The sequence below is a fragment of the Pseudophryne corroboree genome, unplaced genomic scaffold, assembly GCF_028390025.1.
Source record: "Pseudophryne corroboree isolate aPseCor3 unplaced genomic scaffold, aPseCor3.hap2 scaffold_681, whole genome shotgun sequence".
NCBI lineage: Eukaryota > Metazoa > Chordata > Amphibia > Anura > Myobatrachidae > Pseudophryne > Pseudophryne corroboree.
Window position 1 is genome coordinate 170570 of NW_026970267.1, and position 143437 is coordinate 314006.

General features: G+C 41.1%; 29 non-coding genes and 2 pseudogenes across 29 annotated transcripts; 30 read left to right on the top strand and 1 right to left on the bottom strand.

The window, feature by feature from the left end:
* The first annotated feature begins 25966 nt into the window (after positions 1-25966).
* TRNAN-GUU (transfer RNA asparagine (anticodon GUU)) lies at positions 25967-26040 on the top strand. The gene has a single exon. It is a non-coding gene; the product is annotated as a tRNA-Asn (tRNA).
* A 2261-nt stretch (positions 26041-28301) lies between these two features.
* Positions 28302-28375, top strand: TRNAY-AUA (transfer RNA tyrosine (anticodon AUA)). Its single transcript has one exon. It is a non-coding gene; the product is annotated as a tRNA-Tyr (tRNA).
* Positions 28376-30639: 2264 nt separating this feature from the next.
* Positions 30640-30713, top strand: TRNAN-AUU (transfer RNA asparagine (anticodon AUU)). The gene has a single exon. It is a non-coding gene; the product is annotated as a tRNA-Asn (tRNA).
* Positions 30714-34148: 3435 nt separating this feature from the next.
* On the top strand, positions 34149-34222 carry TRNAY-AUA (transfer RNA tyrosine (anticodon AUA)). The gene has a single exon. It is a non-coding gene; the product is annotated as a tRNA-Tyr (tRNA).
* A 2265-nt stretch (positions 34223-36487) lies between these two features.
* On the top strand, positions 36488-36561 carry TRNAN-AUU (transfer RNA asparagine (anticodon AUU)). The gene has a single exon. It is a non-coding gene; the product is annotated as a tRNA-Asn (tRNA).
* A 10456-nt stretch (positions 36562-47017) lies between these two features.
* Positions 47018-47091, top strand: TRNAN-AUU (transfer RNA asparagine (anticodon AUU)). The gene has a single exon. It is a non-coding gene; the product is annotated as a tRNA-Asn (tRNA).
* A 3477-nt stretch (positions 47092-50568) lies between these two features.
* Positions 50569-50732, top strand: LOC135037532 (U1 spliceosomal RNA). Its single transcript, XR_010232059.1, has one exon. It is a non-coding gene; the product is annotated as a U1 spliceosomal RNA (small nuclear RNA).
* Positions 50733-50884: 152 nt separating this feature from the next.
* LOC135037545 (U1 spliceosomal RNA) lies at positions 50885-51026 on the top strand (annotated as a pseudogene).
* Positions 51027-51718: 692 nt separating this feature from the next.
* On the top strand, positions 51719-51882 carry LOC135037519 (U1 spliceosomal RNA). The gene has a single exon (XR_010232046.1). It is a non-coding gene; the product is annotated as a U1 spliceosomal RNA (small nuclear RNA).
* A 152-nt stretch (positions 51883-52034) lies between these two features.
* LOC135037543 (U1 spliceosomal RNA) lies at positions 52035-52197 on the top strand. Its single transcript, XR_010232069.1, has one exon. It is a non-coding gene; the product is annotated as a U1 spliceosomal RNA (small nuclear RNA).
* Positions 52198-52862: 665 nt separating this feature from the next.
* On the top strand, positions 52863-53026 carry LOC135037520 (U1 spliceosomal RNA). The gene has a single exon (XR_010232047.1). It is a non-coding gene; the product is annotated as a U1 spliceosomal RNA (small nuclear RNA).
* Positions 53027-53178: 152 nt separating this feature from the next.
* Positions 53179-53341, top strand: LOC135037535 (U1 spliceosomal RNA). The gene has a single exon (XR_010232062.1). It is a non-coding gene; the product is annotated as a U1 spliceosomal RNA (small nuclear RNA).
* Positions 53342-54012: 671 nt separating this feature from the next.
* On the top strand, positions 54013-54176 carry LOC135037521 (U1 spliceosomal RNA). The gene has a single exon (XR_010232048.1). It is a non-coding gene; the product is annotated as a U1 spliceosomal RNA (small nuclear RNA).
* A 152-nt stretch (positions 54177-54328) lies between these two features.
* Positions 54329-54491, top strand: LOC135037534 (U1 spliceosomal RNA). Its single transcript, XR_010232061.1, has one exon. It is a non-coding gene; the product is annotated as a U1 spliceosomal RNA (small nuclear RNA).
* A 672-nt stretch (positions 54492-55163) lies between these two features.
* LOC135037530 (U1 spliceosomal RNA) lies at positions 55164-55327 on the top strand. The gene has a single exon (XR_010232057.1). It is a non-coding gene; the product is annotated as a U1 spliceosomal RNA (small nuclear RNA).
* Positions 55328-55479: 152 nt separating this feature from the next.
* On the top strand, positions 55480-55621 carry LOC135037550 (U1 spliceosomal RNA; annotated as a pseudogene).
* Positions 55622-56313: 692 nt separating this feature from the next.
* Positions 56314-56477, top strand: LOC135037525 (U1 spliceosomal RNA). The gene has a single exon (XR_010232052.1). It is a non-coding gene; the product is annotated as a U1 spliceosomal RNA (small nuclear RNA).
* Positions 56478-56629: 152 nt separating this feature from the next.
* LOC135037538 (U1 spliceosomal RNA) lies at positions 56630-56792 on the top strand. Its single transcript, XR_010232065.1, has one exon. It is a non-coding gene; the product is annotated as a U1 spliceosomal RNA (small nuclear RNA).
* A 671-nt stretch (positions 56793-57463) lies between these two features.
* On the top strand, positions 57464-57627 carry LOC135037526 (U1 spliceosomal RNA). The gene has a single exon (XR_010232053.1). It is a non-coding gene; the product is annotated as a U1 spliceosomal RNA (small nuclear RNA).
* A 152-nt stretch (positions 57628-57779) lies between these two features.
* On the top strand, positions 57780-57942 carry LOC135037536 (U1 spliceosomal RNA). The gene has a single exon (XR_010232063.1). It is a non-coding gene; the product is annotated as a U1 spliceosomal RNA (small nuclear RNA).
* A 671-nt stretch (positions 57943-58613) lies between these two features.
* On the top strand, positions 58614-58777 carry LOC135037533 (U1 spliceosomal RNA). The gene has a single exon (XR_010232060.1). It is a non-coding gene; the product is annotated as a U1 spliceosomal RNA (small nuclear RNA).
* Positions 58778-58929: 152 nt separating this feature from the next.
* Positions 58930-59092, top strand: LOC135037544 (U1 spliceosomal RNA). The gene has a single exon (XR_010232070.1). It is a non-coding gene; the product is annotated as a U1 spliceosomal RNA (small nuclear RNA).
* Positions 59093-59763: 671 nt separating this feature from the next.
* LOC135037522 (U1 spliceosomal RNA) lies at positions 59764-59927 on the top strand. Its single transcript, XR_010232049.1, has one exon. It is a non-coding gene; the product is annotated as a U1 spliceosomal RNA (small nuclear RNA).
* Positions 59928-60079: 152 nt separating this feature from the next.
* Positions 60080-60242, top strand: LOC135037540 (U1 spliceosomal RNA). The gene has a single exon (XR_010232067.1). It is a non-coding gene; the product is annotated as a U1 spliceosomal RNA (small nuclear RNA).
* Positions 60243-60913: 671 nt separating this feature from the next.
* On the top strand, positions 60914-61077 carry LOC135037527 (U1 spliceosomal RNA). Its single transcript, XR_010232054.1, has one exon. It is a non-coding gene; the product is annotated as a U1 spliceosomal RNA (small nuclear RNA).
* Positions 61078-61229: 152 nt separating this feature from the next.
* LOC135037542 (U1 spliceosomal RNA) lies at positions 61230-61392 on the top strand. Its single transcript, XR_010232068.1, has one exon. It is a non-coding gene; the product is annotated as a U1 spliceosomal RNA (small nuclear RNA).
* Positions 61393-62063: 671 nt separating this feature from the next.
* LOC135037531 (U1 spliceosomal RNA) lies at positions 62064-62227 on the top strand. The gene has a single exon (XR_010232058.1). It is a non-coding gene; the product is annotated as a U1 spliceosomal RNA (small nuclear RNA).
* A 152-nt stretch (positions 62228-62379) lies between these two features.
* Positions 62380-62542, top strand: LOC135037537 (U1 spliceosomal RNA). Its single transcript, XR_010232064.1, has one exon. It is a non-coding gene; the product is annotated as a U1 spliceosomal RNA (small nuclear RNA).
* Positions 62543-63213: 671 nt separating this feature from the next.
* Positions 63214-63377, top strand: LOC135037523 (U1 spliceosomal RNA). Its single transcript, XR_010232050.1, has one exon. It is a non-coding gene; the product is annotated as a U1 spliceosomal RNA (small nuclear RNA).
* Positions 63378-63529: 152 nt separating this feature from the next.
* LOC135037549 (U1 spliceosomal RNA) lies at positions 63530-63692 on the top strand. The gene has a single exon (XR_010232074.1). It is a non-coding gene; the product is annotated as a U1 spliceosomal RNA (small nuclear RNA).
* A 72051-nt stretch (positions 63693-135743) lies between these two features.
* Positions 135744-135817, bottom strand: TRNAN-AUU (transfer RNA asparagine (anticodon AUU)). Its single transcript has one exon. It is a non-coding gene; the product is annotated as a tRNA-Asn (tRNA).
* Positions 135818-143437: the final 7620 nt, after the last annotated feature.

The following is a 143437-nucleotide window of genomic DNA, read 5'->3' on the forward strand; positions in this document are numbered from 1 at the left end:
GCTGACCCCCCCCCGCACCGATTGACAGTCACAGAAAATGCAGGCGCATGCGTATGCTCTTAGCAATTTTTGCAGTTGAATTGCTTATTGTGATTGCAATCCAACCTGAATCAGGCTCTATTACCTATCACAATGCACTGCAGGTAGTACAAAATGGGGTTAATATAGGAGAAAACCCCCCAGAGCTGTGCTCCTTAACTGTCCCTGGTGGCTAGTGGAGCGGCTGCCCAGTAATCAGTGTCCACGCCAGTGCGCACACGGCCCGCCCCCTACAGCCATGCTGGATCACGGTATAGTGTGGGCACAGAAGCCCCTTACCTCCCTTTCATCAGCGGCCTCGTGATCCCGGAGGGCGGTGTGTGTGTGACTGACCTTAGGAAGAAACCGGAGCCTCCGCTGCAGTGACCCAGCAACCAGGGCACGGGAGTATACTGCGCCGCTGGGAGTGACGGAGCTGCAGTAAAGATGTCTATTAGACCTAGCCTGCTGCAGCCCTTGTACATTCTTATAAAAAAAGTTCTTCTTTTCTTGTCAAAATTAATAGCTAAGTATAGGCTGCCTGAGGCAGCCCCCTGTTAAGTGTCCTGCTACTGAAGGCACCAACTACAAACTGAGCTCCCTGTTCATGGAAGCGAGGTTATAGAGCAGGGGGCGCTGAGCATCTTGGGAACAGTCAAAAGCTTTGAGCCTGTTGGTGCCTCAGATCAAGATCCTACTCTACACCACAATGTGAATCCTTGCGGAGTCCAGTGTACCCCACAGAAGAAATGAATGTGTCACACCCATTGGCAGCAACATTAGAATAGCTGCTGATGGGCACAATTGAGAAAGGAAGGGGGGAAAACATTTGAATCCAGCACATATATGTAATTTGAATATGTAATTTGTACCTTCCTACTTTAAAATGTAATGGATGAACCTCACCCTGTGAGAACTATCTTCATGATCAAGAGATCTCATATGCAAGATAAGTATGTGTTGGCAGAGGCGCTCACTGGGCAGAGATGCTGATCGCATCTCTGGCATGTGCAGGTGCACTGCGGCACCAGCACACACACACACACTTCAGACCTGATCTCCTGTTGTGTGAATATGCACAGCAGAGATCAGGTCTGAATACAGCTGTCAGTAAGGCAGGGATCTGCTGCTGCCAGTGAGGCAGGGATGTGCTGATGTCAGTGAAGCAGTGATCTGCTGCTGCCAGTGAGGCAGGGATCTGCTGCTGCCAGTGAGGCAGGGATGTGCTGCTATAAGTGAGGCAGGTATGTGCTGCTGTCAATGAGGCAGGGATGTGCTGCTGTCAGTGAAGCAGGGATGTGCTGCTGTCAGCGAGGCAGTGATCTGCTGCCCACTATCTCCCTATCACCCCTGCCTGAGTCACACACTTTCCCTGTCACCCCTGCCCCAGTTACCCACTATCTCCCAGTCACCGCTGCCTCAGTTAACCACTATACCTGCGACCCCTGCCTCAGTCACCCACTATACCAGTCACCCCTGCTTTAGTCACCCACTATCTCTGTCACCCCTGCCTCAGTCAACCACTATCTCCATATCACCCCTACCTCAGTCACCCACTATCCCTGTCACCTCTGCCTCAGTCACCCACTGTCACTCTATCACCCCTGCCTCAGTCACCCACTATCCCTGTCACCCCTGCCTCAGTCTCCTACTGTCCCTGTCACCCCTGCCACAGTCATACACTATATCCCTATCACCCCTGCCTTAGTCACTGACTATCTCCCAGTCACCCCGGCCTCAGTCACCCACTATCTCCCAGTCATACATGCTTCAGTCACCCACTATCTCCCAGTCATCCCTGCCTCAGTCACCTACTGACACCAGTGCAGACATTTCTGCTGCGGCCTCTCCACTCTCCAGCGTGAACGTACTGACGACTGAGGAAATCCGCTTCCCAGTTGAGGACTCCGGGAATGAACACTGCCGATATTGCTGGCAGATGACGTTCTACCCAACTGAGGATTTTTGATACTTCCAGCTTTGCCATGCAATTTCGAGTGCCGCCTTGATGATTTGTGTACACTACCGTGGTGTCGTTGTCCGATTGTACTTGAACAGGCCTGTTCTGTACTAGAGGCAGGGCCAGTGTCAATGAATTGAACACTGCCCGCAATTCCAGAATGTTTATCGGGAGGAGAGATTCCTCCCTGGTCCACCGATGGTGAAGGGTCGTCATCACGGCCATGACCTTGGTGAATTTCCGAGGTGCCATGGCCAAACCAGAAGGCAGGACCTGAAATCCAAAAACTAACCAGGCACAACACTGCTTAGCTTCCAACATCAGATGAGATTGGACATATCCAGTGTGATGCGGCTGTAGATGATTTTTGCTGTTTCTAACTTCTACTTCTAACTACTGGTACATCAATGAATAAGTTTCAAAATATAATGCATCAAGAGAACGGTGTTGGTAGTATAAAACTACCTACAGCACCTGGTATTCCCAGGTGGTCTCACATCCAAGAACAAACCAGGCCTAAAATCAGGTGATATTGGGCATATACAGTGTGGTGTGGCTGTAGATGAGCTTAGTGGTTTCTGTTAGAGTTCTTCTACTTCTAACTACTCGTACATAAATGAGTAAGCAGCCGATTTATTAAACCTGGTGAAATGATAATTTGCATGGTGATAAAGTACCAGCCAATCAGCTCCTAATTGCCATGTCACAGGCTGGGTTTGAAAAATGACAGTTAGGAGCTGACTGGCTGGTACTTTATCACCTTGCACTTTATCAGTTCACCAGGCTTAATAGATCTGCCCCAATGTTTCAAAATGGAATGCATCAAGAGAACGGTGTTAGTATTAGAGATGAGCGGGTTCGGTTTCTCTGAATCCGAACCCGCCAGAACTTCATGGTTTTTTTCACGGGTCCGAGCAGACTCGGATCTTCCCGCCTTGCTCGGTTAACCCGAGCGCGCCCGAACGTCATCATGACGCTGTCGGATTCTCGCGAGGCTCGGATTCTATCGCGAGACTCGGATTCTATATAAGGAGCTGCGCGTCGCCGCCATTTTCACACGTGCATTGAGATTGATAGGGAGAGGACGTGGCTGGCGTCCTCTCCATTTAGATTATAAGAGACTGAGAGAGATTTACTGGAGCTGACTAGGAGGAGTACTGTTACTGTAGAAGTGTAGAGACTGAGTGGAGAGAGTTTACTAGTGAGGACAGTGCAGTTTACTTTATAATCCGTTCTCTGCCTGAAAAAAGCGATACACAGCACACAGTGACTCAGTCACATACCATATCTGTGTGCACTGCTCAGGCTCAGGCCAGTGTGCTGCATCATCTATTATCTATATATAATATTATATATATCTGTCTGACTGCTCAGCTCACACAGCTTATAATTGTGGGGGAGACTGGGGAGCACTACTGCAGTGCCAGTTATAGGTTATAGCAGGAGCCAGGAGTACATAATATATTATATAGTGAGTGACCACCAGACACACAGTGCAGTTTATTTAATATATCCGTTCTCTGCCTGAAAAAAGCGATACACACAGTGACTCAGTCAGTCACATACCATATCTGTGTGCACTGCTCAGGCTCAGGCCAGTGTGCTGCATCATCTATTATCTATATATAATATTATATATATCTGTCTGACTGCTCAGCTCACACAGCTTATAATTGTGGGGGAGACTGCTGAGCACTACTGCAGTGCCAGTTATAGGTTATAGCAGGAGCCAGGAGTACATAATATATTATATAGTGAGTGACCACCAGACACACAGTGCAGTTTATTTAATATATCCGTTCTCTGCCTGAAAAAAGAGATACACACAGTGACTCAGTCAGTCACATACCATATCTGTGTGCACTGCTCAGGCTCAGGCCAGTGTGCTGCATCATCTATTATCTATATATAATATTATATATATCTGTCTGACTGCTCAGCTCACACAGCTTATAATTGTGGGGGAGACTGGGGAGCACTACTGCAGTGCCAGCTTTGGGTAAAATCACTGGCCACAGTTTATTAATATACCACCTTACTAGGTTGCAGGGCATGGACAGAAAGTGGTGGGCAAGGTGGAATGTGTTACCCACTCATTCCATTTTTCCTGGGGCGTGCCCTGCCTACCCAGTAGGCACCGCGGCAACGCCCCCCTTGGGAACCAGCCCCTGTGGTGCATATCACGCTCGCCTGGCGTGCAGCCCACGGGCCCAACCGTCCACGGCTGGAGCCGGGCGTGCGTCCATTCACCGAGGGTGAATCTGCATACCTCAGCTGGCTCCCCCCTTCACCATGCCTTGCGCACCGCTTTTTCCCGCCACACAAGGTTCTCAGACATGCCTGAGCACCGAAGCCCCCACCCTGCAACCCGCCCTACCCCTCTGCCTTCTTGCACTTCCTGCCTCGGGTTATTTTACTTGTCAGTGCCAGTATCTGACAAATGCCTCCTGACCCCCCTGTACCTGCCCTATGTTTTATTTCTGATGTCTTTGTGCGGTACGCCCCTTTGCATTCCTGGCAGCGCTGCACCTCATTTTACGGCTGCACCCCCTATTTTTTTCTGGGCTCCCTCTCAGCCCGCTCCTCTCCAGGCTCCCTGCCAAGGCAACCTGGAGTCATGGTGCACCGTAAACCATTTTGCAGCATGCCCTTACTCTTTTCCCACGATCCTGGTCCCCCCTTATAACCGATTAGGTCCAGGGACTCTCCTAAGGTCGCCTCCCGTAGGTATAGCAATAACCTCCTTTTTCTGCCTGTACCGCTACCGCTAAAGCCCCTTGCAATCATGCCACAGGACCTTTGGTGCGGACCTGTCGCCTGCTATGTAAATATTGCACTCCGCCCGAATGCTGTAATCCTCTACCTAGCATCCCTTTCTAGCTGCTGATATTGCAGCCTCAGTCCCAAGCGATCGAGCACCATATTATGACCTGACAATTGTCCCTGGGCAGCTGGATGTGTCCAGCTACCAACATGGCTGCTGCAGTCACGTGTTGCTCGACTGTACTCTGCTGTTTTTTGGGAGGGGAGGGGTCAGGGCTTACCCTCCCCGTAGATTGGAACTGGTGCCTTTTCCAGAGTCGCATACTTTTTCCGTATCCTACTGTCCTCTTGAATGGACTTTGTCCTGATCGTGATACTGTGGCACCAACGCTAGCCTTCTAAGCAGTTTGCCTACCGGCGGGGTGATGCACGCTGCTTGTTTACCACCTGCACTCCCCTCACACTCCTGTAGCATAATTGGATATTCCTGTTGGCCATCCTGTGGGCCCATATTCCCATGGCCTCTGCTACTGAGAACACATCTACTATCGCCACATCCTTGGTTAGCTCATTGATTGGCATAATGTAGAAATTATACATTCAAAAAAGGGGTGGGTGGGATTCCCATTACTTGGCACCGCCGCGCTCTCTCCTGCGGGAGTCCAGTTTCCTTACCCGGGATGGGGGGGGGGGGGGGGAAGGGGACACACTCCGACTGCCCTGGTTCCCAACCTGCCAGTTCAAGTATTTGATTCACACTGAACTTGATGCTGCTGCGCAGGCGCCCTGCCGCCAGCCCCCTCCTCGCTTGCTGGCACTTGGCTCCCTTGTTCCTCTGTCTGGCTTCGCCATACAAGCTGGCCAGCCTGTGGCCCCTTATGCCGCCAGCCCGCCTGTTGACGGCCACCATCATGCCGCCTTCTCCCGGCCAGCTTCTTGGCCAGATAAACTGCTTTGGCCCCTGCTGGACACTCCCTGATTCCTGCATCTCTGCCAGCTGCCTGTGCTTCAAATGTCACCAAACTGCCAAACCTGACCAGGTGCCCTGGCTGTTTCTGAATGTGCCTTGCACTGTTCCTGACTAAGAAACCGCAGTGATAAATTTCATGCTGTCGCAGCTTATCTCCCTGCCCCCGCCCGGGCCTAACTCACGAGAAATAGCTAGAAGAGGCAAACGGTTCTATCCTCCTAACATCTGATGCTAACATCAATGGTTGCCCCCCATTGGATCCTGCTGCATTTCCATTGACTTCTGCTAACAAAACCAGTAGCACGCTAAATGCGAACCTCAATGGTTACGAACCCTCGGGAACCAGCTGCCTCTATGCATCTCCGCTGCCGGCAGACCGTGGCCCAACGCTTCAAAGCAGTTAGTTAGGAAAAACCTTCCTAGCCTCCTATTGTATGCCAACATCGATGCTTTGAACCCTTGGATGCTAAAACTGTCTTGGGCCCTCAGTTTTTCTGGTGCGATAGGCACGCTGAATACCTCCAGCATGACCTGTAGTTCGCGCAGCAATTGGCTGAGCTGACACAGAGGTAGCCACAGCCGTGAACTACCGCACTGTACTGTGTCTGCTGCTAATATATAGACTGGTTGATAAAGAGATAGTATACTCGTAACTAGTATGTATGTATAAAGAAAGAAAAAAAAACCACGGTTAGGTGGTATATACAATTATGGACGGGCTGCCGAGTGCCGACACAGAGGTAGCCACAGCCGTGAACTACCGCACTGTACTGTGTCTGCTGCTAATATAGACTGGTTGATAAAGAGATAGTATACTCGTAACTAGTATGTATGTATAAAGAAAGAAAAAAAAACCACGGTTAGGTGGTATATACAATTATGGACGGGCTGCCGAGTGCCGACACAGTGGTAGCCACAGCCGTGAACTACCGCACTGTACTGTGTCTGCTGCTAATATAGACTGGTTGATAAAGAGATAGTATACTCGTAACTAGTATGACTATAAAGAAAGAAAAAAAAACCACGGTTAGGTGGTATATACAATTATGGACGGGCTGCCGAGTGCCGACACAGAGGTAGCCACAGCCGTGAACTACCGCACTGTACTGTGTCTGCTGCTAATATAGACTGGTTGATAAAGAGATAGTATACTACTAATATTATATATACTGGTGGTCAGGTCACTGGTCACTAGTCACACTGGCAGTGGCACTCCTGCAGCAAAAGTGTGCACTGTTTAATTTTAATATAATATTATGTACTCCTGGCTCCTGCTATAACCTATAACTGGCACTGCAGTGCTCCCCAGTCTCCCCCACAATTATAAGCTGTGTGAGCTGAGCACAGTCAGATATATATATACATTGATGCAGCACACTGGGCTGAGCAGTGCACACAGATATGGTATGTGACTGAGTCACTGTGTGTATCGTTTTTTTCAGGCAGAGAACGGATATATTAAATAAAACAAACAACTGCACTGTCTGGTGGTCACTGTGGTCGTCAGTCACTAAACTCTGCACTCTCTTCTACAGTATCACAGCCTCAGGTCAATCTCTCTCTCTCTCTCTCAACCCTAATCTAAATGGAGAGGACGCCAGCCACGTCCTCTCCCTATCAATCTCAATGCACGTGTGAAAATGGCGGCGACGCGCGGCTCCTTATATAGAATCCGAGTCTCGCGATAGAATCCGAGCCTCGCGAGAATCCGACAGCGTCATGATGACGTTCGGGCGCGCTCGGGTTAACCGAGCAAGGCGGGAAGATCCGAGTCGCTCGGATCCGTGTAAAAAAAGCTGAAGTTCGGGCGGGTTCGGATTCCGAGGAACCGAACCCGCTCATCTCTAATTCAAGGTATGTGCAAAACATTGGACGTGCTGGAATTTGCCCATATTTAATGCACACACAATATTGCTGGCGTTGTCCGATGCCACAAATCCACAGGAGAGTCCAATTGGGGTAAGCCATTCCGCGATGATCTTCCTCAGTTGCCGTAAGAGGTTTTCAGCTGTGTGCGTATTCTGGAAACCGGTGATACAAAGCGTAGCCTGCCTAGGAAAGAGTTGGCGTTTGCGAGATGCTGCTACTGGTGCCGCCGCTGCTGTTCTTGCGGCGGGAGTCCATACATCTACCCAGTGGGCTGTCACAGTCATATAGTCCTGACCCTGCCCTGCTCCACTTGTCCACATGTCCGTGGTTAAATGGACATTGGGTACAACTGCATTTTTTAGGACACTGGTGAGTCTTTTTCTGACGTCCGTGTACATTCTCGGTATCGCCTGCCTAGAGAAGTGGAACCTAGATGGTATTTGGTAACGGGGGCACACTACCTCAAGAAATTGTCTAGTTCCCTGTGAACTAACGGCGGATACCGGACGCACGTCTAACACCAACATAGTTGTCAAGGCCTCAGTTATCCGCTTTGCAACAGGATGACTGCTGTGATATTTCATCTTCCTCGCAAAGGACTGTTGGACAGTCAATTGCTTGGTGGAAGTAGTAAAAGTGGGCTTACGACTTCCCCTCTGGGATGACCATCGACTCCCAGCAGCAACAACAGCAGCGCCAGCAGCAGTAGGCGTTACACGCAAGGATGCATCGGAGGAATCCCAGGCAGGAGAGGACTCGTCAGAATTGCCAGTGACATGGCCTGCAGGACTATTGGCATTCCTGGGGAAGGAGGAAATTGACACTGAGGGAGTTGGTGGGGTGGTTTGCGTGAGCTTGGTTACAAGAGGAAGGGATTTACTGGTCAGTGGACTGCTTCCGCTGTCGCCCAAAGTTTTTGAACTTGTCACTGACTTATTATGAATGCGCTGCAGGTGACGTATAAGGGAGGATGTTCCGAGGTGGTTAACGTCCTTACCCCTACTTATTACAGCTTGACAAAGGCAACACACGGCTTGACACCTGTTGTCCGCATTTCTGTTGAAATACTTCCACACCGAAGAGCTGATTTTTGGGGTATTTTCACCAGGCATGTCAATGGCCATATTCCTCCCACGGACAACAGGTGTCTCCCCGGGTGCCTGACTTAAACAAACCACCTCACCATCAGAATCCTCCTGGTCAATTTCCTCCCCAGCGCCAGCAACACCCATATCCTCCTCATCCTGGTGTACTTCAACACTGACATCTTCAATCTGACTATCAGGAACTGGACTGCGGGTGCTCCTTCCAGCACTTGCAGGGGGCGTGCAAATGGTGGAAGGCGCATGCTCTTCACGTCCAGTGTTGGGAAGGTCAGGCATCGCAACCGACACAATTGGACTCTCCTTGTGGATTTGGGATTTCAAAGAACGCACAGTTCTTTGCTGTGCTTTTGCCAGCTTGAGTCTTTTCATTTTTCTAGCGAGAGGCTGAGTGCTTCCATCCTCATGTGAAGCTGAACCACTAGCCATGAACATAGGCCAGGGCCTCAGCCGTTCCTTGCCACTCCGTGTGGTAAATGGCATATTGGCAAGTTTACGCTTCTCCTCCGACAATTTTATTTTAGATTTTTGAGTCCTTTTTTTACTGATATTTGGTGTTTTGGATTTTACATGCTCTGTACTATGACATTGGGCATCGGCCTTGGCAGACAACGTTGCTGGCATTTCATCGTCTCGGCCATGACTAGTGGCAGCAGCTTCAGCACGAGGTGGAAGTCGATCTTGATCTTTCCCTATTTTTGGAACCTCAACATTTTTGTTCTCCATATTTTAATAGGCACAACTAAAAGGCACCTCAGGTAAACAATGGAGATGGATGGATACTAGTATACTTATGGATGACGAGCGACTGCCGACACAGAGGTAGCTACAGCCGTGGACTACCGTACTGTGTCTGCTGCTAATATAGACTGGATGATAATGAGATAAAATTAAAATATATATATATATATCACACTAGTACTGCAGCCGGACAGGTATATATTATGTAATGACGGACCTTCTGGACACTGTCTGTCAGCACTGCAGACTCCTAAAGTAAGCTACTAGTATCAAGAAGATAGAAAAAAAAAAACCACGGGTAGGTGGTATACAATTATGGATGGACGAGCGACTGCCGACACAGAGGTAACTACAGCCGTGGACTACCGTACTGTGTCTGCTGCTAATATAGACTGGATGATAATGAGATAAAATTAAAATATATATATATATCACACTAGTACTGCAGCCGGACAGGTATATATTATGTAATGACGGACCTGCTGGACACTGTCTGTCAGCACTGCAGACTCCTAAAGTAAGCTACTAGTATCAAGAAGATAGAAAAAAAAAAAACACGGGTAGGTGGTATACAATTATGGATGGACGAGCGACTGCCGACACAGAGGTAGCTACAGCCGTGGACTACCGTACTGTGTCTGCTGCTAATATAGACTGGATGATAATGAGATAAAATTAAAATATATATATATATCACACTAGTACTGCAGCCGGACAGGTATATATTATGTAATGACGGACCTGCTGGACACTGTCTGTCAGCACTGCAGACTCCTAAAGTAAGCTACTAGTATCAAGAAGATAGAAAAAAAAAAAAACACGGGTAGGTGGTATACAATTATGGATGGACGAGCGACTGCCGACACAGAGGTAGCTACTACAGCCGTGGACTACCGTACTGTGTCTGCTGCTAATATAGACTGGATGATAATGAGATAAAATTAAAATATATATATATATATATATATCACACTAGTACTGGCGCCGGACAGGTATATATTATGTAATGACGGACCTGCTGGACACTGTCTGTCAGCACTGCAGACTCCTAAAGTAAGCTACTAGTATCAAGAAGATAGAAGAAAAGAAAAAACACGGGTAGGTGGTATACAATTATGGATGGACGAGCGACTGCCGACACAGAGGTAGCTACAGCCGTGGACTACCGTACTGTGTCTGCTGCTAATATAGACTGGATGATAATGAGATAAAATTAAAATATATATATATTATATATCACACTAGTACTGCAGCCGGACAGGTATATATTATGTAATGACGGACCTGCTGGACACTGTCTGTCAGACTCAGCACTGCAGACTCCTAAAGTAAGCTACTAGTATCAAGAAGATAGAAAAAAAAAACCACGGGTAGGTGGTATACAATTATGGATGGACGAGCGACTGCCGACACAGAGGTAGCTACAGCCGTGGACTACCGTACTGTGTCTGCTGCTAATATAGACTGGATGATAGTGAGATAAAATTAAAATATATATATATATCACACTAGTACTGCAGCCGGACAGGTATATATTATGTAATGACGGACCTGCTGGACACTGTCTGCAGAATGCGTTTATAAAAACACCACACGACGAGTGTTTAACTTTTTCAGGCAGACAATCACAATATACTGGTGGTCAGCAGACAATCACAATACTGGTGGTCAGTGGTCACTGGTCAGTCACACTGGCAGTGGCACTCTGGCAGCAAAAGTGTGCACTGTACTTAAAATATGTACTCCTGCTATAACTGCTCCCCAGTCTCCCCCACAATTAAGCTGTGTGAGCAGTGAGCACTCAGCACAGTCAGATAATGATATACAGTATTACATATAATGCAGCACACTGGGCTGAGCACAGATATGGTATGTGACTGTGTCACACTGTGTATCGTTTTTTTTCAGGCAGAGAACGGATTAATTAAACTGGTGGTCACTGGTCACACTATCAGCAGCAAGTAGTACTCCTCCTAATAATATGCTCCCCAAAATTTGTGTCTCTCTCTAGTACTCTAGTCTAAACGGAGAGGACGCCAGCCACGTCCTCTCCCTATCAATCTCAATGCACGTGTGAAAATGGCGGCGACGCGCGGCTCCTTATATAGAATCCGAGTCTCGCGATAGAATACGAGCCTCGCGAGAATCCGACAGCGGGATGATGACGTTCGGGCGCGCTCGGGTTAACCGAGCAAGGCGGGAAGATCCGAGTCGCTCGGCCCCGTGTAAAAAAAACTGAAGTTCGGGCGGGTTCGGATTCCGAGGAACCGAACCCGCTCATCTCTACCCTCTATACAGTACACTGACCTCTATATACCTGCTAGTACATCCCTGATGCCTATATTTCCTAAGCTAAATCCCTGACGCCTCTATTCCCTACGCTACATCCCTGACGCCTCTATTCCCTATGCTACATCCCTGACGCCTCTATACCCTACGCTACATCCCTGATGCCTCTATTCCCTACGCTACATTCCTGATGCCTCTATAACCTACGCTACATCCCTGACGCCTCTATACCCTACGCTACATCCCTGACGCCTCTATACAGTACAATGCATTACTGATCCCTCTAGACCATACATCCTCATTACATCAGAGAGATAGTGAAACACTGGAAAAAATAAGGATAAAGTGGACTACAGAAACTGATGCTCTAAACAAAGGAGAGAGAGAGAGAGAGAAAAGCACAAGGGAAAGTGGGCAATCGGAACACCATAGAGAGAGGAGAGATAGAAATGCCTGAAAAAGTAAAGGGGGTTGGGTATGGCATCCGGCGCTCGGGATTCCAGCAGTCATATGATACCTAATCCTAACCCTCTGGGGGGGTGGCGGATAGGGCTAACCCTCAGGGGGTGGCAGCTAGGACTAACCCCCCCCCCTAGTGCCTTCCCTAACACCCCCTCCCCCGGTCCTAACCCTCCCTCCAATACTCGCCTTCGGGATGTTGGCTGTCAGCAAGATGCATCCTCATTTCAATGTCTACTGAAATAATTCAGGTTGACACCAGGAAACATTAACGCCACTGCATCCTTGCTGCTTTCTCATGTGGAAGTCTGTTTAATGTGAAAACAAGGTGATATCTAATTATCTAATTAGCACACAGGTAAGGAATTAAGAAAATCTTTATTTAAGGGTGAAGATGTTTCTCACAAAATCGTTGCCCCAATGCATCATTGAAATTCAAGCTGGAAAGATGATTTTAATATATCACTTGTACATTTTGTATTGCTCTTCTGGTGACAATGTAGTTTGTTTTTGTCAATTACCATTTTAATAATAGGGTAAATAAAATTAAGTGGATTTTTGAAAGAAAACAATACTGTCAATATACTATTAAAACAAATTAAAATGGTAAAAGTTATTGTACTTTAAGTAAAAATAAAAGAGCCAAAATATCAATCCCAGTTTTGGATTACTTTAATTAACAAAAAAAAAAGCATACAGCAGAGGATAGTTTCAATCTGCCTACCTCTGGGTTATGGGTCCAGCATGCTTCCATTGCAGTACTCTGCTGCACATGTAAGTGCAAGAGATCCTGAAGCACTCACTCATCATGGGAAAGTACCAATGTGTTTCTTCGTTGGTTGATGGAAGAAACATCTTACAAAAACTCTCCAGATTATTGACTTTTTAAAGTTTTGCTAGGAAACGTTTTAGATGAATGCTTATTAGCCTTTGTCAGTATGGACTTTTGCAAAGTGTCTCTGTGGCGCAATCAGTTAGTATGTACGGCTATTAACCAAAAGGTTGGTGGTTCAATCCCACCCAGGGACCTAATTGACCTTGTTATCAGATTTTGGTGATCTTTAAGTAGACTAGTCAAAATTTCAAACCCCCTGTTATGGTGTAGGGTACTTGGCCTTCTCTGATGTAATCAGAGTTAGATTTGATTCAGTGATTTTATAAAAACAGCTAGGAAGCACAATTTAGCAGTGGGTTGCAGAGAAAAAAAATATGCTGGCAGAAAAATCCAATTGAGTGATTAAACAGTTTTTTATTTTCTGGCTTTATTTTTATGCTAACAAATTTGTTCTCTGAAAAGTGTCCACAAAGCCAAGTCTCTGATTAACACCTTTGTAAGGATGGTTTTTCACCTATTACTAAATTAAACTTGCTTCATTGGAAAGGCAGCAAGATGCATCCTCATTTCAATGTCTACTGAAATAATACAGGTTGACACCAGGAAACATTAACGCCACTGCATCCTTGCTGCTTTCTCATGTGGAAGTCTGTTTAATGTGAAAACAAGGTGATATCTAATTAGCACACAGGTAAGGAATTAAGAAAATCTTTATTTAAGGGTGAAGATGTTTCTCACAAAATCGTTGCCCCAATGCATCATTGAAATTATAGCTGGAAAGATGATTTTAATATATCACTTGTACATTTTGTATTGCTCTTCTGGTGACAATGTAGTTTGTTTTTGTCAATTACCATTTTAATAATAGGGTAAAGAAAATGAAGTGGATTTTTGAAAGAAAACAATACTGTCAATATACTATTAAAACAAATTAAAATGGTAAAAGTTATTGTACTTTAAGTAAAAATAAAAGAGACAAAATATCAATCCCAGTTTTGGATTACTTTAATTAACAAAAAAAAATGCATATAGCAGAGGATAGTTTCAATCTGCCTACCTCTGGGTTATGGGCCCAGCATGCTTCCATTGCAGTACTCTGCTGCACATGTAAGTGCAAGAGATCCTGAAGCACTCACTCATCATGGGAAAGTACCAATGTGTTTCTTCGTTGGTTGATGGAAGAAACATCTTACAAAAACTCTCCTGATTATTGACTTTTTAAAGTTTTTCTAGGAAACGTTTTAGATGAATGCTTATTAGCCTTTGTCAGTATGAACTTTTGCAAAGTGTCTCTGTGGCGCAATCAGTTAGTATGTACGGCTATTAACCAAAAGGTTGGTGGTTCAATCCCACCCAGGGACCTAATTGACCTTGTTATCAGATTTTGGTGATCTTTAAGTAGACAAGTCAAATTTCATACCCCCTGTTATGGTGTAGGGTACCTGGCCTTCTCTGATGTAATCAGAGTTAGATTTGATTCAGTGATTTTATAAAAACATCTAGGAAGCACAATTTAGCAGTGGGTTGCAGAGAAAAAGAAATATGCTGGCAAAAAAATCAAATTGCGTGATTAAACAGCTCTTCATTTTCTGGCTTTATTTTTATGCTAACAAATTTGTTCTCTGAAAAGTGTCCACAAAGCCAAGTCTCTGATTAACACCTTTGTAAGGATGGTTTTTCACCTATTACTAAATTAAACTTGCTTCATTGGAAAGGCAGCAAGATGCATCCTCATTTCAATGTCTACTGAAATAATACAGGTTGACACCAGGAAACATTAACGCCACTGCATCCTTGCTGCTTTCTCATGTGGAAGTCTGTTTAATGTGAAAACAAGGTGATATCTAATTAGCACACAGGTAAGAAATTACGAAAATCTTTATTTAAGGGTGAAGATGTTTCTCACAAAATTGTTGCCCCAATGCATCATTGAAATTCAAGCTGGAAAGATGATTTTAATATATCACTTGTACATTTTGTATTGCTCTTCTGGTGACAATGTAGTTTTTTTTGTCAATTACCATTTTAATAATAGGGTAAAGAAAATGAAGTGGATTTTTGAAAGAAAACAATACTGTCAATATACTATTAAAACAAATTAAAATGGTAAAAGTTATTGTACTTTAAGTAAAAATAAAAGAGACAAAATATCAATCCCAGTTTTGGATTACTTTAATTAACAAAAAAAAAAAGCATACAGCAGAGGATAGTTTCAATCTGCCTACCTCTGGGTTATGGGTCCAGCATGCTTCCATTGCAGTACTCTGCTGCACATGTAAGTGCAAGAGATCCTGAAGCACTCACTCATCATGGGAAAGTACCAATGTGTTTCTTCGTTGGTTGATGGAAGAAACATCTTACAAAAACTCTCCAGATTATTGACTTTTTAAAGTTTTGCTAGGAAACGTTTTAGATGAATGCTTATTAGCCTTTGTCAGTATGGACTTTTGCAAAGTGTCTCTGTGGCGCAATCAGTTAGTATGTACGGCTATTAACCAAAAGGTTGGTGGTTCAATCCCACCCAGGGACCTAATTGACCTTGTTATCAGATTTTGGTGATCTTTAAGTAGACAAGTCAAAATTTCAAACCCCCTGTTATGGTGTAGGGTACTTGGCCTTCTCTGATGTAATCAGAGTTAGATTTGATTCAGTGATTTTATAAAAACAGCTTGGAAGCACAATTTAGCAGTGGGTTGCAGAGAAAAAAAATATGCTGGCAGAAAAATCCAATTGAGTGATTAAACAGTTTTTTATTTTCTGGCTTTATTTTTATGCTAACAAATTTGTTCTCTGAAAAGTGTCCACAAAGCCAAGTCTCTGATTAACACCTTTGTAAGGATGGTTTTTCACCTATTACTAAATTAAACTTGCTTCATTGGAAAGGCAGCAAGATGCATCCTCATTTCAATGTCTACTGAAATAATACAGGTTGACACCAGGAAACATTAACGCCACTGCATCCTTGCTGCTTTCTCATGTGGAAGTCTGTTTAATGTGAAAACAAGGTGATATCTAATTAGCACACAGGTAAGGAATTAAGAAAATCTTTATTTAAGGGTGAAGATGTTTCTCACAAAATCGTTGCCCCAATGCATCATTGAAATTATAGCTGGAAAGATGATTTTAATATATCACTTGTACATTTTGTATTGCTCTTCTGGTGACAATGTAGTTTGTTTTTGTCAATTACCATTTTAATAATAGGGTAAAGAAAATGAAGTGGATTTTTGAAAGAAAACAATACTGTCAATATACTATTAAAACAAATTAAAATGGTAAAAGTTATTGTACTTTAAGTAAAAATAAAAGAGACAAAATATCAATCCCAGTTTTGGATTACTTTAATTAACAAACAAAAAAATGCATATAGCAGAGGATAGTTTCAATCTGCCTACCTCTGGGTTATGGGCCCAGCATGCTTCCATTGCAGTACTCTGCTGCACATGTAAGTGCAAGAGATCCTGAAGCACTCACTCATCATGGGAAAGTACCAATGTGTTTCTTCGTTGGTTGATGGAAGAAACATCTTACAAAAACTCTCCAGATTATTGACTTTTTAAAGTTTTTCTAGGAAACGTTTTAGATGAATGCTTATTAGCCTTTGTCAGTATGAACTTTTGCAAAGTGTCTCTGTGGCGCAATCAGTTAGTATGTACGGCTATTAACCAAAAGGTTGTTGGTTCAATCCCACCCAGGGACCTAATTGACCTTGTTATCAGATTTTGGTGATCTTTAAGTAGACAAGTCAAATTTCATACCCCCTGTTATGGTGTAGGGTACCTGGCCTTCTCTGATGTAATCAGAGTTAGATTTGATTCAGTGATTTTATAAAAACATCTAGGAAGCACAATTTAGCAGTGGGTTGCAGAGAAAAAGAAATATGCTGGCAAAAAAATCAAATTGCGTGATTAAACAGCTCTTCATTTTCTGGCTTTATTTTTATGCTAACAAATTTGTTCTCTGAAAAGTGTCCACAAAGCCAAGTCTCTGATTAACACCTTTGTAGGGATGGTTTTTCACCTATTACTAAATTAAACTTGCTTCATTGGAAAGGCAGCAAGATGCATCCTCATTTCAATGTCTACTGAAATAATACAGGTTGACACCAGGAAACATTAACGCCACTGCATCCTTGCTGCTTTCTCATGTGGAAGTCTGTTTAATGTGAAAACAAGGTGATATCTAATTAGCACACAGGTAAGAAATTACGAAAATCTTTATTTAAGGGTGAAGATGTTTCTCACAAAATTGTTGCCCCAATGCATCATTGAAATTCAAGCTGGAAAGATGATTTTAATATATCACTTGTACATTTTGTATTGCTCTTCTGGTGACAATGTAGTTTTTTTTGTCAATTACCATTTTAATAATAGGGTAAAGAAAATTAAGTGGATTTTTGAAAGAAAACTATACTGTCAATATACTATTAAAACAAATTAAAATGGTAAAAGTTATTGTACTTTAAGTAAAAATAAAAGAGCAAAAATATCAATCCCAGTTTTGATTACTTAAATTAACAAAAAAAAAATGCATATAGCAAAGGATAGTTTCAATCTGCCTACCTCTGGGTTATGGGTCCAGCATGCTTCCATTGCAGTACTCTGCTGCACATGTAAGTGCAAGAGATCCTGAAGCACTCCCTCATCATGGGAAAGTACCAATGTGTTTATTCATTGGTTGATGGAAGAAACATCTTACAAAAACTCTCCAGATTATTGATTTTTTAATATTTTTCTAGGAAACGTTCTAGATGTATGCTTATTAGCCTTTGTCAGTATGTACTGTTTGCAAAGTGTCTCGGTGGCGCAATCGGTTAGTGTGTTCGGCTATTAACCAAAAGGTTGGTGGTTCAATCCCACCCAGGGACGTAATTGACCTTGTGATCAGATTTTGGTGATATTTAAGTAGACAAGTCAAAATTTCAAACCCCCTCTTATTGTGTAGGGTACCTGGCCTTCTCTGATGTAATCAGAGTTAGATTTGATTCAGTGATTTTATAAAAAACAGCTAGGAAGCACAATTTAGCAGTGGGTTGCAGAGAAAAAAAATATGCTGGCAGAAAAATCCAATTGAGTGATTAAACAGCTCTTCATTTTCTGGAATTTATTTTTATGCTAACAAATTTGTTCTCTGAAAAGTGTCCACAAAGCCAAGTCTCTGATTAACACCTTTGTAAGGATGGTTTTTCACCTATTACTAAATTAAACTTGCTTCATTGGAAAGGCAGCAAGATGCATCCTCATTTCAATGTCTACTGAAATAATACAGGTTGACACCAGGAAACATTAACGCCACTGCATCTTTGCTGCTTTCTCACATGGAAGTCTGTTTAATGTGAAAACAAGGTGATATCTAATTAGCACACAGGTAAGGAATTACGAAAATCTTTATTTAAGGGTGAAGATGTTTCTCACAAAATTGTTGCCCCAATGCATCATTGAAATTCAAGCTGGAAAGATGATTTTAATATATCACTTGTACATTTTGTATTGCTCTTCTGGTGACAATGTAGTTTTTTTGTCAATTACCATTTTAATAACAGGGTAAAGAAAATTAAGTGGATTTTTGAAAGAAAACTATACTGTCAATATACTATTAAAACAAATTAAAATGGTAAAAGTTATTGTACTTTAAGTAAAAATAAAAGAGCAAAAATATCAATCCCAGTTTTGATTACTTAAATTAACAAAAAAAATGCATATAGCAAAGGATAGTTTCAATCTGCCTACCTCTGGGTTATGGGTCCAGCATGCTTCCATTGCAGTACTCTGCTGCCCATGTAAGTGCAAGAGATCCTGAAGCACTCACTCATCATGGGAAAGTACCAATGTGTTTATTCGTTGGTTGATGGAAGAAACATCTTACAAAAACTCTCCAGATTATTGATTTTTTAATGTTTTTCTAGGAAACGTTCTAGATGTATGCTTATTAGCCTTTGTCAGTATGTACTTTTTGCAAAGTGTCTCTGTGGCGCAATCGGTTAGTGTGTTTGGCTGTTAACCAAAAGGTTGGTGGTTCAATCCCACCCAGGGATGTAATTAACCTTGTGATCAGATTTTGGTGATATTTAAGTAGACAAGTCAAAATTTCAAACCTCCTCTTATGGTGTAGGGTACATGGCCTTCTCTGATGTAATCAGAGTTAGATTTGATTCAGTGATTTTATAAAAAACAGCTAGGAAGCACAATTTAGCAGTGGGTTGCAGAGAAAAAAAATTTGCTGGCAGAAAAATCCAATCGAGTGATTAAACAGCTCTTCATTTTCTGGCTTTATTTTTATGCTAACAAATTTGTTCTCTGAAAAGTGTCCACAAAGCCAAGTCTCTGATTAACACCTTTGTAGGGATGGTTTTTCACCTATTACTAAATTAAACTTGCTTCATTGGAAAGGCAGCAAGATGCATCCTCATTTCAATGTCTACTGAAATAATACAGGTTGACACCAGGAAACATTAACGCCACTGCATCCTTGCTGCTTTCTCATGTGGAAGTCTGTTTAATGTGAAAACAAGGTGATATCTAATTAGCACACAGGTAAGGAATTAAGAAAATCTTTATTTAAGGGTGAAGATGTTTCTCACAAAATTGTTGACCCAATGCATCATTGAAATTCAAGCTGGAAAGATGATTTTAATATATCACTTGTACATTTTGTATTGCTCTTCTGGTGACAATGTAGTTTGTTTTTGTCAATTACCATTTTAATAATAGGGTAAAGAAAATGAAGTGGATTTTTGAAAGAAAACAATACTGTCAATATACTATTAAAACAAATTAAAATGGTAAAAGTTATTGTACTTTAAGTAAAAATAAAAGAGACAAAATATCAATCCGAGTTTTGGATTACTTTAATTAACAAAAAAAAATGCATATAGCAGAGGATAGTTTCAATCTGCCTACCTCTGGGTTATGGGCCCAGCATGCTTCCATTGCAGTACTCTGCTGCACATGTAAGTGCAAGAGATCCTGAAGCACTCACTCATCATGGGAAAGTACCAATGTGTTTCTTCGTTGGTTGATGGAAGAAACATCTTACAAAAACTCTCCAGATAATTGACATTTTAAAGTTTTTCTAGGAAACGTTTTAGATGAATGCTTATTAGCCTTTGTCAGTATGAACTTTTGCAAAGTGTCTCTGTGGCGCAATCAGTTAGTATGTACGGCTATTAACCAAAAGGTTGGTGGTTCAATCCCACCAATTGACCTTGTTATCAGATTTTGGTGATATTTAAGTAGACAAGTCAAATTTCATACCCCCTGTTATGGTGTAGGGTACCTGGCCTTCTCTGATGTAATCAGAGTTAGATTTGATTCAGTGATTTTATAAAAACATCTAGGAAGCACAATTTAGCAGTGGGTTGCAGAGAAAAAGAAATATGCTGGCAAAAAAATCAAATTGCGTGATTAAACAGCTCTTCATTTTCTGGCTTTATTTTTATGCTAACAAATTTGTTCTCTGAAAAGTGTCCACAAAGCCAAGTCTCTGATTAACACCTTTGTAGGGATGGTTTTTCACCTATTACTAAATTAAACTTGCTTCATTGGAAAGGCAGCAAGATGCATCCTCATTTCAATGTCTACTGAAATAATACAAGTTGACACCAGGAAACATTAACGCCACTGCATCCTTGCTGCTTTCTCATGTGGAAGTCTGTTTAATGTGAAAACAAGGTGATATCTAATTAGCACACAGGTAAGAAATTCCGAAAATCTTTATTTAAGGGTGAAGATGTTTCTCACAAAATTGTTGCCCCAATGCATCTTTGAAATTCAAGCTGGAAAGATGATTTTAATATATCACTTGTACATTTTGTATTGCTCTTCTGGTGACAATGTAGTTTTTTTTGTCAATTACCATTTTAATAATAGGGTAAAGAAAATTAAGCGGATTTTTGAAAGAAAACTATACTGTCAATATACTATTAAAACAAATTAAAATGGTAAAAGTTATTGTACTTTAAGTAAAAATAAAAGAGCAAAAATATCAATCCCAGTTTTGATTACTTAAATTAACAAAAAAAGTGCATATAACAAAGGATAGTTTCAATCTGCCTACCTCTGGGTTATGGGTCCAGCATGCTTCCATTGCAGTACTCTGCTGCACATGTAAGTGCAAGAGATCCTGAAGCACTCACTCATCATGGGAAAGTACCAATGTGTTTATTAATTGGTTGATGGAAGAAACATCTTACAAAAACTCTCCAGATTATTGATTTTTTAATGTTTTTCTAGGAAACGTTCTAGATGTATGCTTATTAGCCTTTGTCAGTATGTACTGTTTGCAAAGTGTCTCTGTGGCGCAATCGGTTAGTGTGTTCGGCTATTAACCAAAAGGTTGGTGGTTCAATCCCACCCAGGGACGTAATTAACCTTGTGATCAGATTTTGGTGATATTTAAGTAGACAAGTCAAAATTTCAAACCTCCTCTTATGGTGTAGGGTACATGGCCTTCTCTGATGTAATCAGAGTTAGATTTGATTCAGTGATTTTATAAAAAACAGCTAGGAAGCACAATTTAGCAGTGGGTTGCAGAGAAAAAAAATATGCTGGCAGAAAAATCCAATCGAGTGATTAAACAGCTCTTCATTTTCTGGCTTTATTTTTATGCTAACAAATTTGTTCTCTGAAAAGTGTCCACAAAGCCAAATCTCTGATTAACACCTTTGTAAGGATGGTTTTTCACCTATTACTAAATTAAACTTGCTTCATTGGAAAGGCAGCAAGATGCATCCTCATTTCAATGTCTACTGAAATAATACAAGTTGACACCAGGAAACATTAACGCCACTGCATTCTTGCTGCTTTCTCATGTGGAAGTCTGTTTAATGTGAAAACAAGGTGATATCTAATTAGCACACAGGTAAGGAATTAAGAAAATCTTTATTTAAGGGTGAAGATGTTTCTCACAAAATTGTTGACCCAATGCATCATTGAAATTCAAGCTGGAAAGATGATTTTAATATATCACTTGTACATTTTGTATTGCTCTTCTGGTGACAATGTAGTTTGTTTTTGTCAATTACCATTTTAATAATAGGGTAAAGAAAATTAAGTGGATTTTTGAAAGAAAACAATACTGTCAATATACTATTAAAACAAATTAAAATGGTAAAAGTTATTGTACTTTAAGTAAAAATAAAAGAGACAAAATATCAATCCCAGTTTTGGATTACTTTAATTAACAAAAAAAAAATGCATATAGCAGAGGATAGTTTCAATCTGCCTACCTCTGGGTTATGGGCCCAGCATGCTTCCATTGCAGTACTCTGCTGCACATGTAAGTTCAAGAGATCCTGAAGCACTCACTCATCATGGGAAAGTACCAATGTGTTTCTTCGTTGGTTGATGGAAGAAACATCTTACAAAAACTCTCCAGATTATTGACTTTTTAAAGTTTTGCTAGGAAACGTTTTAGATGAATGCTTATTAGCCTTTGTCAGTATGGAAATTTGCAAAGTGTCTCTGTGGCGCAATCAGTTAGTATGTACGGCTTTTAACCAAAAGGTTGGTGGTTTAATCCCACCTAGGGACCTAATTGACCTTGTTATCAGATTTTGGTGATCTTTAAGTAGACAAGTCAAAATTTCAAACCCCCTGTTAAGGTGTAGGGTACTTGGCCTTCTCTGATGTAATCAGAGTTAGATTTGATTCAGTGATTTTATAAAAACAGCTAGGAAGCACAATTTAGCAGTTGGTTGCAGAGAAAAAAAATATGCTGGCAGAAAAATCCAATTGAGTGATTAAACAGCTCTTTATTTTCTGGCTTTATTTTTATGCTAACAAATTTGTTCTCTGAAAAGTGTCCACAAAGCCAAGTCTCTGATTAACACCTTTGTAAGGATGGTTTTTCACCTATTACTAAATTAAACTTGCTTCATTGGAAAGGCAGCAAGATGCATCCTCATTTCAATGTCTACTGAAATAATACAGGTTGACACCAGGAAACATTAACGCCACTGCATCCTTGCTGCTTTCTCATGTAAAAGTCTGTTTAATATGAAAACAAGGTGATATCTAATTAGCACACAGGTAAGGAATTAAGAAAATCTTTATTTAAGGGTGAAGATGTTTCTCACAAAATCGTTGCCCCAATGCATCATTGAAATTCAAGCTGGAAAGATGATTTTAATATATCACTTGTACATTTTGTATTGCTCTTCTGGTGACAATGTAGTTTGTTTTTGTCAATTACCATTTTAATAATAGGGTAAAGAAAATGAAGTGGATTTTTGAAAGAAAACAATACTGTCAATATACTATTAAAACAAATTAAAATGGTAAAAGTTATTGTACTTTAAGTAAAAATAAAAGAGCCAAAATATCAATCCCAGTTTTGGATTACTTTAATTAACAAAAAAAAATGCATATAGCAGAGGATAGTTTCAATCTGCCTACCTCTGGGTTATGGGCCCAGCATGCTTCCATTGCAGTACTCTGCTGCACATGTAAGTGCAAGAGATCCTGAAGCACTCACTCATCATGGGAAAGTACCAATGTGTTTCTTCGTTGGTTGATGGAAGAAACATCTTACAAAAACTCTCCAGATTATTGACTTTTTAAAGTTTTTCTAGGAAACGTTTTAGATGAATGCTTATTAGCCTTTGTCAGTATGAACTTTTGCAAAGTGTCTCTGTGGCGCAATCAGTTAGTATGTACGGCTATTAACCAAAAGGTTGGTGGTTCAATCCCACCCAGGGACCTAATTGACCTTGTTATCAGATTTTGGTGATCTTTAAGTAGACAAGTCAAATTTCATACCCCCTGTTATGGTGTAGGGTACCTGGCCTTCTCTGATGTAATCAGAGTTAGATTTGATTCAGTGATTTTATAAAAACATCTAGGAAGCACAATTTAGCAGTGGGTTGCAGAGAAAAAGAAATATGCTGGCAAAAAAATCAAATTGCGTGATTAAACAGCTCTTCATTTTCTGGCTTTATTTTTATGCTAACAAATTTGTTCTCTGAAAAGTGTCCACAAAGCCAAGTCTCTGATTAACACCTTTGTAGGGATGGTTTTTCACCTATTACTAAATTAAACTTGCTTCATTGGAAAGGCAGCAAGATGCATCCTCATTTCAATGTCTACTGAAATAATACAGGTTGACACCAGGAAACATTAACGCCACTGCATCCTTGCTGCTTTCTCATGTGGAAGTCTGTTTAATGTGAAAACAAGGTGATATCTAATTAGCACACAGGTAAGAAATTACGAAAATCTTTATTTAAGGGTGAATATGTTTCTCACAAAATTGTTGCCCCAATGCATCATTGAAATTCAAGCTGGAAAGATGATTTTAATATATCACTTGTACATTTTGTATTGCTCTTCTGGTGACAATGTAGTTTTTTTTGTCAATTACCATTTTAATAATAGGGTAAAGAAAATTAAGTGGATTTTTGAAAGAAAACTATACTGTCAATATACTATTAAAACAAATTAAAATGGTAAAAGTTATTGTACTTTAAGTAAAAATAAAAGAGCAAAAATATCAATCCCAGTTTTGATTACTTAAATTAACAAAAAAAAATGCATATAGCAAAGGATAGTTTCAATCTGCCTACCTCTGGGTTATGGGTCCAGCATGCTTCCATTGCAGTACTCTGCTGCACATGTAAGTGCAAGAGATCCTGAAGCACTCCCTCATCATGGGAAAGTACCAATGTGTTTATTCATTGGTTGATGGAAGAAACATCTTACAAAAACTCTCCAGATTATTGATTTTTTAATATTTTTCTAGGAAACGTTCTAGATGTATGCTTATTAGCCTTTGTTAGTATGTACTGTTTGCAAAGTGTCTTGGTGGCGCAATCGGTTAGTGTGTTCGGCTATTAACCAAAAGGTCGGTGGTTCAATCCCACCCAGGGACGTAATTGACCTTGTGATCAGATTTTGGTGATATTTAAGTAGACAAGTCAAAATTTCAAACCCCCTCTTATTGTGTAGGGTACCTGGCCTTCTCTGATGTAATCAGAGTTAGATTTGATTCAGTGATTTTATAAAAAACAGCTAGGAAGCACAATTTAGCAGTGGGTTGCAGAGAAAAAAAATATGCTGGCAGAAAAATCCAATTGAGTGATTAAACAGCTCTTCATTTTCTGGAATTTATTTTTATGCTAACAAATTTGTTCTCTGAAAAGTGTCCACAAAGCCAAGTCTCTGATTAACACCTTTGTAAGGATGGTTTTTCACCTATTACTAAATTAAACTTGCTTCATTGGAAAGGCAGCAAGATGCATCCTCATTTCAATGTCTACTGAAATAATACAGGTTGACACCAGGAAACATTAACGCCACTGCATCTTTGCTGCTTTCTCACATGGAAGTCTGTTTAATGTGAAAACAAGGTGATATCTAATTAGCACACAGGTAAGGAATTACGAAAATCTTTATTTAAGGGTGAAGATGTTTCTCACAAAATTGTTGCCCCAATGCATCATTGAAATTCAAGCTGGAAAGATGATTTTAATATATCACTTGTACATTTTGTATTGCTCTTCTGGTGACAATGTAGTTTTTTTGTCAATTACCATTTTAATAACAGGGTAAAGAAAATTAAGTGGATTTTTGAAAGAAAACTATACTGTCAATATACTATTAAAACAAATTAAAATGGTAAAAGTTATTGTACTTTAAGTAAAAATAAAAGAGCAAAAATATCAATCCCAGTTTTGATTACTTAAATTAACAAAAAAAATGCATATAGCAAAGGATAGTTTCAATCTGCCTACCTCTGGGTTATGGGTCCAGCATGCTTCCATTGCAGTACTCTGCTGCCCATGTAAGTGCAAGAGATCCTGAAGCACTCACTCATCATGGGAAAGTACCAATGTGTTTATTCGTTGGTTGATGGAAGAAACATCTTACAAAAACTCTCCAGATTATTGATTTTTTAATGTTTTTCTAGGAAACGTTCTAGATGTATGCTTATTAGCCTTTGTCAGTATGTACTTTTTGCAAAGTGTCTCTGTGGCGCAATCGGTTAGTGTGTTTGGCTGTTAACCAAAAGGTTGGTGGTTCAATCCCACCCAGGGACGTAATTAACCTTGTGATCAGATTTTGGTGATATTTAAGTAGACAAGTCAAAATTTCAAACCTCCTCTTATGGTGTAGGGTACATGGCCTTCTCTGATGTAATCAGAGTTAGATTTGATTCAGTGATTTTATAAAAAACAGCTAGGAAGCACAATTTAGCAGTGGGTTGCAGAGAAAAAAAATATGCTGGCAGAAAAATCCAATCGAGTGATTAAACAGCTCTTCATTTTCTGGCTTTATTTTTATGCTAACAAATTTGTTCTCTGAAAAGTGTCCACAAAGCCAAGTCTCTGATTAACACCTTTGTAAGGATGGTTTTTCACCTATTACTAAATTAAACTTGCTTCATTGGAAAGGCAGCAAGATGCATCCTCATTTCAATGTCTACTGAAATAATACAAGTTGACACCAGGAAACATTAACGCCACTGCATCCTTGCTGCTTTCTCATGTGGAAGTCTGTTTAATGTGAAAACAAGGTGATATCTAATTAGCACACAGGTAAGGAATTAAGAAAATCTTTATTTAAGGGTGAAGATGTTTCTCACAAAATTGTTGACCCAATGCATCATTGAAATTCAAGCTGGAAAGATGATTTTAATATATCACTTGTACATTTTGTATTGCTCTTCTGGTGACAATGTAGTTTGTTTTTGTCAATTACCATTTTAATAATAGGGTAAAGAAAATGAAGTGGATTTTTGAAAGAAAACAATACTGTCAATATACTATTAAAACAAATTAAAATGGTAAAAGTTATTGTACTTTAAGTAAAAATAAAAGAGACAAAATATCAATCCCAGTTTTGGATTACTTTAATTAACAAAAAAAAATGCATATAGCAGAGGATAGTTTCAATCTGCCTACCTCTGGGTTATGGGCCCAGCATGCTTCCATTGCAGTACTCTGCTGCACATGTAAGTGCAAGAGATCCTGAAGCACTCACTCATCATGGGAAAGTACCAATGTGTTTCTTCGTTGGTTGATGGAAGAAACATCTTACAAAAACTCTCCAGATTATTGACATTTTAAAGTTTTTCTAGGAAACGTTTTAGATGAATGCTTATTAGCCTTTGTCAGTATGGAAATTTGCAAAGTGTCTCTGTGGCGCAATCAGTTAGTATGTATGGCTTTTAACCAAAAGGTTGGTGGTTTAATCCCACCCAGGGACCTAATTGACCTTGTTATCAGATTTTGGTGATCTTTAAGTAGACAAGTCAAAATTTCAAACCCCCTGTTATGGTGTAGGGTACTTGGCCTTCTCTGATGTAATCAGAGTTAGATTTGATTCAGTGATTTTATAAAAACAGCTAGGAAGCACAATTTAGCAGTGGGTTGCAGAGAAAAAAAATATGCTGGCAGAAAAATCCAATTGAGTGATTAAACAGCTCTTTATTTTCTTGCTTTATTTTTATGCTAACAAATTTGTTCTCTGAAAAGTGTCCACAAAGCCAAGTCTCTGATTAACACCTTTGTAAGGATGGTTTTTCACCTATTACTAAATTAAACTTGCTTCATTGGAAAGGCAGCAAGATGCATCCTCATTTCAATGTCTACTGAAATAATACAGGTTGACACCAGGAAACATTAACGCCACTGCATCCTTGCTGCTTTCTCATGTAAAAGTCTGTTTAATATGAAAACAAGGTGATATCTAATTAGCACACAGGTAAGGAATTAAGAAAATCTTTATTTAAGGGTGAAGATGTTTCTCACAAAATCGTTGCCCCAATGCATCATTGAAATTCAAGCTGGAAAGATGATTTTAATATATCACTTGTACATTTTGTATTGCTCTTCTGGTGACAATGTAGTTTTTTTTGTCAATTACCATTTTAATAATAGGGTAAAGAAAATTAAGTGGATTTTTGAAAGAAAACTATACTGTCAATATACTATTAAAACAAATTAAAATGGTAAAAGTTATTGTACTTTAAGTAAAAATAAAAGAGCAAAAATATCAATCCCAGTTTTGATTACTTAAATTAACAAAAAAAATGCATATAGCAAAGGATAGTTTCAATCTGCCTACCTCTGGGTTATGGGTCCAGCATGCTTCCATTGCAGTACTCTGCTGCACATGTAAGTGCAAGAGATCCTGAAGCACTCACTCATCATGGGAAAGTACCAATGTGTTTATTCATTGGTTGATGGAAGAAACATCTTACAAAAACTCTCCAGATTATTGATTTTTTAATATTTTTCTAGGAAACGTTCTAGATGTATGCTTATTAGCCTTTGTCAGTATGTACTGTTTACAAAGTGTCTCGGTGGCGCAATCGGTTAGTGTGTTCGGCTATAAACCAAAAGGTTGGTGGTTCAATCCCACCCAGGGACGTAATTGACCTTGTGATCAGATTTTGGTGATATTTAAGTAGACAAGTCAAAATTTCAAACCCCCTCTTATTGTGTAGGGTACCTGGCCTTCTCTGATGTAATCAGAGTTAGATTTGATTCAGTGATTTTATAAAAAACAGCTAGGAAGCACAATTTAGCAGTGGGTTGCAGAGAAAAAAAATATGCTGGCAGAAAAATCCAATCGAGTGATTAAACAGCTCTTCATTTTCTGGCTTTATTTTTATGCTAACAAATTTGTTCTCTGAAAAGTGTCCACAAAGCCAAGTCTCTGATTAACACCTTTGTAAGGATGGTTTTTCACCTATTACTAAATTAAACTTGCTTCATTGGAAAGGCAGCAAGATGCATCCTCATTTCAATGTCTACTGAAATAATACAAGTTGACACCAGGAAACATTAACGCCACTGCATCCTTGCTGCTTTCTCATGTGGAAGTCTGTTTAATGTGAAAACAAGGTGATATCTAATTAGCACACAGGTAAGGAATTAAGAAAATCTTTATTTAAGGGTGAAGATGTTTCTCACAAAATTGTTGACCCAATGCAACATTGAAATTCAAGCTGGAAAGATGATTTTAATATATCACTTGTACATTTTGTATTGCTCTTCTGGTGACAATGTAGTTTGTTTTTGTCAATTACCATTTTAATAATAGGGTAAAGAAAATGAAGTGGATTTTTGAAAGAAAACAATACTGTCAATATACTATTAAAACAAATTAAAATGGTAAAAGTTATTGTACTTTAAGTAAAAATAAAAGAGACAAAATATCAATCCCAGTTTTGGATTACTTTAATTAACAAAAAAAAAATGCATATAGCAGAGGATAGTTTCAATCTGCCTACCTCTGGGTTATGGGCCCAGCATGCTTCCATTGCAGTACTCTGCTGCACATGTAAGTTCAAGAGATCCTGAAGCACTCACTCATCATGGGAAAGTACCAATGTGTTTCTTCGTTGGTTGATGGAAGAAACATCTTACAAAAACTCTCCAGATTATTGACTTTTTAAAGTTTTTCTAGGAAACGTTTTAGATGAATGCTTATTAGCCTTTGTCAGTATGGACTTTTGCAAAGTGTCTCTGTGGCGCAATCAGTTAGTATGTACGGCTATTAACCAAAAGGTTGGTGGTTCAATCCCACCCAGGGACCTAATTGACCTTGTTATCAGATTTTGGTGATCTTTAAGTAGACAAGTCAAAATTTCAAACCCCCTGTTATGGTGTAGGGTACCTGGCCTTCTCTGATGTAATCAGAGTTAGATTTGATTCAGTGATTTTATAAAAACAGCTAGGAAGCACAATTTAGCAGTGGGTTGCAGAGAAAAAAAATATGCTGGCAGAAAAATCCAATTGAGTGATTAAACAGCTCTTTATTTTCTGGCTTTGTTTTTATGCTAACAAATTTGTTCTCTGAAAAGTGTCCACAAAGCCAAGTCTCTGATTAACACCTTTGTAGGGATGGTTTTTCACCTATTACTAAATTAAACTTGCTTCATTGGAAAGGCAGCAAGATGTATCCTCATTTCAATGTCTACTGAAATAATACAGGTTGACACCAGGAAACATTAACGCCACTGCATCCTTGCTGCTTTCTCATGTGGAAGTCTGTTTAATGTGAAAACAAGGTGGTATCTAATTAGCACACAGGTAAGGAATTACGAAAATCTTTATTTAAGGGTGAAGATGTTTCTCACAAAATTGTTGCCCCAATGCATCATTGAAATTCAAGCTGGAAAGATGATTTTAATATATCACTTGTACATTTTGTATTGCTCTTCTGGTGACAATGTAGTTTTTTTGTCAATTACCATTTTAATAACAGGGTAAAGAAAATTAAGTGGATTTTTGATAGAAAACTATGCTGTCAATATACTATTAAAACAAATTAAAATGGTAAAAGTTATTGTACTTTAAGTAAAAATAAAAGAGCCAAAATATCAATCCCAGTTTTGGATTACTTTAATTAACAAACAAAAAAATGCATATAGCAGAGGATAGTTTCAATCTGCCTACCTCTGGGTTATGGGCCCAGCATACTTCCATTGCAGTACTCTGCTGCACATGTAAGTGCAAGAGATCCTGAAGCACTCACTCATCATGGGAAAGTACCAATGTGTTTCTTCGTTGGTTGATGGAAGAAACATCTTACAAAAACTCTCCAGATTATTGACTTTTTAAAGTTTTTCTAGGAAACGTTTTAGATGAATGCTTATTAGCCTTTGTCAGTATGGACTTTTGCAAAGTGTCTCTGTGGTGCAATCGGTTAGTGTGTTTGGCTATTAACCAAAAGGTTGGTGGTTCAATCCCACCCAGGGACATAATTAACCTTGTGATCAGATTTTGGTGATATTTAAGTAGACAAGTCAAAATTTCAAACCTCATCTTATGGTGTAGGGTACATGGCCTTCTCTGATGTAATCAGAGTTAGATTTGATTCAGTGATTTTATAAAAAACAGCTAGGAAGCACAATTTAGCAGTGGGTTGCAGAGAAAAAAAATATGCTGGCAGAAAAATCCAATCGAGTGATTAAACAGCTCTTCATTTTCTGGCTTTATTTTTATGCTAACAAATTTGTTCTCTGAAAAGTGTCCACAAAGCCAAGTCTCTGATTAACACCTTTGTAAGGATGGTTTTTCACCTATTACTAAATTAAACTTGCTTCATTGGAAAGGCAGCAAGATGCATCCTCATTTCAATGTCTACTGAAATAATACAAGTTGACACCAGGAAACATTAACGCCACTGCATCCTTGCTGCTTTCTCATGTGGAAGTCTGTTTAATGTGAAAACAAGGTGATATCTAATTAGCACACAGGTAAGGAATTAAGAAAATCTTTATTTAAGGGTGAAGATGTTTCTCACAAAATTGTTGACCCAATGCAACATTGAAATTCAAGCTGGAAAGATGATTTTAATATATCACTTGTACATTTTGTATTGCTCTTCTGGTGACAATGTAGTTTGTTTTTGTCAATTACCATTTTAATAATAGGGTAAAGAAAATGAAGTGGATTTTTGAAAGAAAACAATACTGTCAATATACTATTAAAACAAATTAAAATGGTAAAAGTTATTGTACTTTAAGTAAAAATAAAAGAGACAAAATATCAATCCCAGTTTTGGATTACTTTAATTAACAAAAAAAAAAAATGCATATAGCAGAGGATAGTTTCAATCTGCCTACCTCTGGGTTATGGGCCCAGCATGCTTCCATTGCAGTACTCTGCTGCACATGTAAGTTCAAGAGATCCTGAAGCACTCACTCATCATGGGAAAGTACCAATGTGTTTCTTCGTTGGTTGATGGAAGAAACATCTTACAAAAACTCTCCAGATTATTGACTTTTTAAAGTTTTTCTAGGAAACGTTTTAGATGAATGCTTATTAGCCTTTGTCAGTATGGACTTTTGCTAAGTGTCTCTGTGGCGCAATCAGTTAGTATGTACAGCTATTAACCAAAAGGTTGGTGGTTCAATCCCACCCAGGGACCTAATTGACCTTGTTATCAGATTTTGGTGATCTTTAAGTAGACAAGTCAAATTTCATATCCCCCTGTTATGGTGTAGGGTACCTGGCCTTCTCTGATGTAATCAGAGTTAGATTTGATTCAGTGATTTTATAAAAACATCTAGGAAGCACAATTTAGCAGTGGGTTGCAGAGAAAAAGAAATATGCTGGCAAAAAAATCAAATTGCGTGATTAAACAGCTGTTCATTTTCTGGCTTTATTTTTATGCTAACAAATTTGTTCTCTGAAAAGTGTCCACAAAGCCAAGTCTCTGATTAACACCTTTGTAGGGATGGTTTTTCACCTATTACTAAATTAAACTTGCTTCATTGGAAAGGCAGCAAGATGCATCCTCATTTCAATGTCTACTGAAATAATACAGGTTGACACCAGGAAACATTAACGCCACTGCATCCTTGCTGCTTTCTCATGTGGAAGTCTGTTTAATGTGAAAACAAGGTGATATCTAATTAGCACACAGGTAAGAAATTACGAAAATCTTTATTTAAGGGTGAAGATGTTTCTCACAAAATTGTTGCCCCAATGCATCATTGAAATTCAAGCTGGAAAGATGATTTTAATATATCACTTGTACATTTTGTATTGCTCTTCTGGTGACAATGTAGTTTTTTTTGTCAATTACCATTTTAATAATAGGGTAAAGAAAATTAAGTGGATTTTTGAAAGAAAACTATACTGTCAATATACTATTAAAACAAATTAAAATGGTAAAAGTTATTGTACTTTAAGTAAAAATAAAAGAGCAAAAATATCAATCCCAGTTTTGATTACTTAAATTAACAAAAAAAAATGCATATAGCAAAGGATAGTTTCAATCTGCCTACCTCTGGGTTATGGGTCCAGCATGCTTCCATTGCAGTACTCTGCTGCACATGTAAGTGCAAGAGATCCTGAAGCACTCACTCATCATGGGAAAGTACCAATGTGTTTATTCATTGGTTGATGGAAGAAACATCTTACAAAAACTCTCCAGATTATTGATTTTTTAATATTTTTCTAGGAAACGTTCTAGATGTATGCTTATTAGCCTTTGTCAGTATGTACTGTTTGCAAAGTGTCTCGGTGGCGCAATCGGTTAGTGTGTTTGGCTATTAACCAAAAGGTTGGTGGTTCAATCCCACCCAGGGACGTAATTGACCTTGTGATCAGATTTTGGTGATATTTAAGTAGACAAGTCAAAATTTCAAACCCCCTCTTATTGTGTAGGGTACCTGGCCTTCTCTGATGTAATCAGAGTTAGATTTGATTCAGTGATTTTATAAAAAAACAGCTAGGAAGCACAATTTAGCAGTGGGTTGCAGAGAAAAAAAATATGCTGGCAGAAAAATCCAATTGAGTGATTAAACAGCTCTTCATTTTCTGGAATTTATTTTTATGCTAACAAATTTGTTCTCTGAAAAGTGTCCACAAAGCCAAGTCTCTGATTAACACCTTTGTAAGGATGGTTTTTCACCTATTACTAAATTAAACTTGCTTCATTGGAAAGGCAGCAAGATGCATCCTCATTTCAATGTCTACTGAAATAATACAGGTTGACACCAGGAAACATTAAAGCCACTGCATCCTTGCTGCTTTCTCATGTGGAAGTCTGTTTAATGTGAAAACAAGGTGATATCTAATTAGCACACAGGTAAGGAATTAAGAAAATCTTTATTTAAGGGTGAAGATGTTTCTCACAAAATCGTTGCCCCAATGCATCATTGAAATTCAAGCTGGAAAGATGATTTTAATATATCACTTGTACATTTTGTATTGCTCTTCTGGTGACAATGTAGTTTTTTTTGTCAATTACCATTTTAATAATAGGGTAAAGAAAATTAAGTGGATTTTTGAAAGAAAACTATACTGTCAATATACTATTAAAACAAATTAAAATGGTAAAAGTTATTGTACTTTAAGTAAAAATAAAAGAGCAAAAATATCAATCCCAGTTTTGATTACTTAAATTAACAAAAAAAATGCATATAGCAAAGGATAGTTTCAATCTGCCTACCTCTGGGTTATGGGTCCAGCATGCTTCCATTGCAGTACTCTGCTGCACATGTAAGTGCAAGAGATCCTGAAGCACTCACTCATCATGGGAAAGTACCAATGTGTTTATTCATTGGTTGATGGAAGAAACATCTTACAAAAACTCTCCAGATTATTGATTTTTTAATATTTTTCTAGGAAACGTTCTAGATGTATGCTTATTAGCCTTTGTCAGTATGTACTGTTTACAAAGTGTCTCGGTGGCGCAATCGGTTAGTGTGTTCGGCTATAAACCAAAAGGTTGGTGGTTCAATCCCACCCAGGGACGTAATTGACCTTGTGATCAGATTTTGGTGATATTTAAGTAGACAAGTCAAAATTTCAAACCCCCTCTTATTGTGTAGGGTACCTGGCCTTCTCTGATGTAATCAGAGTTAGATTTGATTCAGTGATTTTATAAAAAACAGCTAGGAAGCACAATTTAGCAGTGGGTTGCAGAGAAAAAAAATATGCTGGCAGAAAAATCCAATCGAGTGATTAAACAGCTCTTCATTTTCTGGCTTTATTTTTATGCTAACAAATTTGTTCTCTGAAAAGTGTCCACAAAGCCAAGTCTCTGATTAACACCTTTGTAAGGATGGTTTTTCACCTATTACTAAATTAAACTTGCTTCATTGGAAAGGCAGCAAGATGCATCCTCATTTCAATGTCTACTGAAATAATACAAGTTGACACCAGGAAACATTAACGCCACTGCATCCTTGCTGCTTTCTCATGTGGAAGTCTGTTTAATGTGAAAACAAGGTGATATCTAATTAGCACACAGGTAAGGAATTAAGAAAATCTTTATTTAAGGGTGAAGATGTTTCTCACAAAATTGTTGACCCAATGCAACATTGAAATTCAAGCTGGAAAGATGATTTTAATATATCACTTGTACATTTTGTATTGCTCTTCTGGTGACAATGTAGTTTGTTTTTGTCAATTACCATTTTAATAATAGGGTAAAGAAAATGAAGTGGATTTTTGAAAGAAAACAATACTGTCAATATACTATTAAAACAAATTAAAATGGTAAAAGTTATTGTACTTTAAGTAAAAATAAAAGAGACAAAATATCAATCCCAGTTTTGGATTACTTTAATTAACAAAAAAAAAAATGCATATAGCAGAGGATAGTTTCAATCTGCCTACCTCTGGGTTATGGGCCCAGCATGCTTCCATTGCAGTACTCTGCTGCACATGTAAGTTCAAGAGATCCTGAAGCACTCACTCATCATGGGAAAGTACCAATGTGTTTCTTCGTTGGTTGATGGAAGAAACATCTTACAAAAACTCTCCAGATTATTGACTTTTTAAAGTTTTTCTAGGAAACGTTTTAGATGAATGCTTATTAGCCTTTGTCAGTATGGACTTTTGCAAAGTGTCTCTGTGGCGCAATCAGTTAGTATGTACGGCTATTAACCAAAAGGTTGGTGGTTCAATCCCACCCAGGGACCTAATTGACCTTGTTATCAGATTTTGGTGATCTTTAAGTAGACAAGTCAAAATTTCAAACCCCCTGTTATGGTGTAGGGTACCTGGCCTTCTCTGATGTAATCAGAGTTAGATTTGATTCAGTGATTTTATAAAAACAGCTAGGAAGCACAATTTAGCAGTGGGTTGCAGAGAAAAAAAATATGCTGGCAGAAAAATCCAATTGAGTGATTAAACAGCTCTTTATTTTCTGGCTTTATTTTTATGCTAACAAATTTGTTCTCTGAAAAGTGTCCACAAAGCCAAGTCTCTGATTAACACCTTTGTAGGGATGGTTTTTCACCTATTACTAAATTAAACTTGCTTCATTGGAAAGGCAGCAAGATGTATCCTCATTTCAATGTCTACTGAAATAATACAGGTTGACACCAGGAAACATTAACGCCACTGCATCCTTGCTGCTTTCTCATGTGGAAGTCTGTTTAATGTGAAAACAAGGTGGTATCTAATTAGCACACAGGTAAGGAATTACGAAAATCTTTATTTAAGGGTGAAGATGTTTCTCACAAAATTGTTGCCCCAATGCATCATTGAAATTCAAGCTGGAAAGATGATTTTAATATATCACTTGTACATTTTGTATTGCTCTTCTGGTGACAATGTAGTTTTTTTGTCAATTACCATTTTAATAACAGGGTAAAGAAAATTAAGTGGATTTTTGATAGAAAACTATACTGTCAATATACTAGTAAAACAAATTAAAATGGTAAAAGTTATTGTACTTTAAGTAAAAATAAAAGAGCCAAAATATCAATCCCAGTTTTGGATTACTTTAATTAACAAACAAAAAAATGCATATAGCAGAGGATAGTTTAAATCTGCCTACCTCTGGGTTATGGGCCCAGCATACTTCCATTGCAGTACTCTGCTGCACATGTAAGTGCAAGAGATCCTGAAGCACTCACTCATCATGGGAAAGTACCAATGTGTTTCTTCGTTGGTTGATGGAAGAAACATCTTACAAAAACTCTCCAGATTATTGACTTTTTAAAGTTTTTCTAGGAAACGTTTTAGATGAATGCTTATTAGCCTTTGTCAGTATGGACTTTTGCAAAGTGTCTCTGTGGTGCAATCGGTTAGTGTGTTTGGCTATTAACCAAAAGGTTGGTGGTTCAATCCCACCCAGGGACATAATTAACCTTGTGATCAGATTTTGGTGATATTTAAGTAGACAAGTCAAAATTTCAAACCTCATCTTATGGTGTAGGGTACATGGCCTTCTCTGATGTAATCAGAGTTAGATTTGATTCAGTGATTTTATAAAAAACAGCTAGGAAGCACAATTTAGCAGTGGGTTGCAGAGAAAAAAAATATGCTGGCAGAAAAATCCAATCGAGTGATTAAACAGCTCTTCATTTTCTGGCTTTATTTTTATGCTAACAAATTTGTTCTCTGAAAAGTGTCCACAAAGCCAAGTCTCTGATTAACACCTTTGTAAGGATGGTTTTTCACCTATTACTAAATTAAACTTGCTTCATTGGAAAGGCAGCAAGATGCATCCTCATTTCAATGTCTACTGAAATAATACAAGTTGACACCAGGAAACATTAACGCCACTGCATCCTTGCTGCTTTCTCATGTGGAAGTCTGTTTAATGTGAAAACAAGGTGATATCTAATTAGCACACAGGTAAGGAATTAAGAAAATCTTTATTTAAGGGTGAAGATGTTTCTCACAAAATTGTTGACCCAATGCAACATTGAAATTCAAGCTGGAAAGATGATTTTAATATATCACTTGTACATTTTGTATTGCTCTTCTGGTGACAATGTAGTTTGTTTTTGTCAATTACCATTTTAATAATAGGGTAAAGAAAATGAAGTGGATTTTTGAAAGAAAACAATACTGTCAATATACTATTAAAACAAATTAAAATGGTAAAAGTTATTGTACTTTAAGTAAAAATAAAAGAGACAAAATATCAATCCCAGTTTTGGATTACTTTAATTAACAAAAAAAAAAAATGCATATAGCAGAGGATAGTTTCAATCTGCCTACCTCTGGGTTATGGGCCCAGCATGCTTCCATTGCAGTACTCTGCTGCACATGTAAGTTCAAGAGATCCTGAAGCACTCACTCATCATGGGAAAGTACCAATGTGTTTCTTCGTTGGTTGATGGAAGAAACATCTTACAAAAACTCTCCAGATTATTGACTTTTTAAAGTTTTTCTAGGAAACGTTTTAGATGAATGCTTATTAGCCTTTGTCAGTATGGACTTTTGCAAAGTGTCTCTGTGGCGCAATCAGTTAGTATGTACAGCTATTAACCAAAAGGTTGGTGGTTCAATCCCACCCAGGGACCTAATTGACCTTGTTATCAGATTTTGGTGATCTTTAAGTAGACAAGTCAAATTTCATATCCCCCTGTTATGGTGTAGGGTACCTGGCCTTCTCTGGTGTAATCAGAGTTAGATTTGATTCAGTGATTTTATAAAAACATCTAGGAAGCACAATTTAGCAGTGGGTTGCAGAGAAAAAGAAATATGCTGGCAAAAAAATCAAATTGCGTGATTAAACAGCTCTTCATTTTCTGGCTTTATTTTTATGCTAACAAATTTGTTCTCTGAAAAGTGTCCACAAAGCCAAGTCTCTGATTAACACCTTTGTAGGGATGGTTTTTCACCTATTACTAAATTAAACTTGCTTCATTGGAAAGGCAGCAAGATGCATCCTCATTTCAATGTCTACTGAAATAATACAGGTTGACACCAGGAAACATTAACGCCACTGCATCCTTGCTGCTTTCTCATGTGGAAGTCTGTTTAATGTGAAAACAAGGTGATATCTAATTAGCACACAGGTAAGAAATTACGAAAATCTTTATTTAAGGGTGAAGATGTTTCTCACAAAATTGTTGCCCCAATGCATCATTGAAATTCAAGCTGGAAAGATGATTTTAATATATCACTTGTACATTTTGTATTGCTCTTCTGGTGACAATGTAGTTTTTTTTGTCAATTACCATTTTAATAATAGGGTAAAGAAAATTAAGTGGATTTTTGAAAGAAAACTATACTGTCAATATACTATTAAAACAAATTAAAATGGTAAAAGTTATTGTACTTTAAGTAAAAATAAAAGAGCAAAAATATCAATCCCAGTTTTGATTACTTAAATTAACAAAAAAAAATGCATATAGCAAAGGATAGTTTCAATCTGCCTACCTCTGGGTTATGGGTCCAGCATGCTTCCATTGCAGTACTCTGCTGCACATGTAAGTGCAAGAGATCCTGAAGCACTCACTCATCATGGGAAAGTACCAATGTGTTTATTCATTGGTTGATGGAAGAAACATCTTACAAAAACTCTCCAGATTATTGATTTTTTAATATTTTTCTAGGAAACGTTCTAGATGTATGCTTATTAGCCTTTGTCAGTATGTACTGTTTGCAAAGTGTCTCGGTGGCGCAATCGGTTAGTGTGTTTGGCTATTAACCAAAAGGTTGGTGGTTCAATCCCACCCAGGGACGTAATTGACCTTGTGATCAGATTTTGGTGATATTTAAGTAGACAAGTCAAAATTTCAAACCCCCTCTTATTGTGTAGGGTACCTGGCCTTCTCTGATGTAATCAGAGTTAGATTTGATTCAGTGATTTTATAAAAAAACAGCTAGGAAGCACAATTTAGCAGTGGGTTGCAGAGAAAAAAAATATGCTGGCAGAAAAATCCAATTGAGTGATTAAACAGCTCTTCATTTTCTGGAATTTATTTTTATGCTAACAAATTTGTTCTCTGAAAAGTGTCCACAAAGCCAAGTCTCTGATTAACACCTTTGTAAGGATGGTTTTTCACCTATTACTAAATTAAACTTGCTTCATTGGAAAGGCAGCAAGATGCATCCTCATTTCAATGTCTACTGAAATAATACAGGTTGACACCAGGAAACATTAAAGCCACTGCATCCTTGCTGCTTTCTCATGTGGAAGTCTGTTTAATGTGAAAACAAGGTGATATCTAATTAGCACACAGGTAAGAAATTACGAAAATCTTTATTTAAGGGTGAAGATGTTTCTCACAAAATTGTTGCCCCAATGCATCATTGAAATTCAAGCTGGAAAGATGATTTTAATATATCACTTGTACATTTTGTATTGCTCTTCTGGTGACAATGTAGTTTTTTTTGTCAATTACCATTTTAATAATAGGGTAAAGAAAATTAAGTGGATTTTTGAATGAAAACTATACTGTCAATATACTATTAAAACAAATTAAAATGGTAAAAGTTATTGTACTTTAAGTAAAAATAAAAGAGCAAAAATATCAATCCCAGTTTTGATTACTTAAATTAACAAAAAAAAATGCATATAGCAAAGGATAGTTTCAATCTGCCTACCTCTGGGTTATGGGTCCAGCATGCTTCCATTGCAGTACTCTGCTGCACATGTAAGTGCAAGAGATCCTGAAGCACTCACTCATCATGGGAAAGTACCAATGTGTTTATTCATTGGTTGATGGAAGAAACATCTTACAAAAACTCTCCAGATTATTGATTTTTTAATATTTTTCTAGGAAACGTTCTAGATGTATGCTTATTAGCCTTTGTCAGTATGTACTTTTTGCAAAGTGTCTCGGTGGCGCAATCGGTTAGTGTGTTTGGCTATTAACCAAAAGGTTGGTGGTTCAATCCCACCCAGGGACGTAATTGACCTTGTGATCAGATTTTGGTGATATTTAAGTAGACAAGTCAAAATTTCAAACCCCCTCTTATTGTGTAGGGTACCTGGCCTTCTCTGATGTAATCAGAGTTAGATTTGATTCAGTGATTTTATAAAAAAACAGCTAGGAAGCACAATTTAGCAGTGGGTTGCAGAGAAAAAAAATATGCTGGCAGAAAAATCCAATTGAGTGATTAAACAGCTCTTCATTTTCTGGAATTTATTTTTATGCTAACAAATTTGTTCTCTGAAAAGTGTCCACAAAGCCAAGTCTCTGATTAACACCTTTGTAAGGATGGTTTTTCACCTATTACTAAATTAAACTTGCTTCATTGGAAAGGCAGCAAGATGCATCCTCATTTCAATGTCTACTGAAATAATACAGGTTGACACCAGGAAACATTAAAGCCACTGCATCCTTGCTGCTTTCTCATGTGGAAGTCTGTTTAATGTGAAAACAAGGTGATATCTAATTAGCACACAGGTAAGGAATTACGAAAATCTTTATTTAAGGGTGAAGATGTTTCTCACAAAATTGTTGCCCCAATGCATCATTGAAATTCAAGCTGGAAAGATGATTTTAATATATCACTTGTACATTTTGTATTGCTCTTCTGGTGACAATGTAGTTTTTTTTGTCAATTACCATTTTAATAACAGGGTAAAGAAAATTAAGTGGATTTTTGAAAGAAAACTATACTGTCAATATACTATTAAAACAAATTAAAATGGTAAAAGTTATTGTACTTTAAGTAAAAATAAAAGAGCCAAAATATCAATCCCAGTTTTGGATTACTTTAATTAACAAACAAAAAAATGCATATAGCAGAGGATAGTTTCAATCTGCCTACCTCTGGGTTATGGGCCCAGCATGCTTCCATTGCAGTACTCTGCTGCACATGTAAGTGCAAGAGATCCTGAAGCACTCACTTATCATGGGAAAGTACCAATGTGTTTCTTCGTTGGTTGATGGAAGAAACATCTTACAAAAACTCTCCAGATTATTGACTTTTTAAAGTTTTTCTAGGAAACGTTTTAGATGAATGCTTATTAGCCTTTGTCAGTATGGACTTTTGCAAAGTGTCTCTGTGGCGCAATCAGTTAGTGTGTTTGGCTATTAACCAAAAGGTTGGTGGTTCAATCCCACCCAGGGACGTAGTTAACCTTGTGATCAGATTTTGGTGATATTTAAGTAGACAAGTCAAAATTTCAAACCTCCTCTTATGGTGTAGGGTACATGGCCTTCTCTGATGTAATCAGAGTTAGATTTGATTCAGTGATTTTATAAAAAACAGCTAGGAAGCACAATTTAGCAGTGGGTTGCAGAGAAAAAAAATATGCTGGCAGAAAAATCCAATCGAGTGATTAAACAGCTCTTCATTTTCTGGCTTTATTTTTATGCTAACAAATTTGTTCTCTGAAAAGTGTCCACAAAGCCAAGTCTCTGATTAACACCTTTGTAAGGATGGTTTTTCACCTATTACTAAATTAAACTTGCTTCATTGGAAAGGCAGCAAGATGCATCCTCATTTCAATGTCTACTGAAATAATACAAGTTGACACCAGGAAACATTAACGCCACTGCATCCTTGCTGCTTTCTCATGTGGAAGTCTGTTTAATGTGAAAACAAGGTGATATCTAATTAGCACACAGGTAAGGAATTAAGAAAATCTTTATTTAAGGGTGAAGATGTTTCTCACAAAATTGTTGACCCAATGCAACATTGAAATTCAAGCTGGAAAGATGATTTTAATATATCACTTGTACATTTTGTATTGCTCTTCTGGTGACAATGTAGTTTGTTTTTGTCAATTACCATTTTAATAATAGGGTAAAGAAAATGAAGTGGATTTTTGAAAGAAAGCAATACTGTCAATATACTATTAAAACAAATTAAAATGGTAAAAGTTATTGTACTTTAAGTAAAAATAAAAGAGACAAAATATCAATCCCAGTTTTGGATTACTTTAATTAACAAAAAAAAAAATGCATATAGCAGAGGATAGTTTCAATCTGCCTACCTCTGGGTTATGGGCCCAGCATGCTTCCATTGCAGTACTCTGCTGCACATGTAAGTTCAAGAGATCCTGAAGCACTCACTCATCATGGGAAAGTACCAATGTGTTTCTTCGTTGGTTGATGGAAGAAACATCTTACAAAAACTCTCCAGATTATTGACTTTTGAAAGTTTTTCTAGGAAACGTTTTAGATGAATGCTTATTAGCCTTTGTCAGTATGGACTTTTGCAAAGTGTCTCTGTGGCGCAATCAGTTAGTATGTACGGCTATTAACCATAAGGTTGGTGGTTCAATCCCACCCAGGGACCTAATTGACCTTGTTATCAGATTTTTGTGATCTTTAAGTAGACAAGTCAAAATTTCAAACCCCCTGTTATGGTGTAGGGTACCTGGCCTTCTCTGATGTAATCAGAGTTAGATTTGATTCAGTGATTTTATAAAAACAGCTAGGAAGCACAATTTAGCAGTGGGTTGCAGAGAAAAAAAATATGCTGGCAGAAAAATCCAATTGAGTGATTAAACAGCTCTTTATTTTCTGGCTTTATTTTTATGCTAACAAATTTGTTCTCTGAAAAGTGTCCACAAAGCCAAGTCTCTGATTAACACCTTTGTAAGGATGGTTTTTCACCTATTACTAAATTAAACTTGCTTCATTGGAAAGGCAGCAAGATGCATCCTCATTTCAATGTCTACTGAATTAATACAGGTTGACACCAGGAAACATTAACGCCACTGCATCCTTGCTGCTTTCTCTTGTGGAAGTCTGTTTAATGTGAAAACAAGGTGATATCTAATTAGCACACAGGTAAGGAATTAAGAAAATCTTTATTTAAGGGTGAAGATGTTTCTCACAAAATCGTTGCCCCAATGCATCATTGAAATTCAAGCTGGAAAGATGATTTTAATATATCACTTGTACATTTTGTATTGCTCTTCTGGTGACAATGTAGTTTGTTTTTGTCAATTACCATTTTAATAATAGGGTAAAGAAAATTAAGTGGATTTTTGAAAGAAAACAATACTGTCAATATACTATTAAAACAAATTAAAATGGTAAAAGTTATTGTACTTTAAGTAAAAATAAAAGAGCCAAAATATCAATCCCAGTTTTGGATTACTTTAATTAACAAACAAAAAAATGCATATAGCAGAGGATAGTTTCAATCTGCCTACCTCTGGGTTATGGGCCCAGCATGCTTCCATTGCTGTACTCTGCTGCACATGTAAGTGCAAGAGATCCTGAAGCACTCACTCATCATGGGAAAGTACCAATGTGTTTCTTCGTTGGTTGATAGAAGAAACATCTTACAAAAACTCTCCAGATTATTGACTTTTTTAAGTTTTTCTAGGAAACGTTTTAGATGAATGCTTATTAGCATTTGTCAGTATGTGCTTTTGCAAAGTGTCTCTGTGGCGCAATCAGTTAGTGTGTACGGCTATTAACCAAAAGGTTGGTGGTTCAATCCCACCCAGGGACGTAATTGACCTTGTTATCAGATTTTGGTGATCTTTAAGTAGACAAGTCAAATTTCATACCCCCTGTTATGGTGTAGGGTACCTGGCCTTCTCTGATGTAATCAGAGTTAGATTTGATTCAGTGATTTTATAAAAACATCTAGGAAGCACAATTTAGCAGTGGGTTGCAGAGAAAAAGAAATATGCTGGCAAAAAAATCAAATTGCGTGATTAAACAGCTCTTCATTTTCTGGCTTTATTTTTATGCTAACAAATTTGTTCTCTGAAAAGTGTCCACAAAGCCAAGTCTCTGATTAACACCTTTGTAGGGATGGTTTTTCACCTATTACTAAATTAAACTTGCTTCATTGGAAAGGCAGCAAGATGTATCCTCATTTCAATGTCTACTGAAATAATACAGGTTGACACCAGGAAACATTAACGCCACTGCATCCTTGCTGCTTTCTCATGTGGAAGTCTGTTTAATGTGAAAACAAGGTGATATCTAATTAGCACACAGGTAAGGAATTAAGAAAATCTTTATTTAAGGGTGAAGATGTTTCTCACAAAATTGTTGACCCAATGCAACATTGAAATTCAAGCTGGAAAGATGATTTTAATATATCACTTGTACATTTTGTATTGCTCTTCTGGTGACAATGTAGTTTGTTTTTGTCAATTACCATTTTAATAATAGGGTAAAGAAAATGAAGTGGATTTTTGAAAAAAAACAATACTGTCAATATACTATTAAAACAAATTAAAATGGTAAAAGTTATTGTACTTTAAGTAAAAATAAAAGAGACAAAATATCAATCCCAGTTTTGGATTACTTTAATTAACAAAAAAAAAATGCATATAGCAGAGGATAGTTTCAATCTGCCTACCTCTGGGTTATGGGCCCAGCATGCTTCCATTGCAGTACTCTGCTGCACATGTAAGTGCAAGAGATCCTGAAGCACTCACTCATCATGGGAAAGTACCAATGTGTTTCTTCGTTGGTTGATGGAAGAAACATCTTACAAAAACTCTCCAGATTATTAACTTTTGAAAGTTTTTCTAGGAAACGTTTTAGATGAATGCTTATTAGCCTTTGTCAGTATGTGCTTTTGCAAAGTGTCTCTGTGGCGCAATCAGTTAGTGTGTACGGCTATTAACCAAAAGGTTGGTGGTTCAATCCCACCCAGGGACCTAATTGACCTTGTTATCAGATTTTGGTGATCTTTAAGTAGACAAGTCAAAATTTCAAACCCCCTGTTATGGTGTAGGGTACCTGGCCTTCTCTGATGTAATCAGAGTTAGATTTGATTCAGTGATTTTATAAAAACAGCTAGGAAGCACAATTTAGCAGTGGGTTGCAGAGAAAAAAAATATGCTGGCAGAAAAATCCAATTGAGTGATTAAACAGCTCTTCATTTTCTGGCTTTATTTTTATGCTAACAAATTTGTTCTCTGAAAAGTGTCCACAAAGCCAAGTCTCTGATTAACACCTTTGTAAGGATGGTTTTTCACCTATTACTAAATTAAACTTGCTTCATTGGAAAGGCAGCAAGATGCATCCTCATTTCAATGTCTACTAAAATAATACAAGTTGACACCAGGAAACATTAACGCCACTGCATCCTTGCTGCTTTCTCATGTGGAAGTCTGTTTAATATGAAAACAAGGTGATATCTAATTAGCACACAGGTAAGGAATTAAGAAAATCTTTATTTAAGGGTGAAGATGTTTCTCACAAAATCGTTGCCCCAATGCATCATTGAAATTCAAGCTGGAAATGTGATTTTAATATATCACTTGTACATTTTGTATTGCTCTTCTGGTGACAATGTAGTTTGTTTTTGTCAATTACCATTTTAATAATAGGGTAAAGAAAATGAAGTGGATTTTTGAAAGAAAACAATACTGTCAATATACTATTAAAACAAATTAAAATGGTAAAAGTTATTGTACTTTAAGTAAAAATAAAAGAGACAAAATATCAATCCCAGTTTTGGATTACTTTAATTAACAAAAAAAAAATGCATATAGCAGAGGATAGTTTCAATCTGCCTACCTCTGGGTTATGGGCCCAGCATGCTTCCATTGCAGTACTCTGCTGCACATGTAAGTTCAAGAGATCCTGAAGCACTCACTCATCATGGGAAAGTACCAATGTGTTTCTTCGTTGGTTGATGGAAGAAACATCTTACAAAAACTCTCCAGATTATTGACTTTTTAAAGTTTTTCTAGGAAACGTTTTAGATGAATGCTTATTAGCCTTTGTCAGTATGGACTTTTGCAAAGTGTCTCTGTGGCGCAATCAGTTAGTATGTACGGCTATTAACCAAAAGGTTGGTGGTTCAATCCCACCCAGGGACCTAATTGACCTTGTTATCAGATTTTGGTGATCTTTAAGTAGACAAGTCAAAATTTCAAACCCCCTGTTATGGTGTAGGGTACCTGGCCTTCTCTGATGTAATCAGAGTTAGATTTGATTCAGTGATTTTATAAAAACAGCTAGGAAGCACAATTTAGCAGTGGGTTGCAGAGAAAAAAAATATGCTGGCAGAAAAATCCAATTGAGTGATTAAACAGCTCTTTATTTTCTGGCTTTATTTTTATGCTAACAAATTTGTTCTCTGAAAAGTGTCCACAAAGCCAAGTCTCTGATTAACACCTTTGTAAGGATGGTTTTTCACCTATTACTAAATAAAACTTGCTTCATTGGAAAGGCAGCAAGATGCATCCTCATTTCAATGTCTACTAAAATAATACAAGTTGACACCAGGAAACATTAACGCCACTGCATCCTTGCTGCTTTCTCATGTGGAAGTCTGTTTAATGTGAAAACAAGGTGATATCTAATTAGCACACAGGTAAGGAATTAAGAAAATCTTTATTTAAGGGTGAAGATGTTTCTCACAAAATCGTTGCCCCCATGCATCATTGAAATTCAAGCTGGAAAGATGATTTTAATATATCACTTGTACATTTTGTATTGCTCTTCTGGTGACAATGTAGTTTGTTTTTGTCAATTACCATTTTATTATAGGGTAAAGAAAATTAAGTGGATTTTTGAAAGAAAACAATACTGTCAATATACTATTAAAACAAATTAAAATGGTAAAAGTTATTGTACTTTAAGTAAAAATAAAAGAGCCAAAATATCAATCCCAGTTTTGGATTACTTTAATTAACAAACAAAAAAATGCATATAGCAGAGGATAGTTTCAATCTGCCTACCTCTGGGTTATGGGCCCAGCATGCTTCCATTGCAGTACTCTGCTGCACATGTAAGTGCAAGAGATCCTGAAGCACTCACTTATCATGGGAAAGTACCAATGTGTTTCTTCGTTGGTTGATGGAAGAAACATCTTACAAAAACTCTCCAGATTATTGACTTTTTAAAGTTTTTCTAGGAAACGTTTTAGATGAATGCTTATTAGCCTTTGTCAGTATGGACTTTTGCAAAGTGTCTCTGTGGCGCAATCGGTTAGTGTGTTTGGCTATTAACCAAAAGGTTGGTGGTTCAATCCCACCCAGGGACGTAATTAACCTTGTGATCAGATTTTGGTGATATTTAAGTTGACAAGTCAAAATTTCAAACCTCCTCTTATGGTGTAGGGTACATGGCCTTCTCTGATGTAATCAGAGTTAGATTTGATTCAGTGATTTTATAAAAAACAGCTAGGAAGCACAATTTAGCAGTGGGTTGCAGAGAAAAAAAATATGCTGGCAGAAAAATCCAATCGAGTGATTAAACAGCTCTTCATTTTCTGGCTTTATTTTTATGCTAACAAATTTGTTCTCTGAAAAGTGTCCACAAAGCCAAGTCTCTGATTAACACCTTTGTAAGGATGGTTTTTCACCTATTACTAAATTAAACTTGCTTCATTGGAAAGGCAGCAAGATGCATCCTCATTTCAATGTCTACTGAAATAATACAAGTTGACACCAGGAAACATTAATGCCACTGCATCCTTGCTGCTTTCTCATGTGGAAGTCTGTTTAATGTGAAAACAAGGTGATATCTAATTAGCACACAGGTAAGGAATTAAGAAAATCTTTATTTAAGGGTGAAGATGTTTCTCACAAAATTGTTGACCCAATGCAACATTGAAATTCAAGCTGGAAAGATGATTTTAATATATCACTTGTACATTTTGTATTGCTCTTCTGGTGACAATGTAGTTTGTTTTTGTCAATTACCATTTTAATAATAGGGTAAAGAAAATGAAGTGGATTTTTGAAAGAAAGCAATACTGTCAATATACTATTAAAACAAATTAAAATGGTAAAAGTTATTGTACTTTAAGTAAAAATAAAAGAGACAAAATATCAATCCCAGTTTTGGATTACTTTAATTAACAAAAAAAAAAATGCATATAGCAGAGGATAGTTTCAATCTGCCTACCTCTGGGTTATGGGCCCAGCATGCTTCCATTGCAGTACTCTGCTGCACATGTAAGTTCAAGAGATCCTGAAGCACTCACTCATCATGGGAAAGTACCAATGTGTTTCTTCGTTGGTTGATGGAAGAAACATCTTACAAAAACTCTCCAGATTATTGACTTTTGAAAATTTTTCTAGGAAACGTTTTAGATGAATGCTTATTAGCCTTTGTCAGTATGGACTTTTGCAAAGTGTCTCTGTGGCGCAATCAGTTAGTATGTACGGCTATTAACCATAAGGTTGGTGGTTCAATCCCACCCAGGGACCTAATTGACCTTGTTATCAGATTTTTGTGATCTTTAAGTAGACAAGTCAAATTTCATACCCCCTGTTATGGTGTAGGGTACCTGGCCTTCTCTGATGTAATCAGAGTTAGATTTGATTCAGTGATTTTATAAAAACATCTAGGAAGCACAATTTAGCAGTGGGTTGCAGAGAAAAAGAAATATGCTGGCAAAAAAATCAAATTGCGTGATTAAACAGCTCTTCATTTTCTGGCTTTATTTTTATGCTAACAAATTTGTTCTCTGAAAAGTGTCCACAAAGCCAAGTCTCTGATTAACACCTTTGTAGGGATGGTTTTTCACCTATTACTAAATTAAACTTGCTTCATTGGAAAGGCAGCAAGATGTATCCTCATTTCAATGTCTACTGAAATAATACAGGTTGACACCAGGAAACATTAACGCCACTGCATCCTTGCTGCTTTCTCATGTGGAAGTCTGTTTAATGTGAAAACAAGGTGATATCTAATTAGCACACAGGTAAGGAATTAAGAAAATCTTTATTTAAGGGTGAAGATGTTTCTCACAAAATTGTTGACCCAATGCATCATTGAAATTCAAGCTGGAAAGATGATTTTAATATATCACTTGTACATTTTGTATTGCTCTTCTGGTGACAATGTAGTTTGTTTTTGTCAATTACCATTTTAATAATAGGGTAAAGAAAATGAAGTGGATTTTTGAAAGAAAACAATACTGTCAATATACTATTAAAACAAATTAAAATGGTAAAAGTTATTGTACTTTAAGTAAAAATAAAACAGACAAAATATCAATCCCAGTTTTGGATTACTTTAATTAACAAACAAAAAAATGCATATAGCAGAGGATAGTTTCAATCTGCCTACCTCTGGGTTATGGGCCCAGCATGCTTCCATTGCAGTACTCTGCTGCACATGTAAGTTCAAGAGATCCTGAAGCACTCACTCATCATGGGAAAGTACCAATGTGTTTCTTCGTTGGTTGATGGAAGAAACATCTTACAAAAACTTTCCAGATTATTGACTTTTTAAAGTTTTTCTAGGAAACGTTTTAGATGAATGCTTATTAGCCTTTGTCAGTATGGACTTTTGCAAAGTGTCTCTGTGGCGCAATCAGTTAGTATGTACGGCTATTAACCAAAAGGTTGGTGGTTCAATCCCACCCAGGGACCTAATTGACCTTGTTATCAGATTTTGGTGATCTTTAAGTAGACAGTCAAAATTTCATACCCCCTTTTATGGTGTAGGGTACCTGGCCTTCTCTGATGTAATCAGAGTTAGATTTGATTCAGTGATTTTATAAAAACAGCTAGGAAGCACAATTTAGCAGTGGGTTGCAGAGAAAAAAAATATGCTGGCAGAAAAATCCAATTGAGTGATTAAACAGCTCTTTATTTTCTGGCTTTATTTTTATGCTAACAAATTTGTTCTCTGAAAAGTGTCCACAAAGCCAAGTCTCTGATTAACACCTTTGTAAGGATGGTTTTTCACCTATTACTAAATTAAACTTGCTTCATTGGAAAGGCAGCAAGATGCATCCTCATTTCAATGTCTACTGAAATAATACAGGTTGACACCAGGAAACATTAACGCCACTGCATCCTTGCTGCTTTCTCATGTGGAAGTCTGTTTAATGTGAAAACAAGGTGATATCTAATTAGCACACAGGTAAGGAATTAAGAAAATCTTTATTTAAGGGTGAAGATGTTTCTCACAAAATCGTTGCCCCAATGCATCATTGAAATTCAAGCTGGAAAGATGATTTTAATATATCACTTGTACATTTTGTATTGCTCTTCTGGTGACAATGTAGTTTGTTTTTGTCAATTACCATTTTAATAATAGGGTAAAGAAAATGAAGTGGATTTTTGAAAGAAAACAATACTGTCAATATACTATTAAAACAAATTAAAATGGTAAAAGTTATTGTACTTTAAGTAAAAATAAAAGAGACAAAATATCAATCCCAGTTTTGGATTACTTTAATTAACACAAAAAAAATGCATATAGCAGAGGATAGTTTCAATCTGCCTACCTCTGGGTTATGGGCCCAGCATCACTGTATGCAAATCCGTCTTCTGCAGACCTTCCCCCAGGAATGCTTGTACTAGTTGTTGCATTTGGTTTGTTGTTTGGGGGTGCTTCAGTATTAGGCAGCCTTCTGCCCTCCCATGTTCATTTGAAAATATGTGTTCTCCCTGCAGTTGTTGTCCCCAGATGAGAGTTCCCTTGTGCTGCCTCAGTTGAATCGCCTTTACTTGACAGAGATGTGCCTGAGCAGCGGCCCTCCCCAGCCCTATCCCAAATCATACTTATTTTGCATAGGAGATATCATGGTCATGAAGATTGTTCTCCCAGGGTGAGGTTCATTCATTGCATTCTGGGTATGATGACCCCTGTGATTTCCCCAAATATGGGAAACTCGACTGCATTATTTGTGGTAGTGGGGGACTGTGTTTGTGCTTTCCTCTGGTCAGCTCTGGTAAAAGTCAGATTTCTTTGTCTCAGATCTTCCTCTAGCCTTGTTCTTCTTTCGAGAGTTCCCTTGTGCTGCCTCAGTTGGATCTCCTTCACTTGACAGGGGGGTGCCCGAGCAGCGACCCTCCCCAGCTCTAGCCCAACTCCTACTTACCTGCCAGGTGAGATACTATGATCAGGAAGGTGCTTCTCCCAGGGCAAGGCTCACCCATTGCACTCTGGGTGTGCTGCCCCTTTGATTTCCCCAAATGTGGGACACTTGACTGCATAATTTGTGTTTCCCCTGGTCGGCTCTCATATAATTCAGATCTCTTTGTCTCAGGTCTCTCTTCAGCCTAGTTTGCTGTCTGTTTCCACTTCTCTTTTCTTGAGCCGCTCCCTTCTATGCCCTTGCACACTAGCCTGACTTCTCCCATCTGCTTACTTTGTGCCTTCCAACGCACAATGCGAACTACAGGTAGTGCTGCAGGGCCCACACCCTTTTACTTGCCTTACAGAGCAGCTCTGGAGCTGTTACAGTGCCCAGCTGCTGCAAGAAATCAGCTTGAATGCTTCAGGGGCTGGGGCATAGCCAACATGAGCCCCACACCGAAGGAGGGTGGAGGTGTTTAATGCGAACTAGGGGTCATCCAAGCGCCGCAAAAGGCCGCCATGCCCTGCATGCCCCTTTTCTCTTTTCATATGCAGACGAGGGTTGAAGCCAACTTTGACCCACTGCTTGGATGACATCACCATATGCAAATCCATCTGCTGCAGGCCTTCCCCCAGGAATGCTTGCACTAGTTGTTGCATTTGGTTTGTTGTTTGGGGGTGCTTCAGTATTAGGCAGCCTTCTGCCCTCCCATGTTCATCTGAAAATATGTGTTCTCCCTGCAGTTGTTGTCCCCAGATGAGAGTTCCCTTGTGCTGCCTCAGTTGAATCTCCTTTACTTGACAGAGATGTGCCTGAGCAGCGGCCCTCCCCAGCCCTATCCCAAATCATACTTATTTTGCATAGGAGATACCATGGTCATGAAGATTGTTCTCCCAGGGTGAGGTTCATTCATTGCATTCTGGGTATGCTGACCCCTGTGATTTCCCCAAATGTGGGAAACTCGACTGCATTATTTGTGGTAGTGGGGGACTGTGTTTGTGCTTTCCTCTGGTCAGCTCTGGTAAAAGTCAGATTTCTTTGTCTCAGATCTTCCTCTAGCCTTGTTCTTCTTTCGAGAGTTCCCTTGTGCTGCCTCAGTTGGATCTCCTTCACTTGACAGGGGGGTGCCCGAGCAGCGACCCTCCCCAGCTCTAGCCCAACTCCTACTTACCTGCCAGGTGAGATACTATGATCATGAAGGTGCTTCTCCCAGGGCAAGGCTCATCCATTGCACTCTGGGTGTGCTGCTCCTGTGATTTCCCCAAATGTGGGAAACTTGACTGCATAATTTGTGTTTCCACTGGTCGGCTTTCATATAATTCAGATCTCTTTGTCTCAGGTCTCTCTCCAGCCTAGTTTGCTGTCTGTTTCCACTTCTTTTTTTTTGAGCCCCTCCCTTCTATACCCTTGTGCACTATCCTGACTTCTACTCCTGTCTGCTTACTTTGTGCCTTCCAATGCACAATGCAAACTACAGGTAGTGCTGCAGGGCCCACAACCTTTTACTTGCCTTACAGAGCAGCTCTGGAGCTGTTACAGTGCCAAGCTGCTGCAAGAAATCAGCTTGAATGCTGGGGCATTGCCAATATGAGCCCCACACCGAAGGATGGTGGGGGTGTTTAATGCGAACTAAGGGTCATCCAAGCGCCGCAAAAGGCCGCCATGCCCTGCATACCCCTTTTCTCTTTTCATATGCAGATGAGGGTTCCAGCCAACTTTGGCCCACTGCTTGGATGACATCACTGTATGCAAATCCGTCTTCTGCAGACCTTCCCCCAGGAATGCTTGTACTAGTTGTTGCATTTGGTTTGTTGTTTGGGGGTGCTTCAGTATTAGGCAGCCTTCTGCCCTCCCATGTTCATTTGAAAATATGTGTTCTCCCTGCAGTTGTTGTCCCCAGATGAGAGTTCCCTTGTGCTGCCTCAGTTGAATCTCCTTTACTTGACAGAGATATGCCTGAGCAGCGGCCCTCCCCAGCCCTATCCCAAATCATACTTATTTTGCATAGGAGATACCATGGTCATGAAGATTGTTCTCCCAGGGTGAGGTTCATTCATTGCATTCTGGGTATGCTGACCCCTGTGATTTCCCCAAATGTGGGAAACTCGACTGCATTATTTGTGGTAGTGGGGGACTGTGTTTGTGCTTTCCTCTGGTCAGCTCTGGTAAAAGTCAGATTTCTTTGTCTCAGATCTTCCTCTAGCCTTGTTCTTCTTTCGAGAGTTCCCTTGTGCTGCCTCAGTTGGATCTCCTTCACTTGACAGGGGGGTGCCCGAGCAGCGACCCTCCCCAGCTCTAGCCCAACTCCTACTTACCTGCCAGGTGAGATACTATGATCAGGAAGGTGCTTCTCCCAGGGCAAGGCTCACCCATTGCACTCTGGGTGTGCTGCTCCTGCGATTTCCCCAAATGTGGGACACTTGACTGCATAATTTGTGTTTCCTCTGGTCGGCTCTCGTATAATTCAGATCTCTTTGTCTCAGGTCTCTCTCCAGCCTAGTTTGCTGTCTGTTTCCACTTCTCTTTTCTTGAGCCGCTCCCTTCTATGCCCTTGCGCACTATCCTGACTTCTCCCGTCTGCTTACTTTGTGCCTTCCAACGCACAATGCGAACTACAGGTAGTGCTGCAGGGCCCACACCCTTTTAGTTGCCTTACAGAGCAGCTCTGGAGCTGTTACAGTGCCCAGCTGCTGCAAGAAATCAGCTGGAATGCTTCAGGGGCTGGGGCATTGCCAACATGAGCCCCACACCGAAGGAGGGTGGGGGTGTTTAATGCGAACTGAGGGTCATCCAAGCGCCGCAAAAGGCCGCCATGCCCTGCATACCCCTTTTCTCTTTTCATATGCAGATGAGGGTTCCAGCCAACTTTGGCCCACTGCTTGGATGACATCACTGTATGCAAATCCGTCTTCTGCAGACCTTCCCCCAGGAATGCTTGTACTAGTTGTTGCATTTGGTTTGTTGTTTGGGGGTGCTTCAGTATTAGGCAGCCTTCTGCCCTCCCATGTTCATTTGAAAATATGTGTTCTCCCTGCAGTTGTTGTCCCCAGATGAGAGTTCCCTTGTGCTGCCTCAGATGAATCTCCTTTACTTGACAGATATATGCCTGAGCAGCGGCCCTCCCCAGCCCTATCCCAAATCATACTTATTTTGCATAGGAGATACCATGGTCATGAAGATTGTTCTCCCAGGGTGAGGTTCATTCATTGCATTCTGGGTATGCTGACCCCTGTGATTTCCCCAAATGTGGGAAACTCGACTGCATTATTTGTGGTAGTGGGGGACTGTGTTTGTGCTTTCCTCTGCTCAGCTCTGGTAAAAGTCAGATTTCTTTGTCTCAGATCTTCCTCTAGCCTTGTTCTTCTTTCGAGAGTTCCCTTGTGCTGCCTCAGTTGGATCTCCTTCACTTGACAGGGGGGTGCCCTAGCAGCGACCCTCCCCAGCTCTAGCCCAACTCCTACTTACCTGCCAGGTGAGATATTATGATCAGGAAGGTGCTTCTCACAGGGCAAGGCTCACCCATTGCACTCTGGGTGTGCTGCTCCTGCGATTTCCCCAAATGTGGGGCACTTGACTGCATAATTTGTGTTTCCTCTGGTCGGCTCTCGTATAATTCAGATCTCTTTGTCTCAGGTCTCTCTCCAGCCTAGTTTGCTGTCTGTTTCCACTTCTCTTTTCTTGAGCCGCTCCCTTCTATGCCCTTGCGCACTATCCTGACTTCTCCCGTCTGCTTACTTTGTGCCTTCCAACGCACAATGCGAACTACAGGTAGTGCTGCAGGGCCCACACCCTTTTACTTGCCTTACAGAGCAGCTCTGGAGCTGTTACAGTGCCCAGCTGCTGCAAGAAATCAGCTTGAATGCTTCAGGTGCTGGGGCATAGCCAACATGAGCCCCACACCGAAGGAGGGTGGAGGTGTTTAATGCGAATTAGGGGTCATGCAAGCGCCGCAAAAGGCCGCCATGCCCTGCACATCCCTTTTTTCTTTTCATATGCAGACGAGGGTTGAAGCCAACTTTGACCCACTGCTTGGATGACATCACCATATGCAAATCCATCTGCTGCAGGCCTTCCCCCAGGAATGCTTGCACTAGTTGTTGCATTTGGTTTGTTGTTTTTTGGGTGCTTCAGTATTAGGCAGCCTTCTGCCCTCCCATGTTCATCTGAAAATATGTGTTCTCCCTGCAGTTGTTGTCCCCAGATGAGAGTTCCCTTGTGCTGCCTCAGTTGAATCGCCTTTACTTGACAGAGATGTGCCTGAGCAGCGGCCCTCCCCAGCCCTATACCAAATCATACTTATTTTGCATAGGAGATATCATGGTCATGAAGATTGTTCTCCCAGGGTGAGGTTCATTCATTGCATTCTGGGTATGATGACCCCTGTGATTTCCCCAAATGTGGGAAACTCGACTGCATTATTTGTGGTAGTGGGGGACTGTGTTTGTGCTTTCCTCTGGTCAGCTCTGGTAAAAGTCAGATTTCTTTGTCTCAGATCTTCCTCTAGCCTTGTTCTTCTTTCGAGAGTTCCCTTGTGCTGCCTCAGTTGGATCTCCTTCACTTGACAGGGGGGTGCCCGAGCAGCGACCCTCCCCAGCTCTAGCCCAACTCCTACTTACCTGCCAGGTGAGATACTATGATGATGTAGGTGCTTCTCCCAGGGCAAGGCTCACCCATTGCACTCTGGGTGTGCTGCCCCTTTGATTTCCCCAAATGTGGGAAACTTGACTGCATAATTTGTGTTTCCCCTGGTCGGCTCTCATATAATTCAGATCTCTTTGTCTCAGGTCTCTCTTCAGCCTAGTTTGCTGTCTGTTTCCACTTCTCTTTTCTTGAGCCGCTCCCTTCTATGCCCTTGCGCACTATCCTGACTTCTCCCATCTGCTTACTTTGTGCCTTCCAACGCACAATGCGAACTACAGGTAGTGCTGCAGGGCCCACACCCTTTTACTTGCCTTACAGAGCAGCTCTGGAGCTGTTACAGTGCCCAGCTGCTGCAAGAAATCAGCTTGAATGCTTCAGGGGCTGGGGCATAGCCAACATGAGCCCCACACCGAAGGAGGGTGGAGGTGTTTAATGCGAACTAGGGGTCATCCAAGCGCCGCAAAAGGCCGCCATGCCCTGCACGCCCCTTTTCTCTTTTCATATGCAGATGAGGGTTGAAGCCAACTTTGACCCACTGCTTGGATGACATCACCATATGCAAATCCATCTGCTGCAGGCCTTCCCCCAGGAATGCTTGTACTAGTAGTTGCATTTGGTTTGTTGTTTGGGGGTGCTTCAGTATTAGGCAGCCTTCTGCCCTCCCATGTTCATCTGAAAATATGTGTTCTCCCTGCAGTTGTTGTCCCCAGATGAGAGTTCCCTTGTGCTGCCTCAGTTGAATCTCCTTTACTTGACAGAGATGTGCCTGAGCAGCGGCCCTCCCCAGCCCTATCCCAAATCATACTTATTTTGCATAGGAGATACCATGGTCATGAAGATTGTTCTCCCAGGGTGAGGTTCATTCATTGCATTCTGAGTATGCTGACCCCTGTGATTTCCCCAAATGTGGGAAACTCGACTGCATTATTTGTGGTAGTGGGGGACTGTGTTTGGGCTTTCCTCTGCTCAGCTCTGGTAAAAGTCAGATTTCTTTGTCTCAGATCTTCCTCTAGCCTTGTTCTTCTTTCGAGAGTTCCCTTGTGCTGCCTCAGTTGGATCTCCTTCACTTGACAGGGGGGTGCCCGAGCAGCGACCCACCCCAGCTCTAGCCCAACTCCTACTTACCTGCCAGGTGAGATACTATGATCAGGAAGGTGCTTCTCCCAGGGCAAGGCTCACCCATTGCACTCTGGGTGTGCTGCTCCTGTGATTTCCCCAAATGTGGGAAACTTGACTGCATAATTTGTGTTTCCTCTGGTCGGCTCTCGTATAATTCAGATCTCTTTGTCTCAGGTCTTTCTCCAGCCTAGTTTGCTGTCTGTTTCCACTTCTCTTTTCTTGAGCCGCTCCCTTCTATGCCCTTGCGCACTATCCTGACCTCTCCCGTCTGCTTACTTTGTGCCTTCCAACGCACAATGCATACTACAGGTAGTGCTGCAGGGCCCACACCCTTTTACATGCTTTACAGAACAGCTCTGGAGCTGTTACAGTGCCCAGCTGCTGCAAGAAATCATCTTGAATGCTTCAGGGGCTGGGGCAAAGCCAACATGAGCCCCACACCGAAGGAGGGTGGAGATGTTTAATGCGAATTAAGGGTCATCCAAGCGCCACAAAAGGACGCCATGCCCTGCACATCCCTTTTTTGTTTTCATATGCAGACGAGGGTTGAAGCCAACTTTGACCCACTGCTTGGATGACATCACCATATGCAAATCCATCTGCTGCAGGCCTTCCCCCAGGAATGCTTACACTAGTTGTTGCATTTGGTTTGTTGTTTGGGGGTGCTTCAGTATTAGGCAGCCTTCTGCCCTCCCATGTTCATCTGAAAATATGTGTTCTCCCTGCAGTTGTTGTCCCCAGATGAGAGTTCCCTTGTGCTTCCTCAGTTGAATCTCCTTTACTTGACAGAGCTGTGCCTGAGCAGCGGCCCTCCCCAGCCCTATCCCAAATCATACTTATTTTGCATAGGAGATACCATGGTCATGAAGATTGTTCTCCCAGGGTGAGGTTCATTCATTGCATTCTGGGTATGCTGACCCCTGTGATTTCCCCAAATGTGGGAAACTCGACTGCATTATTTGTGGTAGTGGGGGACTGTGTTTGTGCTTTCTTCTGGTCAACTCTGGTAAAAGTCAGATTTCTTTGTCTCAGATCTTCCTCTAGCCTTGTTCTTCTTTCGAGAGTTCCCTTGTGCTGCCTCAGTTGGATCTCCTTCACTTGACAGGGGGGTGCCCGAGCAGCGACCCTCCCCAGCTCTAGCCCAACTCCTACTTACCTGCCAGGTGAGATACTATGATCAGGAAGGTGCTTCTCCCAGGGCAAGGCTCACCCATTGCACTCTGGGTGTGCTGCTCCTGCGATTTCCCCAAATGTGGGACACTTGACTGCATAATTTGTGTTTCCTCTGGTCGGCTCTCGTATAATTCAGATCTCTTTGTCTCAGGTCTCTCTCCAGCCTAGTTTGCTGTCTGTTTCCACTTCTCTTTTCTTGAGCCGCTCCCTTCTATGCCCTTGCGCACTATCCTGACTTCTCCCGTCTGCTTACTTTGTGCCTTCCAACGCACAATGCGAACTACAGGTAGTGCTGCAGGGCCCACACCCTTTTAGTTGCCTTACAGAGCAGCTCTGGAGCTGTTACAGTGCCCAGCTGCTGCAAGAAATCAGCTTGAATGCTTCAGGTGCTGGGGCATAGCCAACATGAGCCCCACACCTAAGGAGGGTGGAGGTGTTTAATGCGAATTAGGGGTCATGCAAGCGCCGAAAAAGGCCGCCATGCCCTGCACATCCCTTTTTTCTTTTCATATGCAGACGAGGGTTGAAGCCAACTTTGACCCACTGCTTGGATGACATCACCATATGCAAATCCATCTGCTGCAGGCCTTCCCCCAGGAATGCTTGCACTAGTTGTTGCATTTGGTTTGTTGTTTGGGGGTGCTTCAGTATTAGGCAGCCTTCTGCCCTCCCATGTTCATCTGAAAATATGTGTTCTCCCTGCAGTTGTTGTCCCCAGATGAGAGTTCCCTTGTGCTGCCTCAGTTGAATCTCCTTTACTTGACAGAGATGTGCCTGAGCAGCGGCCCTCCCCAGCCCTATCCCAAATCATACTTATTTTGCATAGGAGATACCATGGTCATGAAGATTGTTCTCCCAGGGTGAGGTTCATTCATTGCATTCTGGGTATGATGACCCCTGTGATTACCCCAAATGTGGGAAACTCGACTGCATTATTTGTGGTAGTGGGGGACTGTGTTTGTGCTTTCTTCTGGTCAACTCTGGTAAAAATCAGATTTCTTTGTCTCAGATCTTCCTCTAGCCTTGTTCCTCTTTCGAGAGTTCCCTTGTGCTGCCTCAGTTGGATCTCCTTCACTTGACAGGGGGGTACCCGAGCAGCGACCCTCCCCAGCTCTAGCCCAACTCCTACTTACCTGCCAGGTGAGATACTATGATCATGTAGGTGCTTCTCCCAGGGCAAGGCTCACCCATTGCACTCTGGGTGTGCTGCCCCTGTGATTTCCCCAAATGTGGGAAACTTGACTGCATAATTTGTGTTTCCCCTGGTCGTCTCTCGTATAATTCAGATCTCTTTGTCTCAGGTCTCTCTCCAGCCTAGTTTGCTGTCTGTTTCCACTTCTCTTTTCTTGAGCCGCTCCCTTCTATGCCCTTGCGCACTATCCTGACTTCTCCCGTCTGCTTACTTTGTGCCTTCCAACACACAATGCAAACTACAGGTAGTGCTGCAGGGCCCACACCCTTTTACTTGCCTCACAGAGCAGCTCTGGAGCTGTTACAGTACCCAGCTGCTGCAAGAAATCAGCTTGAATGCTTCAGGGGCTGGGGCATTGCCAACATGAGCCCCACACCGAAGGAGGGTGGAGGTGTTTAATGCGAACTAAGGGTCACCCAAGCGCCGCAAAAGGCCGCCATGCCCTGCACGCCCCTTTTCTCTTTTCATATGCAGACGAGGGTTGAAGCCAACTTTGACCCACTGCTTGGATGGCATTACCATATGCAAATCAATCTGCTGCAGGCCTTCCCCCAGGAATGCTTGCACTAGTTGTTGCATTTGGTTTGTTGTTTGGGGGTGCTTCGGTATTAGGCAGCCTTCTGCCCTCCCATGTTCATCTGAAAATATGTGTTCTCCCTGCAGTTGTTGTCCCCAGATGAGAGTTCCCTTGTGCTGCCTCAGTTGAATCTCCTTTACTTGACAGAGATGTGCCTGAGCAGCGGCCCTCCCCAGCCCTATCCCAAATCATACTTATTTTGCATAGGAGATACCATGGTCATGAAGATTGTTCTCCCAGGGTGAGGTTCATTCATTGCATTCTGGGTATGCTGACCCCTGTGATTTCCCCAAATGTGGGAAACTCGACTGCATTATTTGTGGTAGTGGGGGACTGTGTTTGTGCTTTCCTCTGCTCAGCTCTGGTAAAAGTCAGATTTCTTTGTCTCAGATCTTCCTCTAGCCTTGTTCTTCTTTCGAGAGTTCCCTTGTGCTGCCTCAGTTGGATCTCCTTCACTTGACAGGGGGGTGCCCGAGCAGCGACCCTCCCCAGCTCTAGCCCAACTCCTACTTACCTGCCAGGTGAGATACTATGATCAGGAAGGTGCTTCTCCCAGGGCAAGGCTCACCCATTGCACTCTGGGTGTGCTGCTACTGCGATTTCCCCAAATGTGGGAAACTTGACTGCATAATTTGTGTTTCCTCTGGTCGGCTCTCGTATAATTCAGATCTCTTTGTCTCAGGTCTTTCTCCAGCCTAGTTTGCTGTCTGTTTCCACTTCTCTTTTCTTGAGCCGCTCCCTTCTATGCCCTTGCGCACTATCCTGACCTCTCCCGTCTGCTTACTTTGTGCCTTCCAACGCACAATGCATACTACAGGTAGTGCTGCAGGGCCCACACCCTTTTACATGCTTTAAAGAACAGCTCTGGAGCTGTTACAGTGCCCAGCTGCTGCAAGAAATCATCTTGAATGCTTCAGGGGCTGGGGCAAAGCCAACATGAGCCCCACACCGAAGGAGGGTGGAGATGTTTAATGCGAATTAAGGGTCATCCAAGCGCCACAAAAGGACGCCATGCCCTGCACATCCCTTTTTTCTTTTCATATGCAGACGAGGGTTGAAGCCAACTTTGACCCATTGCTTGGATGACATCACCATATGCAAATCCATCTGCTGCAGGCCTTCCCCCAGGAATGCTTACACTAGTTGTTGCATTTGGTTTGTTGTTTGGGGGTGCTTCAGTATTAGGCAGCCTTCTGCCCTCCCATGTTCATCTGAAAATATGTGTTCTCCCTGCAGTTGTTGTCCCCAGATGAGAGTTCCCTTGTGCTGCCTCAGTTGAATCTCCTTTACTTGACAGAGATGTGCCTGAGCAGCGGCCCTCCCCAGCCCTATCCCAAATCATACTTATTTTGCATAGGAGATACCATGGTCATGAAGATTGTTCTCCCAGGGTGAGGTTCATTCATTGCATTCTGGGTATGCTGACCCCTGTGATTTCCCCAAATGTGGGAAACTCGACTGCATTATTTGTGGTAGTGGGGGACTGTGTTTGTGCTTTCTTCTGGTCAACTCTGGTAAAAGTCAGATTTCTTTGTCTCAGATCTTCCTCTAGCCTTGTTCTTCTTTCGAGAGTTCCCTTGTGCTGCCTCAGTTGGATCTCCTTCACTTGACAGGGGGGTGCCCGAGCAGCGACCCTCCCCAGCTCTAGCCCAACTCCTACTTATCTGCCAGGTGAGATACTATGATCAGGAAGGTGCTTCTCCCAGGGCAAGGCTCACCCATTGCACTCTGGGTGTGCTGCTCCTGCGATTTCCCCAAATGTGGGACACTTGACTGCATAATTTGTGTTTCCTCTGGTCGGCTCTCGTATAATTCAGATCTCTTTGTCTCAGGTCTCTCTCCAGCCTAGTTTGCTGTCTGTTTCCACTTCTCTTTTCTTGAGCCGCTCCCTTCTATGCCCTTGCGCACTATCCTGACTTCTCCTGTCTGCTTACTTTGTGCCTTCCAACGCACAATGCGAACTACAGGTAGTGCTGCAGGGCCCACACCCTTTTAGTTGCCTTACAGAGCAGCTCTGGAGCTGTTACAGTGCCCAGCTGCTGCAAGAAATCAGCTTGAATGCTTCAGGTGCTGGGGCATAGCCAACATGAGCCCCACACCTAAGGAGGGTGGAGGTGTTTAATGCGAATTAGGGGTCATGCAAGCGCCGCAAAAGGCCGCCATGCCCTGCACATCCCTTTTTTCTTTTCATATGCAGACGAGGGTTGAAGCCAACTTTGACCCACTGCTTGGATGACATCACCATATGCAAATCCATCTGCTGCAGGCCTTCCCCCAGGAATGCTTGCACTAGTTGTTGCATTTGGTTTGTTGTTTGGGGGTGCTTCAGTATTAGGCAGCCTTCTGCCCTCCCATGTTCATCTGAAAATATGTGTTCTCCCTGCAGTTGTTGTCCCCAGATGAGAGTTCCCTTGTGCTGCCTCAGTTGAATCGCCTTTACTTGACAGAGATGTGCCTGAGCAGCGGCCCTCCCCAGCCCTATCCCAAATCATACTTATTTTGCATAGGAGATATCATGGTCATGAAGATTGTTCTCCCAGGGTGAGGTTCATTCATTGCATTCTGGGTATGATGACCCCTGTGATTTCCCCAAATGTGGGAAACTCGACTGCATTATTTGTGGTAGAGGGGGACTGTGTTTGTGCTTTCCTCTGGTCAGCTCTGGTAAAAGTCAGATTTCTTTGTCTCAGATCTTCCTCTAGCCTTGTTCTTCTTTCGAGAGTTCCCTTGTGCTGCCTCAGTTGGATCTCCTTCACTTGACAGGGGGGTGCCCGAGCAGCGACCCTCCCCAGCTCTAGCCCAACTCCTACTTACCTGCCAGGTGAGATACTATGATCAGGAAGGTGCTTCTCCCAGGGCAAGGCTCACCCATTGCACTCTGGGTGTGCTGCTCCTGCGATTTCCCCAAATGTGGGACACTTGACTGCATAATTTGTGTTTCCTCTGGTCGGCTCTCGTATAATTCAGATCTCTTTGTCTCAGGTCTCTCTCCAGCCTAGTTTGCTGTCTGTTTCCACTTCTCTTTTCTTGAGCCGCTCCCTTCTATGCCCTTGCGCACTATCCTGACTTCTCCCGTCTGCTTACTTTGTGCCTTCCAACGCACAATGCGAACTACAGGTAGTGCTGCAGGGCCCACACCCTTTTACTTGCCTTACAGAGCAGCTCTGGAGCTGTTACAGTGCCCAGCTGCTGCAAGAAATCAGCTTGAATGCTTCAGGTGCTGGGGCATAGCCAACATGAGCCCCACACCTAAGGAGGGTGGAGGTGTTTAATGCGAATTAGGGGTCATGCAAGCGCCGCAAAAGGCCGCCATGCCCTGCACATCCCTTTTTTCTTTTCATATGCAGACGAGGGTTGAAGCCAACTTTGACCCACTGCTTGGATGACATCACCATATGCAAATCCATCTGCTGCAGGCCTTCCCCCAGGAATGCTTGCACTAGTTGTTGCATTTGGTTTGTTGTTTGGGGGTGCTTCAGTATTAGGCAGCCTTCTGCCCTCCCATGTTCATCTGAAAATATGTGTTCTCCCTGCAGTTGTTGTCCCCAGATGAGAGTTCCCTTGTGCTGCCTCAGTTGAATCTCCTTTACTTGACAGAGATGTGCCTGAGCAGCGGCCCTCCCCAGCCCTATCCCAAATCATACTTATTTTGCATAGGAGATACCATGGTCATGAAGATTGTTCTCCCAGGGTGAGGTTCATTCATTGCATTCTGGGTATGCTGACCCCTGTGATTTCCCCAAATGTGGGAAACTCGACTGCATTATTTGTGGTAGTGGGGGACTGTGTTTGTGCTTTCCTCTGGTCAGCTCTGGTAAAAGCCAGATTTCTGTGTCTCAGATCTTCCTCTAGCCTTGTTCTTCTTTCGAGAGTTCTCTTGTGCTGCCTCAGTTGGATCTCCTTCACTTGACAGGGGGGTGCCCGAGCAGCGACCCTCCTCAGCTCTTGCCCAACTCCTACTTACCTGCCAGGTGAGATACTATGATCATGAAGGTGCTTCTCCCAGGGCAAGGCTCACCCATTGCACTCTGTGTGTGCTGCTCCAGCTATTTCCCCAAATGTGGGAAACTCGACTGCATAATTTGTGTTTCCCCTGGTCGGCTCTCGTATAATTCAGATCTCTTTGTCTCAGGTCTCTCTCCAGCCTAGTTTGCTGTCAGTTTCCACTTCTCTTTTCTTGAGCCGCTCCCTTCTATGCCCTTGCGCACTATCCTGACTTCTCCCGTCTGCTTACTTTGTGCCTTCCAACGCACAATGCGAACTACAGGTAGTGCTGCAGGGCCCACACCCTTTTAGTTGCCTTACAGAGCAGCTCTGGAGCTGTTACAGTGCCCAGCTGCTGCAAGAAATCAGCATGAATGTTCTTCGTTGATTGATGGAAGAAACATCTTACAAAAACTCTCCAGATTATTGACTTTTTAAAGTTTTTCTAGGAAACGTTCTAGATGAATGCTTATTAGCGTTTGTCAGAATGTAAGTTTGCAAAGTGTCTCTGTGGCGCAATCAGTTAGCGTGTTCGGTTATTATCTAAAAGGTTGGTGGTTCAATCCCACCCAGGGACGTAATTTACCTTGTGATCAGATTTTGGTGATCTTAAAGTAGACAAGTCAAAATTTCAAACCCCCTGTTATGGTGTGGGTACCTGGCCTTCCCTGATGTAATCAGAGTTAGATTTGATTCAGTGATTTTATAAAAACAGCTAGGAAGCACAATTTAGCAGTAGGTTGCAGAGAAAAAAAAAATATGCTGGCAGAAAAATCCAATTGAGTGAATAAACAGCTCTTCATTTTCTGGCTTTATTTTTATGCTAACAAATTTGTTCTCTGAAAAGTGTCCACAAAGCCAAGTCTCTGATTAACACCTTTGTAAGGATGGTTTTTCACCTATTACTAAATTAAACTTGCTTCATTGGAAAGGCAGCAAGATGCATCCTCATTTCAATGTCTACTGAAATAATACAGGTTGACACCAGGAAACATTAACGGCACTGCATCCTTGCTGCTTTCTCATGTGGAAGTCTGTTTAATGTGAAAACAAGGTGATATCTAATTAGCACACAGGTAAGCAATTAAGAAAATCTTTATTTAAGGGTGAAGATGTTTCTCACAAAATCGTTGCCCCAATGCATCATTGAAATTCAACCTGGAAAGATGATTTTAATATATCACTTGTACATTTTGTATTGCTCTTCTGGTGACAATGTAGTTTGTTTTTGTCAATTACCATTTTAATAATAGGGTAAAGAAAATTAAGTGGATTTTTGAAAGAAAACAATACTGTCAATATACTATTAAAACAAATTAAAATGGTAAAAGTTATTGTACTTTAAGTAAAAATAAAAGAGCAAAAATATCCATCCCAGTTTTGGATTACTTTAATTAACAAAAAAAATGCATATAGCAAAGGATAGTTTCAATCTGCCTACCTCTGGGTTATGGGCCCAGCATGCTTCCATTGCAGTACTCTGCTGCACATGTAAGTGCAAGAGATCCTGAAGCACTCACTCATCATGGGAAAGTACCAATGTGTTTCTTTGTTGGTTGATGGAAGAAACATCTTACAAAAACTCTCCAGATTATTGACTTTTTAAAGTTTTTCTAGGAAACGTTCTAGATGAATGCTTATTAGCCTTTGTCAGTATGTACTTTTTGCAAAGTGTCTCTGTGGCGCAATTGGTTAGTGTGTACGGCTATTAACCAAAAGGTTGGTGGTTAAATCCTACCCAGGGACGTAATTGACCTTGTGATCAGATTTTGGTAATATTTAAGTAGACAAGTCAAAATTTCAAACCCCCTCTTATTGTGTAGGGTACCTAGCCTTCTCTGATGTAATCAGAGTTAGATTTGATTCAGTGATTTTATAAAAACAGCTAGGAAGCACAATTTAGCAGTGGGTTGCAGAGAAAAAGAAATATGCTGGCAAAAAAATCCAATTGAGTGATTAAACAGCTCTTCATTTCTGGCTTTATTTTTATGCTAACAAATTTGTTCTCTGAAAAGTGTCCACAAAGCCAAGTCTCTGATTAACACCTTTGTAGGGATGGTTTTTCACGTATTACTAAATTAAACTTGCTTCATTGGAAAGGCAGCAAGATGCATCCTCATTTCAATGTCTACTGAAATAATACAAGTTGACACCAGGAAACATTAACGCCACTGCATCCTTGCTGCTTTCTCATGTGGAAGTCTGTTTAATGTGAAAACAAGGTGATATCTAATTAGCACACAGGTAAGGAATTAAGAAAATCTTTATTTAAGGGTGAAGATGTTTCTCACAAAATCGTTGCCCCAATGCATCATTGAAATTCAAGCTGGAAAGATGATTTTAATATATCACTTGTACATTTTGTATTGCTCTTCTGGTGACAATGTAGTTTGTTTTTGTCAATTACCATTTTAATAATAGGGTAAAGAAAATTAAGTGGATTTTTGAAAGAAAACAATACTGTCAATATACTATTAAAACAAATTAAAATGGTAAAAGTTATTGTACTTTAAGTAAAAATAAAAGAGCAAAAATATCAATCCCAGTTTTGGATTACTTTAATTAACAAAAAAAAATGCATATAGCAAAGGATAGTTTCAATCTGCCTACCTCTGGGTTATGGGCCCAGCATGCTTCCATTGCAGTACTCTGCTGCACATGTAAGTGCAAGAGATCCTGAAGCACTCACTCATCATGGGAAAGTACCAATGTGTTTCTTCGTTGGTTGATGGAAGAAACATCTTACAAAAACTCTCCAGATTATTGACTTTTTAAAGTTTTTCTAGGAAACGTTCTAGATGAATGCTTATTAGCCTTTGTCAGTATGTACTTTTGCAAAGTGTCTCTGTGGCGCAATTAGTTAGTGTGTAAGGCTATTAATCAAAAGGTTGGTGGTTCAATCTCACCCAGGAATGTAATTGACCTTGTGATCAGATTTTGGTGATATTTAAGTAGACAAGTCAAAATTTCAAACCCCCTCTTATTGTGTAGGGTACCTGGCCTTCTCTGATGTAATCAGAGTTAGATTTGATTCAGTGATTTTATAAAAAACAGCTAGGAAGCACAATTTAGCAGTGGGTTGCAGATAAAAAAAATATGCTGGCAGAAAAATCCAATTGAGTGATTAAACAGCTCTTCATTTTCTGGCTTTATTTTTATGCTAACAAATTTGTTCTCTGAAAAGTGTCCACAAAGCCATGTCTCTGATTAACACCTTTGTAGGGATGGTTTTTCACCTATTACTAAATTAAACTTGCTTCATTGGAAAGGCAGCAAGATGCATCCTCATTTCAATGTCTACTGAAATAATACAGGTTGACACCAGGAAACATTAACGCCACTGCATCCTTGCTGCTTTCTCATGTGGAAGTTTGTTTAATGTGAAAACAATGTGATATCTAATTAGCACACAGGTAAGGAATTAAGAAAATCTTTATTTAAGGGTGAAGATGTTTCTCACAAAATCGTTGCCCCAATGCATCATTGAAATTCAAGCTGGAAAGATGATTTTAATATATCACTTGTACATTTTGTATTGCTCTTCTGGTGACAATGTAGTTTGTTTTTGTCAATTACCATTTTAATAATAGGGTAAAGAAAATTAAGTGGATTTTTGAAAGAAAACAATACTGTCAATATACTATTAAAACAAATTAAAATGGTAAAAGTTATTGTACTTTAAGTAAAAATAAAAGAGCAAAAATATCAATCCCAGTTTTGGATTACTTTAATTAACAAAAAAAAATGCATATAGCAAAGGATAGTTTCAATCTGCCTACCTCTGGGTTATGGGCCCAGCATGCTTCCATTGCAGTACTCTGCTGCACATGTAAGTGCAAGAGATCCTGAAGCACTCACTCATCATGGGAAAGTACCAATGTGTTTCTTCATTGGTTGATGGAAGAAACATCTTACAAAAACTCTCCAGATTATTGACTTTTTAAAGTTTTTCTAGGAAACGTTCTAGATGAATGCTTATTAGCCTTTGTCAGTATGGACTTTTGCAAAGTGTCTCTGTGGCGCAATTGGTTAGTGTGTAAGGCTATTAACCAAAAGGTTGGTGGTTCAATCCCACCCAGGGACGTAATTGACCTTGTGATCAGATTTTGGTGATATTTAAGTAGACAAGTCAAAATTTCAAACCCCATCTTATTGTGTAGGGTACCTGGCCTTCTCTGATGTTATCAGAGTTAGATTTGATTCAGTGGTTTTATAAAAAACAGCTAGGAAGCACAATTTAGCAGTGGGTTGCAGAGAAAAAAAATATGCTGGCAAAAAAATCCAATTGAGTGATTAAACAGCTCTTCATTTTCTGGTTTATTTTTATGCTAACAAATTTGTTCTCTGAAAAGTGTCCACAAAGCCAAGTCTCTGATTAACACCTTTGTAGGGATGGTTTTTCACCTATTACTAAATTAAACTTGCTTCATTGGAAAGGCAGCAAGATGCATCCTCATTTCAATGTCTACTGATATAATACAGGTTGACACCAGGAAACATTAACGCCACTGCATCCTTGCTGCTTTCTCATGTGGAAGTCTGTTTAATGTGAAAACAAGGTGATATCTAATTAGCACACAGGTAAGGAATTAAGAAAATCTTTATTTAAGGGTGAAGATGTTTCTCACAAAATCGTTGCCCCAATGCATCATTGAAATTCAAGCTGGAAAGATGATTTTAATATATCACTTGTACATTTTGTATTGCTCTTCTGGTGACAATGTAGTTTGTTTTTGTCAATTACCATTTTAATAATAGGGTAAAGAAAATTAAGTGGATTTTTGAAAGAAAACAATACTGTCAATATACTATCAAAACAAATTAAAATGGTAAAAGTTATTGTACTTTAAGTAAAAATAAAAGAGCCAAAATATCAATCCCAGTTTTGGATTACTTTAATTAACAAAAAAAATGCATATAGCAAAGGATAGTTTCAATCTGCCTACCTCTGGGTTATGGGCCCAGCATGCTTCTATTGCAGTACTCTGCTGCACATGTAAGTGCAAGAGATCCTGAAGCACTCACTCATCATGGGAAAGTACCAATGTGTTTCTTCATTGGTTGATGGAAGAAACATCTTACAAAAACTCTCCAGATTATTGACTTTTTAAAGTTTTTCTAGGAAACGTTCTAGATGAATGCTTATTAGCCTTTGTCAGTATGTACTTTTGCAAAGTGTCTCTGTGGCGCAATTGGTTAGTGTGTAAGGCTATTAACCAAAAGGTTGGTGGTTCAATCCCACCCAGGGACGTAATTGACCTTGTGATCAGATTTTGGTGATATTTAAGTAGACAAGTCAAAATTTCAAACCCCATCTTATTGTGTAGGGTACCTGGCCTTCTCTGATGTAATCAGAGTTAGATTTGATTCATTGATTTTATAAAAACAGCTAGGAAGCACAATTTAGCAGTGGTTTGCAGAGAAAAAAAATATGCTGGCAGAAAAATCCAATTGAGTGATTAAACAGATCTTCATTTTCTGGCTTTATTTTTATGCTAACAAATTTGTTCTCTGAAAAGTGTCCACAAAGCCAAGTCTCTGATTAACACCTTTGTAAGGATGGTTTTTCACCTATTACTAAATTAAACTTGCTTCATTGGAAAGGCAGCAAGATGCATCCTCATTTCAATGTCTACTGAAATAATACAGGTTGACACCAGGAAACATTAACGCCACTGCATCCTTGCTGCTTTCTCATGTGGAAGTCTGTTTAATGTGAAAACAAGGTGATATCTAATTAGCACACAGGTAAGGAATTAAGAAAATCTTTATTTAAGGGTGAAGATGTTTCTCACAAAATCGTTGCCCCAATGCATCATTGAAATTCAAGCTGGAAAGATGATTTTAATATATCACTTGTACATTTTGTATTGCTCTTCTGGTGACAATGTAGTTTGTTTTTGTCAATTACCATTTTAATAATAGGGTAAAGAAAATTAAGTGGATTTTTGAAAGAAAACAATACTGTCAATATACTATTAAAACAAATTAAAATGGTAAAAGTTATTGTACTTTAAGTAAAAATAAAAGAGCAAAAATATCAATCCCAGTTTTGGATTACTTTAATTAACAAAAAAAATGCATATAGCAAAGGATAATTTCAATCTGCCTACCTCTGGGTTATGAGCCCAGCATGCTTCCATTGCAGTACTCTGCTGCACATGTAAGTGCAAGAGATCCTGAAGCACTCACTCATCATGGGAAAGTACCAATGTGTTTCTTCATTGGTTGATGGAAGAAACATCTTACAAAAACTCTCCAGATTATTGACTTTTTAAAGTTTTTCTAGGAAACGTTCTAGATGATTGCTTATTAGCCTTTGTCAGTATGTACTTTTGCAAAGTGTCTCTGTGGCGCAATTGGTTAGTGTGTAAGGCTATTAACCAAAAGGTTGGTGGTTCAATCCCACCCAGGGACGTAATTGACCTTGTGATCAGATTTTGGTGATATTTAAGTAGACAAGTCAAAATTTCAAACCCCATCTTATTGTGTAGGGTACCTGGCCTTCTCTGATGTAATCAGAGTTAGATTTGATTCATTGATTTTATAAAAACAGCTAGGAAGCACAATTTAGCAGTGGTTTGCAGAGAAAAAAAATATGCTGGCAGAAAAATCCAATTGAGTGATTAAACAGCTCTTCATTTTCTGGCTTTATTTTTATGCTAACAAATTTGTTCTCTGAAAAGTGTCCACAAAGCCAAGTCTCTGATTAACACCTTTGTAAGGATGGTTTTTCACCTATTACTAAATTAAACTTGCTTCATTGGAAAGGCAGCAAGATGCATCCTCATTTCAATGTCTACTGAAATAATACAAGTTGACACCAGGAAACATTAACGCCACTGCATCCTTGCTGCTTTCTCATGTGGAAGTCTGTTTAATGCGAAAACAAGGTGATATCTAATTATCACACAGGTAAGGAATTAAGAAAATCTTTATTTAAGGGTGAAGATGTTTCTCACAAAATCGTTGCCCTAATGCATCATTGAAATTCAAGCTGGAAAGATGATTTTAATATATCACTTGTACATTTTGTATTGCTCTTCTGGTGACAATGTAGTTTGTTTTTGTCAATTACCATTTTAATAATAGGGTAAAGAAAATTAAGTGGATTTTTGAAAGAAAACAATACTGTCAATATACTATCAAAACAAATTAAAATGGTAAAAGTTATTGTACTTTAAGTAAAAATAAAAGAGCCAAAATATCAATCCCAGTTTTGGATTACTTTAATTAACAAAAAAAATGCATTAAGCAAAGGATAGTTTCAATCTGCCTACCTCTGGATTATGGGCCCAGCATGCTTCCATTGCAGTACTCTGCTGCACATGTAAGTGCAAAAGATCCTGAAGCACTCACTCATCATGGGAAAGTACCAATGTGTTTCTTCATTGGTTGATGGAAGAAACATCTTACAAAAACTCTCCAGATTATTGACTTTTTAAAGTTTTTCTAGGAAACGTTCTAGATGAATGCTTATTAGATTTTGTCAGTATGTACTTTTGCAAAGTGTCTCTGTGGCGCAATTGGTTAGTGTGTAAGGCTATTAACCAAAAGGTTGGTGGTTCAATCCCACCCAGGGACGTAATTGACCTTGTGTTCAGATTTTGGTGATCTTTAAGTAGACAAGTCAAAATTTCAAACCCCCTCTTATTGTGTAGGGTACCTGGCCTTCTCTGATGTTATCAGAGTTAGATTTGATTCAGTGATTTTATAAAAAACAGCTAGGAAGCACAATTTAGCAGTGGGTTGCAGAGAAAAAAATATGCTGGCAAAAAAATCCAATTGAGTGATTAAACAGCTCTTCATTTTCTGGTTTATTTTTATGCTAACAAATTTGTTCTCTGAAAAGTGTCCACAAAGCCAAGTCTCTGATTAACACCTTTGTAGGGATGGTTTTTCACCTATTACTAAATTAAACTTGCTTCATTGGAAAGGCAGCAAGATGCATCCTCATTTCAATGTCTACTGAAATAATACAGGTTGACACCAGGAAACATTAACGCCACTGCATCCTTACTGCTTTCTCATGTGGAAGTCTGTTTAATGCGAAAACAAGGTGATATCTAATTAGCACACAGGTAAGGAATTAAGAAAATCTTTATTTAAGGGTGAAGATGTTTCTCACAAAATCGTTGCCCCAATGCATCATTGAAATTCAAGCTGGAAAGATGATTTTAATATATCACTTGTACATTTTGTATTGCTCTTCTGGTGACAATGTAGTTTGTTTTTGTCAATTACCATTTTAATAATAGGGTAAAGAAAATTAAGTGGATTTTTGAAAGAAAACAATACTGTCAATATACTATTAAAACAAATTAAAATGGTAAAAGTTATTGTACTTTAAGTAAAAATAAAAGAGCCAAAATATCAATCCCAGTTTTGGATTACTTAAATTAAAAAAAAAAAGCATACAGCAGAGGATAGTTTCAATCTGCCTACCTCTGGGTTATGAGCCCAGCATGCTTCCATTGCTGTACTCTGCTGCACATGTAAGTGCAAGAGATCCTGAAGCACTCACTCATCATGGGAAAGTACCAATGTGTTTCTTCGTTGGTTGATGGAAGAAACATCTTACAAAAACTCTCCAGATTATTGACTTTTTAAAGTTTTTCTAGGAAACGTTTTAGATGAATGCTTATTAGCCTTTGTCAGTATGCACTTTCGCAAAGTGTCTCTGTGGCGCAATCAGTTAGTGTGTACGGCTATTAACTAAAAGGTTGGTGGTTCAATCCCACCCAGAGATGTAATTGATCTTGTTATCAGATTTTGGTGATCTTTCAGTAGACAAGTCAAAATTTCAAACCCCCTCTTATGGTGTAGGGTACCTGGCCTTCTCTGATGTAATCAGATTTAGATTTGATTCATTGATTTTATAAAAACAGCTAGGAAGCACAATTTAGCAGTGGGTTGCAGAGAAAAAGAAATATGCTGGCAGAAAAATCCAATTGAGTGATTAAACAGCTCTTTATTTTCTGGCTTTATTTTTATGCTAACAAATTTGTTCTCTGAAAAGTGTCCACAAAGCCAAGTCTCTGATTAACACCTTTGTATGGATGGTTTTTCACCTATTACTAAATTAAACTTGCTTCATTGGAAAGGCAGCAAGATGCATCCTCATTTCAATGTCTACTGAAATAATACAGGTTGAAACCAGGAAACATTAACGCCACTGCATCCTTGCTGCTTTCTCATGTGGAAGTCTGTTTAATGTGAAAACAAGGTGATATCTAATTAGCACACAGGTAAGGAATTACGAAAATCTTTATTTAAGGGTGAAGATGTTTCTCACAAAATTGTTGCCCCAATGCATCATTGAAATTCAAGCTGGAAAGATGATTTTAATATATCACTTGTACATTTTGTATTGCTCTTCTGGTGACAATGTAGTTTTTTTTGTCAATTACCATTTTAATAATAGGGTAAAGAAAATGAAGTGGATTTTTGAAAGAAAACAATACTGTCAATATACTATTAAAACAAATTAAAATGGTAAAAGTTATTGTACTTTAAGTAAAAATAAAAGAGCAAAAATATCAATCCCAGTTTTGATTACTTAAATTAACAAAAAAAAATGCATATAGCAAAGAATAGTTTCAATCTGCCTACCTCTGGGTTATGGGTCCAGCATGCTTCCATTGCAGTACTCTGCTGCACATGTAAGTGCAAGAGATCCTGAAGCACTCACTCATCATGGGAAAGTACCAATGTGTTTATTTGTTGGTTGATGGAAGAAACATCTTACAAAAACTCTCCAGATTATTGATTTTTTAATGTTTTTCTAGGAAACGTTCTAGATGTATGCTTATTAGCCTTTGTCAGTATGTACTTTTCGCAAAGTGTCTCTGTGGCGCAATCGGTTAGTGTGTTCGGCTATTAACCAAAAGGTTGGTGGTTCAATCCCACCCAGGGACGTAATTGACCTTGTGGTCAGATTTTGGTGATATTTAAGTAGACAAGTCAAATTTCAAACCCCCTCTTATTGTGTAGGGTACCTGGCCTTCTCTGATGTAATCAGAGTTAGATTTGATTCAGTGATTTTATAAAAAACAGCTAGGAAGCACAATTTAGCAGTGGGTTGCAGAGAAAAAAAATATGCTGGCAGAAAAATCCAATTGAGTGATTAAACAGCTCTTCATTTTCTGGCTTTATTTTTATGCTAACAAATTTGTTCTCTGAAAAGTGTGCACAAAGCCAAGTCTCTGATTAACACCTTTGTAAGGATGGTTTTTCACCTATTACTAAATTAAACTTGCTTCATTGGAAAGGCAGCAAGATGCATCCTCATTTCAATGTCTACTGAAATAATACAAGTTGACACCAGGAAACATTAACGCCACTGCATCCTTGCTGCTTTCTCATGTGGAAGTCTGTTTAATGTGAAAACAAGGTGATATCTAATTAGCACACGGGTAAGGAATTAAGAAAATCTTTATTTAAGGGTGAAGATGTTTCTCACAAAATTGTTGACCCAATGCATCATTGAAATTCATGCTGGAAAGATGAATTTAATATATCACTTGTACATTTTGTATTGCTCTTCTGGTGACAATGTAGTTTGTTTTTGTCAATTACCATTTTAATAATAGGGTAAAGAAAATGAAGTGGATTTTTGAAAGAAAACAATACTGTCAATATACTATTAAAACAAATTAAAATGGTAAAAGTTATTGTACTTTAAGTAAAAATAAAAGAGCCAAAATATCAATCCCAGTTTTGGATTACTTTAATTAACAAAAAAAAATGCATATAGCAGAGGATAGTTTCAATCTGCCTACCTCTGGGTTATGGGCCCAGCATGCTTCCATTGCTGTACTCTGCTGCACATGTAAGTGCAAGAGATCCTGAAGCACTCACTCATCATGGGAAAGTACCAATGTGTTTCTTCGTTGGTTGATAGAAGAAACATCTTACAAAAACTCTCCAGATTATTGACTTTTTTAAGTTTTTCTAGGAAACGTTTTAGATGAATGCTTATTAGCATTTGTCAGTATGTACTTTTGCAAAGTGTATCTGTGGCGCAATCAGTTAGTGTGTACGGCTATTAACCAAAAGGTTGGTGGTTCAATCCCACCCAGGGACGTAATTGACCTTGTTATCAGATTTTGGTGATCTTTAAGTAGACAAGTCAAATTTCATACCCCCTGTTATTGTGTAGGGTACCTGGCCTTCTCAGATGTAATCAGAGTTAGATTTGATTCAGTGATTTTATAAAAACATCTAGGAAGCACAATTTAGCAGTGGGTTGCAGAGAAAAAGAAATATGCTGGCAAAAAAATCAAATTGCGTGATTAAACAGCTCTTCATTTTCTGGCTTTATTTTTATGCTAACAAATTTGTTCTCTGAAAAATGTCCACAAAGCCAAGTCTCTGATTAACACCTTTGTAGGGATGGTTTTTCACCTATTACTAAATTAAACTTGCTTCATTGGAAAGGCAGCAAGATGCATCCTCATTTCAATGTCTACTGAAATAATACAGGTTGAAACCAGGAAACATTAACGCCACTGCATCCTTGCTGCTTTCTCATGTGGAAGTCTGTTTAATGTGAAAACAAGGTGATATCTAATTAGCACACAGGTAAGGAATTACGAAAATCTTTATTTAAGGGTGAAGATGTTTCTCACAAAATTGTTGCCCCAATGCATCATTGAAATTCAAGCTGGAAAGATGATTTTAATATATCACTTGTACATTTTGTATTGCTCTTCTGGTGACAATGTAGTTTTTTTTGTCAATTACCATTTTAATAATAGGGTAAAGAAAATTAAGTGGATTTTTGAAAGAAAACTATACTGTCAATATACTATTAAAACAAATTAAAATGGTAAAAGTTATTGTACTTTAAGTAAAAATAAAAGAGCAAAAATATCAATCCCAGTTTTGATTACTTAAATTAACAAAAAAAAATGCATATAGCAAAGAATAGTTTCAATCTGCCTACCTCTGGGTTATGGGTCCAGCATGCTTCCATTGCAGTACTCTGCTGCACATGTAAGTGCAAGAGATCCTGAAGCACTCACTCATCATGGGAAAGTACCAATGTGTTTATTTGTTGGTTGATGGAAGAAACATCTTACAAAAACTCTCCAGATTATTGATTTTTTAATGTTTTTCTAGGAAACGTTCTAGATGTATGCTTATTAGCCTTTGTCAGTATGAACTTTTCACAAAGTGTCTCTGTGGCGCAATCGGTTAGTGTGTTCGGCTATTAACCAAAAGGTTGGTGGTTCAATCCCACCCAGGGACGTAATTGACCTTGTGGTCAGATTTTGGTGATATTTAAGTAGACAAGTCAAAATTTCAAACCCCCTCTTATTGTGTAGGGTACCTGGCCTTCTCTGATGTAATCAGAGTTAGATTTGATTCAGTGATTTTATAAAAACAGCTAGGAAGCACAATTTAGCAGTGGGTTGCAGAGAAAAAAAATATGCTGGCAGAAAAATCCAATTGAGTGATTAAACAGCTCTTCATTTTCTGGCTTTATTTTTATGCTAACAAATTTGTTCTCTGAAAAGTGTCCACAAAGCCAAGTCTCTGATTAACACCTTTGTAAGGATGGTTTTTCACCTATTACTAAATTAAACTTGCTTCATTGGAAAGGCAGCAAGATGCATCCTCATTTCAATGTCTACTGAAATAATACAAGTTGACACCAGGAAACATTAACGCCACTGCATCCTTGCTGCTTTCTCATGTGGAAGTCTGTTTAATGTGAAAACAAGGTGATATCTAATTAGCACACAGGTAAGGAATTAAGAAAATCTTTATTTAAGGGTGAAGATGTTTCTCACAAAATTGTTGACCCAATGCATCATTGAAATTCATGCTGGAAAGATGAATTTAATATATCACTTGTACATTTTGTATTGCTCTTCTGGTGACAATGTAGTTTGTTTTTGTCAATTACCATTTTAATAATAGGGTAAAGAAAATGAAGTGGATTTTTGAAAGAAAACAATACTGTCAATATACTATTAAAACAAATTAAAATGGTAAAAGTTATTGTACTTTAAGTAAAAATAAAAGAGACAAAATATCAATCCCAGTTTTGGATTACTTTAATTAACAAAAAAAAATGCATATAGCAGAGGATAGTTTCAATCTGCCTATCTCTGGGTTATGGGCCCAGCATGCTTCCATTGCAGTACTCTGCTGCACATGTAAGTGCAAGAGATCCTGAAGCACTCACTTATCATGGGAAAGTACCAATGTGTTTCTTTGTTGGTTGATGGAAGAAACATCTTACAAAAACTCTCCAGATTATTGACTTTTTAAAGTTTTTCTAGGAAACGTTCTTGATGAATGCTTATTAGCCTTTGTCAGTATGTACTTCTTGCAATGTGTCTCTGTGGTGCAATTGGTTAGTGTGTAAGGCTAATAACCAAAAGGTTGGTGGTTCAATCCCACCCAGGAACGTAATTGACCTTGTGATCAGATTTTGGTGATATTTAAGTAGACAAGTCAAAATTTCAAACCCCATCTTATTGTGTAGGGTACCTGGCCTTCTTTGATGTAATCAGAGTTAGATTTGATTCAGTGATTTTATAAAAAACAGCTAGGAAGCACAATTTAGCAGTGGGTTGCAGAGAAAAAAAATATGCTGGCAAAACAAATCCAATTGAGTGATTAAACAGCTCTTCATTTTCTGGCTTTATTTTTATGCTAACAAATTTGTTCTCTGAAAAGTGTCCACAAAGCCAAGTCTCTGATTAACACCTTTGTAGGGATGGTTTTTCACCTATTACTAAATTAAACTTGCTTCATTGGAAAGGCAGCAAGATGCATCCTCATTTCAATGTCTACTGAAATAATACAAGTTGACACCAGGAAACATTAACGCCACTGCATCCTTGCTGCTTTCTCATGTGGAAGTCTGTTTAATGCGAAAACAAGGTGATATCTAATTAGCACACAGGTAAGGAATTAAGAAAATCTTTATTTAAGGGTGAAGATGTTTCTCACAAAATCGTTGCCCCAATGCATCATTGAAATTCAAGCTGGAAAGATGATTTTAATATATCACTTGTACATTTTGTATTGCTCTTCTGGTGACAATGTAGTTTGTTTTTGTCAATTACCATTTTAATAATAGGGTAAAGAAAATTAAGTGTATTTTTGAAAGAAAACAATACTGTCAATATACTATTAAAACAAATTAAAATGGTAAAAGTTATTGTACTTTAAGTAAAAATAAAAGAGCCAAAATATCAATCCCAGTTTTGGATTACTTTAATTAAAAAAAAAAGCATACAGCAGAGGATAGTTTCAATCTGCCTACCTCTGGGTTATGAGCCCAGCATGCTTCCATTGCTGTACTCTGCTGCACATGTAAGTGCAAGAGATCCTGAAGCACTCACTCATCATGGGAAAGTACCAATGTGTTTCTTCGTTGGTTGATGGAAGAAACATCTTACAAAAACTCTCCAGATTATTGACTTTTTAAAGTTTTTCTAGGAAACGTTTTAGATGAATGCTTATTAGCCTTTGTCAGTATGCACTTTCGCAAAGTGTCTCTGTGGCACAATCAGTTAGTGTGTACGGCTATTAACTAAAAGGTTGGTGGTTAAATCCCACCCAGGGATGTAATTGATCTTGTTATCAGATTTTGGTGATCTTTAAATTGACAAGTCAAAATTTCAAACCCCCTCTTATGGTGTAGGGTACCTGGCCTTCTCTGATGTAATCAGAGTTAGATTTGATTCATTGATTTTATAAAAACAGCTAGGAAGCACAATTTAGCAGTGGTTTGCAGAGAAAAAAAATATGCTGGCAGAAAAATTCAATTGAGTGATTAAACAGCTCTTCATTTTCTGGCTTTATTTTTATGCTAACAAATTTGTTCTCTGAAAAGTGTCCACAAAGCCAAGTCTCTGATTAACACCTTTGTAAGGATGGTTTTTCACCTATTACTAAATTAAACTTGCTTCATTGGAAAGGCAGCAAGATGCATCCTCATTTCAATGTCTACTGAAATAATACAAGTTGACACCAGGAAACATTAACGCCACTGCATCCTTGCTGCTTTCTCATGTGGAAGTCTGTTTAATGCGAAAACAAGGTGATATCTAATTATCACACAGGTAAGGAATTAAGAAATCTTTATTTAAGGGTGAAGATGTTTCTCACAAAATCGTTTCCCCAATGCATCATTGAAATTCAAGCTGGAAAGATGATTTTAATATATCACTTGTACATTTTGTATTGCTCTTCTGGTGACAATGTAGTTTGTTTTTGTCAATTACCATTTTAATAATAGGGTAAAGAAAATTAAGTGGATTTTTGAAAGAAAACAATACTGTCAATATACTATTAAAACAAATTAAAATGGTAAAAGTTATTGTACTTTAAGTAAAAATAAAAGAGCCAAAATATCAATCCCAGTTTTGGATTACTTTAATTAACAAAAAAAATGCATATAGCAGAGGATAGTTTCAATCTGCCTACCTCTGGGTTATGGGCCCAGCATGCTTCCATTGCTGTACTCTGCTGCACATGTAAGTGCAAGAGATCCTGAAGCACTCACTCATCATGGGAAAGTACCAATGTGTTTCTTCGTTGGTTGATAGAAGAAACATCTTACAAAAACTCTCCAGATTATTGATTTTTTAATGTTTTTCTAGGAAACGTTCTAGATGTATGCTTATTAGCCTTTGTCAGTATGCACTTTTTGCGAAGTGTCTCTGTGGCGCAATCGGTTAGTGTGTTTGGCTATTAACCGAAAGGTTGGTGGTTCAATCCCACCTAGGGACGTAATTAAACTTGTGATCAGATTTTGGTGATATTTAAGTAGACAAGTCAAAATTTCAAACCCCCTCTTATGGTGTAGGGTACATGGCCTTCTCTGATGTAATCAGAGTTAGATTTTATTCAGTGATTTTATAAAAAAACAGCTAGGAAGCACAATTTAGCAGTGGGTTGCAGAGAAAAAAAATATGCTGGCAGAAAAATCCAATCCAGTGATTAAACAGCTCTTCATTTTCTGGCTTTATTTTTATGCTAACAAATTTGTTCTCTGAAAAGTGTCCACAAAGCCAAGTCTCTGATTAACACCTTTGTAAGGATGGTTTTTCACCTATTACTAAATTAAACTTGCTTCATTGGAAAGGCAGCAAGATGCATCCTCATTTCAATGTCTACTGAAATAATACAAGTTGATACCAGGAAACATTAACGCCACTGCTTCCTTGCTGCTTTCTCATGTGGAAGTCTGTTTAATGTGAAAACAAGGTGATATCTAATTAGCACACAGGTAAGGAATTAAGAAAATCTTTATTTAAGGGTGAAGATGTTTCTCACAAATTTGTTGACCCAATGCATCATTGAAATTCAAGCTGGAAAGATGATTTTAATATATCACTTGTACATTTTGTATTGCTCTTCTGGTGACAATGTAGTTTGTTTTTGTCAATTACCATTTTAATAATAGGGTAAAGAAAATGAAGTGGATTTTTGAAAGAAAACAATACTGTCAATATACTATTAAAACAAATTAAAATGGTAAAAGTTATTGTACTTTAAGTAAAAATAAAAGAGCCAAAATATCAATCCCAGTTTTGGATTACTTTAATTAACAAAAAAAAAATGCATATAGCAGAGGATAGTTTCAATCTGCCTACCTCTGGGTTATGGGCCCAGCATGCTTCCATTGCTGTACTCTGCTGCACATGTAAGTGCAAGAGATCCTGAATCACTCATTCATCATGGGAAAGTACCAATGTGTTTCTTCGTTGGTTGATAGAAGAAACATCTTACAAAAACGCTCCAGATTATTGACTTTTTTAAGTTTTTCTAGGAAACGTTTTAGATGAATGCTTATTAGCATTTGTCAGTATGTACTTTTGAAAAGTGTCTCTGTGGCGCAATCAGTTAGTGTGTACGGCTATTAACCAAAAGGTTGGTGGTTCAATCCCACCCAGGGACGTAATTGACCTTGTTATCAGATTTTGGTGATCTTTAAGTAGACAAGTCAAATTTCATACCCCCTGTTATGGTGTAGGGTACCTGGCCTTCTCTGATGTAATCAGAGTTAGATTTGATTCAGTGATTTTATAAAAACAGCTAGGAAGCACAATTTAGCAGTGGGTTGCAGAGAAAAAGAAATATGCTGGCAAAAAAATCAAATTGCGTGATTCAACAGCTCTTCATTTTCTGGCTTTATTTTTATGCTAACAAATTTGTTCTCTGAAAAGTGTCCACAAAGCCAAGTCTCTGATTAACACCTTTGTAGGGATGGTTTTTCACCTATTACTAAATTAAACTTGCTTCATTGGAAAGGCAGCAAGATGTATCCTCATTTCAATGTCTACTGAAATAATACAGGTTGACACCAGGAAACATTAACGCCACTGCATCCTTGCTGCTTTCTCATGTGGAAGTCTGTTTAATGTGAAAACAAGGTGATATCTAATTAGCACACAGGTAAGGAATTAAGAAAATCTTTATTTAAGGGTGAAGATGTTTCTCACAAAATCGTTGCCCCAATGCATCATTGAAATTCAAGCTGGAAAGATGATTTTAAAATATCACTTGTACATTTTGTATTGCTCTTCTGGTGACAATGTAGTTTGTTTTTGTCAATTACCATTTTAATAATAGGGTAAAGAAAATGAAGTGGATTTTTGAAAGAAAACAATACTGTCAATATACTATTAAAACAAATTAAAATGGTAAAAGTTATTGTACTTTAAGTAAAAATAAAAGACAAAATATCAGTCCCAGTTTTGGATTACTTTAATTAACAAAAAAAATGCATATAGCAGAGGATAGTTTCAATCTGCCTACCTCTGGGTTATGGGCCCAGCATGCTTCCATTGCAGTACTCTGCTGCACATGTAAGTGCAAGAGATCCTGAAGCACTCACTCATCATGGGAAAGTACCAATGTGTTTCTTCATTGGTTGATGGAAGAAACATCTTACAAAAACTCTCCAGATTATTGACTTTTTAAAGTTTTTCTAGGAAACGTTTTAGATGAATGCTTATTAGCCTTTGTCAGTAAGGACTTTTGCAAAGTGTCTCTGTGGCGCAATCAGTTAGTATGTACGGCTATTTACCATAAGGTTGGTGGTTCAATCCCACCCAGGGACCTAATTTCCCTTGTTATCAGATGTTGGTGATCTTTAAGTAGACAAGTCAAAATTTCAAACCCCCTGTTACGGTGTAGGGTACCTGGCCTTCTCTGATGTAATCAGAGTTAGATTTGATTCAGTGATTTTATAAAAACAGCTAGGAAGCACAATTTAGCAGTGGGTTGCAGAGAAAAAAAATATGCTGGCAGAAAAATCCAATTGAGTGATTAAACAGCTCTTCATTTTCTGGCTTTATTTTTATGCTAACAAATTTGTTCTCTGAAAAGTGTCCACAAAGCCAAGTCTCTGATTAACACCTTTGTAAGGATGGTTTTTCACCTATTACTAAATTAAACTTGCTTCATTGGAAAGGCAGCAAGATGCATCCTCATTTCAATGTCTACTGAAATAATACAAGTTGACACCAGGAAACATTAACGCCACTGCATCCTTGCTGCTTTCTCATGTGGAAGTCTGTTTAATATGAAAACAAGGTGATATCTAATTAGCACACGGGTAAGGAATTAAGAAAATCTTTATTTAAGGGTGAAGATGTTTCTCACAAAATCGTTGCCCCAATGCATCATTGAAATTCAAGCTGGAAATATGATTTTAATATATCACTTGTACATTTTGTATTGCTCTTCTGGTGACAATGTAGTTTGTTTTTGTCAATTACCATTTTAATAATAGGGTAAAGAAAATGAAGTGGATTTTTGAAAGAAAACAATACTGTCAATATACTATTAAAATAAATTAAAATGGTAAAAGTTGTTGTACTTTAAGTAAAAATAAAAGAGCCAAAATATCAATCCCAGTTTTGGATTACTTTAATTAACAAACAAAAAAATGCATATAGCAGAGGATAGTTTCAATCTGCCTACCTCTGGGTTATGGGCCCAGCATGCTTCCATTGCTGTACTCTGCTGCACATGTAAGTGCAAGAGATCCTGAAGCACTCACTCATCATGGGAAAGTACCAATGTGTTTCTTCGTTGGTTGATGGAAGAAACATCTTACAAAAACTCTCCAGATTATTGACTTTTTAAAGTTTTTCTAGGAAACGTTTTAGATGAATGCTTATTAGCCTTTGTCAGTATGTACTTTTGCAAAGTGTCTCTGTGGCGCAATCAGTTAGTATGTACGGCTATTAACCAAAAGGTTGGTGGTTCAATCCCACCCAGGGACCTAATTGACCTTGTTATCAGATTTTGGTGATCTTTAAGTAGACAAGTCAAAATTTCAAACCCCCTGTTATGGTGTAGGGTACCTGGCCTTCTCTGATGTAATCAGAGTTAGATTTGATTCAGTGATTTTATAAAAACAGCTAGGAAGCACAATTTAGCAGTGGGTTGCAGAGAAAAAAAATATGCTGGCAGAAAAATCCAATTGAGTGATTAAACAGCTCTTTATTTTCTGGCTTTATTTTTATGCTAACAAATTTGTTCTCTGAAAAGTGTCCACAAAGCCAAGTCTCTGATTAACACCTTTGTAAGGATGGTTTTTCACCTATTACTAAATTAAACTTGCTTCATTGGAAAGGCAGCAAGATGCATCCTCATTTCAATGTCTACTGAAATAATACAGGTTGACACCAGGAAACATTAACGCCACTGCATCCTTGCTGCTTTCTCATGTGGAAGTCTGTTTAATGTGAAAACAAGGTGATATCTAATTAGCACACAGGTAAGGAATTAAGAAAATCTTTATTTAAGGGTGAAGATGTTTCTCACAAAATCGTTGCCCCAATGCATCATTGAAATTCAAGCTGGAAAGATGATTTTAATATATCACTTGTACATTTTGTATTGCTCTTCTGGTGACAATGTAGTTTGTTTTTGTCAATTACCATTTTAATAATAGGGTAAAGAAAATGAAGTGGATTTTTGAAAGAAAACAATACTGTCAATATACTATTAAAACAAATTAAAATGGTAAAAGTTATTGTACTTTAAGTAAAAATAAAAGAGCCAAAATATCAATCCCAGTTTTGGATTACTTTAATTAACAAAAAAAATGCATATAGCAGAGGATAGTTTCAATCTGCCTACCTCTGGGTTATGGGCCCAGCATGCTTCCATTGCTGTACTCTGCTGCACATGTAAGTGCAAGAGATCCTGAAGCACTCACTCATCATGGGAAAGTACCAATGTGTTTCTTCGTTGGTTGATAGAAGAAACATCTTACAAAAACTCTCCAGATTATTGATTTTTTAATGTTTTTCTAGGAAACGTTCTAGATGTATGCTTATTAGCCTTTGTCAGTATGCACTTTTTGCAAAGTGTCTCTGTGGCGCAATCGGTTAGTGTGTTTGGCTATTAACCGAAAGGTTGGTGGTTCAATCCCATCTAGGGACGTAATTAAACTTGTGATCAGATTTTGGTGATATTTAAGTAGACAAGTCAAAATTTCAAACCCCCTCTTATGGTGTAGGGTACATGGCCTTCTCTGATGTAATCAGAGTTAGATTTTATTCAGTGATTTTATAAAAAAACAGCTAGGAAGCACAATTTAGCAGTGGGTTGCAGAGAAAAAAAATATGCTGGCAGAAAAATCCAATCCAGTGATTAAACAGCTCTTCATTTTCTGGCTTTATTTTTATGCTAACAAATTTGTTCTCTGAAAAGTGTCCACAAAGCCAAGTCTCTGATTAACACCTTTGTAAGGATGGTTTTTCACCTATTACTAAATTAAACTTGCTTCATTGGAAAGGCAGCAAGATGCATCCTCATTTCAATGTCTACTGAAATAATACAAGTTGATACCAGGAAACATTAACGCCACTGCTTCCTTGCTGCTTTCTCATGTGGAAGTCTGTTTAATGTGAAAACAAGGTGATATCTAATTAGCACACAGGTAAGGAATTAAGAAAATCTTTATTTAAGGGTGAAGATGTTTCTCACAAATTTGTTGACCCAATGCATCATTGAAATTCAAGCTGGAAAGATGATTTTAATATATCACTTGTACATTTTGTATTGCTCTTCTGGTGACAATGTAGTTTGTTTTTGTCAATTACCATTTTAATAATAGGGTAAAGAAAATGAAGTGGATTTTTGAAAGAAAACAATACTGTCAATATACTATTAAAACAAATTAAAATGGTAAAAGTTATTGTACTTTAAGTAAAAATAAAAGAGCCAAAATATCAATCCCAGTTTTGGATTACTTTAATTAACAAAAAAAAAATGCATATAGCAGAGGATAGTTTCAATCTGCCTACCTCTGGGTTATGGGCCCAGCATGCTTCCATTGCTGTACTCTGCTGCACATGTAAGTGCAAGAGATCCTGAATCACTCATTCATCATGGGAAAGTACCAATGTGTTTCTTCGTTGGTTGATAGAAGAAACATCTTACAAAAACGCTCCAGATTATTGACTTTTTTAAGTTTTTCTAGGAAACGTTTTAGATGAATGCTTATTAGCATTTGTCAGTATGTACTTTTGAAAAGTGTCTCTGTGGCGCAATCAGTTAGTGTGTACGGCTATTAACCAAAAGGTTGGTGGTTCAATCCCACCCAGGGACGTAATTGACCTTGTTATCAGATTTTGGTGATCTTTAAGTAGACAAGTCAAATTTCATACCCCCTGTTATGGTGTAGGGTACCTGGCCTTCTCTGATGTAATCAGAGTTAGATTTGATTCAGTGATTTTATAAAAACAGCTAGGAAGCACAATTTAGCAGTGGGTTGCAGAGAAAAAGAAATATGCTGGCAAAAAAATCAAATTGCGTGATTCAACAGCTCTTCATTTTCTGGCTTTATTTTTATGCTAACAAATTTGTTCTCTGAAAAGTGTCCACAAAGCCAAGTCTCTGATTAACACCTTTGTAGGGATGGTTTTTCACCTATTACTAAATTAAACTTGCTTCATTGGAAAGGCAGCAAGATGTATCCTCATTTCAATGTCTACTGAAATAATACAGGTTGACACCAGGAAACATTAACGCCACTGCATCCTTGCTGCTTTCTCATGTGGAAGTCTGTTTAATGTGAAAACAAGGTGATATCTAATTAGCACACAGGTAAGGAATTAAGAAAATCTTTATTTAAGGGTGAAGATGTTTTCTCACAAAATCGTTGCCCCAATGCATCATTGAAATTCAAGCTGGAAAGATGATTTTAAAATATCACTTGTACATTTTGTATTGCTCTTCTGGTGACAATGTAGTTTGTTTTTGTCAATTACCATTTTAATAATAGGGTAAAGAAAATGAAGTGGATTTTTGAAAGAAAACAATACTGTCAATATACTATTAAAACAAATTAAAATGGTAAAAGTTATTGTACTTTAAGTAAAAATAAAAGACAAAATATCAGTCCCAGTTTTGGATTACTTTAATTAACAAAAAAAAATGCATATAGCAGAGGATAGTTTCAATCTGCCTACCTCTGGGTTATGGGCCCAGCATGCTTCCATTGCAGTACTCTGCTGCACATGTAAGTGCAAGAGATCCTGAAGCACTCACTCATCATGGGAAAGTACCAATGTGTTTCTTCATTGGTTGATGGAAGAAACATCTTACAAAAACTCTCCAGATTATTGACTTTTTAAAGTTTTTCCAGGAAACGTTTTAGATGAATGCTTATTAGCCTTTGTCAGTAAGGACTTTTGCAAAGTGTCTCTGTGGCGCAATCAGTTAGTATGTACGGCTATTTACCATAAGGTTGGTGGTTCAATCCCACCCAGGGACCTAATTTCCCTTGTTATCAGATTTTGGTGATCTTTAAGTAGACAAGTCAAAATTTCAAACCCCCTGTTACGGTGTAGGGTACCTGGCCTTCTCTGATGTAATCAGAGTTAGATTTGATTCAGTGATTTTATAAAAACAGCTAGGAAGCACAATTTAGCAGTGGGTTGCAGAGAAAAAAAATATGCTGGCAGAAAAATCCAATTGAGTGATTAAACAGCTCTTCATTTTCTGGCTTTATTTTTATGCTAACAAATTTGTTCTCTGAAAAGTGTCCACAAAGCCAAGTCTCTGATTAACACCTTTGTAAGGATGGTTTTTCACCTATTACTAAATTAAACTTGCTTCATTGGAAAGGCAGCAAGATGCATCCTCATTTCAATGTCTACTGAAATAATACAAGTTGACACCAGGAAACATTAACGCCACTGCATCCTTGCTGCTTTCTCATGTGGAAGTCTGTTTAATATGAAAACAAGGTGATATCTAATTAGCACACGGGTAAGGAATTAAGAAAATCTTTATTTAAGGGTGAAGATGTTTCTCACAAAATCGTTGCCCCAATGCATCATTGAAATTCAAGCTGGAAATATGATTTTAATATATCACTTGTACATTTTGTATTGCTCTTCTGGTGACAATGTAGTTTGTTTTTGTCAATTACCATTTTAATAATAGGGTAAAGAAAATGAAGTGGATTTTTGAAAGAAAACAATACTGTCAATATACTATTAAAATAAATTAAAATGGTAAAAGTTGTTGTACTTTAAGTAAAAATAAAAGAGCCAAAATATCAATCCCAGTTTTGGATTACTTTAATTAACAAACAAAAAAATGCATATAGCAGAGGATAGTTTCAATCTGCCTACCTCTGGGTTATGGGCCCAGCATGCTTCCATTGCTGTACTCTGCTGCACATGTAAGTGCAAGAGATCCTGAAGCACTCACTCATCATGGGAAAGTACCAATGTGTTTCTTCGTTGGTTGATGGAAGAAACATCTTACAAAAACTCTCCAGATTATTGACTTTTTAAAGTTTTTCTAGGAAACGTTTTAGATGAATGCTTATTAGCCTTTGTCAGTATGTACTTTTGCAAAGTGTCTCTGTGGCGCAATCAGTTAGTTTGTACGGCTATTAACCAAAAGGTTGGTGGTTCAATCCCACCCAGGGACCTAATTGACCTTGTTATCAGATTTTGGTGATCTTTAAGTAGACAAGTCAAAATTTCAAACCCCCTGTTATGGTGTAGGGTACCTGGCCTTCTCTGATGTAATCAGAGTTAGATTTGATTCAGTGATTTTATAAAAACAGCTAGGAAGCACAATTTAGCAGTGGTTTGCAGAGAAAAAAAATATGCTGGCAGAAAAATCCAATTGAGTGATTAAACAGCTCTTTATTTTCTGGCTTTATTTTTATGCTAACAAATTTGTTCTCTGAAAAGTGTCCACAAAGCCAAGTCTCTGATTAACACCTTTGTAAGGATGGTTTTTCACCTATTACTAAATTAAACTTGCTTCATTGGAAAGGCAGCAAGATGCATCCTCATTTCAATGTCTACTGAAATAATACAGGTTGACACCAGGAAACATTAACGCCACTGCATCCTTGCTGCTTTCTCATGTGGAAGTCTGTTTAATGTGAAAACAAGGTGATATCTAATTAGCACACAGGTAAGGAATTAAGAAAATCTTTATTTAAGGGTGAAGATGTTTCTCACAAAATCGTTGCCCCAATGCATCATTGAAATTCAAGCTGGAAAGATGATTTTAATATATCACTTGTACATTTTGTATTGCTCTTCTGGTGACAATGTAGTTTGTTTTTGTCAATTACCATTTTAATAATAGGGTAAAGAAAATGAAGTGGATTTTTGAAAGAAAACAATACTGTCAATATACTATTAAAACAAATTAAAATGGTAAAAGTTATTGTACTTTAAGTAAAAATAAAAGAGCCAAAATATCAATCCCAGTTTTGGATTACTTTAATTAACAAAAAAAAATGCAAATAGCAGAGGATAGTTTCAATCTGCCTACCTCTGGGTTATGGGCCCAGCATGCTTCCATTGCAGTACTCTGCTGCACATGTAAGTGCAAGAGATCCTGAAGCACTCACTCATCATGGGAAAGTACCAATGTGTTTCTTCGTTGGTTGATGGAAGAAACATCTTACAAAAACTCTCCAGATTATTGACTTTTTAAAGTTTTTCTAGGAAACGTTTTAGATGAATGCTTATTAGCCTTTGTCAGTATGGTCTTTCGCAAAGTGTCTCTGTGGCGCAATCAGTTAGTATGTACGGCTATTAACCATAAGGTTGGTGGTTCAATCCCACCCAGGGACCTAATTGACCTTGTTATCAGATTTTGGTGATCTTTAAGTAGACAAGTCAAAATTTCAAACCCCCTGTTATGGTGTAGGGTACCTGGCCTTCTCTGATGTAATCAGAGTTAGATTTGATTCAGTGATTTTATAAAAACAGCTAGGAAGCACAATTTAGCAGTGGGTTGCAGAGAAAAAGGATGGTTTTTCACCTATTACTAAATTAAACTTGCTTCATTGGAAAGGCAGCAAGATGCATCCTCATTTCAATGGTAAGTCAACCTTCTTGCCCTATGTTCCCTGTCAACGGATGAAGACGCATCATTATCTACCGCAGTCATTTTGGCCCAATAGATATGCAAGAAGTTTAGATTCCCCTTTCTTTGCAGGTAGAGGAAGGAAAAGGAAGAGGTCTGTAGCCTCTTCAAGATCGCAGGACCAGAGATTGTCCTCTGCTTCTGCCAAATCCACTGCATGACACTGGGGCTTTCTTGCAGGAGCCCACACCAGTGGGGGCACGTCTAAAACTCTTCAGTCAGTTCTGGATTCATTCGGACCTGGACTCGTGGGTTTTACAAATAGTGTCCCAAGGGTACAAACTGGGGTTTCAAGACGTTCCCCCTCACCGATTGTTCAAATTGGCCTTAGTCAGCAGGGAGAAGGTTTTTATTCAAGCCTCTTCGTGGTCCCGAAGCCGGACGGCTCAGTCAGACCAATCTTAAATCTGAAATCCCTCAATTTCTTCCTAAAGAAATTCAATTTCAAGATGGAATTTCTCAGGGCAGTGATCTCCAGTCCGGAGGACGGAGATTTCATGGTTTTGGTAGACATAAAGGATGCCTACTTACATGTTCCCATTTAGCCACTGCCTCAAGCTACCTAAGGTTTGCAATTCAGGATTGTCATTACCAATTTCAGACATTGCCGTTTGGTCTGTCCACGGCTCCGAGGATTTTCACCAGGGTGATGGCGGAAATTATGGTTCTCCTTCGCAAGCAAGGAGTCACAATTATCCCGTACTTGGATGATTTCCTGATAAAGGTGAGATCCAGGGACCAGTTGGTGCAAAACATTGCACTCTCCCTGACAGTTCTTCAACAACATGGTTGGCTCCTAAACTTGCCAAAATCGCAGTTGGTCCCAATGACGCGGTTGTTGTTTTTGGGAGTCATACTGTTAGGCGCCGGGGTCCGCTTGATGGTCTGCGCGGCCCGGCGCCTAGCAACTAGAGACGCCGTGCACGTACAGCCGCCGGCTCCCTAGCAACGCTAGACGCCGGGCGCGCTGAGCCGCACGGACCCTAGCAACGGGGACGCCACTGGCGGACCGCGTTCCCCGTTGCTAGGCTTTAGGAAATTAAGATATTCACCTGCTCTCTGGCCGTGCAGCAAGGCAGCTGCACGGCATTTATTCTAATCAGCCTTTAGCAGCTGATTGGAGGACTCCTTGTTAAATACACTCCCAGGGCTTCTCACAGACGCCGGTAATAGCTTCCTGCATGCTGCCTTTGTTTGCTGAGAGTCTGTTTCCAGTCCTGCTGTATCCAGTCATTCCAGTCCGCAGAAGTCCGGTATTCGGGAGTTGTCATCTCATCCCAAGAGGTCGTTTGGTTCCCTGGAGTCCTGACTGATCACCGTTTTATATCCAGTGGTGTTCGTGAGTTGCGGCTCTGCCGTGTGTTGCGGCTCAGCCGCTTTACCTTTTATATTTTGTGTTTGGAGCATTTGCGGATGGTTCCGCTTCCACAAGTCCTCTCTGGTACTTGGCGGTGCCGGGTAGGAGAATTGGACAAGTGGATATTTTGGTTGTCCTGTTTCCTGGCGGTTTCTCCGCACATATTATAGTTTTGAGTTTGCTTAGCCCCTGGCCTGGTTGTTTAGTTAGAGGGCCTCTTGTTATCACCCTGTCTCAGGTTTCCCTTTGTCTCTCATTAAGACCGGGGGGGCATCGAAGTTGGGCAGACATAATCCGCCCTTCAAACGCGGCTGCCAAGGGCTCAAGAAACCATAGTCTTGCAGGGGATTTCTGACAACACGGGTGAGACAACAGAGTTAGGGCGCCAGGGGCTATTTTCCTGTCCTGCTCCCTTCCCCAGCATTCCGTTCCAGTGCTCCAGTCCTTGCCATAAGATCTTCTCTGACCAGAGTGCTGGAATCATAACATTATTACCGGCCATACCAAAACTTAAAATTAAACGGGGTTTAATTTTTTCTCATTCAGTTTTGTGAGAGTTTATCGGCCTCATGAATCCAACAGGTTTAGGGCCAAATCCTGGTCAGCTCTTAGTCAGCCAGATTCAAGAACTTACTCAGATGGTTCAGGATCTTTCTCTTCGGGTGAAGTCGCAGGAAGATCTTTTGCGAGCTTCCCCAAGGGTAGTCCCTGAACCAAAGATGCATTTGCCTGACCGTTTTTCTGGTGATAGAAAAGAGTTTTTTAATTTTAAAGAATCCTGTAAACTTTATTTTCGTTTAAGACCGACTTCCTCGGGTACTGAATCTCAGCGGGTCGGGTTTATTATTTCTTTGCTCCAGGGGGATCCTCAGACCTGGGCATTTGGTTTAAGAGCAGAGGATCCGGCATTGTTGTCAATTGACGCTTTTTTTGAGTCTTTAGGGCTCTTGTATGATGACCCTGATAGAGAGGCGTCCGCTGAAAGTCAGTTGCGCCCTCTCAGACAGGGTAGAAATCCTGCAGAGGTTTATTGTACGGAGTTTCGCCGTTGGTCGAACGACTGTGGCTGGAATGACCCAGCCCTGCGCAGTCAGTTTCGCCTCGGCTTACCAGAGTCTATAAAAGACAGTCTCCTTCAGTACCCTGCTCCTGAGACTCTCGATAAACTCATGGAGCTTTCTATTAAGATTGATCGTCGTCTCAGAGAGCGGAGGGCTGAAAAAGGAGCACCTGTAAGGACAAGTCCGTGTGTATATTCCATTCCTGAAGACGTAGAGGAGACCATGCAGATGGGTCTCTCCCGGCTGTCTCCTGAAGAAAGAGCCAGAAGGCAAAATTCTGGTCTTTGTCTGTACTGTGGGGGTAAGGGACATTTTGCTCGTAATTGTCCGAACAAGTCGGGAAACGCTTTGACCAGGTGAATTGTGAGGGGGTTCACCTAGGTCTGCAGCTTATCTCCTCGAATAACTCCCTTTTAGTCCCAGTTAAAGTTTCCTTTGGCAGCCTCAGTTCTTTGGTGTCGGCTTTTGTTGACAGTGGAGCTGCAGGAAACTTTATGGATTTAACTTGGGCTAAGGCCTTAGGCATTCCTCAGTTACCTTTGGGTAGGTGTGTCACCATGCATGGCTTAGATGGGAGTCCGCTGTCTAATGGGATTATTTCTCTCCGTACACCCCCTGTACTACTTACAGTAGGAGCTCTACATTCCGAGAAAATCAAGTTCTTTCTTACACATTGCCCAGCAGTTCCAGTTGTTCTGGGTCACCCTTGGCTGGCCTTTCATAATCCCACCATTGATTGGCGGTCGGGGAAGATTTCACATTGGGGTACTTTTTGTGATAAGGAATGTATCACGTTTCCAGTCAGAGTAGCAGCTATCATTCCAGAACTCATTCCGGTGGAATACCAGGAGTTTGCTGATGTTTTCTCCAAAGGCAATGCGGACATTCTGCCTCCCCATCGGCCTTATGATTGTGCTATTGAGTTAATTCCTGGTGCCGCATTGCCAAAGGGAAGATTATATGCATTATCCGGGCCAGAAACTGCGGCTATGAATGATTATGTAAAGGAGAGCCTTGAGAAAGGATTTATTAGACCATCAAAATCTCCTTTAAGTGCAGGCTTCTTCTTTGTGGAGAAAAAGGATGGCTCGCTTAGACCTTGCATTGATTTTAGAGCCCTGAATAAGATCTCAGTTAAAAACACCTATCCTTTGCCGTTGATTTCTGTACTCTTTGATCAGTTACGTTCTGCTGTGATTTTTTCTAAAATTGACCTTAGAGGAGCGTACAACCTCATCCGAATTAAATCTGGAGATGAGTGGAAAACGGCCTTCAGTTCTCAGTCGGGTCACTACGAATACCTGGTGATGCCGTTCGGCCTGTCCAATGCTCCGGCAGTTTTTCAAGACCTCATTAACGATGTGCTCCGTGACTTCCTAGGGAAATTCGTGGTCGTTTACTTAGACGACATCCTGATTTTTTCTAAATCAATGGAACAACATGTTACCCAGGTGCGTCTGGTTCTTCAAAAGTTATGTGAGAATCATTTATATGCCAAGCTGGAGAAGTGTGAGTTTCATGTCACGGAAGTATCTTTTTTAGGGTACATAATTTTCCATGGAACCAAAGAAACTCCAGGCCATCCTTAGTTGGGCGCAACCCACCAATTTAAAAGCAATTAAGCGTTTTTTAGGGTTTGCGAATTATTATAGGAGGTTCATTCATTCTTTTTCTGACCTGGTTGCTCCCATTGTAGCTCTGACAAAGAAAGGAGCGGATCCTACCAACTGGTCGCGTGAAGCTGAGTTGTCCTTCCGGGCCTTGAAACAAGCCTTTGTCTCGGCTCCAGTCCTCTGACATCCTAATCCGGAATTGCCCTTTGTGGTGGAGGTTGATGCCTCGGAGGTTGGAGTGGGGGCTATCCTTTCTCAAAAGGATCCGGAGTCTCTGGAGTTACATCCTTGTGCCTTTATGTCCAGGAAATTCTCCTCCGCTGAATCCAACTATGACGTTGGTAATCGGGAGTTACTGGCGGTAAAATGGGCTTTCGAGGAGTGGAGGCATTGGCTGGAGGGAGCAAAACATACTATTTCGGTATTGACTGACCATAAGAACCTGCAATAGATTGAATCGGCTAAGCGGCTTAATGCCCGGCATCTCTTATATGCCCCAGGGTCAATAAAATAGTATCCTTATCTAGGGTATCCATCCCCTCAGATAAGGTATCCGTCCATGCCGCTACAGCACTACACACCCAGGCCGACGCAATTGCCGGTCTGAGTAAGGTACCTGAATGTGTATAAATGGACTTCAGGGTAATCTCCTGTTTGCGGTCAGCAGACTCTTTGAGGGTAGCCGTATACTGGGACGGGAGGGCTACCTTCTTGGATAAGCGTGTTAATGCTTTGTCCACCCTAGGGTAGGATTCCCATCGTAACCTATCCATTGATGGGAAAGGATACGCCATAAGAATCCTTTTGGAAATCTGCAGTCTTTTATCTGGAGATTCCCAAGCTTTTTCACATAACTCGTTCAGCTCATGTGACCCCCTCAAAGGTTACCTCAGGCTTTTTCACCTTGTAGGGTAGGTGTGTCACCATGCATGGCTTAGATGGGAGTCCGCTGTCTAATGGGATTATTTCTCTCCGTACACCCCCTGTACTACTTACAGTAGGAGCTCTACATTCCGAGAAAATCGAGTTCTTTCTTACACATTGCCCAGCAGTTCCAGTTGTTCTGGGTCACCCTTGGCTGGCCTTTCATAATCCCACCATTGATTGGCGGTCGGGGAAGATTTCACATTGGGGTACTTTTTGTGATAAGGAATGTATCACGTTTCCAGTCAGAGTAGCAGCTATCATTCCAGAACTCATTCCGGTGGAATACCAGGAGTTTGCTGATGTTTTCTCCAAAGGCAATGCGGACATTCTGCCTCCCCATCGGCCTTATGATTGTGCTATTGAGTTAATTCCTGGTGCCGCATTGCCAAAGGGAAGATTATATGCATTATCCGGGCCAGAAACTGCGGCTATGAATGATTATGTAAAGGAGAGCCTTGAGAAAGGATTTATTAGACCATCAAAATCTCCTTTAAGTGCAGGCTTCTTCTTTGTGGAGAAAAAGGATGGCTCGCTTAGACCTTGCATTGATTTTAGAGCCCTGAATAAGATCTCAGTTAAAAACACCTATCCTTTGCCGTTGATTTCTGTACTCTTTGATCAGTTACGTTCTGCTGTGATTTTTTCTAAAATTGACCTTAGAGGAGCGTACAACCTCATCCGAATTAAATCTGGAGATGAGTGGAAAACGGCCTTCAGTACTCAGTCGGGTCACTACGAATACCTGGTGATGCCGTTCGGCCTGTCCAATGCTCCGGCAGTTTTTCAAGACCTCATTAACGATGTGCTCCGTGACTTCCTAGGGAAATTCGTGGTCGTTTACTTAGACGACATCCTGATTTTTTCTAAATCAATGGAACAACATGTTACCCAGGTGCGTCTGGTTCTTCAAAAGTTATGTGAGAATCATTTATATGCCAAGCTGGAGAAGTGTGAGTTTCATGTCACGGAAGTATCTTTTTTAGGGTACATAATTTTCCATGGAACCAAAGAAACTCCAGGCCATCCTTAGTTGGGCGCAACCCACCAATTTAAAAGCAATTAAGCGTTTTTTAGGGTTTGCGAATTATTATAGGAGGTTCATTCATTCTTTTTCTGACCTGGTTGCTCCCATTGTAGCTCTGACAAAGAAAGGAGCGGATCCTACCAACTGGTCGCGTGAAGCTGAGTTGTCCTTCCGGGCCTTGAAACAAGCCTTTGTCTCGGCTCCAGTCCTCTGACATCCTAATCCGGAATTGCCCTTTGTGGTGGAGGTTGATGCCTCGGAGGTTGGAGTGGGGGCTATCCTTTCTCAAAAGGATCCGGAGTCTCTGGAGTTACATCCTTGTGCCTTTATGTCCAGGAAATTCTCCTCCGCTGAATCCAACTATGACATTGGTAATCGGGAGTTACTGGCGGTAAAATGGGCTTTCGAGGAGTGGAGGCATTGGCTGGAGGGAGCAAAACATACTATTTCGGTATTGACTGACCATAAGAACCTGCAATAGATTGAATCGGCTAAGCGGCTTAATGCCCGGCAGGCACGTTGGGCATTATTTTTTACGCGTTTCAAATTTATAATCACTTTCAGGCCTGGTTCCAAGAATACTAAGGCTGATGCCCTGTCACATAGCTTTCTTCCGGTTCACAATAACAATCCTGTTACCCCCATACTTCCATCTTCGGTCATCTGGGCGGGCCTCACACAAGATTTATTTACCCAGTTAAAACAGCTTCAACACCAAGCTCCTAGAATTACTCCTGCTGGTCGTCTTTACGTCCCTGAGTTTTTGAGAGTTACTGTTTTAACGGAATTCCATGATAACAAAGTTTCAGGGCATCCAGGAGTCTCTAAGACATTGGAGTTAGTCTCTCGCTCAGTATGGTGGCCTGGTCTTTCTAAAGACGTCAAGGAATTTGTTTATTCAAGTCAGGTTTGTGCACAGCATAAGGTTCCCCGTTCCTTGCCCATCGGGCAACTTATGCCCGTAAATGTTCCTCTCCGGCCGTGGTCTCATATTTCCATGGATTTTGTGGTTGACCTTCCCCTTTCAGCTGGATTCCGAGTCATATGGGTGGTAGTGGACCGTTTTAGTAAAATGGCTCATTTTATTGCTCTTCCCCGATTGCCTTCTGCCCAAGGGTTGGCAGTTTTGTTTCTCCGCCATGTATTCAGGCTTCATGGGTTGCCTACTGATATTGTTTCTGATCGGGGTCCACAATTCATCGCACAATTCTGGAAATGTTTTTGTGCCTCATTGAAGATGAAATTGTCGTTAACATCCGGTTACCACCCACAATCCAACGGGCAAACCGAACGAGTTAACCAATCATTGAAACAATATTTGCGCTTGTATTCAGCCAAACTCCAGAATGATTGGTCCGAGTTTCTTCCGTTGGCTGAATTTGCTTACAATAATTCTTGTCATTCCTCCACTAAAGAGTCTCCATTCTTTTCAGTTTTTGGTTTTCACCCCAGATCTAATTCTTTTTTTCATCATTCCTCAGTCTCCTCGCTTACCTTAACCTCCCATCTCAGAGCCATTTGGAAAAAGGTGCACCTTGCTCTCAGAAAAGCGGCCTTTCGAGAGAAGAAATTTTCTGACAGGCTCCGACGTCCTTGCACTTTTAAGGTGGGAGATAGGGTGTGGTTGTCGACTCGCAACATCAGGCTTCGACAATCCTCAGCTAGACTGGGACCCAAATTTATTGGGCCATTTCTTATTATTAAAAGAGTCAACCCAGTTGCCTTTCGGTTACGTTTACCAAGATCTCTCAGGATTGGAAATACGTTTCATTGTTCCCTGTTGAAACAATACGTTTCTTCCAGTAGATTTCCTCGGAAGATCTCTCAGGGTAGATCTCCAGTGGATGTACAGGGACAACAGGAGTTCTTGGTAGGGGGTCTGGAGTGAGTGCTGACATCTGGTCCAGACTGAAGGACCTTGCAACGATTACTGACATGTCGTCTACTGTCACTGCATATGATTCTGTCACCTTTGAAAGAATGGTGGAGAAAAAGAGGCAATTTGGAGGCCCTTGCACAAACTGGCTTTATTCTACCTAAGTTGCCCTCCCTCCAGTGTGTACTCCGAAAGAGTGTTTAGTGCGGCCGCTCACCTTGTCAGCAATCGGCGTACGAGGTTACTTCCAGAAAATGTGGAGAAGATGATGATCATCAAAATTAATTATAATCAATTCCTCCGTGGAGACATTCACCAGCAATTGCCTCCAGAAAGTACACAGGGATCTGAGATGGTGGATTCCAGTGGGGACGAATTAATAATCTGTGAGGAGGGGGATGTACACAGTGAAAGGGGTGAGGAATCGGAGGATGATGAGGTGGACATCTTGCCTCTGTAGAGCCAGTTTGTGCAAGGAGAGATTGATTCTTTTTTGGTGGGGGCCCAAACCAACCAGTCATTTCAGTCAGTCGTGTGGCAGACCCTGTCGCTGAAATGATGGGTTCGTCAATGTTTTTCTTTTCAATCTAAACCCCTGCAGTTTTCTGTAAGCATCTGCTTCGCTATGATGATCAACAAGTCACAAGGGAAAACACTCAGGGCTGGAGGCGTAGATCTTAGGACCAGCTGCTACAAGCATGGCAGAGGTGTCACTATCACTGGTGACACCCAGAGAGGCGGCGAGGGAGATTGTAATGCAGTGCGCGCAGATAAGCAGCGCAATGGTAAAAAGGAGGCATGGTCTCATAGGTAGGGGCGTGGCCTGAATCACCATTTTGTTGCTGCGGGTATCCCGGGGGTTGGGGGCTGTACCCGGGGACTAGTGTGTGAGTGGTGCTGGCTCCTGCACAGTGACAGAAACTGGGTGTTGCACGTAATGTCACAGTGAAACACCCATATTCTGTCACTGAAGAAGAGCCGGCACTTTGGTGTCACCCCACTTGGCGGGTGACACTCGGGTGTGTGCCGCAACCCCGTTGTGATGCCACTGACCCATGGGAAGCTTTACGTGGCTTACCCATGTGTTAGTAGCCCCAAGCATCTTTTGTGTTAGTCCCTGAAGAAAAACTTCAAATATTGTTTACAATTTTGTAATCAATGGCCTAATTCAGTAAGGATTGCAAATTCTGCTAAGTAACAGAATTTGCAATCCTTTGGTTCGCATGCTGGGGCCACCCATCACAGGGCATGGCCACCCAGCATGCCGCCTCCCTTCTTGACCACGCTGAAATTGCAGTCCCAGTGCAGTTCAGCGTGATCATAAAAAATGGGTTAGCCTCCTGTTGGTGCAGACTGTACGTGTGCGCAGGAAGCCGCCACCATTTTTGTGATCGCAACGGCTGCATGTGATGTCATGCAGCCGCTCTGACCACGCCTCCTGTTTCTCCGTTGAAGCCCTGCCCCCGCACCGCTCCATCTCCGACTTTGAAATGGAGTGTCGCTGACCCCCCCCCGCACCGATTGACAGTCACAGAAAATGCTGGCGCATGCGTATGCTCTTAGCAATTTTTGCAGTTGAATTGCTTATTGTGATTGCAATCCAACCTGAATCAGGCTCTATTACCTATCACAATGCACTGCAGGTAGTACAAAATGGGGTTAATATAGGAGAAAACCCCCCAGAGCTGTGCTCCTTAACTGTCCCTGGTGGCTAGTGGAGCGGCTGCCCAGTAATCAGTGTCCACGCCAGTGCGCACACGGCCCGCCCCCTACAGCCATGCTGGATCACGGTATAGTGTGGGCACAGAAGCCCCTTACCTCCCTTTCATCAGCGGCCTCGTGATCCCGGAGGGCGGTGTGTGTGTGACTGACCTTAGGAAGAAACCGGAGCCTCCGCTGCAGTGACCCAGCAACCAGGGCACGGGAGTATACTGCGCCGCTGGGAGTGACGGAGCTGCAGTAAAGATGTCTATTAGACCTAGCCTGCTGCAGCCCTTGTACATTCTTATAAAAAAAGTTCTTCTTTTCTTGTCAAAATTAATAGCTAAGTATAGGCTGCCTGAGGCAGCCCCCTGTTAAGTGTCCTGCTACTGAAGGCACCAACTACAAACTGAGCTCCCTGTTCATGGAAGCGAGGTTATAGAGCAGGGGGCGCTGAGCATCTTGGGAACAGTCAAAAGCTTTGAGCCTGTTGGTGCCTCAGATCAAGATCCTACTCTACACCACAATGTGAATCCTTGCGGAGTCCAGTGTACCCCACAGAAGAAATGAATGTGTCACACCCATTGGCAGCAACATTAGAATAGCTGCTGATGGGCACAATTGAGAAAGGAAGGGGGGAAAACATTTGAATCCAGCACATATATGTAATTTGAATATGTAATTTGTACCTTCCTACTTTAAAATGTAATGGATGAACCTCACCCTGTGAGAACTATCTTCATGATCAAGAGATCTCATATGCAAGATAAGTATGTGTTGGCAGAGGCGCTCACTGGGCAGAGATGCTGATCGCATCTCTGGCATGTGCAGGTGCACTGCGGCACCAGCACACACACACACACTTCAGACCTGATCTCCTGTTGTGTGAATATGCACAGCAGAGATCAGGTCTGAATACAGCTGTCAGTAAGGCAGGGATCTGCTGCTGCCAGTGAGGCAGGGATGTGCTGATGTCAGTGAAGCAGTGATCTGCTGCTGCCAGTGAGGCAGGGATCTGCTGCTGCCAGTGAGGCAGGGATGTGCTGCTATAAGTGAGGCAGGTATGTGCTGCTGTCAATGAGGCAGGGATGTGCTGCTGTCAGTGAAGCAGGGATGTGCTGCTGTCAGCGAGGCAGTGATCTGCTGCCCACTATCTCCCTATCACCCCTGCCTGAGTCACACACTTTCCCTGTCACCCCTGCCCCAGTTACCCACTATCTCCCAGTCACCGCTGCCTCAGTTAACCACTATACCTGCGACCCCTGCCTCAGTCACCCACTATACCAGTCACCCCTGCTTTAGTCACCCACTATCTCTGTCACCCCTGCCTCAGTCAACCACTATCTCCATATCACCCCTACCTCAGTCACCCACTATCCCTGTCACCTCTGCCTCAGTCACCCACTGTCACCCTATCACCCCTGCCTCAGTCACCCACTATCCCTGTCACCCCTGCCTCAGTCTCCTACTGTCCCTGTCACCCCTGCCACAGTCATCCACTATATCCCTATCACCCCTGCCTTAGTCACTGACTATCTCCCAGTCACCCCGGCCTCAGTCACCCACTATCTCCCAGTCATACATGCTTCAGTCACCCACTATCTCCCAGTCATCCCTGCCTCAGTCACCTACTGACACCAGTGCAGACATTTCTGCTGCGGCCTCTCCACTCTCCAGCGTGAACGTACTGACGACTGAGGAAATCCGCTTCCCAGTTGAGGACTCCGGGAATGAACACTGCCGATATTGCTGGCAGATGACGTTCTACCCAACTGAGGATTTTTGATACTTCCAGCTTTGCCATGCAATTTCGAGTGCCGCCTTGATGATTTGTGTACACTACCGTGGTGTCGTTGTCCGATTGTACTTGAACAGGCCTGTTCTGTACTAGAGGCAGGGCCAGTGTCAATGAATTGAACACTGCCCGCAATTCCAGAATGTTTATCGGGAGGAGAGATTCCTCCCTGGTCCACCGATGGTGAAGGGTCGTCATCACGGCCATGACCTTGGTGAATTTCCGAGGTGCCATGGCCAAACCAGAAGGCAGGACCTGAAATCCAAAAACTAACCAGGCACAACACTGCTTAGCTTCCAACATCAGATTAGATTGGACATATCCAGTGTGATGCGGCTGTAGATGATTTTTGCTGTTTCTAACTTCTACTTCTAACTACTGGTACATCAATGAATAAGTTTAAAAATATAATGCATCAAGAGAACGGTGTTGGTAGTATAAAACTACCTACAGCACCTGGTATTCCCAGGTGGTCTCACATCCAAGAACAAACCAGGCCTAAAATCAGGTGATATTGGGCATATACAGTGTGGTGTGGCTGTAGATGAGCTTAGTGGTTTCTGTTAGAGTTCTTCTACTTCTAACTACTCGTACATAAATGAGTAAGCAGCCGATTTATTAAACCTGGTGAAATGATAATTTGCATGGTGATAAAGTACCAGCCAATCAGCTCCTAATTGCCATGTCACAGGCTGGGTTTGAAAAATGACAGTTAGGAGCTGACTGGCTGGTACTTTATCACCTTGCACTTTATCAGTTCACCAGGCTTAATAGATCTGCCCCAATGTTTCAAAATGGAATGCATCAAGAGAACGGTGTTAGTATTAGAGATGAGCGGGTTCGGTTTCTCTGAATCCGAACCCGCCAGAACTTCATGGTTTTTTTCACGGGTCCGAGCAGACTCGGATCTTCCCGCCTTGCTCGGTTAACCCGAGCGCGCCCGAACGTCATCATGACGCTGTCGGATTCTCGCGAGGCTCGGATTCTATCGCGAGACTCGGATTCTATATAAGGAGCCGCGCGTCGCCGCCATTTTCACACGTGCATTGAGATTGATAGGGAGAGGACGTGGCTGGCGTCCTCTCCATTTAGATTATAAGAGACTGAGAGAGATTTACTGGAGCTGACTAGGAGGAGTACTGTTACTGTAGAAGTGTAGAGACTGAGTGGAGAGAGTTTACTAGTGAGGACAGTGCAGTTTACTTTATAATCCGTTCTCTGCCTGAAAAAAGCGATACACAGCACACAGTGACTCAGTCACATACCATATCTGTGTGCACTGCTCAGGCTCAGGCCAGTGTGCTGCATCATCTATTATCTATATATAATATTATATATATCTGTCTGACTGCTCAGCTCACACAGCTTATAATTGTGGGGGAGACTGGGGAGCACTACTGCAGTGCCAGTTATAGGTTATAGCAGGAGCCAGGAGTACATAATATATTATATAGTGAGTGACCACCAGACACACAGTGCAGTTTATTTAATATATCCGTTCTCTGCCTGAAAAAAGAGATACACACAGTGACTCAGTCAGTCACATACCATATCTGTGTGCACTGCTCAGGCTCAGGCCAGTGTGCTGCATCATCTATTATCTATATATAATATTATATATATCTGTCTGACTGCTCAGCTCACACAGCTTATAATTGTGGGGGAGACTGGGGAGCACTACTGCAGTGCCAGTTATAGGTTATAGCAGGAGCCAGGAGTACATAATATATTATATAGTGAGTGACCACCAGACACACAGTGCAGTTTATTTAATATATCCGTTCTCTGCCTGAAAAAAGCGATACACACAGTGACTCAGTCAGTCACATACCATATCTGTGTGCACTGCTCAGGCTCAGGCCAGTGTGCTGCATCATCTATTATCTATATATAATATTATATATATCTGTCTGACTGCTCAGCTCACACAGCTTATAATTGTGGGGGAGACTGGGGAGCACTACTGCAGTGCCAGTTATAGGTTATAGCAGGAGCCAGGAGTACATAATATATTATATAGTGAGTGACCACCAGACACACAGTGCAGTTTATTTAATATATCCGTTCTCTGCCTGAAAAAAGCGATACACACAGTGACTCAGTCAGTCACATACCATATCTGTGTGCACTGCTCAGGCTCAGGCCAGTGTGCTGCATCATCTATATATATTATATATCTGTCTGACTGCTCAGCTCACACAGCTTATAATTGTGGGGGAGACTGGGGAGCACTACTGCAGTGCCAGTTATAGGTTATAGCAGGAGCCAGGAGTACATATTATATTAAAATTAAACAGTGCACACTTTTGCTGCAGGAGTGCCACTGCCAGTGTGACTGACCAGTGACCTGACCACACTGACCACCAGTATAGTTAGTAGTATACTTATATTGTGATTGCCTGAAAAAGTTAAACACTCGTCGTGTGACTTCACTTGTGTGTTTTTTTTTTTTTATTCTATAAAAATAAAACTCATTCTGCTGACAGACAGTGTCCAGCAGGTCCGTCATTATATAATATATAATATATACCTGTCCGGCTGCAGTAGTGATATATATATATTTTTTATATCATTTATCATCCAGTCGCAGCAGACACAGTACGGTAGTTCACGGCTGTGGCTACCTCTGTGTCTCTGCACTCGGCAGGCAGTCCGTCCATAATTGTAATACCACCTAACCGTGGATTTTTTCCATTCTTCTTTATACATACATAGTTACATAGACATCTTCTCTTTATCAACCAGTCTATATTAGCTGCAGACACAGTACAGTACGGTAGTTCACGGCTGTGGCTACCTCTGTGTCTGCACTCGGCAGGCAGTCCGTCCATAATTGTATACCACCTAACCGTGGTTTTTTTTCATTCTTCTTTATACATACATAGTTACATAGACATCTTCTCTTTATCAACCAGTCTATATTAGCTGCAGACACAGTACAGTACGGTAGTTCACGGCTGTGGCTACCTCTGTGTCTGCACTCGGCAGGCAGTCCGTCCATAATTGTATACCACCTAACCGTGGATTTTTTTCAGTCTTCTTTATACATACATAGTTACATAGACATCTTCTCTTTATCAACCAGTCTATATTAGCTGCAGACACAGTACAGTACGGTAGTTCACGGCTGTGGCTACCTCTGTGTCTGCAGTCGGCAGGCAGTCCATAATTGTATACTAGTATCCATCTCCATTGTTTACCTGAGGTGCCTTTTAGTTGTGCCTATTAAAATATGGAGAACAAAAATGTTGAGGTTCCAAAATTAGGGAAAGATCAAGATCCACTTCCACCTCGTGCTGAAGCTGCTGCCACTAGTCATGGCCGAGACGATGAAATGCCAGCAACGTCGTCTGCCAAGGCCGATGCCCAATGTCATAGTACAGAGCATGTCAAATCCAAAACACCAAATATCAGAAAAAAAAGGACTCCAAAACCTAAAATAAAATTGTCGGAGGAGAAGCGTAAACTTGCCAATATGCCATTTACCACACGGAGTGGCAAGGAACGGCTGAGGCCCTGGCCTATGTTCATGGCTAGTGGTTCAGCTTCACATGAGGATGGAAGCACTCAGCCTCTCACTAGAAAAATGAAAAGACTCAAGCTGGCAAAAGCAGCACAGCAAAGAACTGTGCATTCTTCGAAATCCCAAATCCACAAGGAGAGTCCAATTGTGTCGGTTGCGATGCCTGACCTTCCCAACACTGGACGTGAAGAGCATGCGCCTTCCACCATTTGCACGCCCCCTGCAAGTGCTGGAAGGAGCACCCGCAGTCCAGTTCCTGATAGTCAGATTGAAGATGTCAGTGTTGAAGTACACCAGGATGAGGAGGATATGGGTGTTGCTGGCGCTGGGGAGGAAATTGACCAGGAGGATTCTGATGGTGAGGTGGTTTGTTTAAGTCAGGCACCCGGGGAGACACCTGTTGTCCGTGGGAGGAATATGGCCGTTGACATGCCAGGTGAAAATACCAAAAAAATCAGCTCTTCGGTGTGGAGGTATTTCACCAGAAATGCGGACAACAGGTGTCAAGCCGTGTGTTCCCTTTGTCAAGCTGTAATAAGTAGGGGTAAGGACGTTAACCACCTCGGAACATCCTCCCTTATACGTCACCTGCAGCGCATTCATAATAAGTCAGTGACAAGTTCAAAAACTTTGGGTGACAGCGGAAGCAGTCCACTGACCAGTAAATCCCTTCCTCTTGTAACCAAGCTCACGCAAACCACCCCACCAACTCCCTCAGTGTCAATTTCCTCCTTCCCCAGGAATGCCAATAGTCCTGCAGGCCATGTCACTGGCAATTCTGACGAGTCCTCTCCTGCCTGGGATTCCTCCGATGCATCCTTGCGTGTAACGCCTACTGCTGCTGGCGCTGCTGTTGTTGCCGCTGGGAGTCGATGGTCATCCCAGAGGGGAAGTCGTAAGCCCACTTGTACTACTTCCAGTAAGCAATTGACTGTTCAACAGTCCTTTGCGAGGAAGATGAAATATCACAGCAGTCATCCTACTGCAAAGCGGATAACTGAGGCCTTGACAACTATGTTGGTGTTAGACGTGCGTCCGGTATCCGCCGTTAGTTCACAGGGAACTAGACAATTTATTGAGGCAGTGTGCCCCCGTTACCAAATACCATCTAGGTTCCACTTCTCTAGGCAGGCGATACCGAGAATGTACACGGACGTCAGAAAAAGACTCACCAGTGTCCTAAAAAATGCAGTTGTACCCAATGTCCACTTAACCACGGACATGTGGACAAGTGGAGCAGGGCAGGGTCAGGACTATATGACTGTGACAGCCCACTGGGTAGATGTATGGACTCCCGCCGCAAGAACAGCAGCGGCGGCACCAGTAGCAGCATCTTGCAAACGCCAACTCTTTCCTAGGCAGGCTACGCTTTGTATCACCGCTTTCCAGAATACGCACACAGCTGAAAACCTCTTACGGCAACTGAGGAAGATCATCGCGGAATGGCTTACCCCAATTGGACTCTCCTGTGGATTTGTGGCATCGGACAACGCCAGCAATATTGTGTGTGCATTAAATATGGGCAAATTCCAGCACGTCCCATGTTTTGCACATACCTTGAATTTGGTGGTGCAGAATTTTTTAAAAAACGACAGGGGCGTGCAAGAGATGCTGTCGGTGGCCAGAAGAATTGCGGGACACTTTCGGCGTACAGGCACCACGTACAGAAGACTGGAGCACCACCAAAAACTACTGAACCTGCCCTGCCATCATCTGAAGCAAGAAGTGGTAACGAGGTGGAATTCAACCCTCTATATGCTTCAGAGGTTGGAGGAGCAGCAAAAGGCCATTCAAGCCTATACAATTGAGCACGATATAGTAGGTGGAATGCACCTGTCTCAAGCGCAGTGGAGAATGATTTCAACGTTGTGCAAGGTTCTGATGCCCTTTGAACTTGCCACACGTGAAGTCAGTTCAGACACTGCCAGCCTGAGTCAGGTCATTCCCCTCATCAGGCTTTTGCAGAAGAAGCTGGAGACATTGAAGGAGGAGCTAACACGGAGCGATTCCGCTAGGCATGTGGGACTTGTGGATGGAGCCCTTAATTCGCTTAACAAGGATTCACGGGTGGTCAATCTGTTGAAATCAGAGCACTACATTTTGGCCACCGTGCTCGATCCTAGATTTAAAGCCTACCTTGGATCTCTCTTTCCGGCAGACACAAGTCTGCTGGGGTTGAAAGACCTGCTGGTGACAAAATTGTCAAGTCAAGCGGAACGCGACCTGTCAACATCTCCTCCTTCACATTCTCCCGCAACTGGGGGTGCGAGGAAAAGGCTCAGAATTCCGAGCCCACCCGCTGGCGGTGATGCAGGGCAGTCTGGAGCGACTGCTGATGCTGACATCTGGTCCGGACTGAAGGACCTGACAACGATTACGGACATGTCGTCTACTGTCACTGCATATGATTCTCTCAACATTGATAGAATGGTGGAGGATTATATGAGTGACCGCATCCAAGTAGGCACGTCACACAGTCCGTACTTATACTGGCAGGAAAAAGAGGCAATTTGGAGGCCCTTGCACAAACTGGCTTTATTCTACCTAAGTTGCCCTCCCACAAGTGTGTACTCCGAAAGAGTGTTTAGTGCCGCCGCTCACCTTGTCAGCAATCGGCGTACGAGGTTACATCCAGAAAATGTGGAGAAGATGATGTTCATTAAAATGAATTATAATCAATTCCTCCGCGGAGACATTGACCAGCAGCAATTGCCTCCACAAAGTACACAGGGAGCTGAGATGGTGGATTCCAGTGGGGACGAATTGATAATCTGTGAGGAGGGGGATGTACACGGTGATATATCGGAGGGTGAAGATGAGGTGGACATCTTGCCTCTGTAGAGCCAGTTTGTGCAATGAGAGATTAATTGCTTCTTTTTTGGGGGGGGTCCAAACCAACCCGTCATATCAGTCACAGTCGTGTGGCAGACCCTGTCACTGAAATGATGGGTTGGTTAAAGTGTGCATGTCCTGTTTTGTTTATACAACATAAGGGTGGGTGGGAGGGCCCAAGGACAATTCCATCTTGCACCTCTTTTTTCTTTTCTTTTTCTTTGCATCATGTGCTGATTGGGGAGGGTTTTTTGGAAGGGCCATCCTGCGTGACACTGCAGTGCCACTCCTAGATGGGCCCGGTGTTTGTGTCGGCCACTAGGGTCGCTAATCTTACTCACACAGTCAGCTACCTCATTGCGCCTCTTTTTTTCTTTGAGTCATGTGCTGTTTGGGGAGGGTTTTTTGGAAGGGACATCCTGCGTGACACTGCAGTGCCACTCCTAGATGGGCCCGGTGTTTGTGTCGGCCACTAGGGTCGCTAATCTTACTCACACAGCTACCTCATTGCGCCTCTTTTTTTCTTTGCGTCATGTGCTGTTTGGGGAGGGTTTTTTGGAAGGGACATCCTGCGTGACACTGCAGTGCCACTCCTAGATGGGCCCGGTGTTTGTGTCTTCTTCTGCACTAGGGTCGCTAATCTTACTCACACAGCTACCTCATTGCGCCTCTTTTTTTCTTTGCGTCATGTGCTGTTTGGGGAGGGTTTTTTGGAAGGGCCATCCTGCGTGACACTGCAGTGCCACTCCTAGATGGGCCCGGTGTTTGTGTCGGCCACTAGGGTCGCTAATCTTACTCACACAGCTACCTCATTGCGCCTCTTTTTTTCTTTGCGTCATGTGCTGTTTGGGGAGGGTTTTTTGGAAGGGACATCCTGCGTGACACTGCAGTGCCACTCCTAGATGGGCCCGGTGTTTGTGTCGGCCACTAGGGTCGCTTATCTTACTCACACAGCGACCTCGGTGCAAATTTTAGGACTAAAAATAATATTGTGAGGTGTGAGGTATTCAGAATAGACTGAAAATGAGTGTAAATTATGGTTTTTGAGGTTAATAATACTTTGGGATCAAAATGACCCCCAAATTCTATGATTTAAGCTGTTTTTTAGTGTTTTTTGAAAAAAACACCCGAATCCAAAACACACCCGAATCCGACAAAAAAAATTCGGTGAGGTTTTGCCAAAACGCGTTCGAACCCAAAACACGGCCGCGGAACCGAACCCAAAACCAAAACACAAAACCCGAAAAATTTCAGGCGCTCATCTCTAGTTAGTATTGAAAAAATACACACAGCTCCTGGTATTTCCTTGTGGTCTCCCATCCAAGTACTAAAACCAGGACCAACACTGCTCAGCTTCCATGATCAGGAGAGATTGGGCAAATCCAGTGTGCTGTGGCTGTAGATGAGCTGGTGGTTTCTGTTACAGCTCTTCTACTTCTAACTTCTGGTACATAAAAGAATACATGTAAAAATTAAATGTACCAAGAAAATGGTGTTGGTAGTTTAAAAACACCTAAAGAATCTGATACTACCAAGCAGTCTCCCATCCATGTATTAACAAAGTCCAATACTGCTTTGCTTCAAAAATCAAATGAGATTGGGCATATCCAGTGTGGTGTGGCTTTAGATAAGCTTTGTGGTTTCTGTTAGAGCTCTTCTACTTCTAACTACTGGTACATTAATGAATATCTATAAGGTTGTAGTTTATCCAATATGCCTTTACTACCTTACCTTTCAACCCCCCCTCCCTCTTCTCCTTATAGCTTCCTTAGTTCTCTCCTCCTCGTGTGTGCGTTATTTGTTTTCTCATACGTCCTAGAGGATGCTGGGGTCACATTAAGAACCATGGGGTATAGACGGGATCCGCAGGAGACATGGGCACTTTAAGACTTTCAAAGGGTGTGAACTGTCTCCTCCCTCTATGCCCCTCCTCCAGACTCCAGTTTTAGTATTGTGCGCAGTGATACTGGATGCACTACAGGGGAGCTCTACTGAGTTTCTCTGAAAAGACTTGTTAGTTTTTTTTATTTTCAGGGAGGCTGCTGGCAACAGTCTCCCTGCTTCGTGGGACTTAGGGGAGAGAAGTATGACCAACTTCTAGTGAGTTCAATGGCTCTGCTTCAGGCTGACAGGACACCATTAGCTCCTGAGGGTGCTGATCGCTGGGTACGCCTAGATGCACACTCCCGAAGCCTGCCGTCACCCCCTTACAGAGCCAGAAGACAGGTGAGTAGCAGAAGAACAGAGACTTCTTCTTCAGTGACGGCATTCTGAGGTACCGAGCAGCGAGCGGAACGCTGCGCGCCATGCTCACACACAAACACAGGCACTGCAGGGTGCAGGGCACAGGGGGGGGGGGGGCACCCTGGGCAGCATAAATTCCTCACAAAAGGCTGGAAAAAGTGGACATTAGTGCCTGGGCACTGTCCTTACCCCACTAGCGTAATTAATTATTTCTGAGCGGGACAGATACGCGCCATTACAGCGGCGGGGCTTCTTCCTCACCTCACCAGAACATCTTTAGAGCATTACAAGTCTATCACTATAGAGTTTATTATTTCCCAGACTGTGTACTTTTGGCGCTGGATTGTGAGCTGAAAAATCCTCTGTGTCCCTCTGACAGATTTACTGACGGTCTGTCCCCCATAAGCCGGTGTGTCTGTGGGTACTTGGTATATGTGTGTCAACATGTCGGTGGCTGAATGTTTTTCCCAAGAGGAAACTATATTAGGAATGCAGACATATGATGGTGGCCCTGTTGGCACCACCAATAACTGACTTGGTAAATGTTTCAGTAATATCAGAGTAAGGTTGGATAAATCTGTGTCCCAGACACAGACGTAGAGAATAGATGTGATATTCATGGCTATGTTTCTTTTCCCTCAGGCCCCGCTGGGTCGCAAAAATGTTATTTTGCCCAGTTACTACACACTGATACTGACACGGATACTGATACTTATGTCGACCATAATGTTTCCTGATTAGATCCAATATTGGCAAGGAGCATTCAGTACATGATTGTGGATATTAAGGACATATTAAAATCACTGAAGACCCTGCTGTTCCTGACAAAGGGGTCTATATGTATGTATATATAGATATATAATGAAAGCTGATGTAACGTTCCTCCATCTCTGTTTGAGAAAGTCTGGGCCAGCTCGACAAGATGGTTTCAAATCCCCAAAAGGATTCTGGTTGTTTATTCATTTCCCGCCGCGGACAGAATAAAGTGGGAGTCACCCCCTGTTCTGCACGGGGCCCTGTCACAAATCCAGCGGATCGTATGCAGGAAGCTACATTATTTCTAGTTATGTAACCACGGGTACATTACTTAGACCTGCCATTACATGTGCATGGGTGAGTAGTAGTATTCAAGAATTGGTCGAATACCTTGTCATCCGATATAGATACCCTGGAGAGATGGGATACTCCTTACGTTGTATCATATCAAGGACACTGCAGCATACTTACGTGAGACTGCAAGGGATATAGGACTCTTGAGTTCACGGGCCAATTTCATGGCAGTGTCGGATAGGAGGGCATTGTGGATTCACCAAGAGAATTCTGATGCTGACTCCAAGAAGAAAGGGAGTCTCTTCCCTATGAAGGTGAAGCCTTGTTTGGTGACTGCCTAGTTAATTTGATCTCGGCAGCTCCCGCAGGTAAGTCAACCTTCTTGCCCTATGTTCCCTCCCAACGGATGAAGACGCATCATTATCTGATGCAGTCATTTCGGCCCAATAGATATGCAAGAAGTTAAGATTCCCCTTTCTTTGCAGGTAGAGGAAGGAGAAGAGAGAAGAGGTCTGCATCCTCTTCAAGATCGCAGGAGCAGAGATCATCCTCTGATAGCCAGACAGCTGATTGGATGGATATGTGGAATGTTTTAAATGCTAGTGTAAACTCATTGCACAAAAGATTAGACAAGGCAGAAGCTTTGGGACAGTCAGGGTTTCAACCCATGCCTGATCCTATGTTGCAGGGACTGTCAGGGTCTCATAAGCGCCCACTATCCAGATTGTTGACACAGATACCGACACGGATTCTGACTCCAGTGTCGATTACGATGATGCAAAGTTACAGCCAAAATTGGCAAAATCCATTCGATTTATGATTATGGCAATAAAAGATGTTTTGCACATCACAGAGGAACCCCCTGTCGCTGACAAGAGGGTACATATGTACAAGGGAAAGAAGCCTGAGGTAACCTTTCCCCCCTCACACGAGCTGAACGAGTTATGTGAAAAAGCTTGGGAATCTCCAGATAAAAGACTGCAGATTTCCAAAAGGATTCTTATGGCGTATCCTTTCCCATCAACGGATAGGTTACGATGGGAATGCTCCCCTAGGGTGGACAAAGCATTAACACGCTTATCCAAGAAGGTAGCCCTCCCGTCCCAGGATACGGCTACCTTCAAAGAGTGTGCTGACCGCAAACAGGAGATTACCCTGAAGTCCATTTATACACATTCAGGTACCTTACTCAGACCGGCAATTGCGTCGGCCTGGGTGTGTAGTGCTGTAGCGGCATGGACAAATACCTTATCTGAGGGGATGGATAGCCTAGACAAGGATACTATTTTATTGACCCTGGGGCATATAAGAGATGCTGTCCTATATATGTGTGTATGCAAACTACAGGTGGTGCTGCAGGGCCCACACCCTTTTACTTGTCTTGTAGAGCAGCTCTGAAGCTGTTACAGTGCCCAGCTGCTGCAAGAAATCAGCTTGAATGCTTCAGGGGCTTGGGCATGGCCAACATGAGCCCCACACCGAAGGAGGGTGGGGGTGTTTAATGCAAACTTGGGGTTATACAAGCGCCGCAAAAGGCCGCCATGCCCTGCATGCCCCTTTTCTCTTTTCATATACAGATGAGGGTTCCAGCCAACTTTGGCCCACTGCTTGGATGACATCACCGTATGCAAATCCGTCTGCTGCAGACCTTCCCCCAGGAATGCTTGCAATAGTTGTTGCATATGGTTTAATGTCTGAGGGTGCTTCAGTATTAGGCAGCCTTCCGCCCTCCCATGTTCATCTGAAAAGATGTGGTCTCCCTGCAGTTGTTGTCCCCAGACGAGAGTTCCCTTGTGCTTCCTCAGTTAAATCTCCTTAACTTGACGGGGGTGTGCCCGAGCAGCCGCCCTCCCCAGCCCTATCCCAACACATACTTATCTTGCATATGAGATCTCTTGATCATGAAGATAGTTCTCACAGGTTGAGGTTCATCCTGGCCCCGCTCCCCGCTGGAGAGCGCTGATGGGGACAGCAGCGGGGCTTCAGCAGAAGGGTGAGTATGTGTGGCCAGAGACCTCCTTTCCCATGTGCAGGCCTGCAGAGTCTGCCACGCAGGATGGGGCATGTGGCACTCTCCCTCCCAGGGGCTCTTCCAGATGTAGCTCCTCAGCAGTATTTTTCCCGGGCTGCGCGGCGCTCTCCCCGACTGGCATCCGCCCTGGAACACTGCCTTCCTCAACGCAACATCAGCAGGGGGCCCTGGCCTCATCACCATCCCAGGTCTTTCTCATGTATGTATCATGTATGTGTGTGTGATATATGTATGAATCATATATGTTTGTGATATATATATAAATATATATGTATGTATCTATCTATCTATCTATCTATCTATCTATCTATCTATCTATCTATCTATCTATCGTATGTGTGTGTATATATATGTATCTATCATGTATGTATGTATGTATCTATCTTGTATGTATGTGTTCTATCTATCTATCTATCTATCGTGTGTGTGATATATGTATGTATCTATCATGTATGTGTTATATGTATGTATCACACCTTCCTCTATACATATACATACATACATACATACATACATACATACACACACCTATATCTGTACGTACACTGACATACACACACCAACATCTATAGATAAACACGCTGACCCCTAAACGTACACCAACGTACCCACACCTGCATCTATACCTACACATGCTGACACGTGGACGTACACCGGCTTACCCACATGTGAATCTATACATACATGTGCTGACACCTGGACATACACTGATGTACCCACACCTAACATCTATACATACACATGCTAACACCTGGACGTATACAGACGTACCCACATTTGCATCCATGCATATATAGATGTAGGTGTGTGTACGTCAGTGTACGTCCAGGTGTCAACGCGTGTATGTATAGATGCAGGTGTGGGTACGTCTGTGTATGTCCAGGTGTCAGAATGTGTATGTATAGATGCAGGTGTGGGAACGTCAGTGTAGGTTCAGGTGTCAGCGCGTGTATGTATAGATGCAGGTGCTTGTATGTCCAGATGTCAGTGCATGTATGTATAGATGCAAGTGTGGGTACGTCGGTGTATGTCCATTTGTCAGCGCGTGTATATATAGATGCAGGTGCTTGTATGTTGGTGTATGTCCAGGTGTCAGCATGTGTATGTATAGATGCAGGTGTGGGAATGTTGGTGTATGTCCAGGTGTCAGGGCGTGTATGTATGGATATTAGGTGTGGGTACATCAGTGTATGTCCAGGTGTTAGCGCATGTATGTATAGATGCAGGATAATAATCACACAGCGTGCCCCCCACCAATCACAAACCTCCCCCACCCCCTGTATGACATAAACACCGCTAATTCCACTTACACACAATAATTTCAGTTTGCGACCAGGAGCCGGCAATGTATGTGCACCCAAATGAAGCCACTGTACATGCCCTGCAGGCTGCTATGTACTGCACAGGTGCAACAAATGTAAATGCCCTATCTTTAAAATGGGGCATATTTTACTAAATTAAAAAAACCTGTAACTTTCTGTAAAACCTTAACCCCAAAAGGCACTACACTAACATCGGGGTGTAGAGTTGGATCTTGATCCAAGGCACCAACAGGCTAAAGCTTTGACTGTTCCCAGGATGCCTTGCACCGCCTCCTCTACAACCCTGCCCAGTGGCGTAACTAGACCTTTGTGGGCCCCATAGCAAAATTCTGAATGGGCCCACCAGCACTCAACAAGAATGAGTGGCGTTTGGGGTCAGAAAAGTAGAGGGGAAGGGGTCTGACAGAGTAGGGGGCAGGACATGAATGAATAGAAACTGAGGTGTCCATTATATAAAGAAATACAGTATGTGTGTCTGTGTGTATATCACACACACACACATATAAGGGAAATTCAAATGCCCTCAATTATTGCGCCCATTACACTCTGGTTTAGGTGCACAAAGCACCTAAACCTGAATAAAGTAATGGGCGCGATCATGAAAAGACACCGTTTGGTTGCCCAAATGGGTCTCTTTGCACACATTTCAGCTTGTTTCCCCTGGGGGTAGCTAGCTGAAATAAACATGTCGCACCCGTTGGCAGCAACATTAGAATAGCTGCTGACGGGCACGATTGAGGGAGGAAAGGGACATTTGAATCCAGCCCATAGATGCAATGTGAATATGTAATTTGTACCTTCCTATCTTAAAATGTATATAGTAGTGTTTACACTAGAGGTCTTTCCGAACCCCCTAATCCTAACATTGTAATTTGCTTTAGGGCGCACCTCCAATTAGTCTAGTGTTTCGTATTTTCACATTAAATACTTTCTTGCATTGGTTGGTTAAAGATTAGATCGTATATTTTTCTAGATATAGCTGTGCATAGTCTACAAGGCTACATGCTTCTCCCCTAACTAGAGATGTGCAGCGGGCATTTTTCGTGTTTCATGTTTTGGTTTTGGTTTCGGATCCGCAGTTGTGTTTTGGATACGGACGCGTTTTGGCAAAACCACCCTTTCGGGTTTTGTATTCGGGTGATTTTTTTTTAAAACCTCAAACAGCTAAAATCATAGAATTTGGGGGTAATTTTGATCCTATAGTATTAAGCTCAATAACCATAATTTCTACTCCTTTCCAGTCTATTCTGAACACCTCACACCTCCCAATATTATTTTTAGTCCTAAAATTTGCACCAAGGTCCCTGGATGACTAAGCTAAGCGACCCAAGTGGGCAGCACAAACACCTGGCCCATCTAGGAGTGGCACTGCAGTGTCAGACAGGATGGCACTTAAAAAAATAGCCCCAAACAGCACATGATGCAAAGATAAATAAAAAAAGAGGCGCAAGATGAAATTGCAGTGTGTCTCTCCTGCTCAGTGTCAGTTCTCAGTAGTATCCTCATCAGTGCTCAGTATCACTGCTCATTGTCTTGTGCTGCAATGTGGTGCTCAGTATACTAGAGTACATTACTAATAGTCCAGTGCTGCATCTTGCTGCTCAGTGTCAGTTCTAGTATCCTCATCAGTGCTCAGTATCACTGCTCATTGTCTTGTGCTGCATTGTGGTGCTCAGTATACTACAGAACATTACTAATAGTCCAGTGCTGCATCTGGCTGCTCAGTGTCAGTTCTAGTAATCTCATCAGTGCTCCGTATCACTGCTCATTGTCTTGTGGTGCTCAGTATACTACAGTACATTACTAATACTCCAGTGTCTTGTGCCGCATATGGCTGCTGTAGGGTGCTGTGGTAGTGTCCTGTCACTGTGCATATGTCATCATTCCAGTCACAGTGATATCTGGTATCTATCTAGTGGTATCTAATTCCAGACATTACCACCGTCTAATTCCAGATATATTACTGGCATATAATTCCACACATTAAAAAATGGAGAACAAAAAGGTGGAGGGTAAAATAGGGAAAGATCAAGATCCACTTCCACCTAGTGCTGAAGCTGCTGCCACTAGTCAAGGCAGAGACAATTCAATGCCATCAACATTATGTAATGATTATACGATACATTATATATCATATCATTGTATGGTTGTAAAATACAACTTAAAAATTTTAATGAATAAATACATAAAGTAGCTTTTATGTAACCTTTTTAAACCTATTAGCATAGACCGAATCTCATCGTGTGTATAGGCCTTTAGTTCAACAACAGCATGGGACCAGTTAGTGTGTTTTGACCACTGCACAGCACCTGGTGTTATATAGTAAGCACCACTATGGCATAGTATACAGCATTATGGGCCTGATATGAGTGTGACCAGCGGTGATGTGGAATGCAGTAGGAGGTGCTGTTTAGCAAGCACCACTTCTATATTCACCATGCAGTATATTGTGTGAATATAGAAGTGTTGGCTGTGTTATGTATTAGAGTAATTATTGCAGCTCCCAGCTAAAATTGCAACAATGTAATTTAGTGACAAGCTGCAGAGATTAACCCTTTCTGTGGCTGCTGCACAACCTCTATTCATATCGCTGAATTCAATTAGGGAGATGTTCTCACCCCGCGAGCAAGCGCAGGTATATGCCACACTTAAATGTATGGGTATGGTCTCCATAAAATGAGCGTAGCCTTGCAGGCAAAGACTACCTTACACCCTAGTTCTTGACCCTGCACCAACAGACCTCGGCCACCACAGGGAAAAAAGTACAGTAATTTCCACCATGTTAAGCCCCACACATTAATGCCCTTTGGAACATATTATGTCACACACCACAATATCTGTGATACACTATGCCCTACAGTAAAGCTTCTAATTACTTTTACAAAAACTGCTCAACGCCAAGAGTTTCACGTGCTGGGTGTCATGCTCATTGCCAGGGGTTTCACTCTCTGGGTGTCATGCTCATTGCCAGGGGGAACGCAGTAGGAGGTGTTATATAGTAAGCACCACTATGGCATAGTATATAGCATTATATATATTGTGAGCACTGGTGATGTTGAGTGCAGTAGAGCTGCTGCTGGGTAATTACAATTTACTTCAACCACCAATATATTCTGCTGCACTATATATATGAAGATCTAATTCTGCTGGGTAATTACAATTGACTACAACCACCAATATATTCTGCTGCACTATATCTATATTTGCAAAGCTAATTCTGCTGGGTAATTACAATTGACTACAACCACCAATATATTCTGCTGCACTCTATCTATATATGCAAAGCTAATTCTGCTGAGTAATTACAATTGACTACAACCACCAATATATTCTGCTGCACTATATCTATATATGCAAAGCTAATTCTGCTGGGTAATGCAAATTGAAACATTATTGCATAGTATGTGATTTTTAAGTACTTTTTTAAAGTTTTGAATGATAAAGACCCAGTTTAATCTTTGTGGAATGCCTGGTTGTTGTTTTTAAGGTAATTTATTGCCTGGCATTTGAGGTGGGGGGGGGTTTGGTTACAGATTTCAATTATTGATTTTACTTGTAATAGTCTTCTACTTAAGTCCAATGGTGTAGGCTGTGCAAAGCCGTTTGGCTGTGCATTTATTGATCCAAGCGTGCATTTTTATCAAAGCGTGATAAAATTGACACATAACAGCAGCGTTCAATCAGCGTTAATTTATCTTCAGCTGATATCGATTGTGAATTGACGTTTCTTCTCTTCTTGTCACCTACAGTTAATTACAATTGACTACAACCACCAATATATTCTGCTGCACTATATCTATATATGCAAAGCTAATTCTGCTGGGTAATGCAAATTGAAACATTATTGCATAGTATGTGATTTTGAAGTACTTTTTTAAAGTTTTGAATGATATAGACCCAGTTTAATCTTTGTGGAATGCCTGGTTGTTGTTTTTAAGGTAATTTATTGCCTGGCATTTGAGGGGGTGGGGTGTGGTTACAGATTTCAATTATTGGTTTCACTTGTAATAGTCTTCTACTTAAGTCCAATGGTGTAGGCTGTGCAAAGCCGTTTGGCTGTGCATTTATTGATCTAAGCGTGCATTTTTATCAAAGCGTGATAAAATTGACACATAACAGCAGCGTTCAATCAGCGTTAATTTATCTTCAGCTGATATCGATTGTGAATTGACATTTCTTCTCTTCTTGTCACCTACAGGTAATTACAATTGACTACAACCACCAATATATTCTGCTGCACTATATCTATATATGCAAAGCTAATTCTGCTGGGTAATGCAAATTGAAACATTATTGCATAGTAAGTGATTTTGAAGTACTTTTTTAAAGTTTTGAATGATATAGACCCAGTTTAATATTTGTGGAATGCCTGGTTGTTGTTTTTATGGTAATTTATTGCCTGGCATTTGAGGGGGTGGGGTGTGGTTACAGATTTCAATTATTGGTTTCACTTGTAATAGTCTTCTACTTAAGTCCAATGGTGTAGGCTGTGCATTTATTGATCTAAGCATGCATTTTTATCAAAGCGTGATAAAATTGACACATAACAGCAGTGTTCAATCAGCATTAATTTATCTTCAGCTGATATCGATTGTGAATTGACGTTTCTTCTCTTCTTGTCACCTCCAGGTAATTACAATTGACTACAACCACCAATATATTCTGCTGCACTATATCTATATATGCAAAGCTAATTCTGCTGGGTAATGCAAATTGAAACATTATTGCATAGTATGTGATTTTGAAGTACTTTTTTAAAGTTTTGAATGATATAGACCCAGTTTAATCTTTGTGGAATGCCTGGTTGTTGTTTTTAAGGTAATTTATTGCCTGGCATTTGAGGGGGTGGGGTGTGGTTACAGATTTCAATTATTGGTTTCACTTGTAATAGTCTTCTACTTAAGTCCAATGGTGTAGGCTGTGCAAAGCCATTTGGCTGTGCATTTATTGATCTAAGCGTGCATTTTTATCAAAGCGTGATAAAATTGACACATAACAGCAGTGTTCAATCAGCGTTCAATCGAAGTGAAAAAGAAGGAAAACAGAAGCACACCAATCTAACAAAACAAAGAAAACTGAAGAACTAATAACAAATGTGAGTCACTTACTCCTCAGATCACTCACCTCCTGATTGTTGCATCTGATTACATAGCACAGAACTACCTTACTTGGACATTTCATAAACCATCCATTTCACCTACAAATGCCTGTATCTGTATTATTGTAATTTTGTTTTTTAAGCACAGCTGCACCAATGCAATTTTGCCTGCAAACACTTAAAACATCTAACATAATTACCATTGCTTCTTAAACCTCTCACAATCCTTTCATTTCTTACACTCCAAATACATTTCTGCACCCACTTTATCTACGCTTTTGACTCATTTCATACTAAATCTACACCCCTTGAGCCTACACTGCTTTTCTCACCTGCATTTCTGCAATTCTTCTGCTCGGATTGCCTTACAGTCTCCTCTCCTACTTCCACTACTTCAACCTATTTACCTACTTAACACTATGTCAAGGTTTTCTTATACTCCCCACATCACTCAGTGTCTACCTAATAATGTATCTTTATCCTTCCCCACTAGTCTCCTCCACCTCCTCCTCTCTCCCCTCCTCTGTCTCCCCTCCATCCCTCTGTTTCCTTCCCCCACCTTTCCTGTTACCCCACTTTCATTCACCTCTGCCCCATGGTCCTGCTACCCCACAACTCAGCCCTGCTCCCTCTCTCCCTTCCCTGTCACCTCCCCACACCCCCATCCACATCACACTGACCTCCCTCCCTGCCCACCTCCTGCAGTTTCCACTCCTAGCTCAGGCACCCGTACCATCACTACTCTCTCATCATCCCTGCCCTCAAAGTTAATCCCACCTCATCGCTACAGCAACCCTGAAAATCTAATTCACATCTCTCCCACAAACTCATACCCCCTATCCTGTGCCCTCTGGAATGCCAGATCTGTTTGTAACAAACTGGTCCCCACTCATGACCTTTTCATTTCCAACTCCCTACACCTACTAGCCATTACTGAAACTTGGATTACGCCCTCTGACACTACTTCTGCTGCTGCTCTCTCTGCTGGGGGCCTTACATTCACACACACACCCCGACCTGGGGGTCGCCATGGGGGTGGTGTTGGGATCCTTTTACCTTCTAGTTACTCCTACCAACTCATACCACCAGAACCATCCCTTATATTCTCTACATTTGAGGACCACGCCATATGCCTCTTCCAACCAGTCCATCTTAGAGTAGCTGTCATTTACCGCCCCCCTGGCACTGCTTCCAAATTCATCGACAACTTTGCTTCCTGGCTTCCTCACTTCCTCTCTTCTGACATTCCCACCATTATCCTAGGCGATTTCAACATCCCTATTGACATCCCCACACAATCCCCTGCCTCTAAACTCCTTAACCTCACCTCTTCACTTGGTCTCTCCCAGTGGACCTCCTCACCCTCCCATGTGAATGGGAGCTCACTGGATCTGGTCTTCACTCACCGCTGTGATATTTCTGATTTTTCCAACTCCCCATTTCCCCTCTCTGACCACCACCTGCTCTCCTTCAACCTATCTCTCTCGACTTCCCCATCTCTACCTCCTAAGGCTACCATCACTAAGCGTAACATTGAAGCTATTGACACCACATTCCTTTCCTCCCTGTTTGACTCACTTCTCTCTCCTATTCTCTCTCTCTCATGCCCTGAACAAGCCACTTCCACATACAATGCTTCCCTTACTTCTGCTCTTGACTCTGTTGCTCCACCAACCACTATCTAGTGAAACCTTTGTTTTTTGATGGCTCAGTGTACACAAACTTTGTTTAATACTCAAAGTTATTAAAAATATTGTAATTGTATTAAATGAACTTCAGACTGTGTGTATAAGGTGTATATGACACATGAATGAATTCTGTGAATGTACACACACTTTGTTTAATGCACAAAGTTATAAAAAATATTGGCTAAAATGACCTTCAGGCTGTGTGTATAAGGTGTATATGAAACATAAATGCATTATGTGCTTAGATTTAGGTCCCATCACCATGATATCTCGTTATGGTATGCAATTATTCCAAAATACAGAAAAATCCGATATCCAAAATTCCTCTGGTCCCAAGCATTTTGGATAAGGGATACTCAACCTGTAATGCCACTGTATAGGTCCTTGGTACAGCCACATTTAGAATCCTGTGTTCAGTTCCCGAAGCCATATCTCCAGAAGGCTGTAAATACATTAGGGCAACTAAAATTGTGCATGGCCTACATCACAAAACTTACCTGGAAATACTAAAAGATTATGTGTATAGTTTGGAGAAGGGAAGAGGGAACATACAGTAATAGAAACATTTAAATATATAGGGAGGAATGTAATAGGGTGTGAGAATCAGAAAGTGAGAGATTTTGTGTTTTTTCCTGTTGTTTTTTTTTTTTTTTATTGTTTGTTTTTTAAAGTGGCAATCCTTTACATGGCAAAACCAGGTTGATATTTGCCATGTAAAGGATTGCCACCGTGGGCATGTGTAGAAGGGGCACTGCTACTGTTGGCATTATGTGTGTAAGCTGCACTGATATGGTGGTTATGTGTATAAAGGGCACTGCGACTGTGGGTATTATTATTATTATTATTATTATTACATGTGGTGTAATGACAATAAGATAGTGCTACTGTGTGGCGTATTTTGATTTGGGGTGCTATTGTGTGGCCATGCCCCTTCCTTGTGATACCACACCTTCTTTTTTTAAGGAGCGCACTGTCCCTTTATTAAGTATTGGAGAGAGGGCCCAAATTAATAGTTTGCAGGGAGGCGCCAAACACCCTAGCACTGGCCCTTTGGTAGGGGACAGGATTTGCTTCTGCTTGTGCACATATGTTATGATTGCCAGCCAACAGCACTGGTTTTGCACCTTCCTGATCATAGTATCTCACCTGGCAGGTAAGTAGGAGTTGGGCTAGAGCTGGGGAGGGTCGCTGCTCGGGCACCCCCCTGTCAAGTGAAGGAGATCCAACTGAGGCAGCACAAGGGAACTCTCGAAAGCGCAACCCCACAAAGGCCGCCATGCCCTGCGTGACCCTTTTCTCTTTTCATATGCAGACGAGGGTTGCAGCCAACTATGCCCACTGCTTGGATGACATCACTATATGCAAATCCATCTGCTGCAGGCCTTCCCCCAGGAATGCTTGCAGTAGTTGTTGCATTTGGTTTGTTGTTTGGGGGTGCTTCAGTATTAGGCAGCCTTCTGCCCTCCCACATTCGTCTGAAAATGTGTTCTCCCTGCAGTTGTTGTTCCCAGATGAGAGTTCCCTTGTGCTTCCTCAGTTGAATCTCCTTAACTTGACAGGGGTGTGCCCGAGCAGCCGCCCTCCACAGCCCTATCCCAACACATACTTATCTTGCATATGAGATCTCTTGATCATGAAGATAGTTCTCACAGGGTGAGGTTCATCCATTACATTTTAAAGTAGGAAGGTACAAATTACATATTCAAATTACATATATGTGCTGGATTCAAATGTTTTCCCCCCTTCCTTTCTCAATTGTGCCCATCGGCAGCTATTCTAATGTTGCTGCCAATGGGTGTGACGCATTCATTTCTTCTGTGGGGTACACTGGACTCCACAAGGATTCACATTGTATATGTACACCAGAGTAGGATCTTGATCTGAGGCACCAACAGGCTCAAAGCTTTTGACTGTTCCCAAGATGCTCAGCGCCCCCTCCTCTATAACCTCGCTTCCATGAACAGGGAGCTCAGTTTGTAGTTGGTGCCTTCAGTAGCAGGCCACTTAACAGGGGGCTGCCTCAGGCAGCCTATTCTTAGCTATTAATTTTGGCAAGAAAAGAAGAACTTTTTTTATAAGAATCTACAAGGGCTGCAGCAGGCTAGGTCTAATAGACCTCTTTACTGCAGCTCCATCACTCCCAGTGGCGCAGTATACTCCCGTGCCCCGGTTGCTGGGTCACTGCAGCGGAGGCTCCGGTTTCTTCCTAAGGTCAGTCACACACACACCGCCCTCCGGGATCACGAGGCCGCTGATGGGGGCGGGCCGTGTGCGCACTGGCGTGGACACTGATTACTGGGCAGCCGCTCCACTAGCCACCAGGGACAGTTAAGGAGCACAGCTCTGGGGTTTTTTCTCCTATATTAACCCCATTTTGTACTACCCGCAGTGCATTGTGATAGGTAATGGGGCCTGATTCAGGTTGGATCGCAATCCAACTGCAAAAACTGCTAAGAGCATACGCATCCACCTGCATTTTCTGCGGCACCCCGCAGATAATGCGATCACCTCTGCCTGTGAATCGGTGAAGGGGGGGGGGGGAGGGGGGTCAACAACACTCCATTTCCAAGTCAGAGATGGAGCGGTGCGGGGCACGGTTTCAAAATGGGGTCAGCAACGGAGAAACAGGAGGCGTGGTCAGAGCAGCTGCATGACATCACATGGGCCGGACTCTGCCAGTGGAGCCCCAGCGTCATGAGGTAGATTTTGTAGAGGCCGGGGAGGACTTCTGTTCCTGGGAACTAGCTGTGTTGTGCAGCTTTATTCCTCTGCACCTACCTCTGGCAAGAAAGGACGCACCTCGCACTTTCTTGTTTCTTTGTGACCGAAAGGACTGCATTTGATAATGCGGAGCTTTCTTATGCTGTGAGGGAACATAAGGTAAAAAATTTGATTTTCCAACTGTAGCTGTGCGTGTTAATGCTTTGTCCATCCTACGGGAGGATTTCCATCGTAACCTATCCGTTGATGGAAAAGGATACGCCATAAGAATCCTTTTGGAAATCTGCAGTCTTTTATCTGGAGATTCCAAAGCTTTTTCACATAACTCGTTCAGCTCGTGTGACCCCCTCAAAGGTTACCTCAGGCTTCTTTCCCTTGTACATATGTACCCTCTTGTCAGGGACAGGGGGTTCCTCTGTGATGTGCAAAACATCTTTTATTGCCATAATCATATATCGAATGGATTTTGCCAATTTTGGCTGTAACTTTGCATCATCGTAATCGACACTGGAGTCAGAATCCGTGTCGGTATCTGTGTCAACAATCTGGGATAGTGGGCGCTTATGAGACCCTGACAGTCCCTGCAACATAGGATCAGGCATGGGTTGAGTCCCTGACTGTCCCAAAGCTTCAGCCTTGTCTAATCTTTTGTACAATGAGTTTACACTAGCATTTAAAACATTCCACATATCCATCCAATCAGGTGTCAGCGGAGACACCACATTAATTTGCTCCCGCTCCTCTCTAATATAGCCTTCTTCCTCAGACATGTCGACACACGTGTACCGACACACCACACACACAGGGAATACTTTTTCTGAAGACAGTTTCCCCACAAGGCCCTTTGGAGAGACAGAGAGAGAGTATGCCAGCGCACTCCCCAGCGCTATATAACCCAGGAATAACACAGTAACTTAATGTTTGTCCAGTAGCGCTGCTGTATGTAATTTGGGCCGAATTATGTGCCCCCCCTCTCTTTTCAACCCTCTTCTCTACCGTGGTATAAGCAGGGGAGAGTCCGGGGAGCTTCCTCTCAGCGGTGCTGTGGAGAAAAAATGGCGCTGGTGAGTGCTGATGGAGAAGCCCCGCCCCCTCGGCGGCGGGCTTCTGTCCCGCTTAAACTGTAAAATTGGTGGGGGCTCATACATATATACAGTGCCCAGCTGTATATATGTTATATTTTTGCCAAAAAGAGGTTTATATTGCTGCCCAGGGCGCCCCCCCTGCGCCCTGCACCCTTACAGTGACCGGAGTATGTGAGGTGTATGGGAGCAATGGCGCACAGCTGCAGTGCTGTGCGCTACCTCAGTGAAGATCATGAACTCTGTGGAGCCCGTCTATCCCCATGGTCCTTACGGAGTCCCCAGCATCCTCTAGGACGTTAGAGAAACTAGGATTTTAATACCTACCGGTAAATCCTTTTCTCTTAGTCTGTTGAGGATGCTGGGCACCCGTCCCAGTGTGTACTGTGTCTGCAGTTATTAAATGGCCCTTAACTCCAGAACATTTATGTGGAGACAACTTTCCTGACTTGACCATCTTCCTTGGACGTTTTCCCCAGCCTCGGAGGGTTGCATCTGTGGTCCCTAGGATCCAGTCCTGGATCCCGAACCATCGCCCCTCTAGGAGGTGAGAACTGTGCAGCCACCAATGGAGTGAGATTCTGGTCTTGGAAGACAGGATTATCCTCCGGTGCATGTGTAGGTGGGATCCGGACCAATTGTCCAACAGGTCCCACTGGAACACTCTGGCATGGAACCTGCCAAACTGAATGGCCTCGTAGGCCACAACCATCTTCCCCAGCAACTGAATGCATTGATGGATTAACACTCTTGCTGGTTTCAGAATTTGTTTGACCAGACTCTGGATCTCCATAGCCTTTCCACTGGAAGAAAACCTCTTCTGTGTCCAGTATGTGTTATGATTCCAGCACTCTGGTCAGAGAAGATCTTATGGCAAGGACCGGAGCACTGGAACGGAATGCTGGGGAAGGGAGCAGGACAGGAAAATAGCCCCTGGCGCCCTAACTCTGTTGTCTCACCCGTGTTGTCAGAAATCCCCTGCGAGACTATGGTTTCTTGAGCCCTTGGCAGCCGCGTTTGAAGGGCGGATTATGTCTGCCCAACTTCGATGCCCCCCGGTCTTAATGAGAGACAAAGGGAAACCCGAGACAGGGTGATAACAAGAGGCCCTCTAACTAAACAACCAGGCCAGGGGCTAAGCAAACTCAAAACTATAATATGTGCGGAGAAACCGCCAGGAAAAAGGACAACCAAAATATCCACTTGTCCAATTCTCCTACCCGGCACCGCCGAGTACCAGAGAGGACTTGTGGAAGCGGAACCCTCCGCAAATGCTCCAAACACAAAATATAAAAGGTAAAGCGGCTGAGCCGCAACACATGGCAGAGCCGCAACTCACGAACACCACTGGATATAAAACGGTGATCAGTCAGGACTCCAGGGAACCAAACGACCTCTTGGGATGAGATGACAACTCCCGAATACCGGACTTCTGTGGACTGGAATGACCGGATACAGCAGGACTGGAAACAGACTCTCAGCAAACAAAGGCAGCATGCAGGAAGCTATTACCGGCATCTGTGAGAAGCCCTGGGAGTGTATTTAACAAGGAGTCCTCCAATCAGCTGCTAAAGGCTGATTAGAATAAATGCCGTGCAGCTGCCTTGCTGCACGGCCAGAGAGCAGGTGAATATCTTAATTTCCTAAAGCCTAGCAACGGGGAACGCGGTCCACCAGTGGCGTCCCCGTTGCTAGGGTCCGTGCGGCTCAGCGCGCCCGGCGTCTAGCATTGCTTGGGAGCCGGCGGCTGTACGTGCATGGCATCTCTAGTTGCTAGGCGCCGGGCCGCGCAGACCATCAAGCGGACCCCGGCGCCTAACAGTACCCCCCCCTTAAAGAGGGGTCAAGGAACCCCTAAAGCCAGGTTTCTGAGGAAATTCCCGAAAAAATGCCCTCTTGAGCCTCGGGGCATGAAGATCCTTATCCAGGACCCAAGACCTTTCCTCCGGACCATAGCCTTTCCAGTGAACCAGAAAATACAGCCGATCCCGGGACAATTTGGAATCGAGAACCTTCTCTACCAAGAACTCCTGTTGTCCCTGTACATCCACTGGAGATCTACCCTGAGAGATCTTCCGAGGAAATCTACTGGAAGAAACGTATTGTTTCAACAGGGAACAATGAAACGTATTTCCAATCCTGAGAGATCTTGGTAAACGTAACCGAAAGGCAACTGGGTTGACTCTTTTAATAATAAGAAATGGCCCAATAAATTTGGGTCCCAGTCTAGCTGAGGATTGTCGAAGCCTGATGTTGCGAGTCGACAACCACACCCTATCTCCCACCTTAAAAGTGCAAGGACGTCGGAGCCTGTCAGAAAATTTCTTCTCTCGAAAGGCCGCTTTTCTGAGAGCAAGGTGCACCTTTTTCCAAATGGCTCTGAGATGGGAGGTTAAGGTAAGCGAGGAGACTGAGGAATGATGAAAAAAAGAATTAGCTCTGGGGTGAAAACCAAAAACTGAAAAGAATGGAGACTCTTTAGTGGAGGAATGACAAGAATTATTGTAAGCAAATTCAGCCAACGGAAGAAACTCGGACCAATCATTCTGGAGTTTGGCTGAATACAAGCGCAAATATTGTTTCAATGATTGGTTAACTCGTTCGGTTTGCCCGTTGGATTGTGGGTGGTAACCGGATGTTAACGACAATTTCATCTTCAATGAGGCACAAAAACATTTCCAGAATTGTGCGATGAATTGTGGACCCCGATCAGAAACAATATCAGTAGGTAACCCATGAAGCCTGAATACATGGCGGAGAAACAAAACTGCCAACCCTTGGGCAGAAGGCAATCGGGGAAGAGCAATAAAATGAGCCATTTTACTAAAACGGTCCACTACCACCCATATGACTCGGAATCCGGCTGAAAGGGGAAGGTCAACCACAAAATCCATGGAAATATGAGACCACGGCCTGAGAGGAACATTTAAGGGCATAAGTTGCCCGATGGGCAAGGAACGGGGAACCTTATGCTGTGCACAAACCTGACATGAATAAACAAATTCCTTGACGTCTTTAGAAAGACCAGGCCACCATACTGAGCGAGAGACTAACTCCAATGTCTTAGAGACTCCTGGATGCCCTGAAACTTTGTTATCATGGAATTCCGTTAAAACAGTAACTCTCAAAAACTCAGGGACGTAAAGACGACCAGCAGGAGTAATTCTAGGAGCTTGGTGTTGAAGCTGTTTTAACTGGGTAAATAAATCTTGTGTGAGGCCCGCCCAGATGACCGAAGATGGAAGTATGGGGGTAACAGGATTGTTATTGTGAACCAGAAGAAAGCTATGTGACAGGGCATCAGCCTTAGTATTCTTGGAACCAGGCCTGAAAGTGATTATAAATTTGAAACGCGTAAAAAATAATGCCCAACGTGCCTGCCGGGCATTAAGCCGCTTAGCCGATTCAATCTATTGCAGGTTCTTATGGTCAGTCAATACCGAAATAGTATGTTTTGCTCCCTCCAGCCAATGCCTCCACTCCTCGAAAGCCCATTTTACCGCCAGTAACTCCCGATTACCAACGTCATAGTTGGATTCAGCGGAGGAGAATTTCCTGGACATAAAGGCACAAGGATATAACTCCAGAGACTCCGGATCCTTTTGAGAAAGGATAGCCCCCACTCCAACCTCCGAGGCATCAACCTCCACCACAAAGGGCAATTCCGGATTAGGATGTCTGAGGACTGGAGCCGAGACAAAGGCTTGTTTCTAGGCCCGGAAGGACAACTCAGCTTCACGCGACCAGTTGGTAGGATCCGCTCCTTTCTTTGTCAGAGCTACAATGGGAGCAACCAGGTCAGAAAAAGAATGAATGAACCTCCTATAATAATTCGCAAACCCTAAAAAACGCTTAATTGCTTTTAAATTGGTGGGTTGCGCCCAACTAAGGATGGCCTGGAGTTTCTTTGGTTCCATGGAAAATCCCTGAGGGGAAATTATGTACCCTAAAAAAGATACTTCCGTGACATGAAACTCACACTTCTCCAGCTTGGCATATAAATGATTCTCACATAACTTTTGAAGAACCAGACGCACCTGGGTAACATGTTGTTCCATTGATTTAGAAAAAATCAGGATGTCGTCTAAGTAAACGACCACGAATTTCCCTAGGAAGTCACGGAGCACATCGTTAATGAGGTCTTGAAAAACTGCCGGAGCATTGGACAGGCCGAACGGCATCACTAGGTATTCGTAGTGACCCGACTGAGTACTGAAGGCCGTTTTCCACTCATCTCCAGATTTAATTCGGATGAGGTTGTACGCTCCTCTAAGGTCAATTTTAGAAAAAATCACAGCAGAACGTAACTGATCAAAGAGTACAGAAATCAACGGCAAAGGATAGGTGTTTTTAACTGAGATCTTATTCAGGGCTCTAAAATCAATGCAAGGTCTAAGCGAGCCATCCTTTTTCTCCACAAAGAAGAAGCCTGCACTTAAAGGATATTTTGATGGTCTAATAAATCCTTTCTCAAGGCTCTCCTTTACATAATCATTCATAGCCGCAGTTTCTGGCCCGGATAATGCATATAATCTTCCCTTTGGCAATGCGGCACCAGGAATTAACTCAATAGCACAATCATAAGGCCGATGGGGAGGCAGAATGTCCGCATTGCCTTTGGAGAAAACATCAGCAAACTCCTGGTATTCCACCGGAATGAGTTCTGGAATGATAGCTGCTACTCTGACTGGAAACGTGATACATTCCTTATCACAAAAAGTACCCCAATGTGAAATCTCCCCCGACCGCCAATCAATGGTGGGATTATGAAAGGCCAGCCAAGGGTGACCCAGAACAACTGGAACTGCTGGGCAATGTGTAAGAAAGAACTCGATTTTCTCGGAATGTAGAGCTCCTACTGTAAGTAGTACAGGGGGTGTACAGAGAGAAATAATCCCATTAGACAGCGGACTCCCATCTAAGCCATGCATGGTGACACACCTACCCAAAGGTAACTGAGGAATGCCTAAGGCCTTAGCCCAAGTTAAATCCATAAAGTTTCCTGCAGCTCCACTGTCAACAAAAGCCGACACCAAAGAACTGAGGCTGCCAAAGGAAACTTTAACTGGGACTAAAAGGGAGTTATTCGAGGAGATAAGCTGCAGACCTAGGTGAACCCCCTCACAATTCACCTGGTCAAAGCGTTTCCCGACTTGTTCGGACAATTACGAGCAAAATGTCCCTTACCCCCACAGTACAGACAAAGACCAGAATTTTGCCTTCTGGCTCTTTCTTCAGGAGACAGCCGGAAGAGACCCATCTGCATGGTCTCCTCTACGTCTTCAGGAATGGAATATACACACGGACTTGACCTTACAGGTGCTCCCTTTTCAGCCCTCCGCTCTCTGAGACGACGATCAATCTTAATAGAAAGCTCCATGAGTTTATCGAGAGTCTCAGGAGCGGGGTACTGAAGGAGACTGTCTTTTATAGACTCTGATAAGCCGAGGCGAAACTGACTGCGCAGGGCTGGGTCATTCCAGCCACAGTCGTTCGACCAACGGCGAAACTCCGTACAATAAACCTCTGCAGGATTTCTACCCTGTCTGAGAGCGCGCAACTGACTTTCAGCGGACGCCTCTCTATCAGGGTCATCATACAAGAGCCCTAAAGACTCAAAAAAAGCGTCAATTGACAACAATGCCGGATCCTCTGCTCTTAAACCAAATGCCCAGGTCTGAGGATCCCCCTGGAGCAAAGAAATAATAAACCCGACCCGCTGAGATTCAGTACCCGAGGAAGTCGGTCTTAAACGAAAATAAAGTTTACAGGATTCTTTAAAATTAAAAAAACTCTTTTCTATCACCAGAAAAACGGTCAGGCAAATGCATCTTTGGTTCAGGGACTACCCTTGGGGAAGCTCGCAAAAGATCTTCCTGCGACTTCACCCGAAGAGAAAGATCCTGAACCATCTGAGTAAGTTCTAGAATCTGGCTGACTAAGAGCTGACCAGGATTTGGCCCTAAACCTGTTGGATTCATGAGGCCGATAAACTCTCACAAAACTGAATGAGAAAAAATTAAACCCTGTTTAATTTTAAGTTTTGGTATGGCCGGTAATAATGTTATGATTCCAGCACTCTGGTCAGAGAAGATCTTATGGCAAAGACTGGAGCACTGGAACGGAATGCTGGGGAAGGGAGCAGGACAGGAAAATAGCCCCTGGCGCCCTAACTCTGTTGTCTCACCCGTGTTGTCAGAAATCCCCTGCGAGACTATGGTTTCTTGAGCCCTTGGCAGCCGCGTTTGAAGGGCGGATTATGTCTGCCCAACTTCGATGCCCCCCGGTCTTAATGAGAGACAAAGGGAAACCTGAGACAGGGTGATAACAAGAGGCCCTCTAACTAAACAACCAGGCCAGGGGCTAAGCAAACTCAAAACTATAATATGTGCGGAGAAACCGCCAGGAAAAAGGACAACCAAAATATCCACTTGTCCAATTCTCCTACCCGGCACCGCCAAGTACCAGAGAGGACTTGTGGAAGCGGAACCCTCCGCAAGTGCTCCAAACACAAAATATAAAAGGTAAAGCGGCTGAGCCGCAACACACGGCAGAGCCGCAACTCACGAACACCACTGGATATAAAACGGTGATCAGTCAGGACTCCAGGGAACCAAACGACCTCTTGGGATGAGATGATAACTCCCGAATACCGGACTTCTGCGGACTGGAATGACCGGATACAGCAGGACTGGAAACAGACTCTCAGCAAACAAAGGCAGCATGCAGGAAGCTATTACCGGCGTCTGTGAGAAGCCCTGGGAGTGTATTTAACAAGGAGTCCTCCAATCAGCTGCTAAAGGCTGATTAGAATAAATGCCGTGCAGCTGCCTTGCTGCACGGCCAGAGAGCAGGTGAATATCTTAATTTCCTAAAGCCTAGCAATGGGGAACGCGGTCCGCCAGTGGCGTCCCCGTTGCTAGGGTCCGTGCGGCTCAGCGCGCCCGGCGTCTAGCGTTGCTAGGGAGCCGGCGGCTGTACGTGCACGGCGTCTCTAGTTGCTAGGCGCCGGGCCGCGCAGACCATCAAGCGGACCCCGGCGCCTAACAGTATGACTCCCAAAAACAACAACCGCGTCATTGGGACCAACTGCGATTTTGGCAAGTTTAGGAGCCAACCATGTTGTTGAAGAACTGTCAGGGAGAGTGCAATGTTTTGCACCAACTGGTCCCTGGATCTCGCCTTTATCAGGAGATCATCCAAGTACGGGATAATTGTGACTTCTTGCTTGCGAAGGAGAACCATAATTTCCGCCATCACCCTGGTGAAAATCCTCGGAGCCGTGGACAGACCAAACGGCAATGTCTGAAATTGGTAATGACAATCCTGAATTGCAAACCTTAGGTAGCTTGAGGCAGTGGCTAAATGGGAACATGTAAGTAGGCATCCTTTATGTCTACCAAAACCATGAAATCTCCGTCCTCCGGACTGGAGATCACTGCCCTGAGAAATTCCATCTTGAAATTGAATTTCTTTAGGAAGAAATTGAGGGATTTCAGATTTAAGATTGGTCTGACTGAGCCGTCCGGCTTCGGGACCACGAAGAGGCTTGAATAAAAACCTTCTCCCTGCTGACTAAGGCCAATTTGAACAATCGGTGAGGGGGAACGTCTTGAAACCCCAGTTTGTACCCTTGGGACACTATTTGTAAAACCCACGAGTCCAGGTCCGAATGAATCCAGAACTGACTGAAGAGTTTTAGACGTGCCCCCACTGGTGTGGGCTCCTGCAAGAAAGCCCCAGTGTCATGCAGTGGATTTGGCAGAAGCAGAGGACAATCTCTGGTCCTGCGATCTTGAAGAGGCTACAGACCTCTTCCTTTTCCTTCCTTTACCTGCAAAGAAAGGGGAATCTAAACTTCTTGCATATCTATTGGGCCAAAATGACTGCGGTAGATAATGATGCGTCTTCATCCGTTGACAGGGAACATAGGGCAAGAAGGTTGACTTACCATTGAAATGAGGATGCATCTTGCTGCCTTTCCAATGAAGCAAGTTTAATTTAGTAATAGGTGAAAAACCATCCTTACAAAGGTGTTAATCAGAGACTTGGCTTTGTGGACACTTTTCAGAGAACAAATTTGTTAGCATAAAAATAAAGCCAGAAAATGAAGAGCTGTTTAATCACTCAATTGGATTTTTCTGCCAGCATATTTTTTTTCTCTGCAACCCACTGCTAAATTGTGCTTTCTAGCTGTTTTTATAAAATCACTGAATCAAATCTAACTCTGATTACATCAGAGAAGGCCAGGTACCCTACACCATAACAGGGGGTTTGAAATTTTGACTTGTCTACTTAAAGATCACCAAAATCTGATAACAAGGTCAATTAGGTCCCTGGGTGGGATTGAACCACCAACCTTATGGTTAATAGCCGTACATACTAACTGATTGCGCCACAGAGACACTTTGCAAATGTCCATACTGACAAAGGCTAATAAGCATTCATCTAAAACGTTTCCTAGAAAAACTTTAAAAAGTCAATAATCTGGAGAGTTTTTGTAAGATGTTTCTTCCATCAACCAACGAAGAAACACATTGGTACTTTCCCATGATGAGTGAGTGCTTCAGGATCTCTTGCACTTACATGTGCAGCAGAGTACTGCAATGGAAGCATGCTGGGCCCATAACCCAGAGGTAGGCAGATTGAAACTATCCTCTGCTATATGCATTTTTTTTTGTTAATTAAAGTAATCCAAAACTGGGATTGATATTTTGTCTCTTTTATTTTTACTTAAAGTACAATAACTTTTACCATTTTAATTTGTTTTAATAGTATATTGACAGTATTGTTTTCTTTCAAAAATCCACTTCATTTTCTTTACCCTATTATTAAAATGGTAATTGACAAAAACAAACTACATTGTCACCAGAAGAGCAATACAAAATGTACAAGTGATATATTAAAATCATCTTTCCAGCTTGAATTTCAATGATGCATTGGGTCAACAATTTTGTGAGAAACATCTTCACCCTTAAATAAAGATTTTCTTAATTCCTTACCTGTGTGCTAATTAGATATCACCTTGTTTTAACATTAAACAGACTTCCACATGAGAAAGCAGCAAGGATGCAGTGGCGTTAATGTTTCCTGGTGTCAACCTGTATTATTTCAGTAGACATTGAAATGAGGATACATCTTGCTGCCTTTCCAATGAAGCAAGTTTAATTTAGTAATAGGTGAAAAACCATCCCTACAAAGGTGTTAATCAGAGACTTGGCTTTGTGGACACTTTTCAGAGAACAAATTTGTTAGCATAAAAATAAAGCCAGAAAATGAAGAGCTGTTTAATCACGCAATTTGATTTTTTTGCCAGCATATTTCTTTTTCTCTGCAACCCACTGCTAAATTGTGCTTCCTAGATGTTTTTATAAAATCACTGAATCAAATCTAACTCTGATTACATCAGAGAAGGCCAGGTACCCTACACCATAACAGGGGGTTTGAAATTTTGACTTGTCTACTTAAAGATCACCAAAATCTGATAACAAGGTCAATTAGGTCCCTGGGTGGGATTGAACCACCAACCTTTTGGTTAATAGCCGTACATACTAACTGATTGCGCCACAGAGACACTTTGCAAAAGTACATACTGACAAAGGCTAATAAGCATTCATCTAAAACGTTTCCTAGAAAAACTTTAAAAAGTCAATAATCTGGAGAGTTTTTGTAAGATGTTTCTTCCATCAACCAACGAAGAAACACATTGGTACTTTCCCATGATGAGTGAGTGCTTCAGGATCTCTTGCACTTACATGTGCAGCAGAGTACAGCAATGGAAGCATGCTGGGCCCATAACCCAGAGGTAGGCAGATTGAAACTATCTTCTGCTATATGCATTTTTTTTTGTTAATTAAAGTAATCCAAAACTGGGATTGATATTTTGGCTCTTTTATTTTTACTTAAAGTACAACAACTTTTACCATTTTAATTTGTTTTAATAGTATATTGACAGTATTGTTTTCTTTCAAAAATCCACTTCATTTTCTTTACCCTATTATTAAAATGGTAATTGACAAAAACAAACTACATTGTCACCAGAAGAGCAATACAAAATGTACAAGTGATATATTAAAATCATATTTCCAGCTTGAATTTCAATGATGCATTGGGGCAACGATTTTGTGAGAAACATCTTCACCCTTAAATAAAGATTTTCTTAATTCCTTACCTGTGTGCTAATTAGATATCACCTTGTTTTCATATTAAACAGACTTCCACATGAGAAAGCAGCAAGGATGCAGTGGCGTTAATGTTTCCTGGTGTCAACTTGTATTATTTCAGTAGACATTGAAATGAGGATGCATCTTGCTGCCTTTCCAATGAAGCAAGTTTAATTTAGTAATAGGTGAAAAACCATCCTTACAAAGGTGTTAATCAGAGACTTGGCTTTGTGGACACTTTTCAGAGAACAAATTTGTTAGCATAAAAATAAAGCCAGAAAATGAAGAGCTGTTTAATCACTCAATTGGATTTTACTGCCAGCATATTTTTTTTTCTCTGCAACCCACTGCTAAATTGTGCTTCCTAGCTGTTTTTATAAAATCACTGAATCAAATCTAACTCTGATTACATCAGAGAAGGCCAGGTACCCTACACCGTAACAGGGGGTTTGAAATTTTGACTTGTCTACTTAAAGATCACCAAAATCTGATAACAAGGTCAATTAGGTCCCTGGGTGGGATTGAACCACCAACCTTATGGTTAATAGCCGTACATACTAACTGATTGCGCCACAGAGACACTTTGCAAAAGTCCATACTGACAAAGGCTAATAAGCATTCATCTAAAACGTTTCCTAGAAAAACTTAAAAAAGTCAATAATCTGGAGCGTTTTTGTAAGATGTTTCTTCTATCAACCAACGAAGAAACACATTGGTACTTTCCCATGATGAGTGAGTGCTTCAGGATCTCTTGCACTTACATGTGCAGCAGAGTACAGCAATGGAAGCATGCTGGGCCCATAACCCAGAGGTAGGCAGATTGAAACTATCCTCTGCTATATGCATTTTTTTTTGTTAATTAAAGTAATCCAAAACTGGGATTGATATTTTGGCTCTTTTATTTTTACTTAAAGTACAATAACTTTTACCATTTTAATTTGTTTTAATAGTATATTGACAGTATTGTTTTCTTTCAAAAATCCACTTCATTTTCTTTACCCTATTATTAAAATGGTAATTGACAAAAACAAACTACATTGTCATCAGAAGAGCAATATAAAATGTACAAGTGATATATTAAAATCATCTTTCCAGCTTGAATTTCAATGATGCATTGGGTCAACAAATTTGTGAGAAACATCTTCACCCTTAAATAAAGATTTTCTTAATTCCTTACCTGTGTGCTAATTAGATATCACCTTGTTTTCACATTAAACAGACTTCCACATGAGAAAGCAGCAAGGAAGCAGTGGCGTTAATGTTTCCTGGTGTCAACTTGTATTATTTCAGTAGACATTGAAATGAGGATGCATCTTGCTGCCTTTCCAATGAAGCAAGTTTAATTTAGTAATAGGTGAAAAACCATCCTTACAAAGGTGTTAATCAGAGACTTGGCTTTGTGGACACTTTTCAGAGAACAAATTTGTTAGCATAAAAATAAAGCCAGAAAATGAAGAGCTGTTTAATCACTCGATTGGATTTTTCTGCCAGCATATTTTTTTTCTCTGCAACCCACTGCTAAATTGTGCTTCCTAGCTGTTTTTTTATAAAATAACTGAATCAAATCTAACTCTGATTACATCAGAGAAGGCCATGTACCCTACACCATAAGAGGGGGTTTGAAATTTTGACTTGTCTACTTAAATATCACCAAAATCTGATCACAAGTTTAATTACATCCCTGGGTGGGATTGAACCACCAACCTTTCGGTTAATAGCCGAACACACTAACCGATTGCGCCACAGAGACACTTTGCAAAAAGTGCATACTGACAAAGGCTAATAAGCATAAATCTAGAACGTTTCCTAGAAAAACATTAAAAATCAATAATCTGGAGAGTTTTTGTAAGATGTTTCTTCCATCAACCAACGAATAAACACATTGGTACTTTCCCATGATGAGTGAGTGCTTCAGGATCTCTTGCACTTACATGTGCAGCAGAGTACTGCAATGGAAGCATGCTGGACCCATAACCCAGAGGTAGGCAGATTGAAACTATCCTTTGCTATATGCATTTTTTTTGTTAATTTAAGTAATCAAAACTGGGATTGATATTTTTGCTCTTTTATTTTTACTTAAAGTACAATAACTTTTACCATTTTAATTTGTTTTAATAGTATATTGACAGTATAGTTTTCTTTCAAAAATCCACTTAATTTTCTTTACCCTGTTATTAAAATGGTAATTGAAAAAAAAACTACATTGTCACCAGAAGAGCAATACAAAATGTACAAGTGATATATTAAAATCATCTTTCCAGCTTGAATTTCAATGATGCATTGGGGCAACAATTTTGTGAGAAACATCTTCACCCTTAAATAAAGATTTTCGGAATTCCTTACCTGTGTGCTAATTAGATATCACCTTGTTTTCACATTAAACAGACTTCCACATGAGAAAGCAGCAAGGATGCAGTGGCGTTAATGTTTCCTGGTGTCAACCTGTATTATTTCAGTAGACATTGAAATGAGGATGCATCTTGCTGCCTTTCCAATGAAGCAAGTATAATTTAGTAATAGGTGAAAAACCATCCTTACAAAGGTGTTAATCAGAGACTTGGCTTTGTGGACACTTTTCAGAGAACAAATTTGTTAGCATAAAAATAAAGCCAGAAAATGAAGAGCTGTTTAATCACTCAATTGGATTTTTCTGCCAGCATATTTTTTTTCTCTGCAAACCACTGCTAAATTGTGCTTCCTAGCTGTTTTTATAAAATCAATGAATCAAATCTAACTCTGATTACATCAGAGAAGGCCAGGTACCCTACACCATAAGAGGCGGTTTGAAATTTTGACTTGTCTACTTAAAGATCACCAAAATCTGATAACAAGATCAATTACATCCCTGGGTGGGATTGAACCACCAACCTTTTAGTTAACAGCCGTACACACTAACTGATTGCGCCACAGAGACACTTTGCGAAAGTGCATACTGACAAAGGCTAATAAGCATTCATCTAAAACGTTTCCTAGAAAAACTTTAAAAAGTCAATAATCTGGAGAGTTTTATAAGATGTGTTGAATACTGTGACAGAGGCAACCTGCTGAAGGCCTAACAGTTATGTGTGTGCACTACGGGATAGTACGTATATTATGTATACATCCAATAAGCAAAGGGTTCTCATATTCACTAGTATAATATGAAAGCATAACAGAATCCATTTTGATTCTAGCTAGATGATATAGCAAATTCATCTTGAACTTTTTACACACCCTGAGAGAAAAACAACTTTGTTGGCTAAGTATTGTTTCCACATACGCACTTTCTAAAAGCTCATAGAGACCAGATGTAATTCCTAATATGGACACAGTTGAAGCTCACGAGTATCTTTTTAGTATTCTTGACAATTGTCCCAATATTGCATAACTTTATTGCCTAACATTGTATTCCTGGGGTATGAAATCATATGGGAGGAATATACAAAAGGGGTGTAACTGTGTATTATATAAAACTCATTGTTGATACGTGTATGTTGTTGTTAAATGATTTGACACAGGACGAGAGAATGCTACTTCTCCCCTGTATACGGGCGTGGCCCTTTGAATAAATAATAATTGATTTTTATAAATCCATTTTCAATTCATTCTTTTACCTAACAACCCAAATAGCAACAAGATGGTTAATTTAGTTAATCCAAGAGAATTCAACAGATGGGGGCTATGTCCTTGGAACTATAGATCTCGATCTCTTCATCAAATTCTCAAAGGGGTGTGCCAGCCAGCCAGCAGCTGATGATGGAAGGAACATCCCAAGTCATAACAGCACTGGTAAGTATAGAATACCATGGTATGTGCTGTATTCCAGTACATGCTGTTTCTATACCTGCCAGCTGTCTGTGTGATTGTATTTTTTATAATATGAGAATGAGAAGTGGAGAGATTGAAAAAAAACTAGTAAAATAACTCAGGGACCTGTTTGTTGTTGCTTGTTTGTAAAATGAATACCAAAATTATGTCCAAATCGGTTGAAGGACCAAGTAACTCGGAAATGATGATTGACAGATGCTGTTGCATGTAAATAAGAATACCAAAATTAATTCAAAGATTTGAGCAAAGAAACAGTGACCTGTGTTTTTCACTCTATGAATGATTGCATGAATAAGTGCTTTGGACCAAGAGCCAAATAAAGTAAAAAGCACATAGATCACCTCCACTTGTTAGTCAGCTACACTTGTATAAGAAGGGTACATTAGAAAAAAATAGAGTGAACAACCCGAGGTTATAGGGATTATATGTAACTGAGTGTAAGTATATATTGCAATACTGAGCTGCTAAGAGCTGCTGGTTGTTTTAAGCATAACCTAAGCATGTTGCTTTGTGATTGTAGTTGTGATAAGAGGATCTACTGCAGCTTCCCAGTTGACAGACGTGTCGCGTGTGTGAAAAATTGCAGGGATTGCGAATTTTTCCAGCGTATGGGAAGGGCAGGGAGGATTAACCCTAAGTGTGCATATCATGTATGGAAGAAATATTCCATAGAAGCACAAATTTTGTATAGTACTGTGACAAAGGGTACAGTATATGTTTTGCATTTAAATCATGCTGTATAATATTGGCCTGATCAACCAATACTAAGCGTATTTTGAAATCGGCAAAACTGTTGAAATCTGCAAGAAATTGAAGTTTGCAAACTGTATTTAAATTTGTGTGTTATGGTTTTGTGTGTGGGACATAATGTTCAGTTAAGTATATTCTCAGATCTGTGTCTAATGGAAACCTTCTGTCTGTGATTGGCATGGTTACAAGTTTTGAAATAATAAGGTTTGTGGTACCGAAACCGGACGGTTCGGTGAGACCCATTTTAAATTTTAAATCTTTGAACACGTATATAAAACGGTTCAAGTTCAAGATGGAATCGCTCAGGGCGGTTATCTCAAGCCTGGAGGAAGGGGATTACATGGTATCACTGGACATCAAGGATGCTTACCTGCATGTCCCCATTTACTCTCCTCACCAGGAGTACCTCAGATTTGTGGTACAGGACTGTCATTACCAATTCCAGACGCTGCCGTTTGGTCTGTCCACGGCACCGAGGGTGTTTACCAAGGTAATGGCCGAGATGATGATACTCCTGCGAAAAAAGGGAGTTATAATTATCCCGTACTTGGACGATCTCCAGATAAAGGCGAGGTCCAAGGAACAGTTGTTGATCGGAGTAGCACTAGAATTAAAATTTTAAAGCCTCCTGTTAGGCCATCATCTACACGACATAGCCCTGAATTTTCCAATGCGCAGCTCTTTGCAAAAGAGAGATATTGGCAAGGAAAAGCTGTCTTGTACCTTTGCATTTTTCTCCCAAACGAAGGACACTAGAAAGAAAATTTTAAAGCCTCCTGTTAGGCCATCATCTACACGACATAGCCCTGAATTTTCCAATGCGCAGCTCTTTGCAAAAGAGAGATATTGGCAAGGAAAAGCTGTCTTGTACCATTGCATTTTTCTCCCAAACGAAGGACACTAGAAAGAAAATTTTAAAGCCTCCTGTTACGCCATCATCTACACGACATAGCCCTGAATTTTCCAATGCGCAGCTCTTTGCAAAAGAGAGATATTGGCAAGGAAAAGCTGTCTTGTACCTTTGCATTTTTCTCCCAAACGAAGGTCACTAGAAAGAAAATTTTAAAGCCTCCTGTTAGGCCATCATCTACACGACATAGCCCTGAATTTTCCAATGCGCAGCTCTTTGCAAAAGAGAGATATTGGCAAGGAAAAGCTGTCTTGTACCTTTGCATTTTTCTCCCAAACGAAGGTCACTAGAAAGAAATTTTTAAAGCCTCCTGTTAGGCCATCATCTACACGACATAGCCCTGAATTTTCCAATACGTAGCTCTTTGCAAAAGAGAGATATTGGCAAGGAAAAGCTGTCTTGTACCTTTGCATTTTTCTCCCAAACGAAGGACACTAGAAAGAAAATTTTAAAGCCTCCTGTTAGGCCATCATCTACACGACATAGCCCTGAATTTTCCAATGCGCAGCTCTTTGCAAAAGAGAGATATTGGCAAGGAAAAGCTGTCTTGTACCTTTGCATTTTTCTCCCAAACGAAGGACACTAGAATAAAAATTTTAAAGCCTCCTGTTAGGCCATCATCTACACGACATAGCCCTGAATTTTCCAATGCGCAGCTCTTTGCAAAAGAGAGATATTGGCAAGGAAAAGCTGTCTTGTACCTTTGCATTTTTCTCCCAAACGAAGGTCACTAGAAAGAAAATTTTAAAGCCTCCTGTTAGGCCATCATCTACACGACATAGCCCTGAATTTTCCAATGCGTAGCTCTTTGCAAAAGAGAGATATTGGCAAGGAAAAGCTGTCTTGTACCTTTGCATTTTTCTCCCAAACGAAGGACACTAGAAAGAAAATTTTAAAGCCTCCTGTTAGGCCATCATCTACACGACATAGCCCTGAATTTTCCAATGCGCAGCTCTTTGCAAAAGAGAGATATTGGCAAGGAAAAGCTGTCTTGTACCTTTGCATTTTTCTCCCAAACGAAGGACACTAGAAAGAAAATTTTAAAGCCTCCTGTTAGGCCATCATCTACACGACATAGCCCTGAATTTTCCAATGCGCAGCTCTTTGCAAAAGAGAGATATTGGCAAGGAAAAGCTGTCTTGTACCATTGCATTTTTCTCCCAAACGAAGGACACTAGAAAGAAAATTTTAAAGCCTCCTGTTAGGCCATCATCTACACGACATAGCCCTGAATTTTCCAATGCGCAGCTCTTTGCAAAAGAGAGATATTGGCAAGGAAAAGCTGTCTTGTACCATTGCATTTTTCTCCCAAACGAAGGACACTAGAAAGAAAATTTTAAAGCCTCCTGTTAGGCCATCATCTACACGACATAGCCCTGAATTTTCCAATGCGCAGCTCTTTGCAAAAGAGAGATATTGGCAAGGAAAATCTGTCTTGTACCTTTGCATTTTTCTCCCAAACGAAGGTCACTAGAAAGAAAATTTTAAAGCCTCCTGTTAGGCCATCATCTACACGACATAGCCCTGAATTTTCCAATGCGCAGCTCTTTGCAAAAGAGAGATATTGGCAAGGAAAAGCTGTCTTGTACCTTTGCATTTTTCTCCCAAACGAAGGTCACTAGAAAGAAATTTTTAAAGCCTCCTGTTAGGCCATCATCTACACGACATAGCCCTGAATTTTCCAATGCGTAGCTCTTTGCAAAAGAGAGATATTGGCAAGGAAAAGCTGTCTTGTACCTTTGCATTTTTCTCCCAAACGAAGGACACTAGAAAGAAAATTTTAAAGCCTCCTGTTAGGCCATCATCTACACGACATAGCCCTGAATTTTCCAATGCGCAGCTCTTTGCAAAATAGAGATATTGGCAAGGTAAAGCTGTCTTGTACCTTTGCATTTTTTTCCCAAACGAAGGACACTAGAATTAAAATTTTAAAGCCTCCTGTTAGGCCATCATCTACACGACATAGCCCTGAATTTTCCAATGCGCAGCTCTTTGCAAAAGAGAGATATTGGCAAGGAAAAGCTGTCTTGTACCTTTGCATTTTTCTCCCATACGAAGGACACTAGAAAGATAATTTTAAAGCCTCCTGTTAGGCCATCATCTACACGACATGGCCCTGAATTTTCCAATGCGCAGCTCTTTGCAAAAGAGAGATATTGGCAAGGAAAAGCTGTCTTGTACCTTTGCATTTTTCTCCCAAACGAAGGACACTAGAATTAAAATTTTAAAGCCTCCTATTAGTGCTTCATCTAAACGGCATAGCCCTGAATTTTCCAATGCGTAGCTCTTTGCAATAGAGAGATATTGGCAAGGAAAAGCTGTCTTGTACCTTTGCATTTTTCTCCCAAACGAAGGACACTAGAATTAAAATTTTAAAGCCTCCTGTTAGGCCATCATCTACACGACATAGCCCTGAATTTTCCAATGCGCAGCTCTTTGCAAAAGAGAGATATTGGCAAGGAAAAGCTGTCTTGTACCTTTGCATTTTTCTCCCAAACGAAGGACACTAGAAAGAAAATTTTAAAGCCTCCTGTTAGGCCATCATCTACACGACATAGCCCTGAATTTTCCAATGCGCAGCTCTTTGCAAAAGAGAGATATTGGCAAGGAAAAGCTGTCTTGTACCATTGCATTTTTCTCCCAAACGAAGGACACTAGAAAGAAAATTTTAAAGCCTCCTGTTAGGCCATCATCTGCACGACATAGCCCTGAATTTTCCAATGCGCAGCTCTTTGCAAAAGAGAGATATTGGCAAGGAAAAGCTGTCTTGTACCTTTGCATTTTTCTCCCAAACGAAGGTCACTAGAAAGAAAATTTTAAAGCCTCCTGTTAGGCCATCATCTACACGACATAGCCCTGAATTTTCCAATGCGCAGCTCTTTGCAAAAGAGAGACATTGGCAAGGAAAAGCTGTCTTGTACCTTTGCATTTTTCTCCCAAACGAAGGTCACTAGAAAGAAAATTTTAAAGCCTCCTGTTAGGCCATCATCTACACGACATAGCCCTGAATTTTCCAATGCGCAGCTCTTTGCAAAAGAGAGATATTGGCAAGGAAAAGCTGTCTTGTACCTTTGCATTTTTCTCCCAAACGAAGGACACTAGAAAGAAAATGTTAAAGCCTCCTGTTAGGCCATCATCTACACGACATAGCCCTGAATTTTCCAATGCGTAGCTCTTTGCAAAAGAGAGATATTGGCAAGGAAAAGCTGTCTTGTACCATTGCATTTTTCTCCCAAACGAAGGACACTAGAAAGAAAATGTTAAAGCCTCCTGTTAGTGCTTCATCTACACGGTATAGCCCTGAATTTTCCAATGCGCAGCTCTTTGCAAAAGAGAGATATTGGCAAGGAAAAGCTGTCTTGTACCTTTGCATTTTTCTCCCAAACGAAGGACACTAGAATGAAAATTTTAAAGCCTCCTGTTAGTGCTTCAGCTACACGGCATAGCCCTGAATTTTCTAATGCGTAGCTCTTTGCAAAAGAGAGATATTGGCAAGGAAAAGCTGTCTTGTACCTTTGCATTTTTCTCCCAAACGAAGGACACTAGAAAGAAAATTTTAAAGCCTCCTGTTAGGCCATCATCTATACGACATAGCCCTGAATTTTCCAATGCGTAGCTCTTTGCAAAAGAGAGATATTGGCAAGGAAAAGCTGTCTTGTACCTTTGCATTTTTCTCCCAAACGAAGGACACTAGAAAGAAAATTTTAAAGCCTCCTGTTAGGCCATCATCTACACGGCATAGCCCTGAATTTTCCAATGCGCAGCTCTTTGCAAAAGAGAGATATTGGCAAGGAAAAGCTGTCTTTACCTTTGCATTTTTCTCCCAAACGAAGGTCACTAGAAAGAATTTTTTAAAGCCTCCTGTTAGTGCTTCAGCTACACGGCATAGCCCTGAATTTTCCA